Raw genomic sequence first — 144,179 nt, 5'->3', positions numbered from 1 at the left:
TATCGGTCGACGTCTTAATAGACTATCGATCGACACTCTCTTGTGTCTGCATCTAACCGGTGAGACACAAGATCTAGTCGGTTAACCAGTGGTACATGCGGCAGCTGATCACTGAGTTAAGCGAATGAGCTCTAATATATCATGCATGCAACAGTTAGGCATCTATAGGAATTATAATCTCCAACACCTGAATAATGGCCCTGCATCTAATATCATTTCCAACCTAAGTTACATTTATCATTTACTCGCTAGTTACTATTGCTATTTTATTTAAAACATTACAACCCTTAGAATTAATAAACACTAGATTTAATTGTTCCTTAGCTCCTTGTGGATTCGATCCCTAAGTACTACATATGAACCTCTTTTGATGATAGTAACACTCCTTAGGGTAATTTGAGTGGTATCAGATCTCAAGCCAAGCTCGGTCGCTACGTAGCGACCGAGCATGCTAGCGACCGAGCTCTTCCGAAACATCAATACGACACCAAACCATGCATTCTCGTCTACCCTTTGATGCTATCTCCCGAAGACTGTAGCGAACCCATTTCGTGTTTTCCGTCATTCGAAGTCATCAATCAAACTTTACGATAAAAACCGCAGAAAGATCGTTTTTATCGAAAGAAGTCATAATAAACGTTTCAAGTGAAAATACGGCCCAAGGGGACCTAAGGTGTGACTCGAAGCCTACTTTACAATTTCTTAAACCAGCAGCCCGTAAACCGTAGGACGGTTTACGCTTGGTTCGCAAGGAAAGATAAATGTCAAGTTTCCGCGGATAAATACAAAATTTTGATGACAATTACAGAGATCGGGAAAAATGGAATATCTCCATTTTTAGGCTACGACGGTTTAAGGGCAGAAGGGGAAAGGCGTAAACCAACCTAGAAGCAAGTATATAAGGAGTCCAAGGCGAGAGGCATGAGAGAGGACTTTTACACAGAAAACTTAGCACTTAGAGCAGTTTAGGCAATTTTTCCGTTTTTTTGTTATTCGAGCTGCGACTCAATTAGGTTTAGCCGTCTTAGGGTTGCTAGAACTAGGAATCTCGCCGACAGCTCTCGATCTCAGGCTTATACCTTGTTGTAACGCTCAAACGCAGATTCAAAATAAGACCTACTTTGGTCTCTTTTTACGATCTTATATACTTTATCGTTGTTATTTCGTGTTCTGATTGCTTAGCGTGTGGTATTAGCAGATATCTGAGACCTCTGGTAAATTAGGGCTCTCCTACTTTCCTTACTTAAACGGAAATCGATAGGGCAAATATTGGTTCCCACAGTGTGTAGTACTGCGCTTTCAGCTCAAAATCCCTCTCAATGGTAGGAGGAAGGATAGCTGATCTGTTGGTGTAGTAGCGATCTATACGGTTGTAGTCAGCCAACGTCCTGGGTTGCGCAGCCTCATCTACAGGTAAGGTAGTACCTGTAGTAGTAGCATCAGGCGCAGGGATTTCTGCCCCCTGAACATCTATTCTTTGACCTGGTGCATTACGCAGATGACCCTCCTGGTTATGCAGGTCTCAATTGTTGTCCCGCACAAGTATCAAAGGTGCAACCATTTCTCGCGGTTCAGTATCGATCAATGTCCGAGATGGAATGTCGATCGATGTCGGGTGAAGGGTATCGGTCGACGGAAGGTTTGTGTTGTCGATCGATAGGGGTGAGTGAGAATCTGTCGACGGGACTGGTGTTTGGGTCGACGGTGGTTGAGCATAATCGAGCGACACGGAAATGTTGTTGTCGGTCGATAGGAAGCGCGCTTCCTTACGGATCGTTCGTTCCAAACTTGCAGGATCTGGTGAGAATATCAGTTGTGATTCTTTGTTGCTTCTGGTACTGCTGGGCATGTACCTGAAAATCCAAGAAAACATTTTCTGTCAATACTTAACAAAAATTAGAAAACAGGCGATCAAAGCTCCCCGGCAACGGCGCCAAATTAGATAACACTCAAATTATCCTAAGGAGTGATTAATACTCTCTCAAATAAGAGGTCGAGTTGTAGTACTTAGGGATCGAATTCACAGGGAGCTAGGGAACCTAGAGATTCTAATATGATTTGTTAAGCAAGATGTTTTAAGAGTTTTGAAAGTAAATAACAGTTTTATATTGAACAAGTATTTTTTCAATAGCAAGTTTTGGGGTTTTGGTGCTTAAAAAGGAAATAGCTAGACTTAGGGTTTTTATTCAGGAATGTTGGAATTATAATCCTGTACATGCCAAATGAGTTGCATGCATGATAATGTAAAGCTCAACTAATTAATCAACAAATCTTTCGGCCTTTGCGAGCATTGTCTTGTTGACTATTAACTAGATCTATGATCCCAACTCTCGTTATATTGGGACCCTGATATGCCTGAGGCTATACAGGGGTTTTACGTAGTATCGACGGCATACTCGGGCTTGCGCAGACCCATTCCTACCTTATGTCTCATACTCGTTTTGTTTGTGTGTGGTCATGCCACTTATCATTGAGGGTTGGCCACAATCGGAGGTCTCTTTGACCAGATCCAGCTCGTTTGTCCCTTTAAGTATTATGGTATTCATACTCTCTTTTATAGTCGGAACTATTTTATTATATAGGCTATGTCCGTAGACTTTCAGCGTACATATGAGTAGAAAAACATAATGCTTAAAATAAAAGATAGAATAATTATATAGAAATCATGGTCCGGAGAGCGTACAAGATATCAGCTTGCAAGATACCCCGGTGGTTGTGGGAACCGAAATTTGCACTGTCGATTTACGTTTTAAATTATGAAACTAAGAAAACTCTAATTTCCCAGAGGTCCCGGATCTCTGCGAGAGCCAACGACAAGTGACCAAATATATCCAGAAATCGTGAAAAGATAACAAACGAGTTTGAGAAAACAGTAGATCTTATTTTGAGTCTGCGTAAGAGAGTTGCGATTATTACAAGAGATCATAAAAGCTTTGGCCGCAAAGGCTGTCAGCGAGTTACCTAGTTCTAGCGGCCTAAAAGCTCAAACCTAGTTGAGTCACAGCTCGATAACAAAAGACGAAAAAGATACAGAAAAGGTTTTTGATTGATTTCGGACTGAACCTTGTTAAAGGCTGCCTACGTACCCCTTTCGAGGATCAAGCCGAACGTAGTTCAATTGATAGAGCTGGACAAGAGATCGAACTGCCTGAGCGAGTTCGTATAGTAATTGAGTGCCAGTCATAGAAACCAAACTTGTCGAGAATAAAACCTAAAGTTTGTAAGTGCAGAGAATTCTCAGTCTCAAAAGTCCTCCCCTTCATGCCTCTCGCCTAGGACTCCTAATATACTCGCTCCAAAGTCGGTTTACGCTTTTACTCTTCTGCCCTTAAGCCGTCATAGCATAAAATGGAGATATTCTATTTTTTCCGATCTTCGTAATTATCTTCAAAATTCCGTATTTATCCGCGGAAACTTGACATTTATCTTCCCTTGCAAACCAAGCGTAAACCGTCCTACGGTTTACAGGCTTTTGGTTAAGAAATCGTAAGATGGGCCTCGAGTCGTGTCCTAGGCCCCTTTGGGCCGTATTCTGACTCGAAACGTTTATTGCAACTTCTTTCGATAAAGAACGGACTTTCCGCGGTTTTTACCGCAAAGTTTGATCGATGATTTAGAATGGCGGAAAACATGAACTGAGTTCGCTACGGTCTTCGGGAGATAGCATCAAAGGATTGACGAGAATGCATGGACTGGTGTCGTATCGATGTTTCGGAAGAGCTCGGTCGCTACGTAGCGATCAAGCTTGGCTCGAGCTCGGTCGCTACGTAGCGACCGAGCTAGGCTCGGGCTCGGTCGCTACGTAGCGACCGAGCTGTGTGCATGCTTGGTCACCGCATATCGATCGAGCTTGGCTTGTCTGCGGTCCGATTGCCATACTCGAGCTTGTCCGCGGCTGATTTGGATACATGTCTGTTGCCTTCGGACAATCGTATTAGTGGTTTGATTGAGATTTGAACAAGATTTTAACGAAAGGCTCTTCGTAAAGATATCTTTACGAGGATTACTTTTCGTAAAAATGTTCATGCTTATTTTTACGGACTTTCAGACATTGATTTCGTTGTGACCGATTTTGACCCCAACAGTGGTTAGGCCATGTTTTATCTCTTATTGCTGCGTGACCAGTGGGGTTCGATTTTTTTTCGAGACGATTGTGTTCGTTGGAGGCTTCCTTCATCCTCTGCAGGGTTCTACATCTTTTTGAATCTAGGGATCTCGTTTGGGAGCTGTTTCATGCCCCAGCCCTTGCGGATCTATGTGTTGTTGACGTTCGGGGGCCACTGTCTCCTATCGATGGAGGTTTACAGCGCTTCCATGAAGCATGTAGTCGCATTCATCCACTGGAGCAAATGGGTTCGGAGGTCTCCTGTCTCGTCTGGTGCATGCTGGGAGCTCTCTTCCGAGGGGATTTTGTCGAGGTGTTCGTGCCCCACTCGTTTATCTGCGAGACCGCCGGTTGATAACTGTTGAAGTTTCTGGTTATCTTGTCTATGTGAGGCGGAGGACGAGGGTCCTTTGGGGACCAGATTTTGCGAACAGGTGCAGCCTTGCAGGTTTTTATGGGAGACCATGCAAAGCGGTCGACGTAAGCTCTCTGGAAGTTTTTTGGATATATGGTCCGGATCTTGCGGAAGTTTCCTGGATTGCCCTGTTCTTGACCCCTGATTTCTGATTCCGGGGGATCTGAGGTCTCCTCTGTAATTGCTATAAAACCTTGGTCTTCCCCTTTAAGGTGGCCTGGTAGCAGGACCTAGAAATATTCGGGTCTCCTCGGATTGCTCTGATGCCCAGGGTGTAGGGAACTTCACTATTTGATGGAGGGTTGAGGGGACTGCTCCCATGTCGTGAATCCAGGGTCGTCCTAAGATCATGTTGTATGCCGATTCGCAGTCCACGACCAGGAATTTGGTAGATAGGTTGATCCCTTCAGCATATACTGGTAGAATAACCTCCCCAGGGGTTTGCTTGACCTCGCCGCTGAACCCGATGAGTGGAGTGACTTTGCGCGTCAGGGTATTCTCCTCTAACCCTAGGTCTTGGTACGCCGTTAGGAAGATGATATTGCTGGAGCCGTTGTCTACTAGTATTCTTTTCACCAAACAGTTCGCTATGGTGAGAGGACAACTAGGGTGTCATGGTGGGGAGCTAATATCTTCTCTTGCTCCTTGGCTGTGAAGCTTATTTCGTCGGTACCTAGAAGTAGGCGTTTAGGTTGAGCAGTCTCCAGGCCGTGATTGGCATTACGGGTTCTCTTCTTTGCAGCTGCATGACTCACGCCACTTACTTCAGAGCCTCCTGAGATGACATGAATCACCCGGTCCTGGCGAGGTGGTGAGCTTGGTGCGTCTCCTTTGGATTTCCCCGATGCTTCTTTGCTAAGATGAGCCTTAGCTTTCTCTGAAAGGAATTCTCGGAGATGCCCCTTTTGGAGCAGTTCGTTGACCTCGATCTTCAGGGCGACACAGTCTTCAGTTTTGTGGCCGTGATGGCGATGGAAGTCGCACCACAGTCTCGGGTTCCGGAACAATTCAGATGCTTTCATCTTTGGGGGCCAGTTGACCTGTTGGCCCATCTGCCTCAGCGTGTTGACCAGCTCTGGTGTGGATATTGAGAGATGGGAGATATCGGACCAGGCAGACACATACATCCCCTCTTCTTTTTCTAATGGCCGGTATTGGAACTTACCCCGGTTCGTGCTTCCGGAGTCCTTGGATCCCTTTTGGGAGGATCTTTATTCTCGGACTCCCCGGTCTGATTGGGTGGACCTCTGATCCTGTTTGGGTTGAGCCTTGGCGCGGCTAGCGACGTCCTCTTCCCACTTCACATGTTCCCACTCTCGGGATAGCACATCCTCCATGGTTTTGCAAGGGTACATGGTTAGCTCTTTGTAGAGCCCTTCGTCTGGAAATAGACCTCTATTGAAGGCAGAGATTACAGTAGGGATACTGCATTTAGGGACCGCTACCTTCTCTTGATTAAAACGGGCTATGTAGTCCCACAGGGGTTCTGCTCGATGCTGGAGGATCTCGTAGAGACCGTCTAAAGTCTTCTCCAGGCTCCTGCTACTCGCGAATTGTTCTACGAACTTGTTGCTCAGGCCGGCAAAGGAAGAGATGGACCTGGTAGGGAGATTGATGTACCATTGCAAGGTGGGTCCAGTTAGAGTTGAGCCGAACCCTTTACATGTGGTAGCTTGGCGGACTCCTTGGCGAGTGCAACCGCTAGCATCCTCTGTTTATATTGTGCGATATGATCGTCGGGGTCTCTGGTACCATCGTACATCTTGATGCTGGGGAAGGAGATTTTCCGAGGCATCTCAACTGAGGCGATCTCCTCCGTGAAGGGAGTATCTGTGTACGAGTCGGGGCTGCTCCTCTGGATTGGGGGAGCTACTCCTGGTAGACGCTCCACCATGAATTGCATGGCGTCGAGCCTCTTGGAAAACATCTGCTCCAGATGGGTGGTTATGGAAGACTCAGCTGCCGTCTTCTCGGGTTCTTCTTTCTCGGGTTCAGGTTCGGAATCACTTTCCTCTAGGTCGTAGATCTGGTGATCCTCGATCCCTTCTCGTGTTCCCCCGGCCGCCCCCGATGCAGGAGTCAAGTTAGTGGTGCCTTCTCCGGTGTTGGTAGTGCTCAGGCTTCCCATAGGTCGAACCAGAGTGTTGAAGCGACGCTTCTTGTTGCTCGCCGTGTTGGGAGCTTTGTTCTTGTCTCGGACTGCAGCGTTCTCTGTCTGTAGTTGGTTGAGTTTCTTGGCGCTTAACTACAGCTGTTTGGAGTGTTCACCAAGTTTTTCCTTCAGGCTCTGAACCTCGGAGGAAAGCTCTGGATTTTCGGTTGTTTCCCGAGCCTTGTGCAAGTCGGTTACTTGGCTCTACATTCCGTCAATCTGTCGTTGAAGCTCGGCTTCTCTTGGGGTAAATTCTGATGGATTGTCTTGCTCATCCACCACCATCGTCACGTAGCTTAGATTACTCCCCTCCTTCTAGCGCCAAACTGTTAGGGGATTTTTTTGTAGGCTCTTTGTGACTACCACATAACGATGAATGAGCTGGTGAACCTTGCGGTCTAGTGAGTGTTTCAGAATACTTTGTGAGGATGTAAGGATGTTTGAAGAGAATAACAAGAGAATAGGCTTGAAGAGACGTATTATTAGATGAATAGACAAGAACAAGAGAGGTTAAAATGATCTTTGAATAAACCCTAGTTCTAGCCGTCTAACTCTAATCTCTAAGCCTTGGAGAAGTTGATCCTTTGCTTGAGGACTGTTGTCGCTCTTATATAGTCGTCGAGAAGTCGGTTTCATTAGGTTAAACTCTTCCATATTCGGAAATATGGAAGGTTTCTCCTTGTTGGAAGTTTTGTATTTCTTGGAAGGAAGCAGGGTCCAGGGGCCGAGCGTAAGGTTCCCTCCGGCGGGGACCCGGGGAACCCATTTACCAGGGATCCGGGGATCTGAGTCCTGCCTGGAGGATGGGGGAAATAATACCAAGATAATTTTCCCCAACACCTGGTATGTAGGTTATTGTTTCTACTGCAAAGCTCTCGTGGTGGTGTTCATCTGCCCAACTACCAATCGAGTAGTCTCCGTCTCGCACATGGTTGAAATCAGTGTCGATCAATTTGTAGTAGGCAGTGTCGGTCGATGCTCGCTTTTGGCATCGTTGTTGAGGTTGAGTGTCGATCGATGGCCAGCTCATCCTGTCGATCGATGGTGCATTCCTTTTCCAAGAGGGATGATGTAAGAATTTATCTTCGTCATCAAGGATGGTTCTGTACTCAATGGCTCGTTCCTCCTCATAGTCTTCATCATACTTGTTTGTATGCATATTTTGTATGGTGTAAGCGTCAATAGTGGGGTTGTAGTAGTCATTCTCCCACTCATCTGGAATACTATCGACCAATTCGTCATGTGGTATGTCGCTCGATTTCTGGTTACCATTGTCGATCGATGTTGCTGTGTGAGTCTCGATCGATTCTGAATATTCAGTTTCGTACTCAACTCCACAGTGGCAAGCTGCAATGATTTGTGGATCATTGATTCTTCTGGAGATCGTCTATGGCTTCTTGACTAGGATAGGGTCGTAGTGGGAATTAGGATCGATGAGTGTTAGACACAACTGGTTGGTTTGCAAGTTGCACACTGCTCCTATTGTTGACAAGAAAGCTCTCCCAAGTAGTAGAGAAGAGTTGCAGTTTAACTTGATGTCCAAGATATGAAAATCAATAGGAACTAGGGCATTACTAATCTGCACCTCTAGGTCTCTCTCAATTCCTCCTGAGCTCTTCTGGGAACAATCCACAAAAGGGAACAATTCCTGCGAAAGCTCCACCTGCAGACCCATATGGTCTGCCATAACCCTAGGTAGGATGCTGACTGGTAGAATAACCTCCCCAGGGGTTTGCTTGCCCTCGCCGCTGAACCCGATGAGTGGAGTGACTTTGCGCGTCAGGGTATTCTCCTCTAACCCTAGGTCTTGGTACGCCGTTAGGAAGATGATATTGCTGGAGACGTTGTCTACTAGTATTCTTTTCACCAAACAGTTCGCTATGGTGAGAGGACAACTAGAGTGTCATGGTGGGGAGCTAATATCTTCTCTTGCTCCTTGGCTGTGAAGCTTATTTCGTCGGTACCTAGAAGTAGGCGTTTAGGTTGAGCAGTCTCCAGGCTGTATTTGGCATTACGGGTTCTCTTCTTTGCAGGTGCATGACTCACGCCACTTACTTCAGAGCCTCCTGAGATGACTTGAATCACCCGGTCCTGGCGAGGTGGTGAGCTTGGTGCGTCTCCTTTGGATTTCCCCGATGCTTCTTTGCTAAGATTAGCCTTAGCTTTCTCTGAAAGGAATTCTCGGAGATGCCCCTTTTGGAGCAGTTCGTTGACCTCGATCTTCAGGGCGACACAGTCTTCAGTTTTGTGGCCGTGATGGCGATGGAAGTCGCACCACAGTCTCGGGTTCCGGAACGAGTCAGGTGCTTTCATCTTTGGGGGCCACTTGACCTGTTGGCCCATCTGCCTCAGCGTGTTGACCAGCTCTGGTGTGGATATTGATAGATGGGAGATATCGGACCAGGCAGACACAGACATCCCCTCTTCTTTTTCTAATGGCTGGTATTGGAACTTACCCCGGTTCGTGCTTCCGGAGTCCTTGGATCCCTTTTGGGAGGATCTTTATTCTCGGACTCCCCGGTCTGATTGGGTGGACCACTGATCCTGTTTGGGCTGAGCCTTGGCACGGCTAGCGACGTCCTCTTCCCACTTCACCTGTGCCCACTCTCGGGATACCACATCCTCCATGGTTTTGCAAGGGTACATGGTTGGCTCTTTGTAGAGCCCTTCGTCTGGAAGTAGGCCTTTATTGAAGGCAGAGATTACGGTAGGGATACTGCATTTAGGGACCGCTACCTTCTCTTGATTGAAACGGGCTATGTAGTCCCACAGGGGTTCTGCTCGATGCTGGAGGATCTCGTAGAGACCGTCTAAAGTCTTCTCCAGGCTCCTGCTACTCGCGAATTTTTCTACGAACTTGTCGCTCAGGCCGGCAAAGGAAGAGATGGACCTGGTAGGGAGATTGATGTACCATTGCAAGGCGGGTCCAGTTAGAGTTGAGCTGAACCCTTTACACGTGGTAGCTTGGCGGGACTCCTTGGCGAGCGCAACCGCTAGCATCCTCTGTTTATATTGTGCGATATGATCGTCGGGGTCTCCGGTACCATCGTACATCTTGATGCTGGGGAAGGAGAATTTCCGAGGCATCTCGACTGAGGCGATCTCCTCCGTGAAGGGAGTATCTGTGTACGAGTCGGGGTTGTTCCTCTGGATTGGGGGAGCTACTCCTGGTAGACGCTCCACCATGAATTGCATGGCGTCGAGCCTCTTGGAAAACATCTGCTCCAGATGGGTGGTTATGGAAGACTCGGCTGCCGTCTTTTCGGGTTCTTCTTTCTCGGGTTCAGGTTCGGAATCACTTTCCTCTAGGTCGTAGATCTGGTGATCCTCAATCCCTTCTCGTGTTGCCCCGGCCGCCCCCGATGCAGGTGTCGCGTTAGTGATGCCTTCTCCGGTGTTGGTAGTGCTCAGGCTTCCCATAGGTCGAACCAGACTGTTGAAGCGACGCTTCTTGTTGCTCGCCGTGTTGGGAGTTTTGTTCTGGTCTCGGAGTGCAGCGTTCTCTGTCTGTAGTTGGTTGAGTTTCTTGGCGCTTAACTACAGCTGTTTGGAGTGTTCACCAAGTTTTTCCTTCAGGCCCTGAACCTCGGAGGAAAGCTCTGGATTTTCGGTTGTTTCCCGAGCCTTGTGCAAGTCGGTTACTTGGCTCTACAGTCTGTCAATCTGTCGTTGAAGCTCGGCTTCTCTTGGGGTAAATTATGATGGATTGTCTTGCTCAACCACCACCATCGTCACGTAGCTTAGATTACTCCCCTCCTTCTAGCGCCAAACTGTTAGAGGTTTTTTGTGTAGGCTCTTTGTGACTACCATAGAACGATGAATGAGCTGGTGAACCTTGCGGTCTAGTGAGTGTTTCAGAATACTTCGTGAGGATTTAAGGATGTTTGAAGAGAATAACAAGAGAATAGTCTTGAAGAGACGTATTATTAGATGAATAGACAAGAACAAGAGAGGTTAAAATAATCTTTGAATAAACCCTAGTTCTAGCCGTCTAACTCTAATCTCTAAGCCTTGGAGAAGTCGATCCCTTGCTTGAGGGCCGTTGTCGCTCTTATATAGTCGTCTAGAAGTCGGTTTCATTAGGTTAAACTCTTCCATATTCGGAAATATGAAAGGTTTCTCCTTGTCGGAAGTTTTGTATTTCTTGGAAGGAAGCAGGGTCCAGGGGCCGAGCGTAAGGTTCCCTCCGGCGGGGACCCAGGGAACCCATTTACCAGGGATCCGGGGATCTGAGTCCTGCCTGGAGGATGGGGGAAATAATACCGAGATAATTTTCCCCAACACCTAGTATGTAGGTTATTGTTTCTACTGCAAAGCTCTCGTGGTGGTGTTCATCTGTCCAACTACCAATCGAGTAGTCTCCGTCTCGCACATGGTTGAAATCAGTGTTGATCAATTTGTAGTAGGCAGTGTCGGTCGATGCTCGCTTCTGGCATCGTTGTTGAGGTTGAGTGTCAATCGATGGCCAGCTCGTCCTGTCGATCGATGGTGCATTACTTTTCCAAGAGGGATGATGTAAGAGTTTATCTTCCTCATCAAGGATGGTTCTGTACTCAATGGCTCGTTCCTCCTCATAGTCTTCATCATACTTGTTTGTATGCATATTTTGTCTGGTGTAAGCGTCAATAGTGGGGTTGTAGTAGTCATTCTCCCACTCATCTGGAATACTATCGACCAATTCGTCATGTGGTATGTCGCTCGATTTCTGGTTACCATTGTCGATCGATGTTGCTGTGTGAGTCTCGATCGATTCTGAATATTCAGTTTCGTACTCAACTCCACAGTGGCAAGCTGCAATGATTTGTGGATCATTGAATCTTCTGGAGATAGTCTATGGCTTCTTGACTAGGATAGGGTCGTAGTGGGAATTAGGATCGATGAGTGTTAGACACAACTGGTTGGTTTGCAAGTTGCACACTGCTCCTACTGTTGACAAGAAAGCTCTCCCAAGTAGTAGAGAAGAGTTCCAGTTTAACTTGATGTCCAAGATATGAAAATCAGTAGGAACTAGGGCATTACCAATCTGCACCTCTAGGTCTCTCACAATTCCTCCTGAGCTCTTCTGGGAACAATCCACAAAAGGGAACAATTCCTGCAAAAGCTCCACCTGCAGACCCATATGGTCTGCCATAACCCTAGGTAGGATGCTGACTGATGCTCCTGTGTCGCTCAAAGCATGTGGGAATTCAATACCCTGCACTGTGTATGATATTGCTAATTGCCCAGGATCACTCTTCTTCTTCAATGTAATCCTTCTCCTCATCTTTTCTCTGGCTTCACAGAACATTCTCCTAATGTCTTCTTCTTTCTCTCTAGTTTCTCTGAAGAACATCCACCATCTATGGCTGTAAATAGCTTCTTCGAATGGCTTATGTAGAGGAATCCTGAAGACTCTCTTTTGGAAATTTTCCTTTTCCTTTTCATTAGCCCTCCTCTTTAGATGTTTTGCCACTTTTTCCTTTCTTCCCCTTAGGGTTCTTCCAGTACAAACCCTATCATCTTCCATAGGATCATCTCCATCATCTTAAGGTGTCCTGTCAGGCTCCGGTGGTTGTTCTGAAGGTTTAGGTTTGGGCCTGAGTGCGTTAAGTCGTGCCTCATCTATCTTTGGCATTTGCAGTCGGTAGGTGATAGGGGCTCGTCGATCAATAGGAGGTGATAGGTATCGATCGATATTAGCTTCTGAGTGTCGATCGACGTTGCTGTTGGTATGTCGATCGATTCGGACATTGTCAGGACTGGGCGGATGTGGGTGTTTTGCTGCGAACTTCTCGTGAGTTAGAATCTTTACGGCATTGCAAGACACGGTTGATTCCGTAGGCGTTGTCGATCGATGCTCTGGTACTCATGTCGATTGATGCTCTGGTACTCCTGTCGATCGATTTTGATTGGTGTATGTCGATCGATGCTCGGTGGTTGGTGTCGATCAACACCAATGTGACCTGCCAAAACTCATCAAACTTCCTATCCTCAATAACGGCATTCACGTGGTGCTTCATCACATTATCCCCAACTCTTTTTGTTGAAGCTTCCTGCCTCCTAATAGCATCTCCTGTGTGCACAACCTGTATCTCCATCTTCTTCACATGAAAGCTCAAAGTCTCGAACTTTGTGTTCAGGTTGGTGTAGACATAATCTCTCTTCCCATTGAAGTCGACTGTCATTTACCCTATCGAGCATCTCTTCAATCTTGCTCTCTTGAGTAAGCGGCGGTGGCTTATGGTAGTAAGAACTTCCAAAATTCCGGTTGTTGTTGTAGCTGTTGTTGTAGGGTTTCTGGTACTGGGAGTTTTGGTTGAACTTACTTCTATTTCCATAGGAGTTTCTGTTTCCACTCCGGTTTCCTTGGAATCCAACTCCACCAATGTAGTTTACTTCTTCTTCCTCTGTTCTACCCTCTACAGCTTCAGCATCTTCAACAAAGCTGACCTGCTTCTTGAGAAGCTTGTGAACACTGTACAGTTTTGCCTTCACCTCATCCATCTGATCATTCCCAAGGATGGTCGCAGATCTCTTCCTCTCAAAATCAGTGTTCTTGGTGTTGTTGCTGGATGCTAGGTTTTCAATTACCTTGACTGCCTCCTCTGAATTCCTGGTGTTGAAGTTTCCATTGCTGGAAGCATCAAGAGCCATCTGGTACGGCACTGCGATGCCTCTGTAAAAAGTACTGAGTATTTGTACTTTATTGAATCTGTGGTGTGGTCAGTCTCTCGGATAAGACTTGAATCTGATCCAAGAGCCTTTGAATGATTCTGCAGGCTCCTGAGTGAATGTAGCAATCTTGATCCTCAAGTCTTCAGCACGCGCCTTATCAAAGAAATTGCATAAGAATGCATTCTTGATTTGGCTCCAAGATTTAAGAGATCCTGGTTGTAACTGCTTGAGCCAATGCAGAGCTTCTCCAGCAAGTGAATATTTGAAAAGATTGCATAATAGGTAGTCTTCAGAAACCCCCTTGACTCTAATAGTAGAAATCAGATCCTCGAACCTCTCCAGATGGTCCATAGGACGCTCGTGGGATAGTCCATGGTAGGGCAACTGTCCAACAAGTGTGTAGTACTGCGCTTTCAGCTTAAAATCCCTCTCAATGGTAGGAGGAAGGATAGCTGATCTGTTGGTGTAGTAGCGGTCTGGATGGTTGTAGTCCGCCAACGTCCTGGGTTGCACAGCCTCATCTATAGGTAAGGTAGTACCTGTAGTAGTAGCATCAGGCTCAGGGATTGCAGCCCCCTGAGCATCTATTCTCTGACCTGCTGCATTATGCAGATGACCCTCCTGGTCATGCACCTCTCCATTGTTGTCCCGAACAAGTATCAAAGGTGCAACCATTGCTCGCGGTTCAGTATCAATCGATGTCGGGTGAAGGGTATCGGTCGACGAAAGGTTTGTGGTGTCGATCGAAAGGAGTGAGTGGGAATCTGTCGACGGGACTGGTGTTTGGATCAACGGTGGTTGAGCAGAATCGAGCGACACGGAAGTGTTGTTGTCAGTCGATATGGAGCGCGCTTCCTTACAGATCGTTCGTTCCAAACTTGCAGGATCTGGTGAGAATATCAGTTGTGATTCCTTGTTGCTTCTGGTACCGCTGGGCATGTATCTGAAAATCCAAGAAATTTTTTTTGTCAGAATACTTAATAAAAATTAGAAAACAGGCGATCAAAGCTCCCAGGCAACGGCTCCAAATTTGATAACACTCAAATTACCCTAAGGAGTGATTAATACTCTCTCAAATAAGAGGTCGAGTTGTAGTACTTAGGGATCGAATTCACAGGGAGCTAGAGAATCTAGAGATTCTACTATGATTTGTTAAGCAAAATGTTTTAAGAGTTTTGAAAGTAAATTGCAGTTTTATATTGAACAAGTATTTGCTAAATAGCAAGTTTTGGGGTTTTGGTGCTTAAAAAGGAAATAGCTAGACTTAGAGTTTTTATTTAGGAAAGTTTGAATTATAATCCTGTTAGGGAATTTTTGTGTAGGCTCTTTGTGAGTACTACAGAACGATGAACAAGCTAGTAAACCAAGAGTATTTGTCTGTATTTCGTGAGGATTTTGAGAGGATAATAAAGAGATAGGCTTGAAGAGACGTTTATTAGATGAAACAAGCAGGATTACAAGGTATTGAGTAAGAACCCTAGTTCTAGCCATCTAACTCTAGTCTCTAAGCGTTCGAGAGGTCGATCCCTTACTTTAGGGTTGTAGTTGCTCTTATATAGTCGTCTAGGGGTCGGTTCCATTAGGTTAAGCTCTTCCATATTCGGAAATATGGAAGGTTCTCGTTATTGTAAGTTTTCCATTTCTTGGAAAGGAGCTCGGTTCAAGGAACCGAACTCAGGGTTCCTTCTAGCGGGGACCTGGAGCGTTCCCTTATCGGGGACCCGAGGGTCTGGGTCCTGCCTGGAGGCTGGAGGAAATGATACCGGGGTATTTTTCCCCAACAGTTTGCCCCTTATTTCTCGATTTTGTCTTCGAAGTCGGGGAATAACCTGTGCACTCAAGTCAACTGGAGTTTCTCATTCTCAACAGGCTCCCCTTAGACAGGAACCCGTTCCATTGATCTTGCTATCCTGGGTTCCACTCAAGCCGGAACTCATTCTAAACCCAGGTGGGGATTGGTTCCTTCGTGTCTGGCCGGAGTCTAGTAGTAGTTTCTCTTATCTTCTGGAGATGACGAGGCTGGAGCTCTGAAGTTAAGCCGCGTACAGGCTGGAGAAGTTCTTGCTAGGGGAACTCTGGGGCCTATGGACTGGGATCTGTCGATTTGAGGAGAAAGGTGGAGACACTGCTTTCCTTGGAGACTTTCCTTTTTCCAGACCGGCCGTTTCTTTCATATGGGATTCTTCTGAGGATTTAGATCAGGCATATATTTAGGGTGCCCGATGTGTAGAGTTTCCTTTATCCCTTATTCAAGAAGATGAATTCTGATCTTCCTACTTCACTCGTAGGTGGCCGCGTAAAGCCTTGCCGCCTGTTTGCTGATCCTTTCTCTTCCCCTGTCGCCTCTTTCGGAGAGGTTTCTGAAACTGATAGTGACGCGATCCTAATGGCGCCTTTGAAGCAACGTGGTTCCTTTGTTCTCGACGATGGCCCGTGCTCTGAAATTCAAGAGGGAGGTCTGAAGGTGATACGGAGAAAGTACGGGATCCATTTTTTGGTGCAGATGAGGAGTTCCTTGGAGTTTGAGTATCTGATAGCAGGTTTCCGGGGAATCGTCCCTTCGCTTGTGGCTGAAATATCATCGTTTTTGGGTTTATGTCCTTCTCAACTCACTCCTTTATCCCGGAAGACCTTAATGTCGATCCAAGTACTCGGGGAGCTTTATGGCCTTGATACCGGGGTACACGAAGTCCTATACTCCTACTATTTTGCCCCATTGACGATCATGCATGGGTTCTACCACCTCCAGCCTCGTGACGGCGCTCCCTTGGTTGAAGAGCCTTTGAGAGGTACCCGAGGTTATTACCCCTTCGGGGACAATTGGACCAGTTGGTATGTGTTTATGAAGATCCAGGAACCCGTCCATTATCCTACATTCTGGCGTACTGTTTGTAAGTTTCGCTTCTGGTGCTTTTTCCCTCTTTGGTTGTTTGTCTGCTAACAACTGGTCTGTTTTCAGATATGTCTCGTCCGGTATCCTTTCTTGGGGAAGCAGTGGTGAGAAAGATGTTAGCGATCCCTCGATGTTTCCGTGGAGTGCACTTCCTGATGAGCAAGGAGGTCCTGCGTCATAGTCGTCTTTGGGGTAAATTTATGCTTCTTAGTAGCATCTCGCCTAGGTAGGGTCTCATCTCTTCACTTTTTACATCTCAGGGAATTTTGCGAGACTCCCTGCTCCTGTCCTTTATGACGAATATCAGCAAGCTGGAACGCGATGAAGACGCCCCTTCTATGCTCCCCCACCTCGTTTGACTAGGGCAACATCCCCAGCCGCTAGGATTAGACCGCTTCCTTCCACGACCGTGACTGGAGATGCACCGCTAATGGGCGTTCGACAGAGGCTTCTTACTGAGTTGTTTCTTATTTGTAACCGGGTGCAAGACATGGTAGCTCAGCGTGACTTATTGATTTGGCAGGTGAGAGCTTCGGCTAGATGGGAGCTTATGAAGGAATGGCTGGAAGGAAGAACAGAACGCTGGGATCCCGAAGAAGAATATCGTCGGTATCTGCTTTGTTCTGTAGGATCTGATCATCACTTTGGCGGTGCCCTTGAGTAGGTTCGAGTTCTGCTGCGGAGTCTCGAGTTTCAGCCGGTCCACCCTTCTAGATGTTTGTTGCTTTTTGTCGAATTGATTTTTCTTTGAATAATGACTTCTTGTTGCCTTTCTTGATTCTCCATTGGAACAATGCTTTTTCGTAACGAATTTCTTTTCCTGCAAACCATGTTTCCTTCTTTCCCGTAAGTTCGGAATTGAGAACTTAGCTCTAAGGGTACAAGGTCTGGACGTCGTTTTAGGGATCAGGAGGTTTTATCTTTGGAACCTGAGATCGTATTCGGGCCCGGGGGTTAATAAGAACCTGGAGGTTTACCTTTTCCAGGCCCTGAAGAAATTTTTTCAGGACCCGGAGATTGCATGGGGACCCGAAAGTTCTTGAGAACCCGGGGGTATTCAGTTTAAATTTTAAGGGACCGTATTCTGCCATCCTAGGTGAGGCCACTACCGGTACCTGTTGGGATTTCGCATTCTACCGCTCGGAAGCTTGTCACTATCGAGTTCCCGTGCTGCATGTTGCTTTCTGCAGAAAGCCACTATCATACTTAGAGGGTGCTGGTTTGGGTGAAAACCCAAATGCCAGGCTTTGCTACTTTCCACGTCTGGAGAAGTAGAATATTATGTGGTGCTCCCGGATTTTTGCACTTGCTCAAGGGCAATTATACCTCGTGTCCCCTGTATTATTCTAGCACGTAGTGTTTTAATATAGGTACATTCACATTTTTGGTATTTTTGTTTGGGACCCCGATATGCCTGAGGCTATACAGGGGTTTTAGGTAGTATTGACGGCATACTCGGGCTTGGGCAGACCCATTCCTACCTTATGTCTCATTCCCATTTTGTTTTTGCGTGGTCGTACCACGTTGTCATTAAGTGTTGGCCAGGATCGGAGGTTTCTTGGACGTGATCCACCTCGTTTGCCCCTTTAAGTATTATGGCATTCCTACTGCTCTTTTATAGTCGGAACTATTTTATTATATAAGCTTTGTCTGGAGACGTTTCAGCGTACATAGGAGTAGGAAAACATATGCTTAAATAATAGATATTGAGAATATGATCTAGTGATCTTTATTAGAAATGATAAGCTTTAAGGTATAGGGCATTCCAGCAATTGGGTTGTACTTTACCTTTGGCGCCTTGTAGCCTGTATGGTCTTTTCTGTTCGCCGCAGGTCCCAGTCGCCTTGCTGGAAGGTCCTGGTTCTGACCTTCTTGTTGTAGGTCTTGGCTACTTCTTCCTGGTAGGACCAGTTTCTAAATTGGGCAGTTTCTCTCTTTTCGTCGCGTAGATCGAGACTTAGTGACATTAGCTTGTGATTTTCTTCCTGAGAGGTGGTCCCCCAGACTGTGGTCTTTACGTGCATTTCAGTTGGTGTTATGGCCTCTATTCCATACACCAGCGCGTAGGGGGTTTCCTGGGTTGCTGTCTTGGGAGTGGTATGGTAGGCCCAGAGGACTCCGTGCAGCTCCTCTGCCCAATTTCCCTTGAAACATTCTAAGCGCTTCTTCAACATGTTCACCACAGTCTTATTTGTGGATTCCGCTTGGCCGTTAGATTGGGGGTGTCGCAGCGTAGCAAAGGAGAGTCTGATGCCCAGTCTTTGCAGAATTCCTTGAAGTTGTGGCTTGTAAATTGGGGGCCGTTTTCGGTGACGATTTCTTCTGGAACCCCAAACCGCATGATTACATTCGTCCGTATGAACTTTCTGATCTGGAGATTGGTTATCCTACTGAGTTCTTCTGCCTCGATCCACTTCGAAAAGTAGTTTGTCACTATCAGGAGGAAGACCTTCTGCCCCGGCGCCATGGGGAACTTTCCTACTATATCCATGCCCCATTTCCTGAATGGCCAGGGTGAGCTTATGAACTTGAGGTTCTCCGGAGGCAGTCTTGAGACAGGGGCGTGCCTTTGGAATCTGTCGCAATTTTTTGCTTTTTGGTTGGCGTCATCGGCCATCGTGGGCTAGTAATAGCATGCTCTTTTGGCTCTCAGTACTAGGCTCCTGCCACTGGAGTGAGACCCGCAATCTCCCTCGTGTAATTCCACTAGGATCTTAGTCGCTTCACAAGGTGTAACACATCTCAGATATGGGCCAGAGAACGACCTTCGGTATAGCTTTCCCTGAGAGAGACAGTACCTAGCGGCCTTCTTCTTGATTTTCCTGCTCTCGTTGCGGTCTTCTGGAAGTATATCATCCTCCAGGTACCGGACCAGGGGAGTCATCCAGGTTTTTTCTTCTTCGATGGCAGAAATCTCTTCGTTTTGTTGCTCTACTACGGTGGCGGCCCATTGGAGCACTGATACCACTCAAATTACCCTAAGGAGTGTTACTCTCATCAAAAGAGGTTCAGATGTAGTACTTAGGGATCGAATCCACAAGGAGCTAGGGAACACTTAAATCTAGTGTTTATTAATTCTAAAGGTTGCAAATGTTTAAATGAAATAGCAGTAGTAACAAGCGAGTAAATAATAAATGTAACTTGGTTGGAAATGATATTAGATGCAGGGCCACTATTCAGGTGTTGGAGATTATAATACCTATAGATGCCTAACTGTTACATGCATGATATATTAGAGCTCATTCGCTTAACTCAGTGATCAGCTGTCGCATGTACCACTGGTTAACAGACTAGATCTCGTGTTTCAACGGTTAGTATGTCGACGACGAGAGAATGTCGATCGATATTAAGACGTCGACTGATACACCTTTGCCAACGTCGATCGATTGTCAGTTGAGGACATCGATCGACGGGTTCTAGCCACGCCTATGCGCGAGTATGATATGCCCTACTAAGATACTAAATTGGCGGTTAGCCCTCTCTAGCAGTCCTAATATAATAGATAGATGTCAGGATGGGATAACAAGGGTGCTTGAGTATGAAATCCTATGATCAAGTTCTAGTTAGCAAGGCTAAAACAAGAAATGAATACAAATCTATCATGAATATCACAACTAGGCAGATCTATAGTTTGGGGCTAATCCCACAAACCTATCTGAACCCTGGATCTAACAATTGAACTACTCAGACATAGCAAAGCAATTCATAAAAATAAAGGAATAGAAACTCATAGTATAGATGAAAAGAAATGAAAACAAGGAGTTCCAATCACAAGTGATCTTCTCTCCCAAATGAAACTTGTAACAAAACTAGGTCTAGAAAACGTTCTGTGCCGTCAAAACACCTAGGCAGTATATATTCTACTAGGTTAAAAACTCGTCAGGGCATTTTGGTAATTTGGCTTGGCCTTGGTTTTTAAGTCTGCTGAATCCAAAATGTCGCGTGTCTGGTGTCTCGACATCGATCGATGGTACTTGTGTACATCGACTGATATTAATCTTCATCTGTGAGGCATCTCCTGATATCGATCGTCAGCACTGATGCGCATCGATCGATTGTTCTTCCTCTCGTCGACCTCTACGTGGTCAGCTCGGGTGAAATGTCTTTTAAGCTCCAAAATGCTCCAAAGTCATAGCTTTACTCCGAAATGCACCTGAACCTGAAAACATACCTAGAAGAGTAGAAAACATAGATATATATATATAGTAAAATACTTATATACCATGGATAAAAATGGGTCAAATCCAAGGTATATCAAGCACTAACAGGGGGATGCTCATCTGGATCTGGATCTCGAGGGCGGACCCTAAGTTGGCCAGAGCATCAGCCTGTGAATTCTGCTCCCTGGGGATCTGAGTGAGCTTGCAGCTTTTGAACTTCTTGATGAGTCGTTGAGCAACTGCCAGATACCGGATCATGCTGTCATCTTTAGCCTGGTATTCTCCCTACGCCTGGTAGATAATCAGTTGGAAGTTGCTATATACTTGGATATTCTCCGCGCCGACCTGGTGAGCGAGCGTTAGCCCAGCGATCAAGGCCTCATACTCGCTTTCGTTGTTCGTCGTTTTGAAACTACATCTTACGGCTCTCGAGGCTGTGTTCCCTGTTGGGGACGTGAGTACGATCCCTACTCATGCCCCTCGAATGTTACTGGAGCCATCCACATGTAGGATCCAATCTCCATCTTCCTTTGTCCCGCTCTGAAGGCATACCTCCTGTTCGAGAGCCGGGAGCAAAGCCGGAGAAAATTCGGCCACAATGTCCGATAGGGCCTGGGACTTAATTTCCGTAGTGGGCAGGAAGATTATATCGTATTCCCCCAATTCCACTGCCCACTACGCCAATCGTCCGGAGACCTCGGGCTTATGTATGTCCAACTTTATAGGGAAGGAAGTGACGACCACCACCGGATGAGCCTGAAAGTAAGGCCGTAACTTGCAAGCGGCGACCACTAGGGCCAGAGCCAACTTTTCTAGATGACTATAGCGAGTTTCCGTGTCCAGAAGGGCTTTGCTCACGTAATAGATTGGCAGTTGCTTGGTTCCCTCTTCTCGAACTAGGACGGCGCTGACTGCATGCTCTGATACTGGAAGATATAGCAGTAAGACTTCGCCGAGCAAGGGTTTAGATAAGAGAGGGGGAGTGGTAAGATAAGCCTTGAACTCCATAAGAGCCAATTCGCACTCCTCGGTCCATTCGAAGTCCTTTGGCTTCTTGAGGGTTTCGAAGAAAGTGTGGGACTTGTCAGAGAGCCTGGAGATGAATATGCTTAAGGCCGCCATTCTGCCGTTCAGCTTTTGGACTTCTTTCACGCTTCTCGGGGAAGGGATTGAATGGATAGCTCTGATTTATTCTGGATTAGCTTTGATGCCCCGGTGGGTTACAATGTACCCTAGGAATTTTCCGGAGCTGACGCCGAATGAGCATTTAGCTGGGTTGAGCTTCATATTATATTTACGGAGGGTAGAGAAGGCATGTTGTAGATGCGTGATATGGTCCACCGCCTCTAGGGATTTTACCAGCATATCGTCAATGTAGACCTCCATAGTTTCTCCTATTTTATCCAGCGTTTGATACGTTGATCCAGCGTTCTTTAAGCCGAAGGGCATGATCTTGTAGCCATAGATCCCTCGAGACGTCATGAAGGAGGTCTTCTCTTGGTAATAGGGGTGCATGAGTATTTGGTTGTAGCCAGAGAAAGCATCCATGAAGCTCATTAACCGGTGTCCAGTCGTAGCATCGACAAGTTTATCGATGTGCGGCAGAGGGAAAGGATCCTTTGGACAGGACTTGTTGAGGTCTGTGTAGTAGATGCAGACCCGCCATTTTCCGTTCTTTTTCTTGACCACGACCACTGTTGGCTAGCCACTCTGGATATTGCACTTCTCGGATGAACCCCGCCTCCAATAGGTTCTTAACCTCCTCGTTGTTTATAATGTCTCTTTCCGGAGCGAACTTCCCTCGCTTCTGTCTTGTGGGACGGTGTGAGGGATTCACCTGCAGCTGATGCATAATGATCTCGGGATCGATCCCGGGCATGTCCAAGTGGGACCACGCGAAATAATCGGAATTGGGCCTGAGAAAATATACTAGCCTTCTTCTTAATCCCTCAGAGAGCTTGGAGCCGATCCTGAGGTTACTAGTTGAGTCGCCTTCGACTAGTGGTACGCCATCAATATCTTCGACCTCTTGCTTCTCTGTATGCGGAGCTCGGGGGTTGACTTGCGTGGACGGTGCGGTCTTGATTCGTTTCTTTAGAGCGACCTGGTAGCAGTGGCGGGCGATTTCCTGATCTCCTCTAATCGACCTAACACCCCAAGGGGTGCGGAATTTTATTGTTTGATGGAGAGTCGAGGGAATTGCCCCCATTCCATGAATCCAAGCTCGGCCCAGGATCACGTTTTATGGGGAATGACAATTGACGACCAGGAGCCTAGTGGGTAGGCTGACCCCTTCAGCATGGATAGGGAGGATGACCTCTCATGTTGTTTGTTTGACCTCCCTGCTGAATCCTACAAGGGGGATTGTTTTACGTATTAGGACTTCCTCCTCCAGCCCTAGACCTTGGTATGCGGTCTGGAAGATGATATTGCTGGAGCTCCCGCTGTCCACCAGTATTCTTTTAACGAGACAGTTTGCTATAGTAAGCAAGATGACGAGGGCATCGTGGTGTGGCACCAAGAGTCCCTCTCGTTCTTCGGCGGTGAAAGTTATTTTATCGGTCTCGGGACAATCTGACTTGACCCTTTCGGAGTTGCCCCATACGGCGTGGGTGTTATCCTGAATGGCGACATAGTTTACGCTGTACGCCTCTGGTCCTTCAGACATACCGTTGATAGTCCTGTCTCGTCATAGGCACGTTAGGACGGGCTTGGCTTTTACGGGCTTGCTTGTCCAGCTTTGCAAGTTGTCGGATAAGCCCTGGGGGTCGGTCCCTCTTCGAGCGGCTTCTGATAGCTCGTCACGTTTGTCCATCGCCATCATCACGTAGTTAGATTACTCCCCTCCATCTAGCGCCAAACTGTTAGGGGATTTTTGTGTAGTCTCTTTGTGAGTACTACGGAACGATGGACAAGCTAGTAAACCAAGGGTATTTGTATGTATTTCGTGAGGATTTTGAGAGGATAATAAAGAGATAGGCTTGAAGAGACTTTTATTAGATGGAACAAGCATGATTACAAGGTATTGAGTAAGAACCCTAGTTCTAGCCGTCTAACTCTAGTCTCTAAGCCTTCGAGAGGCCGATCCCTTTCTTTAGGATTGTAGTAGCTCTTATATAGTCGTCTAGGGGTCGGTTACATTAGGTTAAACTCTTCCATATTCGGAAATATGGAAGGTTCTCCTTATCGAAGTTTTCCATTTAAAGGGAGCTCGGTTCCAGGGACCGAACTCAGGGTTCCTTCTAGCGGAGACCTAGAGCGTTCCCTTATCGGGGACCCGAGGGTCTGGGTCCTGCCTGGAGGCTGGAGGAAATGATACCGGGGTATTTTTTCCCAACAAATCTTATAGATGCCTAATGAGTTGCATGCATGATAATGAAAAGCTCAACTAATTGATCAACAAATCTTTCGGCCTTTGCGAGCATTGACTTGTTGACTATTAACTAGATCTATGATATATAGAAAGTGTCGATCGATATTCTAATGGGCGTATCAATCGATACACCTTTTGCAACGTCGATCGATTATTCAAGTATGATATCGATCGACGCGCTCTAGTCAAGCTTTATGCGCAGGTTGAATGAATACTTACTAAGCTCACTAGATCAGCTCTCGCCTTGCTCATAGCAAGAAACAAAGTTCAATTAGAATGTTTTCAGGATGAAAATTATCTATGGCTTTTATCAATCAATCCTAGGGCAAGTTCTAGGTAGCTTATCTAGACACATACATTAATGAACAATTCTAAAGATGATTATCACAACTAAGCATTCTATAGTTGGGGCTAATCCCTCCTAACCTAATTAAATCCTAAAATCTAACAAGAGAACTACTCAGACATGGCTAAGCAATTCATAACAATAGTTAAGTATAAAAACTTCGTAGAATAAATAAGATAAATATCAATGAAGTTCCAATCACAAATTATATCTTTGGATTTTCTCTCCTATCTATCAATAAAACAATGAAACACAAAGAAAGCACTCTCTGTCTCTAACATGACGGCAAAGCTTATATAATTAGGGTAAAACACGTCATGGGAAATCTTGTAAAATAGTGAAATCTTGGGCTTTAAGTCGGATCTGACCAAACGGGCTTTCTGCACGTTTTGCTATCGATAGACACCATGACTTGTGTATCGATCGATTCTATCCCTCCAATATCAACCGATTGTTGATCTCGATGGTCATCTCAGGTGCTTGCTCCAAAATCATCACTTATCTCCAAAACATTCCTGATCTTATAAATATAATAAATAGACTCTATAATAATATATATATTAGTGACAACACCTATAAACTATAGATGAAAATGGGTCAAATCAATAGTCTATCATTTGCCAGTCGACCGGAGACCTCTAGCTTGGGCAAAACCAATTTTATGGGAAAAGAGGTGACCACAACCACCAGATGAGCTTGAAAATAAGGTCAGAGTTTGCGGGCTGCCACCATCAGAGCTAAAGCCAGCTTCTTCAGGTCAGTTGGGAACACGGAGGTTCCTCTAGATCCTGAGGTCGTATTTAGGACCCTGAGGTTGTTTAGGGACCCAGAGGTCGGTTGGGAACCCGGAGGTTACTTCAGACCCTGAGGTTGTTGTTGGGCCCGGGGGTTATAAAGAACCTGGAGGTTTACCTTTTCCAGGTCCTGAAGAAATTTGTTCAGGACCTGGAGACTGCATGGGGACCCGAAAGTTCTTAATAACCCAGGGGTATTTGATTTGTATTTTAAGGGACCGTATTCTGCCATCCTAGGTGAGGACACTACCGGTACCTGTTGGGATTTCTCATTCTACCGCTCGGAAGCTGGTCACTATCGAGTTTCCGTGCTGCATGCTGCTTTCTGCAGAAATCCACTATCAGACTTAAGGGTGCTGGTTATGGATTCAGAAACCCAAGTGCCAGGCATTTTATGCTTTCCACGTTTGGAGAAGCAGGAATTTATGTATTGCTCCCTGCACGTGGCAGTACTTATGCAATATGCAAACTCCCTGAATTAACCCGGAGGTGTCACAGTACTCTTGCTTATGTGGCCCTGATATGGCTCCAGGCCTATACCGGGGTTATAGGTAGTTTTGACAAGCATACTCAGGTTGATCAGACCTAATCCTACCTTAAGTCTCATACCCATTGTTATTGTCGATCCCTGTACAAACTCTGAGTTTGAATACAGTACATTGCGTTTGCGTAAGAGTTCGGAAAGTTTTTACCTTTCATTTTTACCTGGTGTTAAGGATAGAAGCAGATGTCGGAGCCGGAGCTTCGTAGTCGGAGACGGAGTTGGAACTTCTTCATGCGGGTGTATGGAGACCAGGGTCCTACCCGGAAACAAGAGTAGTATTTTCAAAAATTATTTACTCCCAATAGTTTGCCCCTTATCTTCCGATTTCATGGGTGAAGTCGGGAGATAACATATTGATATACCTTGGATTTGACCCGTTTTCATCCATGGTATATAGGTGTTTTACTATATATATATATATCTATGTTTTCTACTCTTCTAGGTATGTTTTAAGGTTCAGGTGCATTTCGGAGTAAAGCTATGACTTTGGAGCATATTGGAGCATAAAGGACATTTCACCCGAGCTGACCACGTAGAGGTCGACGAGAAGAAGAACAATCGATCGATGCGCATCAGTGCTGACGATCGATGCCAGGAGATGCCTCGACAAATGAAGATTAATATCGATCGATGTACACAAGTACCATCGATCGATGTCGAGACATCAGACACGCGACATTTTGGATTCAGCAGACTTAAAACCCAAGGCCAAGCCAAATTACGAAAATGCCCTGGCGAGTTTTTAACCTAGTAGATTATATACTGCCTAAGTGTTTTGACGGCAGGAGAGCTTTTTGGGTAGAGACCTTTTTGTTACAAGTTTTGGAGAGAAGATCACTTGTGATTGGAACTCCTTGTTATCATTTCTTTTCATCTATACTATGAGTTTTTATTTCTTCATTGTTATGAATTGCTTTGCTATGTCTGAGTAGTTCAATTATTAGATCCAGGGTTCAGATAGGTTTGTGTGATTAGCCCCAAACTATAGATCTGCCTTGTTGTGATATTCATGATAGATTTGTATTCATTGCTTGTTTTAGCCTTGCTAACTAGAACTTGATCATAGGATTGCATATTCAAGCACCCTTGTTATCCCATCCTGACATCTATCTATCATATTAGGACTGCTAGAGAGGGCTAACCGCCAATTTAGTATCTTAGTAGGGCATATCATACTCGCGCATAGGCCTGGCTAGAACCCGTCGATCGATGTCCTCAACTGACTATCGATCGACGTTGGCAAAGGTGTATCGGTCGACGTCCCAATAGGACCATCGATCAGCACTCTCTCGTTGTCGACATACTAACCGTTGAGACACGAGATCTAGCCTGTTAACCAGTGAAACATGCGACAGCTGATCACTGAGTTAAGCGATTGAGCTCTAATAAATCATACATGCAACAAATAGGCATCTATAGGTATTATAATCTCCAACACCTGAATAGTGGCCCTGCATCTAATATCATTTCCAACCAAGTTACGTTTACTAGTTACTTCGCTTGTTACTATTGCTATTTCATTTAAACATTTACAACTCTTAGAATTAATAAACACTATATTTAATTGTTCCCTAGCTCCTTGTGGATTCGATCCCTAAGTACTACATCTGAACCTCTTTTGATGAGAGTAACACTCCTTAGGGTAATTTGAGTGGTATCAAATTTGGCGCCGTTGCCGGGGAGCTTTGATCGCCATTAGATTTAGTTTTATTGATTCTTATTTTTTTCTCTACCCCCTTTCTAATAATCTTTTCTTGTCTTTTCAGGTGCATGCCCAGTGGTACCAGAAGCAACACAGAGAAAGACTTGCTGTTCTCAGACGATCCTGCTCACTTGGAACGCACCATCCGTAGAGGTCAATATTACACTCCCGTGTCCTAGATACCCTAGTCTGGGTTACCGCACGAGCATCCTATGGACCATCTGGAACGGTTCGAGGATCTAATCGCAAGCTCTTCAGATACACGCTGAATGGAGAAGCGATGCACTGGCTTAGGCAGTAACCCACATGATCTTTAACATCCTGGGCCGACATCAAGAATGCTTTCTTATGAAACTTCTTTGATGAGGCGCGCGCTGAAGAACTTCGGAACAAAATTTCCACATTCTAGCAGGAGGCTGGAGAGTCCTTCAATTATGCGTGGAATAGATTTAGGTTCTTCCAGCGAGATTGTCCACACCACAGATTTAACGAAGTGCAGCTGTTAAGCACTTTCTTCCGAGGTCTCGCCTTACAGTATCAAATGGCTCTTGATAAGGCGAGTGAAGGAAACTTCACTACTCGGAATCCGTTGGAAGCTGTGATACTTATCGAAAACGTTGCTAACAGCAGCTTCACCAAAAACACTGACTCTGAACGGAAGAAGTCTGTAGCCTCTATCGGGAAGGAACAGATTGACGAAGTACGAGCTAAGTTAGATGTGGTGCACGAGCTTCTTAGGAAGCAAGTCTGTTCAGCTGAAGGAAAAGTTGCAGGTACGGAAGGAGAAGAAAATGTGAACTACATCGGAGGTACCGGATTCCATAAATTTGGAAACAAGGGCGGAAACAGAAACTTCTTTGGAAATGGTCAAAGAAGTAACCAAAGTTCACAATTTCAAAAACCCTTCAACAACAGCAAAAGCTACTCGAACTCCTACTACCAGAATCCACCACCCCAGACTCAGGAAAGCAAGATCGAAGAGATGCTTGATCGAGTACTGTTGGGACAACAACAAATCACCGTGGATTTTAATGGTAAAATAGACTCTGCCTACAACAATCTGAACACCAAAATCGAGACCTTAGGGACTCAGGGGAGAAAACTTGAAACGCAAGTAATTCAGACGGGCGAGACTATAAAAGGCAAGAAGCTTTCGCTAGAGAGGCAGGAGCCGACAAAGGGAAAGACCACGTAAATGCCATCATAGACGATGATTTCTGGCAAGTGGTGAGAAATGAAAAGCTTGAGGAAGGAGACTTCAAAATCGAAAGCTCCATGAGTCTCGGCGGATCCCAATGGTGTTGACCGATGTCGATGAACTCGCATCGATCGACAGACCATGACGAAGATCGATGGACGGATTACTCCAGTCATCGATCGACGTTGTCCGCTAAATCGACTGATTGCAATGCAGTTCGAATTCTAACTCATGAAGAATTCGCAGCTAAGCATCCTCACCCACCCTCCCCTTTCTATGACAAAATCGATCGACCGGTTGAGTCAACCATCGATCGACAAAGTGAGTCCGACGTCGATCGTCACAACACACCTCCCATCGATCGACAGGCACCTCTGACATACCGAGTGTGGTTAACCTCAATCGATAATGATTATATCAACGCACTGAGACCACCACCTAAACCATTAGCTAGACCACCCGAAACAAAACCCAACCCTTTAAATAGTTCACCAGAACCAGTTCAAGAAAATCAAGAAACTGAAGGGAGAAAGTTAAGGAAAAGAAAGGAGAAAATTCCTAAGAACCTTAAGAGGGAAGCTAACGAGAAGGAGATGGATGGTTTCACTTAAAGAATCCTCAGAATCCCAATCGAAAAAGCTTTTGATGAAGCTTACTTCACACACCAGTTTTGGATGTTCTTCAGAGAAACTAAGGTAACTGAGGAGGACATTAGGAGAATGTTTCATCAAGTCAGAGAAAAGATGAAACACATGATCACATTGACGAAGAAGAGGGATCCTGGGAAGTTTGCAATACCATGCGTAGTCAAGGGTGTTGAATTTCCCCCATTCAATGTGTGACACAGGAGCATCAGTTAGTATCCTCCCTAGGATCATGGCAGACCAGCTTTGTTTGACCATCGAACCTTCAACAGAATCCTTCACATTCGTGGATCTTTCAGAAAAACGATCAGGAGCTATCATAAGAAATCTGGAGGTACAGATTGGTAATGCCATTGTCCCTGTAGATTTTCATGTCCTAGACAACGAGCTTAACTGGAACTCTTCACTTCTGCTTGGAAGATCTTTCCTAGCTACAGTAGGAGCTGTATGTGACATGAACAAAAACAAATTTTGTCTGACGCTGATAGAGCCCAACATCATCTACGACCCCATCCGACCTAAGAGAAAGGTTATTAATTCGGTGGATTACGGGAAAGAACTTGGCTTCATTGGCGCATGCCATTGTGGAGCAGAGTATAAATCGGAGTACGAAACAGAGTACTCGGAATCGATAGACACCCCCACTTTTCCATCGATCGGTTCCAATGAGTCAACTGTGGGAACCGAAATTCGCACTGTTGATTTCCGTTTAAATAAGGAAACTAAGAAAACCCTAGTTTCCCAGAGGACCCGGATATCTGTTAATTACCACACGTCAAGCAATCAGAACACGAGAATAACAACGATAAAGATAAGAAATCGAAAAGAGAGCAAAGTAGATCTTATTCCGAATCTGCGTATGAGCGTTACAACAAGGTATAAGCCTGGGCTCGAGAGCTGTCGGCGAGATTCCTAGTTCTAGCAACCCTAAGACGGCTAAACCTAATTGAGTCGCAGCTCGAAATAACAAAAACGGAAAGTTGCCTAAATTGCTCTAAGTGCTAAGTTTGCTCTGAAAAAGTTCTCCCACTGCTCCTCGCCTAGGACTCCTTATATACTAGCTCCAAGGTCGGTTTACGTTTTTACTCTTCTGCCCTTAAGCCGTCATAGCAAAAAATGGAGATATTCCATTTTTCCCGATCTTCACAATTATCTTCAAAACTTCCGTATTTATCCGCGGAAACTTGACATTTATCCTTCCTCGTGGGCCAAGCGTGAACCATGCTGTGGTTCACGGGCTTTTGATTAGGAAAATCGTAGGATGGGCCTCGAGTCGTGTTTTAGGTCCCTTTGGGCCGTCTTCCGACTCGACACGTTCACTACGAGTTTTCCGCGGTTTCTAATCGAAGTTTTGATCGATGGATTTAGAATAGCGGGAAACATGGACTGAGCTTACCACGGTCTTCGGGAGATAGCATTCGAAGGTTTGACGAGAATGCAAGGACTGGTGTCGCATCGTTGTTCGGAAAGGTTCAATCGCTACACCGCGACCGATCTTTGGCTCGAGCCCGGTCGCTACGTAGCGACCGAGCGGGACGATCGCTCGGTCGCTACGTAGCGACCGAGCTTGGCTCGAGCTCGGTCGCTACGTAGCGACCTGTTTCGAGCTTTCGTCGGACATCTCGATTCTTTCTTCCGCCAAGCTTTTTCGTAAAGTACTCTTCGGAGAAATTCTTATTTTCTTCTTCGGACGTTTTGACTGTTAAATTTGTCGTAACCGTTTTTGACCCCAACAGTTAGCCCCCCAGCCCGTTAGAGTTGTGACTCTAGCGGGCGGATAGATGGCTTTGTCAAGGTTAAGTGTATTGGACGAAATTTACAGTTGAAACTCCGCGGAAAAAAGTTGTCGAGGCGACATTCCGAACCCATACTTCTATAAGTAGTGAGCTCTTGTCATTCATTTTCTTCACACCTTTCCTCCTTCATTTTCTTCAAAAACCTCTCTAGTTTCATAACTTTCCTTTCAACATGTCTTCCTCCCAAGGTGGTAAGAAGGATTCCGACGTCGAAATGGGCGAGGCCTCTTCTCCGGCTCCGGTTCCAACTTCTCCGGCGGAAGTGCCGGCTTGTGTTGCCGGTCACCTTTCTTTCCGAGAGAAACTAGTTCGTCGCCAAGCCGAGAAAGAATTGGCTCAGACTGGCTCCGAGTTTCCGTCTTCCTCCGCGCAGGTCGTTGTCCCGTGTCATGGGACCGGGGTCGCGGCTCCTCCCCCGCAAGTCCTACCTGCGGGATCTTCCACGACTCCGATCCTCGTCGAGGACAAGGAGAAGGCCGCTGACTCTATGCCTCCGCCTCCAGCCAGAAAAGAAATCGTTCTGGCATTGCGTGCTCCTAGCGCTGTCCAGGCTACTCAGCCCAAGAGTCGGAAGAGGAAACTGGCCAAGAGCGGTGACGGGGAGACTTCGCAGCGAGATGGGTCGAGCCTAGCATCGGGGCTTCGCGGAAAGGTTTGTTTCTTGTTTGAATTCTCGATTGTCTTTCGTGCATTCTTTTCATGGACTTAGTCTTAAGAATTTTTACCGTTCGCAGTTCATATCGTTGATCGATGGGATGATCAGCGAATGTGGTTCTGAGACCAGTCGTCTTTCCGGGGAGTTGGTGGAGCTTCAGGGCAGATGGTCCGAAACCGAGGCTATGTTGACGGCTGTCGAGGACTCTCACTCTGCGAAAGTGTCGAAGCTCGAGGTTGCGATAGGAGAGCTTGAGAGGGACCTCGGGAAGACGGCGAGTTCCTTGCTTAAGGAAAAGAAAGCCAGGAAGGCCAAATCCTCGGAGGTGCGTCGACTCCAGCGTCAGATCGAGAGTGACGCTGGGCTAGCGCGCCGCGGGATCCAAGAAGCTACGGATGCCCTTCGTGCGGAGTTTCAGGCTCGCTTGGCGAAGATTTCTGCTTTCCTGGGTTCCCTCGAGTGTATCCGGAGCAGGGATTTCACTTTGGCGACGATTGAGGGCGGGATGGCCGTGGTTCGGTCGTTCCAAAGTGAGACTCCCCCGACCTTGGAGGCCGAAGAGGCCCGACTGTCCGGCTGCAAGGGAGATATGGCGGCCGAGGATGGCGATTTCGGTCTCATCCTGGCCGACCTGAAATCCGCTTGCTTCCTTCCGACGTGTTCAGAAGACCCAGAGGGGAAAGATCCGATGGTCGGAGAGAACGGAAGCGATGCGGCTCCAGGTTCGGACGAGGCGGCGGGTGAAGAGGGAGCGTAGGTTCTGAGGGTGACTTGGGCTAGATCTCTTGCGAGAGATTTGTTTTTTTTTTTATGTCTTTATGCTTCGGCCTTGAACGGCCTTGTTTGTATTTCGGGACTGGCCGTATGTGGCTTTGAATCCCTGCCGCTCCGCGGCTTTATGGTATGATAATCGGATATCGTTTTTTACGAATTTGTGAATACTGGGGAGGAAGGTGATGAGTTGTCGTCTCATATCCTTCTTCGATTGTGAAATGTTTTATTCGAGACCTGTTTCGAGAGTTCTTCCGCGAGATGTGAACTTTGCGGGGGCGCTGAAGGTATCGAACGTAAACACAGAGGCGTGGTTTAAGAATCTCTTATCTTTTGATATCATGCCTTTGAGATGTTAGAGACCAGTGCGCTGGGTTTAGGGCAAGACCTAGGTTTACTTTCGGTTTAAGGATTGTGCGGCGACTAACCGGCTATCGTTCTTCCTGTCGCGATTTCTTCCTGATTCGTACCGATGTAAAGTCCGCGAAAAGTTCTCGGCTTATACGACTTGTTTGATACGAATCGAGCAACTCTCCGGAGACCGGAAGTGCTGGACCAAAATTTCGGATTTCTTTTATAGCGCTATTATCCTTGTGTCGGATGTAAGAGAGTCATCTTCATGAGATGGCTATGTCTGTTTAGGACGTTTGTGAGTTCGATGTGATCAGCATCGGACTTGGTGGCGTGTGCCGTTGTTTTGATTAATTTGCGCAAAATAAATGTTAATGTGTGCGTATATGTGTTTTTTTTTGTGGAGATTTCGTTTGCTCGGAAGAAACCATCTTTGAGGCATCTTTTGCGACGTCTCGCGATGCTAAAGGTTTGATTCTCCCAAGCGGCCGAATAATCTCCGAAGACCTCGTGTGGTTTCACGGGTGAGGATGTTTTGATAAGTCGAAAACACCAAGAGTGCGGTCAGAAGTTTTTTGATTTTTTTGGGAGTATACGAGTATACGTACCCACTCCCCCCCTTTTTTAATGAGGGGGGACAGCTGAATTTGCCTTTCGGCAAACTGCCTACGTACTCCTTGCGGAGATCAAGCCGTCTCGTAGTTCAGTGATTGCGAGTTGGTTCGTTTAGTGATAGTATTTTTTGAGATGCATCGCATTCCAGGTTCTAGGGATTTTTACGCCCTGCATGTTGGCTATTTCGTAGGAACCTGGTCGGACGACTTTTTCGATTTTATAGGGACCTTCCCAGTTTGCTCCGAGTTTTCCCGCGTTTCGTTCAGCGGTGTTTTGGAAAACTTTGCGAAGGACCAGATCTCCCTGATTGAACCTACGATTCCGTACGTTGGAATTATAGTATCTTGCAGCGGCGTGCTGGTAGTTTTGAATTCGGATGAGCGCTCGATCCCGGCGTTCGTTAATGAGGTCGAGATCGTCCAAGAGCATAGCATTGTTGAGTTCCTCTCGTTCGGGTAAGAGCCTTCTTCGAACACCGGGAAATTCTACTTCTGCGGGAATCATGCACTCCGTCCCGTATACCAAGGCGAAGGGAGTCTCTCCCGTTGCTCGCCTTGGGGTGGTACGGTGAGACCAGAGGACTCCCTCGAGTTCGTCGGCCCATCTTCCTTTTTTGGCCTCCAAGCGTTTCTTCAGTCCGTCGAGAATGGTCTTGTTGATTGTTTCAGCCTGTCCGTTGCACTGCGGATATCTGGGAGTTGACTTGTTGAGTCGTATCTTCCACTTTTCGCAGAACGCCTCGAATCGGGTGGAAATGAATTGAGACCCGTTATCGGTTACGATTTCGTAAGGAACTCCATGCCTACAGATGATGTTTCTCCATACGAAATTCTCGACTTGGACGTCTTTTATGCTCGCGTACGAGTCGGCCTCTACCCATTTCGAGAAGAAATCGGTAAGCACTAGAAGGAACCGCTTTTGCTTTGAATTATGCAGAGGTCCGACAATATCCATGGCCCAGCGCATAAAGGGATAGGGCGATGTGATGGAGGAAAGAACTTCGGCCGGTTGTCGGATAGTTGGCGCATGTCTTTGGCATTTTTCGCATTTTCGTGCGAATTTCTCGCAATCTCCGATCATTGTTGGCCAATAGTACCCATGGCGTTTGATTTTCACGGCTAGTGACCTTCCGCCGGAATGGTTGCCGCATGAGCCGGAATGTATTTCCTCCATCACTTTCCTTGCCTTTTCTCCTTCCAGGCACGTCAAGAGTGGTCCGGAGAATCTCCACTTGTAGATTTCGCCGTCCACTGTTACGTAGCGTGCGGCTTGTGTTCGGATCTTACGAGCTGACCATTTTTCGGCGGGCAGTTGCCCGTCGATAATGTAGTCTCGAATCGTCTGAAGCCATGGGGTATCACAACCGTAATCGGATTGCTCCGATGGTGGAGGTATCGTGATCTCTTCTTCCTCGTCGTCTTGACCTTCTATGAGATTGACAACGACTGGCGGTCCGATACTCGGATGTTCGATGAATTCGACCGGAATTACCCTTTTGAGTCCTGGATCGGAACTTGATGCTAAGGCCGCGAGGGCGTCCGCCTGGACATTCTCGGAACGGGGGATCCGGGTAAGGGCGAAACAGTCGAAGTCTTGAGCTAGACCTTGGACCAGCTTGAGGTATGCGTCCATCCGTTCGTCTCTGGCCTCATATTCTCCGCTGAATTGACTGGCCACTAACTGGGAGTCGCAGTAAGCATGGAGATTACGTATTTTTAAGCCGTGAGCCAAACGTAGACCTGCGATCAATGCTTCGTATTCGGCCTCGTTGTTTGAGGCATGGAATTCCAGTCTGAACGATTGTTCCAGGATCTCGCTCGTTGGAGATGTGAGACGGATCCCGATACCTGATCCTTGCTTGGATGAAGATCCGTCGACGTGGAGGAGCCAGGTGGAATTTGGTTCTTCGTTGGTTATTGCTCCCGCTGGAAGTTCGACCAAAAAGTCTGCGAGCACTTGTGACTTTGCGCTCGTCCTTGGTCGGTATTCGATATCGTACTCGCTCAACTCGACCGCCCACTTGGCCAATCGGCCCGATTGACTCGGGCTATGCAAAATTGTCCGTAAGGGAAAAGTCGTTAGGATAACAATCGTGTGGGATTGGAAATACGGTCGTAGTTTTCGGGCCGATGTTACGACCGCGCATGCCAATTTTTCCATCAACGGATACCTAGATTCGGCATCGAGCAAGGTTTTGCTTATGTAAAAAATAGGTCTCTGTTCTCCGCGTTCTTCCCTGATCAGGACTCCGCTTACGGCTGTTGCCGATACCGCGATGTATAAGAATAAAGGCTCCCCTTCCACGGGTTTTGCGAGGACTGGAGGAGTAGCTAAATAACGCTTCAGCTGCTGGAAGGCGTTTTCGCACTCTTCCGTCCATTCGAACTTTTTATTCCCTCGCAGGACGTCGTAGAAGGGTAGGCACTTATCTGTTGATCGTGAAATAAATCGGTTAAGTGCTGCGATTCTGCCGGTCAGTCTTTGGACTTCCCGTTTATTCTTCGGCGAAGCCATCTCGATTAGAGCGTTGATCTGTTTTGGATTTGCTTCGATACCGCGGTTGGTCACCAAGTAACCGAGGAATTCTCCTGATGCCACGGCGAATCTACATTTCGTCGGGTTGAGCTTCATGTTATGGGAGTTTAGTTGTGCGAAGCATTCTTCGAGATGTGACACGTGATCTCTTGCTTTGAGGGATTTGACAAGCATGTCGTCAATGTAAACTTCCATCGTTTTTCCGAGTTGTTTGGAGAACATTCGGTTCACGAGTCGTTGGTAAGTTGCTCCAGCGTTTTTGAGGCCGAAAGGCATTACCTCATAACAATAGGTTCCGCGATCGGTAATGAAAGCGGTTTTCTCACGATCGTCGGGGTTCATCCTAATTTGATTATAACCTGAGAAAGCATCCATGAAGGATAAGAGTTCGTTGCCCGCCGTTGCTTCTACCAACCGATCGATATGTGGTAGAGGGAAGCTATCCTTTGGACATGCCTTGTTTAGGTCGGTAAAATCTACGCAAACTCGCCATTTCCCGTTTTTCTTTTTGACTACTACGGGGTTGGCGAGCCAGTCCGGGTATCTTACCTCTGTTATCGACCCAACTTTAAGCAGTTTTTCGACCTCATCGTTTACCGCGGTAGCACGTTCGGGTCCCAGCTTCCGTCTTTTCTGTTTGACGGGTTTGAATGTTGGATCGATATTCAGCTCGTGACATGTTATGTTAATGTCAATCCCTGGCATGTCTTCCGCAGCCCATGCGAAAGTGTTAAGGTTCTTTTTAAGACAGGTTATGAGTTCTGTCTTTAGTGGCTCGTGGAGATTGGCTCCAATCTCGACGCAGCGTTCTGGGAAGGCTTCGTCGAGACAGATTGTTACCACGGGTTCACAAGTTGGCTCGCGTTTTTCGTCTAGAGCTGCGAAGATACGAGATTGCCAGAAGAATTCCGCTGAATCCTGACTTCGCGTATCTTTGCCGGAGGTCTTTTTCTCCGCTCTCTTAGGAGCAATTTCGTGGATCGGTCTCTTTCGTTTTAGTTCCGCGGCGAAACAGACCTGTGAAACTCTTGGATTTCCCCAGATTACCTCGACTCCGTTGGGGGTCGGGAACTTGAGGCAAAGATGGTAGGTTGATGGGATTGCGCGCATGGTGTTCAGCCATGGTGTTCCCATGATAACGTTGTAAGACGCGGGGCGGTCAACGACTAGAAACTCTGTGATGTTTGTCACGGTTCCGGCTTTGACAGCGAGTCTAATCGATCCATAGGCCATGGTCGTTTCCCCCGAAAGCCCTAGCAGTGGGCTTGGGCATTTTGCGATCTCGGATTGACTGATCCCCATCTTTTCAAGAGTGTCTTTGAAGATGATATCGGCCGAGCTTCCGGTATCGATTAGTACTCTAGCGACGTCGATATCTCGAATTGTCAACTCGATAACAAGGAGATCGTTCCGAGGTTTGGCTCGATCGACCGTTTCTCCCCCCTTGAACGAGATGACATTCGCGCACGTCGAATCCCGCATGTCGTTCCTGATCGTTGAGTGGTTTTTGCGGGTTAGATTGATCCGTAAGTCCCCCTCCTTCTAGCGCCAAACTGTGGGAACCGAAATTCGCACTGTCGATTTCCGTTTAAATAAGGAAACTAAGAAAACCCTAGTTTCCCAGAGGACCCGGATATCTGTTAATTACCACACGTCAAGCAATCAGAACACGAGAATAACAACGATAAAGATAAGAAATCGAAAAGAGAGCAAAGTAGATCTTATTCCGAATCTGCGTATGAGCGTTACAACAAGGTATAAGCCTGGGCTCGAGAGCTGTCGGCGAGATTCCTAGTTCTAGCAACCCTAAGACGGCTAAACCTAATTGAGTCGCAGCTCGAAATAACAAAAACGGAAAGTTGCCTAAATTGCTCTAAGTGCTAAGTTTGCTCTGAAAAAGTTCTCCCACTGCTCCTCGCCTAGGACTCCTTATATACTAGCTCCAAGGTCGGTTTACGTTTTTACTCTTCTGCCCTTAAGCCGTCATAGCAAAAAATGGAGATATTCCATTTTTCCCGATCTTCACAATTATCTTCAAAACTTCCGTATTTATCCGCGGAAACTTGACATTTATCCTTCCTCGTGGGCCAAGCGTGAACCATGCTGTGGTTCACGGGCTTTTGATTAGGAAAAATCGTAGGATGGGCCTCGAGTCGTGTTTTAGGTCCCTTTGGGCCGTCTTCCGACTCGACACGTTTACTACGAGTTTTCCGCGGTTTCTAATCGAAGTTTTGATCGATGGATTTAGAATAGCGGGAAACATGGACTGAGCTTACCACGGTCTTCGGGAGATAGCATTCGAAGGTTTGACGAGAATGCAAGGACTGGTGTCGCATCGTTGTTCGGAAAGGTTCAATCGCTACACCGCGACCGATCTTTGGCTCGAGCCCGGTCGCTACGTAGCGACCGAGCGGGACGATCGCTCGGTCGCTACGTAGCGACCGAGCGGGACGATCGCTCGGTCGCTACGTAGCGACCGAGCGGGACGATCGCTCGGTCGCTACGTAGCGACCGAGCGGGACGATCGCTCGGTCGCTACGTAGCGACCGAGCGGGACGATCGCTCGGTCGCTACGTAGCGACCGAGCTTGGCTCGAGCTCGGTCGCTACGTAACGACCGAGCGGGACGATCGCTCGGTCGCTACGTAGCGACCGAGCTTTGGCTCGAGCTCGGTCGCTACGTAGCGACCGAGCGGGACGATCGCTCGGTCGCTACGTAGCGACCGAGCTTGGCTCGAGCTCGGTCGCTACGTAGCGACCGAGCGGGACGATCGCTCGGTCGCTACGTAGCGACCGAGCTTGGCTCGAGCTCGGTCGCTATGTAGCGACCGAGCGGGACGATCGCTCGGTCGCTACGTAGCGACCGAGCGGGACGATCGCTCGGTCGCTACGTAGCGACCGAGCTTTGGCTCGAGCTCGGTCGCTACGTAGCGACCGAGCGGGACGATCGCTCGGTCGCTACGTAGCGACCGAGCTTGGCTCGAGCTCGGTCGCTACGTAGCGACCTGTTTCGAGCTTTCGTCGGACATCTCGATTCTTTCTTCCGCCAAGCTTTTTCGTAAAGTACTCTTCGGAGAAATTCTTATTTTCTTCTTCGGACGTTTTGACTGTTAAATTTGTCGTAACCGTTTTTGACCCCAACATCAACTGTGACCGATGACCACAACAACACGTCACTCGAGGTAAAGCAGCCGGTTGACCATTTCACTCCACCTAATCATTGTTACCCCCACTTTGCCTTCCAACCTCCAAGCAAGAGAGGACATGATAAATATTTCATAGGCAGTTGGGCAGACAGTGGTTTCCATGAAAGTTTTGCAGTTGACACTGTAATTACTTCATCTAACGAAGAACATACAGAGGAATACGATGAGGATTATTGGAAAGAACGTGCAATAGAAATTTCTTTGCAGGATGAAAGACTTGAAACACATAAGTTCAACAACACGTTTCCAACATCGATCGCCGAAGTGCACTCCACATCGGTCGATACCCACCCTCGTCCAGCAAAACAACCGCTCACATCGATCGATACACGTACTGGAACATCGATCGATATTCGCGCCGCAGCGAAAATTCAGGAGCAGGAGAATATTCCCTCTCCAACTAGGTTTATAGATACCTATATAAATTGTTTTGCACCCCCGAAACCACCTCCACATACCAGAGCAGACACACAAGCAAATAAGATGAACACTCTTCCTTCTACATCAACAGGAAAACCCATGAAGAGCAATCATCTCAAGAACACAAGTTCTGCAGAAATTACTCTGCCATCGATCGATGCATATGTATCTACATCGATCGATACTACTCTAAACCCTAATCTTTTTATTTCTAAATTGAATGATAATGCAAACATTGATTACGGTTTTCTAACACCTGATGAATTTGGTATTTTCAGGGACCCAGATGGCAACGCACGTGCAATAGATGGAAGGATCTTACAAGTGTCCAGAGAGGACATAACAAATATCCTTCAAGTAGCCAATGGACCTGACAACCTATTCTCACAACAACGTGGCACCCCAGACGTCATTCAAACAAATCCTAACAACCACGTGGGAGTCGCCACAACAGAAATCAATCCAGATCTGTCACGCCAACAAAAAGGGAAAGCATCGATCGACGGGACAACTGAGACACCGATCGACAGGGTAACACCAACATCGATCGATAGGGATGACCCGACATCGATCGATAGACGTTATGAATTTGGAAACCGCGCTTTTGACATGTACGGAGCCAGAAAGTTCACTTGGGAACGAAGGGACGAGTATGGAGTCTACAGAGATGAGTGTGGACACGCACGAGGCGTATCTGGTGAGATGATACCTGTCACAAAGGATGACATCAGGAAATTACTGGAAAGAGCATCTCTTTTTGAAGAGAGCACATCTGTCTTCCAGAACATGCCACTTCCTTCACACTCACAAGACTGGCACCAGAACTCTACACAAAAGATGAAATCAATGTGATGGTGTTTGGTATTTGTGGAGCTCAGGAAAGACTGGGAGAGGAGCTCAAATCATTGGTAGAAGATACACATCAACCTTTTGATAGAGGCTACAATGAGCTTTTCAGAAGTATGAGAGAAATAAGGACAGAAATTGAGAGTTTACGTCAGCAACTTGGGAAGGAAGCCACGACCTCAACATCGATCGACGCACCAAATGCACCATCGATCGACGTCAGTCTTCCTACAGACAAGATCCGTGCAGAACCGCAATGTTCAGCACAACACAAGGATGAATGGGAAGTCTCATGCATCGACACAAGGATAAACGACGTGTACTACCCTCTCAACAACAACGTGGACTGGCTGAGCACTAAAATCGAGCTACTACAGCAAGATCTGGACACCATTCGCAAGAAGGACCAACAACCAGCCACATCGATCGACGTGTGTACATTCACATCGCTCTACGCTAAGGTCTCAGCCATGAATGAGAGGCTGAGGACTTACGAGGACATGCATGACCGCTTTATATCACCAGTCATGATATATTTAAACAAATTGTCTACTCAATTACTTCATGCCCAAAGGGATATTGATAACATTACTAATCAAAAATTTTTGCAGGCAAATTCAGCATCGATCGACAGGCTACGAGGGCCTTGGATCGAGGGCAAGAAACCTGTAGAGTTACTTCCTTACACAGCAGCAGAGGTTGACAAGATCACATCCAAGATCTACACTGCTCTAGACACCATGGAGGAACGACTTGACAAACGCTGCGGTGACATCTACTTTCCCTTCGACAACAAAATCAGTGGACTAGACAGCCACGCAGAATGGCTACAGAAAGAAGTCAAAGCCATTCAGAGGCAACTCGCATCTCAGCACCAGATATCAGCATCGATCGACAGGACGCGAGCGAAATCACTCGATGGTAAGTCGCCGAGATCGACCGACGCACACATAATCGCATCGATCGACGCCGAGTCTACACCAGCCGGCGAGCAGCTGATACATAAGACGATAGAGTCAATGCAAAAGGAACTGACAGAACATTCAGCATACGCTTATGAGAACATAGGCTGGCACAAGGTCAGCATTGACAACATTCAAGATAGGCTAAAGAACATCTCCAATGTACTTGAGAAGATGGATGACAAATGGACAAGAAATGATGAGGCCACAAGAAGCTTCATTGCATCTTGGTCCAGAATGTGCAGGGATGACGTGGATGCTTGCTTTCCAGCAAGCAGCTGTTTCTCCACCAAATAGCCAATCACTACCACAGTCAAGCTAAATGACTATAACCAAGCGCTGAGTGGGAGGCAACCCACTATTAGGTATTTTATTTTGGTTTTATTAGCTAGCATTTATTTACTTTCGTTTTATTTCTTTCAGATTTAGGAGACCCAAGTAGGAGGACCTGAATATCGACCGCCGACAAGACGTCGACATCGCTCGACATGGAGAACCACACGACGATCGATGTAACATATTCCCATCGATCAATATCTTCCGGTCAGATGTATCTTCCCTACTTGTTACATTTCGTACATCATGAATTATTCAATCATAACTCCGGCTGAGTTACACTGGGATAGTGTAATTTAAGTCTGGGAGAGATTTACTGATATAATTTATTTTATTCTTATATAAAAGGAATTTTAATAAATTATGCTTAGCTATTGAAAATAAGGACTATAATTTTATATTGATTTAAACTTGAATATCTAACCAATCTTTAGCACCATTTTAGATTTACTGATTGCAGATAGCACTATAGATGCTTAAGCAGATCAACCTATCAACTACACACTTGCCTTGAAACGTATGAAGCAACCAAAGCTGATTTCCAACACTAAACCTGACATAACCGCTTGTCTTGGGCCTTGGTATACATGTGATCGGATTCTTCAGACAAGTCTGGAAGGTAACGCCTGGTGTAGGTTATTTATCACATTTTCTCTCTCTAAATTTTGACCCTAGAATAGTATTTATTAAAAAAAAAAAAATCTATTGTTTACTTAGGATGAGTCTGAACAGAACTTGGTGGCTAAAACCATTAAGGCTTGATTCATAAAGACTCCAATAAAAGAGTTCGAAACGGGACTTGGAGGCGGCAATCTTCAAGTCTCGCTTTCGCAAAGAACTCTTGGATATAGGTCAAAAAGAAGTGAACAGAGCTTGGTGGCAACCACCATTAAGTTTTGATTCATGGAAGCCTGTCCAATGTTGGTCACTGATCCTGCAATGGAAGCAGACTTTGACTCAAGAGAGAAAATTAGAGAGAGAGAAACTAGGAACTAACTTTTACCTGCAGATCCAGATAATTGTCTGAAATCCTTGCATCCTATGATCGATACTCCCAAGGTAAAGCATTCACTTTATATTTATGCTAAGAAATGAAGTCAGTAGAGGGGATGTCAGACGTGAATCGATGAGTTGTGTTATGTTAGAAATGGTTGCTAAGCTAGGATATTGCATAGTGTGCTTCTGTGATTAGGGCCTTTTAAATGTGGTTGCAAAATTGTTGAGGAAAAGATTTCTTGCTTTAAAATCTTAAGTCCCTAATATTTTCAAACATCTTTTAGAGAGACTGCATGTATGTTTTGCTTGAGGACAAGCAAAAGGGTAAGTCTGGGGGAGTTGATATACTTTGGATTTGACCCGTTTTCATCCATGGTATATAGGTGTTTTACTATATATATATATATATATATATGTTTTCTACTCTTCTAGGTATGTTTTCAGGTTCAGGTGCATTTCGGAGTAAAGCTATGACTTTGGAGCATTTTGGAGCTTAAAGGACATTTCACCCTAGCTGACCACGTAGAGATCGACGAGAGGAAGAACAATCGATCGTTGCGCATCAGTGCTGACGATCGATACCAGGATATGCCTCGACAAATGAAGATTAATATCGATCGATGTATGTGGGAACCGAAATTCGCACTGTCGATTTCCGTTTAAATAAGGAAACTAGAAAAACCCTAATTTCCCAGAGGTCCCGGATCTCTGCTAGAGCCAACGACAAGTGATCGAATATATGCGGAAAACATGAAAAGATAACAAACGAGTTTAGAGAAAACAGTAGATCTTATTTCGAGTCCGCGTAAGAGCGTTGCGATCATTACAAGGGATCATAAAAGCTTTGGCCGCAAAGGCTGTCAGCGAGTTACTTAGTTCTAGCATCCTAAAAGCTCAAACCTATTTGAGTCGCAGCTCGATAACAAAAGACGAAAAAGATAAATAAAAGGTTTTTGATTGATTTCGGACTGAACCTTGTTAAAGGCTGCCTACGTACCCCTTTCGAGGATCAAGCCGAACGTAGTTCAATTGATAGAGCTGGACAAGAGATCGAACTGCCTGGGCAAGTTCGTCTAGTAATTGAGTGCCAGTCATAGAAACCGAACTTGTCGAGAATAAAGCCTAAAGTTTCTAAGTGCAGAGAATTCCGAGTCTAAAAAGCTTTTCCCATGCCTCTCGCCTAGGACTCCTTATATACTAGCTCCAAGGTCGGTTTACGCTTTTAATCTTCTGCCCTTAAGCCGTCATAGCATAAAATGGAGATATTCCATTTTCTCCGATCTTCGTATTTATCCTCAAAATTTCGTATTTATCCGCGGAAACTTTACATTTATCCTTCCTTGCGCGCCAAGCGTAAACCGTCATACGGTTTATGGGCTTTTGGTTAAGAAATCGTAAGTTGGGCCTCGAGTCGTGTCTTAGGTCCCATTGGGCCGTCTTCCGACTCGAAATGTTTATTACGACTTCTTTCGATAAAGAACGATCTTTCCGCGGTTTTTACCGCAAAGTTTGATTGATGTCTTAGAATGGTCGGAAGACATGAACTGAGTTCGCTACGGTCTTCGGGAAATAGCATCGTAGGATAGACGATAATACATGAATTGGTGTCGTATCGACGTTTCGGAAAAGTTTGGTCGCTACGTAACGACCGAACAGCACGCACGCTCGGTCGCTACGTAGCGACCGAGCAAGATGGACGCTCGGTCGCTACGTAGCGACCGAGCTTGGCTCGAGCTCGGTCGCTACATTGCGACCGAGCTTGGCTCGAGCTCGGTCGCTATGTAGCGACCGAGCGGGACGGACGCTCGGTCGCTACGTAGCGACCGAGCTGTGTGCATGCTTGGTCGCCGCGTATCGATCGAGCTTGGCTTGTTCGTGGTCCGATTGCCGTACTCGAGCTTGTCCGCGGCCGAATTGGATACATGTCTGTTTCCTTCGTACAATCGGTATTGAGATTTGATTGAGGTTTGAACAAGATTTTACCGCAAGGCTCTTTGTAAAGATATCTTAACGAAGATTACTTTTTCATAAAAATGTTCATGCTGACTTTTACGGACTTTCAGGCATTGATTCCGTCGTGACCGATTTTGACCCCAACAGTTAGCCCCCCAGCTCGTTAGAACCATGAGCTTACAGCGTGAAGTTCTAGCGAGTGGCCTGGCAAGTTAGGCAAGTAAGGTGAGTTAGACGGAACTAATGGTTGAAAAGGTCAGTGGTAAATGGTTTTCTCGCTCTTCTAAAAATAGAACGCGATAAGATTGGGGCTGCGCCTTATGACGGCTGCCTATGTACCCTTGTTGAAGGGATCAAGCCTTTCGTAGTTCGTCTTGGAGTTAAGGATCTTATGACTAGTTTTCTAGTGAGACCTTTATGGTCTAGTTTTTATGTAGCGGTTATAAGGCGTGTTGCTGCCGATGGCATTTTGTATGGATGTAGAAGGAAAACTACAAGTTGTCATCTCGTAATCTAACTCTGTGTGAATTGCTATATCCGTAATCTGTTTCGAGAGTTTTCCACAGTGTGTAAACTTGCGGGATTTCTGAAGATTCTCGAATATTGGCAAAGAGACAAATTTTGGGATCTCGTATCAGGGTGTTTGATACTATGCCTAGAGATGTTAGAGACCAGTGCGCTGGGTTTAGGGCAAGACCTAGGTTTACTCCTGGTTTTAGAGGGTGCGATGACTAATTCGACTTATGTATCCCGTTTCAGTTTCATCCTGATTCCATACCGATTTAAAGTCCGCGATAGGTTCTCGGCTTATACGACTTGTATGGTAGGAATCGAGCATCTCTCCGGAGATCGGAAGTGCTGGACCAAAATTTCGGATTTCTTTTATAGCGCTATTATCCTTGTGTCGGATGTACGAGAGTCATCTCTACGAGATGGCTAAGTCTGTTTAGGACGTTGAGAGTTTGTTGTGATCAGCAACAAACTTAATGGTAAAAAATACTGTTTCGAGTCTTCGCGAAGGATATGTTTTGAGAAGATGTTAGTGCGTATGACTGTCTGGTCTTCCAAGAAAATGTTTTTATCGAGGAAGGAAATTTCGTCGAAGAACGAATCTTCAAGCGTCTGCGACGTCTCGCGATGCTGAAGATTTGTTATTCTTTCGTATGCCGCTTTTCGGGCTTGAAATGTTCGCGGGTTTGTAGATGTTTTGCGATGTTGCAAGGGTTTAGTCGTAGCCCTGCGTTTGAGAAACATTCTGGTTTGACTACGAATGTTCGCAGCCAAAATTGTTGTTCCTGTTTGGATGCTAATAGTTTTATTTGCGATCGAGGAATTATGACTGAGGTGTCATGTAAATTTGTCCATGGAAACAGGCGTTTTCCTTCATAGTGTTTTGTGAAGTGTTGGCCTTCCGAGATCTATTTCGTGGATTCTTTAGGATGTTTCGTATAGCTCTAGGAGCCTTGTTATGAATTTTTCCTTACATGCCGCGTATTACGGTTAAAACGTTGCGAGTTTGAAGGAGCGTATTGAACTTGGTCAATTTTCGAAAAGTTTAGATTTTCCGTTAACCGTTTGGTTGTTAGGACTTAGTTTCGTTACGGAAAATTTATCATATGATTTCCGACTGTGGGCTATACGATAATTTATCATATCATATAACCGGTTTTACGAAGGTTGTAAATCATTGATATGTATACATATGTCAAAGTAGCGTTGTTTCTGCGGGTTTTACAAGAAACGTTCCTGCTGTGATTTTGATCTTAGGTGAAAGTTGCTTGGAGTTTACTCATGGAGTGTTACCGAAGTTTATTTCAATACGATCTAGTCGCAGAACGTTTTTCATAGGTTTTTTGAGAGGATTCTCATGACACATTCGTTTCTTGAATGAACTGGTCATCCAGAGGTGGATCTAGCTAACCATCGGGAGGAAAGTGCTCCTTTTAACGTGCACGATGCTACATCTATTCTCGAGTTTTCTTCGTCGCAAATGTTTTCGATGCTTTTCCGTGACTTACTTGGTACAACGGAAACTGAAAGAAATGCTTTGGTGATTGAAGATTTCTCGTAAAAAAATTTTAAAACGAAACTAGCTTTCTGAAGCCGGAAAAGGCTTCAATACTTTGGCTAATCGTCGAGTTTCAGTTTGATATTGGTACAAGTTTTTTGTACGCATGATTGCGACAAGAAATGATGTATAGTTTTTGAGATTATGTTCATGATCGTCTGGATATGTTGCTAGCGTTTAGACGAATATTAAGATTGTCGTTTGCCTATTCTTGATGATTGTCGAGTATAGTATACGTACCTACTCCCCCCTTTTTTTTACGAAAGAAAACGGTTGAACCGATACTTTGAAGGGTTGTGTACGTTTCTTCTTCTGATGTTTGGAATGATCGATAATTCAGGACGATTTATAGACGACGCTTGGACTGTGATTTGGTTGTTTCCAAGTTGACGACTTGGGATATGTCGGTTCCGAGAAAATTGCCAGAAATGAATCTGTTTTAAGATGACGTTCATGTCTCTAACTTTTTCTCTCTTTAGGAAGCGAGCTTGATATGCGTGGCGATCGTTTCTCGACTTTCGGAGAGTTTAGATCGGTTTGCAAGATCTGGATGAACAATTATGGAACAATATATCGAGACAGGAAAAATCGCTTAAAACTTAGTTCGCTAGACTATCCGCCTAGGTTTTACGTTCCCTAAAATTCTATGGCAGCCTCAAAGTAATTTCCTACGAAAATTCCAAGTCTGATTCCAAAAATTTCAAGTCGGAAATACCTTAGTTCTCTCAAAGATGCAGCTTTGTTTCTTCTCAGTTTTGCTTGCTCATTTCCCTTTCCTCTTCTCGTGTATGTTCGCCATTTCCGATATTGATGTTTATCCTTTGATACTTGATATTTATCTTCCGAACTTGACTGTTATCTTCTCCTTAGATAAGACGTCGATTTTTGTAAAAAGGTTCAACGTAATCGTATAGTTAAGGCGGCTAAGATGTTGAGTTAACCGTTGCCGTTTTATACGATTAATCTGAATCCGTGCGAGAAAACAAGTCTTTGCGGTTTTTTTTTTTATCGTGAAGTTTCAATGGTCATCCGATAGAAACAAGAGACGTTTCGATCGAGATTTGAAGGAGAATACAAAGCTGGAGGTAAGGGTGAGTAGGAGCAAGCGAATGAGTTTAGACGAGTCTTATTTGTTTTTGTCGTAAAATCTCGATGGAAACTCCGATTGAGACGAAACGAAAAGCGTTTTGATCGGGATTCAAAAGAGAACACAAAGGTGGAGCTTTTTGAGGCCTTACAGGTCGCTACGTAGCGACTGACAGTCTCACAGATCGCTATGTAGCGAGTGGAAGCAAGCCGAGAAGAGTTCTATTTGTTTTCGTCGTAAAATCTCAACGAAAACTCCGATTGAGACGAAACGAAAAGCGTTTCGACGAGGATTCAAAAGAAAACCTAAAGGAGGACCTTTCTGAGGACTTACAGGTCGCTACGTAGCGACTGACTGTCTGACAGGTCGCTACGTAGCGAATGGAAGTAAGCCAAGAGGCGTCCTACTTGTTTTCGTCGTAAAATATCAACGGAAACTCCGATTGAGACGAAACGAAAAGCGTTTCGATGAGGATTCAAAAGAAAACCCAAAGGCGGACCTTGCTGAGGCCTTACAGGTTGCTACGTAGCGACTGACAGTCTGACAGGTCGCTACGTAGCGAGTGGAAGCAAGCCGAGAAGAGTCATACTTGTTTTCATCGTAAAATTTCAACGGAAACTCCGATTGAGACGAAACGAAAAGCGTTTCGACGAGGATTCAAAAGAAAACCCAAAGGAGGACCTTTCTGAGGCCTTACAGGTCGCTACGTAGCGACTGACAGTCTGACAGGTCGCTACGTAGCGAGTGGAAGCAAGCCGAGAAGAGTCCTACTTGTTTTCGTCGTAAAATCTCAACGGAAACTCCGATTGAGACGAAACGAAAAGCGTTTCGACGAGGATTCAAAAGAGAACCCAAAGGAGGACCTTTCTGAGGCCTTACAGGTCGCTACGTAGCGACTGACAGTCTGACAGGTCGCTACGTAGCGAGTGGAAACAAGCCGAGAAGAGTCCTATTTGTTTTCGTCGTAAAATATCAACGGAAACTCCGATTGAGACGAAACGAAAAGCGTTTCGACGAGGATTCAAAAGAGAACCCAAAGGAGGACCTTTCTGAGGCTTTACAGGTCGCTATGTAGCGACTGACAGTCTGACAGGTCGCTACGTAGCGAGTGGAAGCAAGCCGAGAAAAGTCCTCCTTGTTTTCGTCGTAAAATCTCAACGGAAACTCCGATTGAGACGAAACGAAAAGCGTTTCGACGAGGATTCAAAAGAGAAACCAAAGGAGGACCTTTCTGAGGCCGTACAGGTCGCTACGTAGCGACTGACAGTCTGACAGGTCGCTACGTAGCGAGTGGAAACAAGCCGAGAAGAGTCCTACTTGTTTTCGTCGTAAAATCTCAACGGAAACTCTGATTGAGACGAAACGAAAAGCGTTTCGACGAGGATTCAAAAGAGAACCCAAAGGAGGACCTTTCTGAGGCCTTACAGGTCGCTACGTAGCGACTGACAGTCTGACAGGTCGCTACGTAGCGAGTGGAAGCAAGCCGAGAAGAGTCCTACTTGTTTTCGTCGTAAAATCTCAACGGAAACTCCGATTGAGACGAAACGAAAAGCGTTTCGACGAGGATTCAAAAGAGAACCCAAAGGAGGACCTTTCTGAGGCCTTACAGGTCGCTACGTAGCGACTGACAGTCTGACAGGTCGCTACGTAGCGAGTGGAAACAAGCCGAGAAGAGTCCTATTTGTTTTCGTCGTAAAATCTCAACGGAAACTCCGATTGAGACGAAACGAAAAGCGTTTCGACGAGGATTCAAAAGAGAACCCAAAGGAGGACCTTTCTGAGGCCTTACAGGTCGCTACGTAGCGACTGACAGTCTGACAGGTCGCTACGTAGCGAGTGGAAGCAAGCCGAGAAGAGTCCTCCTTGTTTTCGTCGTAAAATCTCAACGGAAACTCCGATTGAGACGAAACGAAAAGCGTTTCGACGAGGATTCAAAAGAGAAACCAAAGGAGGACCTTTCTGAGGCCTTACAGGTCGCTACGTAGCGACTGACAGTCTGACAGGTCGTTACGTAGCGAGTGGAAACAAGCTGAGAAGAGTCCTACTTGTTTTCGTCGTAAAATCTCAACGGAAACTCCGATTGAGACGAAACGAAAAGCGTTTCGACGAGGATTCAAAAGAGAACCCAAAGGAGGACCTTTCTGAGGCCTTAAAGGTCGCTACGTAGCGACTGACAGTCTGACAGGTCGCTACGTAGCGAGTGGAAGCAAGCCGCGAAGAGTCCTACTTGTTTTCGTCGTAAAATCTCAACGGAAACTCCGATTGAGACGAAACGAAAAGCGTTTCGACGAGGATTCAAAAGAGAACCCAAAGGAAGACCTTTCTGAGGCCTTACAGGACGCTATGTATCGAGTGGAGAGTTGGCTTGAGCTCGGTCACTACGTAGCGACCGAGCAGTGTGTGTGCTCGGTCGCTACGTAGCGACCGAGCAGCGTGTGCGTGCTCGGTCGCTGCGTAGCGACCGAGCAGCGTGTGTGCTCAGTTGCTATGTAGCGACCGAGCAGCGTGTGTGTTTGGTCGCTACGTAGCGACCGAGCAGCGTGCGTGCTTGGTCGCTACGTAGCGACCGAGCAGCGTGTGTGCTTGGTCGCTACGTAGCAACCGAGCAGTGTGCGTGCTCCGTCGCTACGTAGCGACCGAGCTGCGTAATCGTTTTGTTGTGTTTCCTTTTTCCGCGATTAACGTAGGGGTTTTTCAGCGGTTTTTTTGGGAGAACAAGTTTTATCCTTCCTAAATGTTTTCGGAAAACGTGTTTTGGTTAAACCCTTACGCATCGAGATTTCTTTATGGGGTTTTGATAAGATTTATCGTTTCCCTTCTTGTTTACAGGGAGAAATCGCGAGCTTGTTTTAGTGCTCTTTCTGTGGCGGAAGGTCGCGACTAAGTTTTCGATTTTGTTGAAAACTTCGGCGTTTGCGTAAGCGTTGGCCATAGGAGCAGTCAGTGCTGCGAGTTTGTCTTTCATATATCCAAACATCGTTTCGATCAAGCGTTTTGTGGCCATGAGTAAGAGTAATCCGTAACCCCCCCCCTCCTTCTAGCGCCAAACTGTGGGAACCGAAATTCGCACTGTCGATTTCCGTTTAAATAAGGAAACTAGGAAAACCCTAATTTCCCAGAGGGTCCGGATCTCTGCGAGAGCCAACGACAAGTGATCGAATATATGCGGAAATCATGAAAAGATAACAAAGGAGTTTAGAGAAAACAGTAGATCTTATTTCGAGTCCGCGTAAGAGCGTTGCGATCATTACAAGGGATCATAAAAGCTTTGGCCGCAAAGGCTGTCAGCGAGTTACTTAGTTCTAGCAGCCTAAAAGCTCAAACCTATTTGAGTCGCAGCTCGATAACAAAAGACGAAAAAGATAAATAAAAGGTTTTTGATTGATTTCGGACTGAACCTTGTTAAAGGCTGCCTACGTACCCCTTTCGAGGATCAAGCCGAACGTAGTTCAATTGATAGAGCTGGACAAGAGATCGAACTGCCTGGGCGAGTTCGTCTAGTAATTGAGTGCCAGTCATAGAAACCGAACTTGTCGAGAATAAAGCCTAAAGTTTCTAAGTGCAGAGAATTCCTAGTCTAAAAAGCTCTTCCCATGCCTCTCGCCTAGGACTCCTTATATACTAGCTCCAAGGTCGGTTTACGCTTTTACTCTTCTGTCCTTAAGCCGTCATAGCATAAAATGGAGATATTCCATTTTCTCCGATCTTCGTATTTATCCTCAAAATTTCGTATTTATCCGCGGAAACTTTACATTTATCATTCCTTGCGCGCCAAGCGTAAACCGTCATACGGTTTATGGGCTTTTGGTTAAGAAATCGTAAGTTGGGCCTCGAGTCGTGTCTTAGGTCCCATTGGGCCGTCTTCCGAGTCGAAACGTTTAGTACGACTTCTTTCGATAAAGAACGATCTTTCTGCGGTTTTTACCGTAAAGTTTGATTGATGTCTTAGAATGGTCGGAAGACATGAACTGAGTTCGCTACGGTCTTCGGGAAATAGCATCGTAGGATAGAGGATAATACATGAATTGGTGTCGTATCGACATTTCGGAAGAGTTTGGTCGCTACGTAACGCCCGAACAGCAAGCACGCTCGGTCGCTACGTAGCGACCGAGCTTGGCTGAGCTTGGTCGCTACGTAGCGACCGAGCAAGATGGACGCTCGGTCGCTACGTAGCGACCGAGCTTTGCTCGAGCTCGGTCGCTACGTAGCGACCGAGCGGGACGGACGCTCGGTCGCTACGTAGCGACCGAGCTTGGCTCGATCTCGGTCGCTACGTAGCGACCGAGCAGGACGGATGCTCGGTCGCTATGTAGCGACCGAGCTTGGCTCGAGCTCGGTCGCTACGTAGCGACCGAGCGGGACGGACGCTCGGTCGCTACGTAGCGACCAAGCTGTGTGAATGCTTGGTCGCCGCGTATCGATCGAGCTTGGCTTGTTCGTGGTCCGATTGCCGTACTCGAGCTTGTCCGCGGCCGAATTGGATACATGTCTGTTTCCTTCGTACAATCGGTATTGAGATTTGATTGAGGTTTGAACAAGATTTTACCGCAAGGATCTTTGTAAAGATATCTTAACGAAGATTACTTTTTCGTAAAAACGTTCATGCTGACTTTTACGGTTTTTCAGGCATTGATTCCGTCGTGACCGATTTTGACCCCAACAATGTACACAAGTACCATCGATCGATGTCGAGACATCAGACACGCGACATTTTGGATTCAGCAGACTTAAAACCTAAGGCCAAGCCAAATTACGAAAATGCCCTGACGAGTTTTTAACCTAGTAGATTATATACTGCCTAAGTGTTTTGACGGCAGGAGAGCTTTTTGGGTAGAGACCTTTATGTTACAAGTTTTGGAGAGAAGATCACTTGTGATTGGAACTCCTTGTTATCATTTATTTTCATCTATACTATGATTTTCTATTCCTTTATTGTTATGAATTGCTTTGCTATGTCTGAATAGTTCAATTGTTAGATCCAGGGTTTAGATTGGTTTATGGGATTAGCCCCAAACTATAGATCTGCCTTGTTGTGATATTCATGATAGATTTATATTCATTGCTTGTTTTAGCCTTGCTAACTAGAACTTGATCATAGGATTGCATATTCAAGCACCCTTGTTATCCCATCCTGACATCTATCTATCATATTAGGACTGCTAGAGAGGGCTAACCGCCAATTTAGTATCTTAGTAGGGCATATCATACTCGCGCATAGGCCTGGCTAGAACCCGTCGATCGATGTCCTCAACTGACTATCGATCGACGTTGGCAAAGGTGTATCGGTCGACGTCCCCATAGGACCATCGATCGACACTCTCTCGTGGTCGACATACTAACCGTTGAGACATAAGAACTAGCCTATTAACCAGTGAAACATGCGACAGCTGATCACTGAGTTAAGCGATTGAGCTCTAATATATCATGCATGCAACAAATAGGCATATATAGGTATTATAATCTCCAACACCTGAATAGTGGCCCTGCATCTAATATCATTTCCAACCAAGTTACGTTTACTAGTTACTTCGCTTGTTACTATTGCTATTTCATTTAAACATTTACAACTCTTAGAATTAATAAAAACTGATTTAATTGTTCCCTAGATCCTTGTGGATTCGATCCCTAAGTACTACATCTGAATCTCTTTTGATGAGAGTAACACTTCTTAGGGTAATTTGAGTGGTATCACATATGTAGTTTGGCCAACCGGCGTTCCATCTCAGCATGCTTATAGTGGACATGACGCTGCTTCCCTTTTTTCTGATTTCTTATTAGGCCTGGACCGTGTTAGAACCTGGACGAGAGTCGTTTTTCCAGATGGTAGACCGGGGTCTTGATGAGTACTTCCAGGTTTTGGACCTGTTCGAAGGCGATCTTGTAGGATTCGGGACCTTGATCTTGTATTTCAGTGGACGACAATGTTTGCTTTCCGGTCTTGTAACTCACGTAGGTTTCTCCCAGTGATGTAGGGTTCGACGGAGATAGACTTTCTGATGCTTCAGTGATTTTGACATTCGTCAGCTGGATACAAGGTCCTTAGACCTGTAACAGGTCCTTCGAGGAATGGAGATCTTTGTTGAGGCGTGGAGGCTACTTCTCTTGGAGGACCAGTAGATTTATCCTTGAGAGCCTGGAGGCTCCTTGGAACTAGTGCTCTGGCACATAGGGATCTGTAGATATTCTCTTTTTGTCGATGTCGTTTATTAACTTCTTCTGGCTGCTCTCTGCTCCCTCTTTGGTGAGCCACTCTCAACGTTTCTTGGATGTCACTAAATGACCCGTCGCTTTGTCTTGAATCCTCCCTTTAGTGGGCAAGCCAACAAGATTTGTTGACGCATGTTTGCCCCTTGGGTTGAGTGTTAACTCGTTTGCCCCCTCTTTTCTCTCAGTTATCTCTTTTGTAGAAGTTCAGGAAGGTACGTGCCTTGGACTACTTCTTTGTAGACTGGCGTATTCTTGACTCCTTCACTGGGAATTTTCGTTTCTTACAACTTGTCGAGGGGTGCAGCCTTGGAAACTTGGAGAGGCACTGTAATAACCCTCACGAGCCAATAAATTTTTGGTAGAGAAAAATCCCGCTCAACCAGTTTTTAGTTGGTTCGACCATGATTAATAAAAATAAAAATCGACCCGGTAGATTAATTTCTCGACGGGACTGTCTTGTGGTCGAAAGACCTTCACTTGATAGTTTGGCCGAGTCTTAAATATTTTGGTCGGATTTTTATTAAGCTGGAAGAGATTTTCCGGGAACAAGACGAGAGACAAAGACAAGGAATATTTGGTTGAAAAATTATTTAAATGATCGACCAGCTGCCTAATTAATTTTGGACCAGACTCATGTCTTCCACCAGCTTGTTTGCTCAGTATTTAATCACATGACTTACACCTGTCTGCTTACCTAGCTTCTTCAGTATCTGGCACATGACAATCACAAGCTTCGTGTGTGCTTGTTTCCTTACTCTTTGATTAATTTTGATTGGCTGGAGACTGCTTCATGGGAAGGAAAGGACAGTGTGCTGCAGATGATAAAGCAGGTTGCCAACTGTCTTCTCTTAGCCATGCTTTGTTATGAGCTAAACCCTCAGGTGAAGCAACCACAGCTTGTATTTAACCCTCCTCCAGCTGCTTCCCACGTTCTGAAACCTACAGAAAAACCTAGAGAATTTCAGAGAGAAAGAGAGAAAGAAGAACAGAAAAATCAGTGAGAAAATTAGGAAAATAAATCAAGAAAAAATTCTTGGTGATCTAATCTTCAACCCTAGACCAGTCTGTTGCTTTGAGAAAGATCAGAAGGTGAGATTTTTAAATAAAAACCTAGACCTAGTTCAGTTCAGATCATGATCAGGCCTTGATCTTTCTCTTTGATCAGTTCAGCTCCAAGCTTACCTTGGAGAAGAGGATCAGCTGAGGCCATCTAGTCCTTTGGTTTGTCTTGGTAAGCTTTGGTCTCCTAGCCTAAGTCAGTATCTGATCAGAACAGTTCATGGCTACCTTAGATCTTGGTCGGATCAGTTGTATAAGTTATGATACAGTTCAGTTCTTGTTTAGTTTCGGTTTGAATCCATCTCCTAAAACAGTTTGCTAAGCTGTTATGGATTGATTGGAGAAACGAAACTAAACTCAGTCTGATCTTGTCTTGAACTGTTGTTAACTGAATAGAACTGAACTGATCTGATCTGGTATGAAAGGAACCGAGCTTGAACTGATTTGATTTAAGTTGTTTAGCTTGAACCGAACTGTCGGATTGTTGATGTTCTGAACCCAACCTTACCCTGTTTTGATCAGCTAAGGTGTGGAGCTTTGCTAGTCCCATCCTATCCATTCAGTCTCTTGGTAAGCCACAATCAAGTGAGTCAGATGAGTTGTTGAGTTAACCATAGTAACCGATCAGAACCTTGTCCATTCTCAGGTCCATTCAGCTTTGTTCAAGAGGAACTCAAGTATTGTCCAAGCCAGTTTCAAAACTGTTCTTTAGGTGAGTCTAGACAGATGTTGAGATAGATCATGAATGAGTCCTTGATTAAGTTAGTAAAGTGTCTGAATATTTAAGAATGGTGTTGTGTTTACTCATGCTAAACACTTACACTTAAAGAATAATTTTAAAGTGAGGTTAATCCTAATCTTAGTACTTGTTCTCAAGTACTAATCATAAAATAATCATGATTTTGATTATGGATTAATCTTGGTTTAATTAAGAATTAATCTTGGTTTAATTGAGAATTAATCTGAGATTAATTAAGGAGTAATCATGATTAATTAAGTACTAATCTTGGATTAATTAAAGATTAATATGAGATTAATTAAGGATTAATCTAGGATTAATTAAGAGTTAATTATGATTAATTAAGGATTAATTATGAATTAATTTCAGAATGATTATGGAAGTAAAATCATGTGAAGTCTTGTTATATTCACTATCCCTAAAGCCCCCGCATTACCGTGACTTGGTCCTGCGAATGGAACAAGGTCATGAAGACACGATGATGGGGTAGCTCCCTTGAGACCGTGTACTGCATGACGATGCAGTGTCGGATTGTTCATACCAGACATTCGACAATGATGGTGATGCTAACTCACTAGTCTCGGTTAGCCTTAGTGGTTTCTCGGGTCTAGTATATATATTGTATTATATGAGTATGGTAATGGGCGGGTGTTGTGGAAGTGATGTTTAAAATAAGAATTCACAATGAGGATCGATATTAAAGTATAGTACTAATACTTGCATGATCATGTATATGCATTTGATAACTGTTTGGTTTATTATTGATTGTGTTGTGATTCTAGATTCACTGAGTAAATTAGTTGCTCATGACTCATTCGTGTGTGAAGGTAACCCTTAGGCGGGAGACACTTTACTTTTTGGACGGAAGGAACGGCCAACCAGCGGTAGTATTTTGTTGTCCTTGCAACGTACCTTTTGATGTATATTTACATAAAACGTTGTTGGGCAATAGGCCATAGGATAAAACTATAACACTCTGTAAGATGTTTAAAGTAAATAAATAATGTATAAAAGATGTTTATAAATCACGAGTTCTCATATGATATTAGTCCTTGTCCGGGACGAACTAACTATCGAATATTGCTTTATCGGGTTGAAAAGCCTAGAGTAATGTCCGATAGGAGCGTCTGTGTTCTTTGGTTGTTGGTCTAAGGCGATCGGATTTATTTCGAGAACCTCGGGTCGACCATCAGGGAACATCGACCGTGTCATTTCCGGTTATCTATGATCGGGGGTGTCACAGGCACGGTTCCTGAGTTTCCCCGGGAGTTTGTAGGGGTAAAAGGCCTTAATTTTCTTTAGAGATATATCAGGGTTTGTTGCCGAAAAAAAGCGGTAGTAAGGGTGTCGGAACTTGCTTTTTCGTGGAGCCATTGGATTTCACCTCCATGTAAGGTGGGTAGCAAAAGACCCGGGACCTGGATCCGGGACCTGGGATCCGGGACCTCGGAACCGGGACCTGGGATCTGGGACCTTGAAGTTGGAACCCGGAACCCAGAGATGAATAGTAGGTGGAACGTGTGTTCTCTGGCTTCTTTTACTCTCCTTTGCTCTAATTGGACCCAAGAATAAAATGCCCAGCATGTCTTGATGTAGAGTTCACGTTTTTCTTCGGTCCTTTGAAGGATGCAGAGAAGCAATGTTCTTGTCGCTTGGGCAGGGATTGTGACACCCCCGATCGTAGATGACCGGAAATGACACGGTCGATGTTCCTTGATGGTCGATCCGAGGTTCTCAGAATACTTCCGATCACCTTAGACTAACAACCAAAGAACACAAATGCTCCTATCAAATATCACTCTAGGGTTTTCAACCCGAAAAAGAAATACCCGATAGTTAGTTCGTCTGGACAAGGACTAATATCATATGGAACCCGTACTTTTAAAACATTCTTTATATATCATTTAAAAGCATCTTTCCAAATTTGTTATAAATTAACCTCGAGGTTTTTGGTCTACAAATCTTATACATAAGATATATCAAAATGACTTTGCAAGGATAATAAAACTACCGCTGGCTAATGATGTTCCTTCCCGTCCTAGAGTAAGGTCTCCCGTCTACTGGTTACCTGCATCACAAATGAGTCATGAGTAACTGGTTTACTCAGTGAGCCTAGTTCCGCACCCCAACGTATATTAGAAATATCTCGAGCAATTAACTCCATTTGTATGCAGTGTAAATATATTCCATAACTAATAAGAATGCGTATATAAGGCTATCATTCCATCGATGTGAATCTTATCTTAAACATCATCTCCACGACACCCGCCATACACTCATACTTATAATATATATATATATATATAGACTAAACTCGGAAAACCACCAAGGCTAATCAAGCCTAACGGGGAAATAAATATAACCATCATCTCCATTTGATATTCCAAGATCGAACATCTAACGCTGCATGCAGTTACACGGCCTCCAGGGTGCGACCCCATCATCGTGTCTTCGTGATCTTGTTCCGTATCGCAGGAACAATTCACGGTAATGCGGGAACTTTTGGGAGAGTGAGTATACAATAAGACTTCACATGATTTATACTCATATATTTAATACTATACATATGTATTAGTACTTGAGAACAAGTACTTAGGTTTAGAATAAACCTCTATGATCATTCATAAATATTTATTAACTATTTACACTAACTAAACACCTCACTAATTCAATATTGATCAAGAGATAAAGCATATCAATCATCTACAATCAGTATTGATCAACCATCTATCTAGACTCACCTTCTAGTCCTTGAGATTGGCTAAGGTAGACTAGACACGAGCTCAAACTAATCACACTCCACTTCCGATACACTTGAGATTCAGAACGATCACAATTATCTGACTGATCCGACCACTCTCCTTGATATCTGAATTCAAACCAAGTGACTGAGCGGCTACAAGGAGTGACTGAACCGATCTAGCAAAACTCCAGAACCAACTAGACAGAAAACGGTTCTACTTGATGAACCAGTCTTATCCTTCAACTTTACTCGACCACTGACAACAACAACTGGTGGCCAGATGATTCTCTTCTTCAAGCTTAGCTCACAGCTGGACTTTTTATCTTCCACAAATCGTCAGACTGAACTAAGGTGATGAACAAAAAATCATCCAAGGAGTTTTCTGAATTTTCTCTGATTTTTCTCATATTTTTCTTTCAATCTTTCTCACTGATTTTCTCTGAATATTTACTCTGCTTTCTTGTTGTTATGGACGACCAAGCAGGTGGGGAAAGGGTTAAAATAGGTTCTGACCTTACTTCACCTGAGGGTTTCACTCAGGACAAAGCTAAGTTGTGCAAGGACAGGTGGTGACCAGCTTCATCACTCTAAGCAGCCAAGCAGCACTCCTTTCCTTCACATTAAGAAAGCTGCAAGCAGCTGGTGACAATCATGTGACTGAATTAATTAGCAAGCACAACAAACAGCTTGTGACTTGCATGTGCCCATTACTACATAATCAAGCAAGCAGGAAGGTGCATGACATGCGACTTGATAAGTAAACAAGCATGCTGGCTTAGGAGGTTATGGGATTAGACGGGTCAAGATTATTAAGGAACCTGGTTGATAATTCTGAATAATATTTCGACCAAATATTCCTTGTCCTTTGGCTCTTGGAAAATCTCGTTCAGCTTAATAAAAATTCGACCAAAATATATATAAGACTCGACCAAACTATCAAGGGAAGGTCTTTCGACCACAAGACAGTACCGTCGAGGCATTAATTTATCCGGTCGATTTTTATTTAAATTCTGATCGATCAATCTTCAAACTGATATTAAAGAATTTTCTCAACCAAAATTCTATCTGCTCGTGAGGGTTATTACATTCTTCCCCCCTCAAAAGAATTCGTCCCCGAATTCTGAAAACGTATATGTACACTCTTTACTGAACAATCTTTGAAAGGAGTTGTGGATATTAGTTCTGACCTTATCTTAATCTGCCCATATCAAAACAACTCATGGTCGATCCCTTGATTCCCCCAACCGATCCTTTCTTTTCTGAGCAACAACTTTCAAGATAACCAAATTCTTTACTCTGCACAATTCTTGTCAACTGCGGTCTGCATACTTTTTCTAACAATCTTGTATCTGTAGACTATCACTTCTCAACCTTTTCTATCTGGCTTTCACCCTTAACAACAACATGAAATTTGGAACATGAGGTGATGTGCCATACGTGAATGTAACATCTCCAGTCTGGTCAATGTTAACTTGATTAACCGTGCAACAATCAAACAAGAACATGCACGATCAATCACGCCAACATGATTCGGACTAGGGGTGCTACTCTCAAATAAACACACTCACCCATTCCAAGAATGATTTCACTTACAATATTCTTTACACTTCTGATCTATCTGAAACCCTCTTCATAATCTTCTAACTACTACTAGAACTCGACAAGAACCACTTGGTGAAATCCCTAGGCTATTGCAGTGAATCCAGGTTCAACAAGAATACTGAACATGTTACTTTTAGATGTCGACGATCCTTTCAATGCCTTAAACACATCTTCATCTTCCCTGATTATCAGACTGTCTTCTACTATGTTCCTTTTCATCTTCTACATTTTAAACGATCAAGTTACTAGAGTACATTTCTTCACTTTTTCCCAAAAGTTCTTCAACGCGCCAGACTGATTTGAGTGATACTCAAACACTTGGTAGGATACCATTGTAGGCCAACAATAACTGGTCCTCTTCAAAAGACTTATTTCCTTCATATCCTAATTGAGCTCGGTAACTAGATAGCCAATCTCATTCTAGATAAAAACATACCGCTTTAACGGAAGTACTATGGAATGGGGAAGGCATACCATAACTTTAACTGGCAGCCCGTACTTCCAAATAAGAACGGTAGACTTGAATTCACAAAAGTGAATCCTCTCTAATACTATGACATCGCTCAGGAACTAGAACTATGTGTTGTTCCCGAATCAAACACAATATGGGCGGAGCATTCCATCCATAGGCAAGGTCTCTTACGACACCTTGATCACAATTCACATAAATTTTTTTATTTCAATCATTCATAAAATTTTAAAAATGCACACAACACATAATGGGATAAGAAGCAAACCTGTGATTGGACCTTTCAGGGGTTTTGACGGTCCAGACAACCATAAAGTGTAGGCTCTACCCAAATAGCCTAAAACTTGGATCAAGATTAATGGTAAGGAAGCGTGAACAAGTCCAACTACTGGTACCCTAGGTGTAGGTAAAGGAACCGGGTAACTTTATGGGCAAGGGTAAAATAATCATCCTTACTCTTCACAAGGGAATCACAGAAGCGCATTGATGCAAATAATCAAGAATTTCTTGCACTTGGACGATCCCGACTATGCTGTCCTGGCATGTCACCACCATAACAAATCAGCCTCCTCGATCTTGATCTGATGAAACGTACACCCAAAATCATCCCAGCGACTTAATCCACTGATTGAAAATAATCTTCGATCTTCACTGGTTAGGAATTCAACGGTCTGCAGAATTTGGTGAACTTCTTCAGCAATAACTTCTTTAGTATTCGCGTCATACTCTAACATCTCCTCGAAGCTCTGAGACTCCATGGTCTTTTATCTACTACAGAATTCTTGGCTAAGTTCCCAAAATTTTCCATCAGATCTTTGGTTTATTCTCCAAACCATAATCGATGAATGAAGTTCACTCGACCATATATCTCGATGCTGAAATTGTTGTATATGATTAACTTGACCTGAACATCCTGGTGGAAACATCCAACTCCATAAACTGAATCTTCAATCGGTCCCATATCTTGTGTAGAAAATTCTACTTCTTGAACTCTTGAGATCTGTCCAACTCGATCTCACCTCTCTGAAGTAATTCTTGTCTCTCGACCAACAACTCATCGTGTTCATCTCCAAATAGCTTGGTACCAAATCCTTCATGTAATTCTCTGAACATTGGCCACGTCAAGGTTTTGCTTTGGGTGTTTCATCCCAAATCTGCCTCAAGCCAAAGTATCCCTCAAACAGTTTAGTCTTTCTTCAGTATCTTATGGTACCAACTTCTTCTTCTTTGCATCATAAGCTTCATGATATTCCGTTGCAAACAGAATGCTTCTGGTGCTTCCATCATCTTGTAGTACAGTCAAACCATCTCTTCCTCCAACGCTAAGCTTGAAACAAATGCTTAAGAAATCATGCTTGTATGGCTCTGGTGCTTGTACGTCTTAGCATGAGCTGGTTACACTTGACATCGATAACACACGAGTCCGGAGATGTATTCGATGTATCAATTCTATCCCATAAATCTCTCTAAAGTATTAGCATCCCCCACTAAAACTCAAAAGAATGGCAGGAAGGCATGAGGTTACTGACTTCTAGCAGAACGGTAGTGAACCCCACCATGAGGGTAGCAAACTTGAGCCTGATGATAGTAACATCGCTAAGTAAGGTCGATCCAGTCAAGCTTGTCTCGGTGCTTCTGCTATGAAAGATCATTGTTAGGTAACTACCCATGACTATCTATTCTAAAATGAAGGAACCAGCCAGCATATCCTAGTTATCCTTGCGACTCATTTTGACTCGAAAAACATTTGAAACAAGTCCCATTCTAGCATCGTATAACCATGCTCTGATACCACCTTTGTGACACCCCCGATCGTAGTTGACCGGAAATGTCTTGATGTAGAGTTCACGTTTTTCTTCGGTCTTTTGAAGGATGCAGAGAAGCAATGTTCCCGTCGCTTGGGCAGGGATTGTGACACCCCCGATCGTAGATGACCAGAAATGACACGGTCGATGTTCCTCGATGGTCGATCCGAGGTTCTCAGAATACTTCCGATCACCTTAGACTAACAACCAAAGAACACCAACGCTCCTATCAGATATCACTATAGGCTTTTCAACCCAAAAAAGTAATACCCGATAGTTAGTTTGTCTGAACAAGGACTAATATCATATGGAACCTGTACTTTAAAAACATTCTTTATATATCATTTAAAAGCATCTTTCAAAATTTGTTATAAATTAACCTCGAGGTTTTTGGTCTACAAATCTTATACATAAGATATATCAAAATGACTTTGCAAGGATAATAAAACTACCGCTGGCTAATGATGTTCCTTCCCGTCCTAGAGTAAGGTCTCCCGTCTACTGGTTACCTGCATCACAAATGAGTCATGAGTAACTAATTTACTCAGTGAGCCTAGTCCCGCACCCCAACGTATATTAGTAATATCTCAAGCAATTAATTCCATTTGTATGCAGTGGAAATATATTCCATAACTAATAAGAATGCATATATAAGGCTATCATTCCATCGATGTGAATCTTATCTTAAACATCATCTCCACAACACCCGCCATACACTCATACTTATAATATATATATATATATATACTAAACCCGGAAAACCACCAAGGCTAACCGAGCCTAGCAGAGAAATAAATATAACCATCATCTCCATTAGATATTCTAAGATCGAGCATCTAACGCTGCATGCAGTTACACGGCCTCCAAGGTGCGACCCCATCATCGTGTCATCGTGATCTTGTTCCGTATCGCAGGAACAATTCACGGTAATGCGGGAACTTTCGGGAGAGTGAGTATACAATAAGACTTCACATGATTTATACTCATATATTTAATACTATACATATGTATTAGTACTTGGGAAAAAGTACTTAGGTTTAGAATAAACCTCTATGATCATTCATAAATATTTATTAACTGTTTAGACTAACTAAGCACCTCACTAATTCAATATTGATCAAGAGATAAAGCATATCAATAATCTACAATCTGTATTGATCAACCAACTATCTAGACTCACCTTCTAGTCCTTGAGATTGGCTAAGGTAGACTAGACACGAGCTCAAGCTAATCACACTCCACTTCCGATACACTTGAGATTCAGAACGATCACAATTATCTGACTGATCCGACCACTCTCCTTTATATCTGAATTCAAACCAAGTGACTGAGCGGCTACAAGGAGTGACTGGACCGATCTAGCAAAACTTCACAACCAACTAGACAGAAAACGGTTCTACTTGATGAACCAGTCTTTATCCTTCAACTTTACTCGACCGCTGACAACAACAACATGTGGCAAGATGATTCTCTTCTTCAAGCTTAGCTCACAGCTGGACTTTTTATCTTCCACACATCATCAGACTGAACTAAGGTGATGAAGAAAAATCATCCAAGGAGTTTTCTGAATTTTCTCAGATTTTTCTTTCAATCTTTCTCACTGATTTTCTCTAAATATTTACTCTGATTTCTTGTTGTTATGGACGACCAAGCAGGTGGGGAAAGGGTTAATATAGGTTCTGACCTTACTTCACCTGAGTGTTTCACTCAGGACAAAGCTAAGTTGTGCAAGGACAGGTAGTGACCAGCTTCATCACTCTAAGCAGCCAAGCAGCTCTGCTTTCCTTCACATTAAGAAAGCTGCAAGCAGCTGGTGACAATCATGTGACTGAATTAATTAGCAAGCACAACAAGCAGCTTGTGACTTGCATGTGCCCATAACTACATAAGAAAGCAAGCAGGAAGGTGCATGACATGCGACTTGATAAGTAAACAAGCATGGTGGCTTAGGAGGTTATGGGATTAGACGGGTCAAGATTATTAAGGAAGCTGGTTGATAATTCTGAATAATATTTCGACCAAATATTCCTTGTCCTTTGGCTCTTGATAAATCTTGTTCAGCTTAATAGAAAGTCGACCAAAATATATATAAGACTCGACCAAACTATCAAGGGAAGGTCTTTCGACCACAAGACTGTCCCGTCGAGGCATTAATTTATCGGGTCGATTTTTATTTAAATTCTGATCGATCAATCTTCAAACTGATATTAAAGAATTTTTTCGACCAAAAGGAACTCTTCTTTTGACTCCCCTGCTTATGTAACTTATCAAAGCTGTGAGGCCGGCCGAAAGATGTTGTGCCCTACATGAAGACGTCTTGTCTTTCTCCTATGAGGTGGAGTTATGAGCCTGGACACTTTGGTGGATTTTAGAGCTTGCTATCCACTAATCCTGATGTTGGTGGTGACTGCCCCTGGTTGGGAATATTGAATCCAACAGTTGTAGAGGCATGCTTTGCAGTTGAGACCCGAGACCAACAGTAGCCAAAGAATGTAGAGGCTGGCTTTGAGGTTGAGACTTGGAGCCGACAGATCCGAAGACTGCGGGGATCTGATCTGAGGATAGGACCCGGAACCAGGGACTGCAGAAAGTCTGATCTGAGGATAGGACCCGAACCAGCAGGAACCAGAGACTGCAGAAAGTCTGATCTGAGGATAGGACCCAAAACCAGCAGGAACCAGTAGGAACCAGTTGGTAATCCCAGTGTTGGATCTGGTTACTTCTGTTTGGCGTTGTGTTATCCTCCCTGGAAGAGGTGTTTCCAGCTGTGTGAGGTTTAGATCTGGTGAGAATACGTCGTGTCTTGCCCCTAGATGGCTGGGGTTGAAATATTCCGAAGGAATGGATGTAATGTCTCTTCCGCCTATCACCATCATCACGTAGTATATGACTGTCCCTCCTTCTAGCGCCAAACTGTTAGGGGATTTTTGTGTACAAGTGATTCATGCTCAGCACTACGGAATGATAGGAAGAAGGATATTGGTCGTCGTGATACATTCTCCTGCTTCGGTCGTGGATAAGCCAGGAGATCCTGCTTTGAGGGTAGTGCCATACGTGTATGGGCTGGTATATGTCGTCAATGCCTTAGTAGCAGTAAAAAAGGTTGGCTGTTAGGCACGAACCGCCGGTATGTAGTGAAGATTGCAGGGTCTTCTGGGTCTGCAATTGATGGTCCCTACTCCAGGGTCGGTCCTTGGATGCCTCCTGATCTGTAGTTGATGGTTCCGACCACCAGGGGCAGTCCTTGGGCGTCCAGGGGTGGAACCATGGATGGTATTTGGGTTTATAGCTGCATCCTTCAATGGTGATTGCCTACGTACCCTTCAGTGAGGGATCAAGCCGTTCGTAGCTCATGTATGTGGAGGCACGGAGCCTAGATGGACGCGTAGCCTGATGGAGGCACATAGCCTGATAGAGGCGCGTAGCCTTAATGGAGGCACGTGGCCTAGGGAGCACGTAGCTCTGTAGGTTGTTGGAATCATCCGTTCTAGGGGGCACATAGCCCGAACAGATGGTAAACTTGTCGATATGCTGCAGTGAGCATGGAGCGTCGATGTGCTTCAGTGAGCATGGATGGACCTTCCTGATGAGCTGGAGATCGTGGCCTCAGCAAGTCAGTAGAGTTGTAGACATGCTGCAGGGAGCATATATCTTCCCCTGGTCGATAGTAACCGTCGGGATCAGCCTCTCCTAGGCTTGTCCGAGAAGAAGGTCTTCTATGTGTAGAATCTTGCCTTGGCGGCTGTAGAATTGGTGAGCTCTGGTTATCGACGTCCTGGCCCCCCTCTCTTTAGGTTTAGAAACCTATATTTATAGAAGAGGTCATGCCTCCCTTCTTAGGATTTGGAAATATTCATTATATCCTTAGATAATAGAATATTTCCATTTTCTTAAGGGAGGTCGTATGTATTGGAATACTTCCTCTTTCTCTTAGATTTAGGGATAATCCTTCTTGCCCAAGCTGGTTACCTGATAAATGAAAGATTTCCATTTATCTTAAGGCAGGAGAAATCACTTGGCCTGGAAGACGGACGAAGGTCCCAGACTCGGGGACATGGACCTAGGACCCAGAGGCAGGAACCCGGACCCTGGGGCAGGAAGCTGGAAGACGAAAGCTGGAGTAATCTCTTCATGGAATATTTTTTTTCCAACACACACCAACCAGTTGTGTCTAACACTCATAGATCCTGACACCCATAATGACTCTATTCCAATCAAGAAGTCACAGACGCTCTCCAGACGAATCAATGATCCAGGAATTATTGCAGCTTGCCACTGTGAAGTGAAATACGAGACACATTACTCGGCATCGATTGAAACTCACACCGCAATATCGATCGACAGTGTCCATCAGATATCGATCGACAGACGACATGGAGAATCGGTCGACAGTCGTCCAGATGATTGGGAGAACGACTACTACAATCCTGCTATTGCCGCTTACACCAGACAAAACTTGCCTACAGAGGAGTATGATGAGGACTATGAGGAGGAAAGAGCTACTGACTACAGAGCAATCATTAACGCAGAAAATAAACTCCTACATCATTCCTCTTGGAAAAGAATGTACCATCGATCGACGAAACAAGCTCACCATCGATCTATACTCAACCTAATCGAAGGACCAGGAAACGAGCATCGACCGACACTGCCTACTACAAATCGGTCGACACTGACGTCAACCGTGCTCGAGAAGGAAACTACTCGATTGGCAGTTAGGCAGACGAATACCACCACGAAAGCTTTGCAGTAGAAACAACAACCTATGCCCAGAAGCAGATAAACTACACGACAGTTTCGCAGACGAGGAGCTGCTCAACATGCAAAGACGCAATGCTACATATCAGATTCAAGCAGAAGCTGCTTGGGAAAGAACTCGTTTCAGCCAATCGATCGATACTCGTCATCAACAATCGATAGACACTCGTGGTCCACAATCGATCGACATCAACAATACCACGTTGACCGACAACCACCCAATACCAAAAACCATTGTAAGTGAAAAAGATAAATCAGATAAACGGTATCCAACTCTGGACGAATTTGGTATTTTCAGGGACCCAGATGACCACGCAAAAGCAATAAACGGCCGCACACTACATGTATCTGGAGAAGACATCGCAGATATACTTCAGACAGCCAATGGAGCAGACAATTTGTTCATGCATCACCGCAACAATCCACAAAAGAAGGTTACAAAGGAGTTCTATGACACAGCTGGTGGCATAGACAACAGCTTCATACATAAATCTCGCCATCCCAGTCGACCATCGATCGACGCTACCGTTCCAGTATTGGTTGATAGATATCACGAGTTTGAGCCTATGATCTCTATGGTAACCGAAAGTTCTCCTGGGAAGAAAAGGACGAGTATGGAATCTACAAAGATGATCAGGGATGTGCAAGAGGCATGGATGGACACACAATCAGTATATCCAAGGAGAAAATCAGAAGACTTCTAGAAAGAGCTTCGAAAGATGAGCCAAACTACATATGTCTTCCTGAGCATGCTAACTTATTCACACAGACCAAGCTGTTACTAGAGATCTACACTAAGGATGAGATCAATAAGATGTTCTATGGATTCTGTGGAGAACAAGAAAACAACAAAGAAGCTTTCCAGATGAAACTTGATGGTGTCTACCATCCACTGAACGATAGCATCGGTTGGTTAACTACTTGCTTGGAGGAGATAAGGCAAGACATAGCCAGAATTCAGCAAGCAACCGAAGCTTCTTGCCAGACATCGATCGACAGACGTCATCATGCATCGATTGATTGTCGCTCACCAACATCAGTCGACCCACGCTTACCAACATCGATCGACATCAGTCCACCACACTCACATCCGAAGCAGCCGCAACATAACTTTCACACCCGAGAAGAGATAGATCAATTGGTAGAAGAGATCTACAGAGCTTTGGAAACTACAGAAGAGAGGCTTGATAGGAGATGTGATGACATATATTTCCCAATGGATCTTAGCATCACTGCTTTGACTTACAAGATTGAAGCTATGCAAAGGGAATTGGTGGAGATACAAAGATACATTGCCCGTCGACTAAAAGCATCCGCATCGATCGACAGTCGCACCAACAAATCAACCTACATTCGTCATCAAACATCGGCCGACGACGCTACAAACCGAGGCCTTTGTGGTGACTATTACTAGGAACCTTGTGTTATATTACCGGGTTTAGTATTAGTCATATATTGGCTGATAGCATTTGTGGAACCCACAATACTAGGCATATTGGGGTGAGTTAGTGTTCCTTCAGACCTCGTACCCGGTGGGTTCAAGGAAACCCCTTATTCGCTGGATCGGGAAGACTCAGATAGATGGGGTCATGGCCTATGGCTGAGTGATTACATGACGGTGTAATGTGGCAGTGACCCGAAGGACTGTGGGCTGTCGCGCGGTGACCCGAAGGACAGTGGGCCGCGGTCGGTTGAAAGCTCCTTCTTCTGGCCTTTGTGGTAGGAAGATAGGATATTGCCGATAGTGAAGGAGGAACATAACGTCACTAGGGCCCGAGTTTGTTATATATATTATATTGTGTTTTGCGTTGTTAAACCCTGGTTTTAATCGAGTTTGAGTTTGGTGATGAGCTAGTAATTAGTAAAATGCTAGTTATCTGGCTATCGTTTACCGCTGCGTATTTTGGATATTGCCTATTATTATTGAATTGTGTTGCTAGGTGAACCTCTCGCTAGATTATTTGGGGTGGGATAGCGAGGGTCGTATTTGTTAGTTGGGGATCATAATTCACTGAGTAACATTAGGTTACTCATCCAACTCCAATGTTCTTATTGCAGGTCGCTTTAGGTAAGGATGATCGGATAGCTTGGTGCTGGACGTTAGGACCACCGGTGTAGATTTTCATGCCTTTTGTAAACGGTATTCTGGATTTGTGTTTAGTTGACTCGATTTGGTATTAGGCCGGGACCGGTCTCAAATTATATCAATTTATGGATATTTCCTCAATCAATAAAAGTAATTGTGTTATATGCGCATCATGAGTACTCTGATATTAGACTAGTCTGGTCTAACACAACGTTAGGTGGTAGTACGGGTTGAAAAGCCTTAGGCCTCGATCTAACGGAAAACGCTAACTCTTGGCCGGGTTGCAAAGCCTTGTGCCTTGACGCAGCGGGACGAGTTAGTGGATGAACTGGTCGAGGTCGTGAAGTAAATTTTGTGACTCTGACCGGATCGTCCCTAGCCTGTCACGTAGCGCTTCTGGACCATGGTGTTGGGTTGGACGGTCAGTCATGTTCTTGTTTGACTGTTGGCTGGCCGGTTGGCCTTTCATCTACAACCCTTGGTGTGGATAGTCCGTCGGTCATGTTCTTGTTTGATTGTTGGCCGGTGGGTCGACCTATGCTTAGGATGGTTTGGGGGTGTTACATGGAGGCAACCCACTATTAGGTAATATTGATCTATTTTTATTGATATACTATTTATGTTGGTTTTTCATTATTGCAGGTCATAAAAATAAAATCCTAGTAGACGATTGCCGTGAGCAACGACCGACGAGACGCTATCGACATTGCCACACCTGCCTCGACTGATATCAACAACCCTTCATCGGTCGACATCCATTCCGGTCTGGTATATCGTTCTAACTTGTTAAATTGGGTCCGTATGATTTAGTTTTCACCGTAACTCTGACATAATTTACACTGAGGACAGTGTAGTTTAAGTCTAGGGGGAGGTTTACTGATAGTTATCTATTTATGAGTCTTATTAAAAATGTTTTTCAAAAAATTTTATTGAGTCAAGAAGGGGATAATGAACTTATAGATTTTGCTTGTTATCTAACTACTCTTTAGCACTATTCTAGATTTACTGATTGCAGATAGTACTAAAGATACTAAAGTGGATCAACCTATCAACTATTCACACTTGTTGAGATTGTTTGAAGGAACCAAAGCTGATCTCCAACACTAAACTTGACACAACTGCTTGTCTTGGGGCTTGGTATACATGGGATCAGATTCTTCAAACAAATCTGGAAGGTAAAGCCTTGTGTAGATAGATTAATCACCCTTTCTCTCTCTATTTTCGAAGATAATTACGAAGATCGGGAAAATGGAATATCTCCATTTTTATGCTATGACGGCTTAAGGGCATAAGGGAAAAGGCGTAAACCGACCTAGGAGCGAGTATATAAGAAGTCCTAGGCGAGAGGAGACAGGGAGCACTTTTTCACAGCAAACTTAGCAGTTAGTGCAATTAGGAAACTTTTCGTTTTTGTTATTTCGAGCTGTGACTCAATTAGGTTTAGCCGTCTTAGGGTTGCTAGAACTAGGAATCTCGCCGACAGCTCTCGAGCCCATGCTTATACCTTGTTGTAAACTCTCATACGCAAATTCAGAATAAGACTTCTCTTTGCTCTCTTTTTACGATTTTTTATACTTTGTCGTTGTTATCTCGTGTTCTGATTGCTTAGCGTATGGTATTAGAAGATATCCGGGACCTCTGGGAAACTAGGGTTCTCCTACTTTCCTTATTTAAACGGAAATCAAAAGTGTGAATTTTGTTTCCCACACTAACTATTTTATTTTTAAGCACCAAAACCAGAAACCAGATATTGAACAAATACTTGTTCAATATAAAAACTGCAATTTATATTTAAAAACTCTGAAACCAATCTTGCTTAACAAATCATATTAGATTTTCTAGGTTCCCTAACTCCATGTGAATTCGATCCCTAAGTACTACAACTCGACCTCTTATTTAAGAGAGTATCAATCACTCCTTAGGGTAATTTGAGTGGTAACAAATTTGGCACCGTTGCCGGGGAGCTTTGATCGCCTATTTATCTAATTTTTGTTAAGTTTCTGACATAAAACTTTTCTTGGATTTTCAGGTACATGCCCAGTAGTACCAGAAGCAACATGGAAAGTCAACTGCTATTCTCACCAGATCCTGCAAGTTTGGAACTTTCGATCCGCAAAGAAGCGCGCTCCTCATCGACCAACAACACCACTTGTGTGTCGCTCGATTCTTCTCAACCACACTCGACCCAGACACTAGTTTCGTCGACCGATACTCGCTCACACCTGTCGATCGACAACACTCACCTTCCATCGACCAACATCCTTCATCCGACATCGATCGATACTCCATCCTAGACATCAATCGATACTGAGCCGCGAGGCATGGTTGCACCTTGGATACTTGTACGAGATAACAATGAAGACCTGCATGACCAGGAGGGTCATCTGCGTAATGCAACAGGTCAGAGGATAGATGCTTAGGGGGCTGCAATCCCTGAACTTTATGTTAATGTTACAGGTACTACTTTACCTATGGACGAGGCTGCACAACCCATAACATTGGCTGACTAAAATCGTCCACATCGATACTACACTAACAGATCAGCCATTCGTCCTCCCACTATCGAGAGGGATTCTGAGTTGAAAGCGCAGTACTACACGCTTGTGGGACAGTTACCCTACCATGGATTATCCTACGAGCATCCTATGGACCATCTGGAGAGGTTCGAGGATCTGATTTCTGCTGTTAGAGTCGAGTGAGTCTCTGAGGACTACTTGTTATGCAAGCTCTTCAGGTACTCACTTGCTGGAGAAGCTATGCATTGGCTCAAGCAGTTACAACCAGGATCTCTTAAATCCTGAAGCGACATCAAGAATGCATTCTTATGCAATTTCTTTGATGAAGCGCGTGCTGAAGACTTGAGGAGCAAGATTGCTACATTCACTCAGGAGCCTGCAAAATCATTCAGGGGCTCTTGGATCAGATTCAAGTCTTATCAGAGAGATTGTCCACACCATGGATTCAATGAAGTACAACTGCTCAGTACTTTCTACAGAGACATCGCGGTGCAGTACCAGATGGCTCTTGATGCTTCCAGCAATGGAAACTTCAACACCAGGAATCCAGAGGAGGCAGTCAAGGTTATTGAAAACCTAGCATCCAGCAGTAACACCAAGAACACCGATTTCGAAAGGAAAATGTTAGGGGATTTTTGTATAGGATCTTATAGAGTACCACGGAACGATGGATGAGCTAATGTTTAGTATAGATTTATAGGTTTTTCGTAAGGATTTATGAGAGATTAGAGGAAAAGAGACTTGAAGAGTTCTTTATTGAATAGACAAGCAAGGATTACAAGTATTTTTGGTATGAACCCTAGCCCTAGCTGTCTAAGTATAATCTCTAAGCCTCAAAGTCTCGATCCCTTGTTCTAGGGTTTGGGTTCCCCTTATATAGTCGTCTATAGGTCGGTTGGAGTAGATGGAAGTCTTCCATAGTCAAAAATATGGAAGGTTCTCTGATATCACTCAAATTACCCTAAAGAGTGTTACTCTCATCAAAAGAGGTCGAGTTATAGTACTTAGGGATCGAATCCACAAGGAGCTAGGGAACCGATTAGATCTAAACAATTTATAATAAACTAGGCTAATAGATTATAAAGCAGTAAAATAACAATTAAATAAACAAAGCAGTAAACAAGTTGAACAAGTCAATTGTTCAGTTTGGCAAGGGTTGTTCGATGGAAGGATGGTTGCTAGATCTAGGGTTTCTATTCAGGTGTTGGAGATTATAATTACTATAGGTACCTATTTTTTGCATGCATGATATGTTAGAGCTCAACCGCTTAACTCAGTGATCAGCTGTCGTATGTTTCACTGGTTAACTCGCTAGATCTCGTGTCTCAGCGGTTAGTATGTTGACAACAAAAGAGTGTCGACCGATGGTCCTATAGGGATGTCGACCGATACAACTTTGCCTACGTCGACCGATAGTCAGTTGAGGACATCGATCGACGGGTTCTAGCCAGGCCTATGCGCGAGATGATTTGCCCTATTAGGATGCTAAATTGGCGGTTAGCCCTCTCTAACAATCCTAATATGATAGATAGATGTCAGGATGGGATAACAAGGATGCTTGTGTATGCAATCATATGATCAATATTCTAGTTAATTACTCTAGAACAAGCAATAAGTATAGATCTATCATGAATATCACAACACGGCAGATCTATAGTTTGGGGCTAATCCCACAAACCTATCTGAATCCTGGATCTAACAGGTGGATCTACTCAGACATGAAAACAGAAATCATAGATGAATAGATAGAAAAACTGAAATGAAGTAGATCAATAAAACCAATGGAAGTCCAGGAGGACTCTGATAGGAGTTCCTCCCTTCTCTCCTCTCAGAGAAACAATGGAAATGAAAGCGTAAAGAAGTCTAGAACGCGTAGCCGTCAACAATGGCTAGAAATGACATAAATAGGGTTTCTGGTCGTCCAAGGGCATTTTGGTAATTTATGGCCTCTGGGTTTCACGCAGTCATAAAATATACAAGGCCCACGATCTGGGATCTACATTGATCGACGTGCAGAGTGCTTTATCGATCAACGTGGCTTCCTCTTCTCGGCAGCTTCCTCTCGCGAGGCAGACTGACCACTCTTCAGTAAAACGGGCATAACTTGTGCTACAGGATGCTGATTGACCTGAGACCGGTGGCATTGGAAAACTAACTCAAGGCTCTATCTTGTGCTCAATCTAACGGTCGGAAGGTCTCCAACAATAGCTAAACATCTGACGCATATGTGCAACTCTGCACCTCCAAAGGCTCCAAAAGACTCCAAAATCACCATATTTCTCCTAAACGTCCCTGAACCTGTAAATACTCTAAATAGACTCCAAAACATAATAATTGTATCTTAAAACACTTTAAAAAACTTATAGACCATGATTAAAAATGGGTAAAATATATGGACTATCAACTCCCCCAGACTTACCCTTTTGCTTGTCCTCAAGCAAAACCAACAGGCAGTCTCTCTGAAAGAGGTTTTGAAAACAGCAGGGACTCACATGATTTAAAACTTAGAGTCATCACCTCTACAATATTGCAATCCACATCTAAGAAGTCCTAATCACAAAAGCACATTATACAATATCCTAGCTTAGCAACCCAACATTTTAGCAAATCATGTCTGACATTCCCCTCTACCAACCTCATTTCTCAACCTAAATAAATATGTATGCTTTACCTTGGGAGTATCGATCACAAGACACATGGACTCTTACCCCAACAGGTATCTGAGTAAACAGGTAGTCTTAATCTGGTTTCTTTTACTCTATATCTCCCTTCTCTGAATCCTTTTTATCTCAATTCCAATGAACAAAGATGCTGATGCTGTCCATCTTATTCACCTTCTTTTTGATTTTTTTTTATTATTTTTTTTTTCTTTTCTTGACAAAGTATAGGCGAATAGTGGGGTCATCGGTAATGTACCTACCCCTCCTTCCAACAATGTGTGATCATTCTATTAGAGTAGAATAATGGGGTCATCGGTAATGTACCTACCCTTCTAAACCGCAAGAAATCATCTCAACCTTTTATTTTATTTTATTAGGTTGCCAAAGGGAGGAGATAAGGAAACCAAAATCACTCAGAATTTTACCTTTCAGACCTGAAGGAGGAATCCGATCCACTGTATACCAAGCCCCAAGACAAGCAGTTAAGTCAAATTAGGTTGGAGGTCAGCTTCGGTTCCTTCAAACAATCTCAGCAAGTGTGAACATAGTTGATAGGTTGATCCATTTTAGTATCTTTAGTACTATCTGCAATCAGTAAGTCTAGAATAGTGTTAAAGAGTGGTTAGATAACAAGCATGAATCTAATAAGTTCATTATCCCCTTCTTGACTCAATAAAAACAATTTTGAAAACATTTTATAAAATTCAATAGATAAGCAAATATCAGTAAACATCCCCCCAGACTTAAATTACACTGTCCCCAGTTTATATCTAGTCGGAGTTATGGTTAGAACAGAAATAATAAGTAGACAATTTAACAAGTACGAACGATAATCTGCTCGACATCAGTGTCGATCGACACAATGAATAGACAATCGATCAATGTTGATGAAGTGCTGTCGATTGATAGTGACATGGTATCATCAGTCGATGGCTAGAGCAATCATTCAACACAATGAAGAGACAATCGATTGTTGGATATGAAGCTCTGTCGATCGATAGTGACATGGTCTCATCGGTCGATGTGCTGAGCAATCGTCTACTACGATCTGTTTTTTTTTTCTTTCTTTTTTTTAACTAAAACACAATATTAGTAGAACCTCCCCTAGACTTAAAAAACACTATCACTAGCGCTATCCAGTCTAAGATTGGTGGGAAAGTAAATCATAAGGACAATATTTAACATGGAAAAACGGTATATTTGCTTGAATGTGAGTGTGGAGCAACACAGTTAAGTGGCGATCGATACTCTTGATGCTCTGTCGATCGATGCTACGTAGCCATCATCGATTCTCCTGCAATCTCGTCTTCCTTGGATCTTGTCATTTTACTAACATAAACAAAACATTTAATACAATTAATAAATAAATAATAAAACCAATAATCAATAATAATAATAATAATATTTTTTTTCGATGAACAGTGCTTTGTTACAGTCTCGATGTTGCTGCTACAGTTTCACTGCTATAGTACCGTCGTTACTGTTCATCTTTTATTTTACTTGAAATCTTTAGAAAACAAAGAATCAGTAATAAATGAAAGATAAACCATATTTAAAATTACCTAACAGTGGGTTGCCTCCCACTGAGCGCTTATTTTTAGTCATTAGCTTGACTTCTGGAGATCTGATTAAGTCCGCATAAGAATGAGAACTTGCTCCAAACCAAGTCTCAATGTCTACTCTTTGAAGCTTTATCATTCTTGTGTGAAAGCCTCCTCCATATACCCTTCTCCTTTGTCTATCATCTCAACAATAAGGAGTGCTCTAAGTTTTGCATATGGATGTGAGAAGCATTTGCTGCGCACTCTTGATTTTCTGATACTATCTGAGAAGTAAAGAGTCAATGGTAATTGAGAACCTCCTTTGGTTCATTTCTGCTTCTTCCAATTTCTCCCCTTCTTTCCCACAGACTTGTGTAATCTCACTCTGGATTTCCTGGTATCATCTGAGAAGTGAGGAATCAATGATAACTGAGAACCTTCATTGATTCTTTTTCTCTTCTTCCAGTTCCTCCACTTCTTTCCCCCCAGACTTGTCTGATCGCGTGGTGGTGCCTCCATCAAAAGGATGTTGACACACTTCTAACTCATTCTGCTCTGATACGCGAAGGGTGTCGATCGATGGTATCTGATCGGTATCGATCGATGATGAAGTGTTAGTGTCGATCAATTCCGATTTGCTGATGTTGTTCGATGGTGCTTCTGTTGGACCTTCATCTACTTCATCTCTAAATCGCAGCCCTCTTTGAGAAGCTTCTACATGATGTTTATCATTGAATACCTCAATGTAAGAACTCAGATACACACCTTTATCTGGTGGGATAGGAGATTCAACTTCAAACAGTGCACATGGAACCATAATCTTCACAGGATCATGTATCCTCTTCACTCTTTTGCAAATCCCAAGAGCTTCTTCTTTGCATAGAGGTGGTCTTAGATTTTCGGGGACAGCAATGTGTGAGGCTCCAGATGTGTGTTCTTTTCTTCCAACCAGTTCTGGTTCAATCATGTATCATGATAGTTCATCCAAACATGGGTGTTGATCGATGCAATCGGGTGGGTATAGAGCGATACAGTCGGGTGTATGTTGATCAATGTTAGACGGCGACTGTAGATCGATGTCGTAGGGTGGGTGTCGATCGATCTCATCAGTTTTATGTCGGTCGATGTCGTCAGCCTTTAAGGAATTTTCCAGACCTTTTCCCGAAGCGGGCTGATCATCAAGCTTCTGCCAAAACCATTCTTCCAACTCCAGAAAGTCTTTCAGAGTGACTTTGTCGACATCTGAGGTAAGATCACAGCTTGATTCATCGATTCTCTCCTGTGTCGAGTTTGCAATGTCCTGAGGACAACTCGATCTTTCAGGGATTTCAAGTGGAATCGATCGATGACAAAAGTCTGTGTCGATCATTTCTGAGGTACTGGGGTCGATCGACGATGAAGTGGGGGTGACGATCGATGTTATGGTAAGGGTGTCGATCGATGATGAGCTCATGTCACTAATATCAGCTACTTCTACTGTGTTCAGCTTTCCAGACTCATGTTGCTCATCATCCTCCACCATATATTCCAGCATAGACCTTATCTCAATCTCTAGATTTGCTGCAGCATCATACAGAAATTTGGTGAGGAAGGCGTATCTGATGTCATTCCAGGTAGTGAGAGATCCTAGTGGCAACTTCCTGAACCAATATGCTGCTTCTCCAACAAGAGAGTATGAGAATAATTTGCATAAATAGTAGTCTTCAGAGACTCCATTGCATATGATGGTCGATGCCAGATCTACAAATGTCTCCAGGTGGCTAGTGGGATCTTCATGAGGAAAACCATGGAAAGAATGCTGACCCACAAGAGAGATATATGCAGGGTGCAGCTCAAGGACAGTATTCTAAAGTTTTGAACGACGCAATGCAGATCTTTTAGCATAAGCATCCTCAGGACTGTTATAGTCTCTAATTGCCTTCGGTCGTCCAATCCTAACATACACAGTGGTAGCATCAGGGATTGTAGAAGGTATTGATCGATGACAAATATCTGTATCGATCGTTTCTGAAGTGCGGATATCGATCGATTCTGAGTTACTACTGTAGATCGATGCTGAAGTCGGATCTTTTGTATCAGCTTCTTCTACTTTGCTCGGCTCTCCTGATACATGATATTCATCATCCTTAACTTTATCATGGTTGACCAACTTTTCTCTGTTCAGTTCGTCCTTCTGCTTACTCTTATCTGCATGGTGAACCTGAATGGCTGGCTGCTTGACATGAGTGGTCGGGATTTCAAAATCTTCATCCTGCTCGCTATAGGCAAAATCCATAATCTGACTAATACTAATCTGACTAAGACTAGTGATTATTCCTTTCTCGTGATCTTCAATCATCTTGTCCACCATGTAATCAAACCTTCTACTTCGAGTTGCTACAGCTTCGCTAAAAAATTTACCTAGGAAGGCGTCTTTGATGTCTTCCCAGCAGGTTAGAGATCTTGGTTGCAGGTTAGAGATCTTGGTTGCAGCTTACTGAACCAGCTAAAATCATCTCTAGATAAACAATAGGGGAAGATCTTGCAGATAATGTGGTCTGCAGATATTTCATCGTGCTTGTTTGCTGAGGCTAACTCCTCAAGTCTCTTGATAAAATCTTTGGGATCCTCATGAGGAAGACCGTAACATGGATCCTCACTTCCCCAATCATACCATTATTGACTTGTCAAATTAAAGGTATTCGTCTCAGCCACAGCAATTACATCAGGGATTACACTACCCTCTGCATTAATCAATTGTCCTGTGAGGCTGCAAGGGCGACCTTCTTCGTCTCGCCAAATACATTTCTTGTCGATCTTAAGTATGAGCGCTTCGACCTTCTTTGTCTCTCCGTAAGTGGTGTTCGTCATTGGAGGAACAATGCCGTGATGAATAGTGTTTCGATGAACAGTGTCACGATGAACAGTGTTCGGATGAACAGTATCGCGATGAACAGTGTTCGGGTGAACTGTGTCGAGCGACATAATATGAACAGTGTCGATCGACGGAAGATGAATAGTGTCGACCAACACAGGATGAACAGTGTTGATCGACGGGATATGAATAGTGTCGACCGACACGGGATGAACAGTGTCGATCGACAGGATATAAATAGTGTCGACCGACACGGGATGAACAATGTCGATCGACGGGACATGAATAGTGTCGCGATGAATAGTATCGTGATGAACAGTGTTCGGATGAACAGTATCGATCGACGGGACATGAATAGTATCGATCGACGGAATATGAATAGTCGATTGTCGATAGGTAAATAGTGTTGCGATGAATAGTATCACGATGAATAGTATCGCGATGAACAATACTAGGATGAATAGTATTATGATGAACAGTACCTGGTTGAACAGTGTTATTTGACGATTTGTTGGCTCTGTCGATCACCGCAGCACGTTGTTTGTCGATCGACGTCGGATGAATGGTGTCGATCGACTGATGGTGTATGCTGTCGATCGATGCTGCTTGGAGGGTGTCGATCGATACTTCCCTCTTAGACTTACGGATCGTGCATAGACCAGCAGGCTCCTTCATTGAAGGACCTAGAAATTATCTCTTCATTGTTTTCTGGTACTAAGAGTTATGTACCTAAAATAGAAGAAAAAATTTTATGAGGTTTTTTTTTTCGAACAATAGTAAAACTTAAACTAAATCTAACTAAAAAGATCTAATGGCGATCAAAGCTCCCTGGCAACGGTGCCAAATTTGATATCACTCAAATTACCTTAAAGAGTGTTACTCTCATCAAAAGAGGTCGAGTTATAATACTTAGGGATCGAATCCACAAGGAGCTAGGGAACCGATTAGATCTAAACAATTTATAATAAACTAGGCTAATAGATTATAAAGCAGTAAAATAGCAATTAAATAAACACAGCAGTAAACAAGTTGAACAAGTTAATTGTTCAGCTTGGCAAGGGGTGTTCGATGGAAGGATGGTTGCTAGATCTAGGGTTTCTATTCAGGTGTTGGAGATTATAATTCTTATAGGTACCTATTTGTTGCATGCATGATATGTTAGAGCTCAACCGCTTAACTCAGTGATCAGCTGTCGCATGTTTCACTGGTTACCTCGCTAGATCTCGTGTCTCAACGGTTAGTATGTTGACAACAAAAGAGTGTCGACCGATGGTCCTATAGGGACGTCGACCGATACACCTTTTCCTACGTCGACCGATAGTCAGTTGAGGACATCGATCGACGGGTTTTAGCCAGGCCTATGCGCGAGATGATTTGCCCTATTAAGATGCTAAATTGGCGATTAGCCCTCTCTAACAATCCTAATATAATTGATAGATGTCAGGATGGGATAACAAGGATGCTTGTGTATGCAATCATATGATCAATATTCTAGTTAATTACTCTAGAACAAGCAATAAGTATAGATCTATCATGAATATCACAACAAGGCAGATCTATAGTTTGGGGCTAATCCCACAAACCTATCTGAACCCTGGATCTAACAGGTGGATCTATTCAGACATGAAAACAGAAATCATAGATGAATAGATATAAAACTGAAATGAAATAGATAAGAAAACCATTGGAGTTCCCGGAGGACTCTGATAGGAGTTCCTCCCTTCTCTCCTCTCAGAGAAACAATAGAAATGAAAGCGTAAAAAAGTCTAGAAAGCGTAGCCGTCAACAATGGCTTAGAAATGACATAAATAGGGTTTCTGGTCGTCCAAGGGCATTTTGGTATTTTGTGGTTTCTGGGTTTCACACAGTCATAAAATATACAAGGCCCACGACCTGGGATCTCCATCGATCGACGTGCAGAGTGCTGCATCGATCAACGTGGCTTTCTCTTCTCGGCAGCTTTCTCTCGCAAGGCAGACTGACCACTTTTCAGTAAAATGGACATAACTTCTGCAACAGGATGCTGATTAACTTGAGACCGGTGGCATTGGAAAGCTAACTTAAAAATCTATGTTGTGTCAAAATATGGGCTCAATCTAACGGTCGGAAGGTCTTTATTCAATTTAATTCACTATTAAATATTATCAGATTTATCTTAATTTTATACTGGTCAACCAATGGCAGATGACGGGTTAATGGTGGGTTTTTTCCTTTACCAAGTTTTATCAGGTTTTTAAGTAGCAAGGGTTTAGTTAAATCCCAACTGAATAATATACAGGTCCCCAGATTCAGCTATTTAACTGTAGATCCAAGTTAGGTATGAAAACACTCGTCAACACAATTGTAAATGTATTAAGTTAAAAAAATAATACATAATCTACTAATTACCATATATTTTTCTCTTATATTAAAATAAAACGTCTGATGGACTAAGTCTGTTATAACCGTAGAGATATTTGACAGTAAGCTGATAAGCTAACATAACTAAAACATATTGAAATATAGAGGTGGATAAGGAGAGAAAAAACTCGTAGAAAGTCTTCACTTGCATTCTTAAAACCCATGTTCGAAAAAACACAAAGAAGTCGAGATTGACGTCGAAAAACACAACCAATAGGTTTTGAGAGCAGTTGAAAGCCGTCTTATCTCTCGACGTTGCATTGGGTGCGGAGAGGCTGTCGGAGTAGGACTACACACAGAGAAACAGACGGTACATCCTATGAAGGATATCAGTTGACAGAGTCGGGAGATGCTAAGTTTAGGTGACGTTGGAATGAGATGCGGAGAGGCTGCCGAAGTAGGACTACACCCAGAGTCGTCGACGGTACAGACTGTATAGGGAATAGCACATTCGCACTTGCGTTGAAGTACCAACTGATGAGAGGAGATTTTCCGTAAAAATTCTTTGGTAAAGAAGAGATGGACAATAAACTCCGGAGAACTCAGCGGGAAAAGAAAATGATGCAAAATCAATCTTTAGGAATATCACTGTGGCAGTTCTATGTCTGAATGTACAGTGCAACGACGGAAAATATTAATGTAAACCATGGCAGCTAAAAGTAGAATCAAGAACTTCGGTTCTAGAGAGCTCGTTGGGAAAGAATTGAATATCAAGTCCAAGACAACAAGGAGCCTCATGGTGACAGTTCTAAAATCATTTATATGGAAGTGCAGCTGCGATGAAGATGGTGAAATTACAGGGTTTGGAGTTGACAATGCAAGAAGAGGATCTGAAGAGGGTCAGCACAAATTTAGTTCTTTCAAAATAAAAGCGATCTTAATGAGCCTTGGAGTGTGAACCATTGGCCACTTCCACACTCGTACGAACGAGAGCAGATATGGAGGAGTCGAGACAACGGTTTGTGTCTTGCGGAGGAGGATGGGTTATACAGTCCATGGAGAGCTGCAAGCAAGACACGGTGGAGATATCGTGTTACTCTCAAAGTGCATTGTGTCTAGCAAAGACCAATGTGTATCATGAGAGGACTAAGCACATCAGCAGAATGATGCACTTCATTAGGGATATTATCGCTCAAGGTGATGTAAGTGTGAAGAAGATATATACTTTTAAGAATTCTCCTGATATATTAACCAAGGTGGTTCCGACAAAGAAGTTTGAGGAAGCAGTGAACTTCTGTGGGAATTCCAAACACTGAGGAGCATTCGGCATCGCCTGGCAAAGCACGAGTTTATTTAACCTAAGTAGTGGATCATGTTTGATGTCATCAAGGTGGAGTTTGTTGGGATTCGTCAAGGACTTCATCTGAGACACCATCAAGGAATCCGTCAGAATTTGGTGATGGAAATCAAACAAGATCGCATAACTTAAACCAAGACAAGGACGTCATATTAGGAAAGGGAAACATCACTTTTATGGAGTTATGGAAGTTGATAGGATCCTGGAAATATTAATTTCATGGTTTATGGAAGTTTAAAGTATTTTGGAAATATTCCTAATAAGTTTATGGAAAGAAACGAATGCCCTAATCCAACTAGGTTAATGTAATAGACTCATACAATATAAGAGGAGCTCGTGTGTTCTTTTCTCTCTTGTCCAAGTAAGTCCATTGTAAGCTTGTGAGAGAGAGAGATGTTTTATATATTTGTTCTTAAGATTATAGTGGATTTCCTCTTGCCAGACCCAAGATATGTAGCCATTCTATAGGTGAAATCTGGGTAAACTATTACTTGTGTTCATCTTCTATATCTTCGCGTTCTTCTTCTGTTCTCCATAATTCTACAAACTTATACTTTCTAACTTACGTCGACGAGTCGGTCAGAAAGTGTGTCGTAGTTTGTGTGTTTGATTCTTGTTTAAGGTCAAACAGTTTTGCTATTGTGGTTTCAACACATAGGATCCTGGAAATGTTACTTTCATGGAGTTATGGAGTTGCAAGTATTTTGGAAATAAGTTTATAGAAAGGGACAGACACTCTAATCAAATAGGTTAATGTAATAGACTATTTCTATATAAGAGGAGCTCTTGTATTCTAATCTTTTGTGTGTGTGTTTTCATACCAAGCAAGCCGTTAGGCTGAGAGAGAGATGTTATATATCTTTGTACTTGACATTATAACGGATTGCCTCTTTGCCAGCTGGTTTCAGATGTAGTCATTCTAGGTGAACTATCGGTAAATAATTACTTGTGTCTATCTTCTAGCTATGTTTACTCCGTGTTCTTCTTTTGTTCTCCATAATTCTACAAACTTATACTTTCTCACTTACATCTGCGAGTTCGTCTAAGAGTGTCAGCGAATTTTTGTGTCTTATTCTAGTTCAAGGTCAAATTGTTTTTGCCATTGTGTGGTTGTTATTTACAACATTATAGAAGTCGACCAAAATATATATATATATATATATATATCCCAATAGAAATCGAGTCATGGAAATAATAGTTAAAATACAAATGGGTTGAAAAAAATTGAAATAAAAACAATTTACTGATAAAAATCAGTACAACACAGACCGACAGGGATTAAAAAATACAAATAATATGTTGGATCGACATAGCTCAACTACCATAATATGCGAAATTTACCTTGCCATCATTGCGTTATGGAATTCCATGGATTGTAATAATCTCCACCAGTCCACCACAATAAAATTCTTAAATGGGGATATTTTCAATGAGCAAAGAGACAATGTGCTCTTTTAAGAATTCGGGGTGGGTGTAAGCATCTTCGTACCTGTAGACGACATCGATGATACGCGAAAGGTTAAGAATTCGCATCAAGAAAGGGAAAAGAAACGAGTGAGGCCTCATTAGCTCTTGATTCAACTCCTTCCAAGCATTTGATACAATATTGAATAATCCATGTACGGCTAATTCCTTGGAAACACAAAACTGCTTCATGTAACAGTCGATGCCCGTCGCTACGTGTTCCCTTTTGTGTTCAAACTGCAATCATGATATGCCAATATGTCAAAAGAATTCAATACCTTGGCAAAAAAATATTCAATTTGAGACATACGTGTAAATACATTTTTTAAAAAACTTGGATATACTTTTTTTTTGGATAGAAAAAAACTTGGATATACTTTATATATGGTTAGGACTCTAAACTCGAAGTTTGTGCTCACATCATAGCTAGTAATGTCATCTGTGAATCGACAGATAATCTCTGCTGCTGTCCTAATTTTAGGATGCGAACTTAACCATTCAAAAGCATCAAGTTTCGCCACTTCTCCCATTCCGACGAATGTCACGCCCATTATGGCATAGTAAGCGGAAGACAAGATCGCATTCTCTTTATACTCGTCAAATTTAGCAGTGTAATCCTTTTTCAACCAGTTTACTTCTTGCATATATCCATTGGCTGTTGATTTCAACTGATTAAGAAAAAATCATCAGTTAGGTCTGATAATGAGGATTTTAAAATAAATAAAAAACAATTAAAGTATTCGTAAAATTGAATCTTAAGGTCTTAACTGATTTTTTAAGATGGAGGCCACAACCGGACCTTCCTTGCTTCTCAAGCTCATCCTCGAGTTTATCATAGAAATCGATTATGGTCCGGTAAAGGTGTTTCATGCTGTCAGGTATCCCGTTAGGTGCTTCGGGAAGCCACCTGCATTAGCAAGTCATGTAATAAGCCAGCCATCGATAAATACAAAAAAAAAAAAACATGGAGAACGAGTACTTTTCCAATGCATATGTGAAAAGATCAAGTTCCTCTTTTGTGCCATACGCATCATACGTATCATCAAGCGCTGTGAGTAAGATGACTACATTAGCTAGTAAAACTCGTCCTTGAGAATACTCAGGCTCAAAGTATGTTCCAACTGCCCACAAGCATGCCTCGGCAACTCTATGTTTTGCGTATATTATTTTAGATTCAAACTCGATTTCTTTGTGCCACCTGAAATTTAATGAAGAAGGTCAAGTTCATGCCAGACTAATACATATAGTGTGAGGAGCAGATCAATAAAATAATTTAACATGTGGCACAACATATAATAATTATATACTAAATCTAATTTATATATTAAATTAAACTAATTTATTCTTTTTAAAATACATTAGTCATTATTTAAAAAATGAAATAAATAAAAAATAATTTTTTTTTAAGTTTAATTATCCATTTTTAGTATTATCATAATATTATATATTCGCATAGTAATTGCATTATAAAAACATATTCATTTTAGTTTTTATTTTCATCCAAAGTATTAAAAAGTAAACTTAATAAAATATTTGTGAAAGTCAAAACGTAATAAGTTATTATTTTATTTTAAAATAATATTAAAGAACGGAAATAAAACACTATAAGAAACGAAAAAATTTAGGTAGTAAAAACAAGATAAAATATTTATGAAAAAGTAATAAAAGTCTATAGAAAATTTGAAAGACTAAAAACACATGAGTTCAAACTTGGATTCTGTGGGGCACACTTGAGCCTTAGAGACCTAAAATAGCTACACACTATCTCTAGGCATGCGGTTTCAGTTTATTCAGATATTTCAGTTCAGGTATTTTAGGTTTCGGTATATTTAATTCCACCGCAATCCCACCAAAATTAAACCGAAAAATTGGTCCAGTTCAGTTTCGTTCCGCTTTTGGTTAAATTTGGTTTTTATTTTGAAAATCAAAAACCAAACCAAAAACCAAATTATTTTTTAAAACTCTACCGAAATAAATCATACTCGAACCGTTAACCAAACTAAAAACTAAATTTTTGGTTTGGTTTGGTTCGATTAATTCGGTTCAGACAAAATCCGCATGTCTACTTCTCTCTTTTTACATTTGGCTTGTTCCACACCCACTACACACGTGGATCCGCCCCTGTTAGGGGTGGGCACTTTACCCAATTTACGAAGCCGCACCCGAACCCGATCGGAATAATCCGGACCGAAATCCGAACCGAAGTAGCTTATATTTCTAGTTTACATCTCTCATTTTATATAAAATATTTATATTAATACTACACATATTTTAAGTTCATATGATATACATACAATTACAGAGAAAATGATTTGCTACTCACTTAAAATGCATGTCAAACTTTTTATTTCAAGAATTAACAAAAAGTTACATCCAAATTTTAAAACAATAACCAAATTAATGTCTTTTTAGTTTAAAATGTTATGACCAAATCTATTAATCATTAATCTTTTAAAAATAAAAAAAATAGTTAAGTGAAAGTTATATTTTTAAATACAAGAAATTTGAGAAATGAAGATTTTAATATTTTTTTCAAAATCTAAATATCCGAACCTGATCCGAAATAACTGAATCCGAACTAAAAATACCCGAACCCGACCTGAAGTTCAAAAATACCCGAACGGGTTCTACACCTCTATACCGAAATACCCGAAAATCTAAAATACCCAATCCGAATCCGAACGGGTACCCGACGCCCACCCCTAGCCCCTGTATAATATGTGTTGCAGAGCCGGTGTTGGTGACATTTCAATGAAACATCCCAATAGCCCCTTTTTAGAACTTCACTTCTAAACAAATATCAGCAATAAAGGCGTGGCACAATTGTTTTATAGATTTTGTTATCAGAATTCTCATAAAAATACTTTACCCAGATAATTTTACATATAAATTATATTATATTAAAATAGACAATATAATATTATGTGAATTAAATATTACTATTTACCTATGAGATATAACTATAGGGTAAAATATATAAAATTATCAAATATTATTATGATATAGTTATGTTGATATAATTATATGATAAAATATGTATATATATATATATATATATTTAAATTGTTTCTGTTTTTTTATTATTTTACACACTATATTTTATCCTTTAAAATTAATATATTTTTATTTTTATTTTGAGTTAGATCCCAATATCTCAGGTACTATATGCATGTGCTGAGCAGTCGAGATAATTACCTTGTTACACAAGCAAGCTCATGGCGGTACAGCATTTGCAACAAATTAAAGTCGATCTTTGCAAACTCAAGTAATGTTGAGTCACACTTCTCTTCAGCCTCGTAGTATGAGATAAATTTCCTCGTTTCTATCCTGGAGATGCCTTTGTGAAATGGATGTTTTAGGGCGTTCTTGATGCGTATAGCGAGATGAGGGCTAGACCGAGAAGAAATTTCTTCTAAATGAGCATTTGAGAAAGCGAGAGCGTCATCAAGAGTATCTTCTCCAGGAGTGCTCCATTGTGCAGCTTCATATAAGCTTAACATGCCCCTTGCATCAGCCACTAAGTGTGCTTTGAACTTCCCATCCTCGTCCTTGAACTTGTTAAACACATCTTGAGACGTAAATATACAAAATTGCGTTAAGTCAAATGCAAACAAATGTTTTTTTTCGTAACTAAAATAAATTGCGTTAGATCAAAACCATTTTCTTAGTAAACTTTATTCATATAATAATTCCCTCGTTTAATTAGAAACGTTTTAAAAGAAAAAAAAATAATTACCAGCAGAAAGTTTAAACCCGAATTGCCTAAAAACTTGAAAAACTATTCCAACCGTGTACAAATCACATCTCTCTTGTCTTATCTTCTGGTTAAAATCAAGACAATCAAACGACTTCTCCAGTTTGTCTGTGATATCTTTCTCAAAATGATAGGAGACACCAATGCGACATAGCGTGTCAATGAACTTGATATTCTCTATTGGGTTCGCTCTTGAAGCCATAAACGACTCCTTCACAGTCTCCTTTAGAGTAATATGCTTCTCTTTAAGTTTATCACTTCCCTATATGGAAGTGAATTATTATGAGTTGACATATCAGTGAATCAAATAATAATAGGATATACTATAAGGGAATCCTATATTATAAACTATGTACGACAAAAAAAATTATATCAAAATGATTTACGTACAAGATCCGAATTTGAGAACGAAGTGAAGATATCTTCCCAGATGTTCACTGGAAAATCAGCTAGTGGACGCTGAACTTCATTCTCCATGCTAAAAGCTGCCGCTAGCAATTGTCCTCAACTTAATCACTTGTGGTTCCACAAAGCTTTACCATGTCCTCTCTAGACATATATATATATATAGAAAATTAAAACGAAAATACAGAGTTTTTTTCGTTAATAAATATACTACATAATTTGTTCATATTTGATTGGGTAATTGTTTTTAGGATAAATACAACAAAGATTTAGGTGAGGTAGGAAGGCATGTGATTATTTGTCCATAACATATATATCTATTTGACAACTCAGTTTTATACATGTTTCTCTAATATTAATATGTATTATCGATAACAATAAAATCTCATAATTCTATGAATCAATTAATATTTATATTATTATTTTATTTTTTATTAGATTTCTTGTAATCTTAGGAATAGAGTTGTTTAAAAAATTAACAAATTTTTAGTTTTCAAAAACATTATAATTAATATTATAATATAAGTTAATTAATTATATGTTTTTTCTTTTAAAATTAGAATCAACAAATGAGATATAATTGTTTTCTGGGATTTTAAAACTTTTACAATCTTGATTATATTATAATATTTTAAATTTCTCACTTTTTTATTATTTCTTTCTTTTAATATTAAAATTGTGTCAGAATTTTGAACGGCTTTTAGAAATACTTTGAACATATAGTTTATGTTCAGTATCTAAATAATAAACCCATATGAAAATAATAGCAACAATATTTCAAACAAGAATTTAAAAGATAATATTAAGAACTTTTTGTCGTATATCGATTTTAACGGTTTTATTTATTCAAATTAAAGATATTTTTCTTATAAATATAGATAAATTTGAGTGTTTTTTCTATCTTGTATGTAACCTAGCCGGCTGTTTATCGGTCGCCGGAAATTGTACTGCCTCCGATTTGCTCTGTTCAGGGATGATATTAATATATAATATATATATATATATATTGAGATACAATGATAACCGCGTGTTCTTCAAAAAAAACTACCAAAATGATTGTACTCTATGCGTAATATATACATATATTGAACAATTGGGGCCATTATCATGATAATGACCAGTGACGTACACGTAAGGATTGACAAAATCAATCACATTTAAACAAACAAAAAAGTATAAACAAAATAAAGTTTAACAAATAAGAGATTTCAGATATCTAACTTTTCGGACCAGATCAGATTGTTATCAGATTGTTATAGAATCAATCAAGGATCCTAATTATTTGCCTATCGTTACCACTAGGCCACTAGTTCTTATCATGATAATATACTCAATGGTTCAGTATTTTTATGTATTAAACTTTACCAGTTATAGTTCGCCTTAACTTAACTTCTCTCATGGGCACATTATTCTAGGCGCCGACAACTGTTTGACTTTCTTCGAAGCCAGTAGCGAAATGACCTTGCGTCGTCGTTGTCTATTCTCACTTCCGCTCTCCATCCAGTCTACCACCACTGCCATGCTTTACTTCATGTCATAATTCCTTTCCGTCATTTTTTATGCCACCTTTCAACTTGTTCTCCTCGTAACTATTATTATCTCTTTAGTCAAAAAACTATTATTATCTCGTGCGTTATTGCTCCTCTCGTCGTCTCCGTTCTTTCTGCTTTTATCATCGACACAGCTCTAGCTCCCCTCATTGTCAATGTCGTCTCTCCATCTCCTCTTATTGTCACCGTCTACCTGTCTCTCCTCGTCGCCACCGTCCCTACGGCTCCACTTCTCGCTGCCGCTACTTTCATAATGGGCGGATCTACTAAGCTTGTGTTTTTACTCGCCTCCACCACTCCACATCATCTCAGACCACGACGGCCCTTGTCGGGCCGGTTCTGTTCTCATCATGCTTTGGATTTCCTCCACCTCCTCTCCGACCCTGTCACCTCTGCTGCACCTCAGCTTCTCAAACTTCTCCTCTCTGAACCAGTGTGCCTATTGAATCCAAGCTCATCTACTAAGTTCCTTAAGTACATTCCTTCTTTGACCGCTTCAACCAGCACCATATACTCCGCTTCAGTCGTTGACAAAGCCACTAAACTTTGTAGATTTGGCTTGATCTCCAGTTGATTGTGTTCCCACCAGCCATGAAAAAATAACCTAAGATCGACCTTCTCTTGTCCAGATCCAAAGCAAAATCAGAATAACAGAAACCTTCAACCCTAAACACCTCATTCTTTCTGAAGCACAATTTCACATCTTGTGTTCCCTTCAGGTATCTCAATACCCACTTAACCGCAGTCCAATGAACCATCCATTGCTTACTCAAAAACATGCTAACCAGCCCCCAACGCATACGCCAGATCACACCTCGTGCCTATCATGGCATACATTATGCTTCCGATATAACTAGCATATGAAATATCATCCATACTTGTCTCTGCTTTGTCATCAACTACAACATACAATTTGAAATGTGCGCCAACAGGTGTTGACACACTCTTTGACTCATCCATGTTGAATATCCTGAGAATCTTCCTGATACAACCAGATTGACATAGTGTCAGAATCCCCCTTTCACGATCTCTCTCAATATCCATTCCCAAAATTCGCCTTGCTGGACCCAAATCCTTCATCTCAAATCTGCTGCTGAGTAACTGCTTTACTTTCCTGATCTCTGCCGCATCCCTTGACGCAACCAACATATCATCCACATATAACAACATATAGATGCATGTATCCTTGGTTACCTCTTTGATGTAAACACAATGATCATATTCACTCTTCAGAAATCTATGACTAACGACAAACTGATCAAAACACTTGTTCCATTGTCTTGGTGTCTGATTTAGTCCATAAAGAGCCTTCTGAAGTAGACAAGTGTGATCCTTCTTTCCTTTAACCTGAAACCCCTCTGGTTGCTCCATGTAAATCTCTTCTTCAAGTGTACCATGAAGAAATGCAGTCATTACATCAAGTTGCTCAAGCTCCAAATCCAGATTACTGTAATTGACAACATGAACCTTATGGTTACATTTTTCACGACGGATGAAGACCATCTTGATAATCAATACCCTCTCTTTGACAGTATCCCTTAGAAACTAACCGATCCTTGAATCTAGGCTTCTCAACACCAGATATACCAGACTTCAGTTTAAATACCCACACTTGCAGCCTATCACCTTGCGCTCACAAGGCCTTCTCACAAGCTTCCAGGTTTGGTTCTTATCTAGTGAAGTCATCTCTTCACCACATGCTTCATCCCACTGCCTTCTCGCTTGGTTGTTCATTGCTCCATGATAGCCTTGAGGTTCCTCAACACATACGTCATCAGCTCCATATAGCGCAAACGCTGATATATCCTCCGAGTCTGAGTACCATGCATGTGGCACTATGCTTCTCCGAACTCTATCCCTTGCTAGCTGGTATCCTTCAAGACTTTCACCTACTTTATCTATGTCAACAGCTGTCTCAGCTGTTTCGTCAACAGCTGCACCTGAATTCTCAACTTATGGTCCTGACGTAGATCCTGCTGGATCTTCCTGCACAATCTGATTTCTTAGCTCCTCTGTGTAATTTGCTTTGACCTCGCAGACATTCAAATCCTTGTAGACCTTATCTTTTGTAAATACCACATTCCTTCTTATAACACATTTTTTCTCTTCAAGAAGCCAAACTTTGCATCCTTTCACACCTGATGGATAACTGACGATGATTCCCATTTCAGCTCTTGCCTTGAGCTTTCCTTGATCTGCATGGAAGTAAACCACACATCCAGGTCTTCTCAGGTGCATATAACCGGAGTTCTTGCCCAACCAAAGTACCTCCAAAATGTTTCCATTTATGGCAGAAGCTGGACTCCTGTTTGTCACATTCGCTGACGTAGACACCGCTTCAGCCTAGAGTTGTTCATCTAGAACTGACTAAACCAGAAATCATCTCACCTTTTCCATCAGAGTCTTGTTCATACGTTCAGCTACAACGTTCTGATGTGGTGTATATGCACAGGTCATGTGTCTCTTGATTCCATGGTGCTTGTAGATGTTGTCAAACTCTGCATTACAAAATTCAAGTCCATTGTCTGTTCTAAAACAACACACCTTCTTCTTGACTTGATTCTCCACCAACTTCTTCCATTCACATAATTTGCTAAATGCTTCTCCTTTAGCAGCTAAGAAATATACCCACCTTCCTTGTGTAATCATTGATAATAGACATGAAGTATTGCTTTCCGAACAGACTTGGCGTCACATTTAGAGATCCCCATAAATCAGCATGTACATACCTGAGAGCTTCACTTGTATCATGTCTTCCGATGTGGAAGCTATATCTTGTGCTTCCCCTATCACACAGCTCTCACAGAAATCCAAAACTCCAATCTTCCTCTTATCGATCACCCATTTATGGCCAGAATCTTAAGATTCTTCATACTCTTTGCCCATGCCACAAGACTGTCTCATCCTTAGATGGTTTCTTTATTACATTACTGCTTACTTCACCTGACACAGCTTCACCATCTAGCAGGTACAATGACCCACACAAAAGTTCCCTGAAGAGCTAGTTTTCCATGCTCGTAAAACCTAGTCTTCCCATGTCCACCTCTGTGCTCAAAGCCTAAAATATCCAAGGTTCCAGTAGTTATCAAGTTCCTTCTTAATTCTGGAATATACCTGACAATTGTTGTTGGGGTCAAAATCGGTCAAGGCAAAATCAACGTCTAAAAACTTCTGAGAAATAGCTTTCGAAAAATACTTATGGAAAAACTTGTGTAAAATAAACGAAATAGTTCAGAAAGTCTACGAAGCAATCAACGGAGAGAATGAGAACGAAAGAAAAGAGCCACCTTTCCCGTTAGCCAACTAGCCTGCTACATTTGCCCGCTAGCCGACTAGGCCACTCGCCATATGGCGAGTTACACCACTAGCCCGCTAGCCAACTCGCCATATGGCTAGTTGGAGCACTACCGGCTAGCACACTCGCCATTGGGCGAATTGGACCGTTAGCCGGCTAGACTACTCGCCATCAGACGAGTTAGACCACTAGTCGGCTAGACAACTCTCCATCAGGCGAGTTGGATCGCTAGCCGGCTAGCCAACTTGCCATAAGGCGAGTGGGACCTATAGCTGGCTAGCCAACTCGCCATATGGCTAGTTTGACCGATAGCCGGCTAGCCAACTCGCCATCAGCCGAATTGGGCCGCTAGGAAGCTAGCAAACTCGCCATCAGGCGAGTTGGACCGATAGCTGGCTAGCCAACTTGCCACATGGCTAGTTGAACCGCTAGCCTGCTATTGGGGTCAAAAATGGTTACGACGAAATCAATGTCAGAAACGTTTTTGAGAAACCTTTATGGAAATAAAATAAAAATACATAAAACTAAATTTTTTTTTTTAAAGTATTACAAGACAAGCTCCTCGGAAAGGATCATTCAATCTCTCAAAGAAACAATTCTTTTAGGATCTTAGAACTCTCTGCACTTAGAAACTCTAGGCATTTTTTCGAAATGTTATGTTTCTATGATTGGCACTTGATTACTAGTCGAACTTACCCAGGAAGTTCAATCTCTTGTTCCACTCTCTCAATTGAACTTACATTCGGCATGATCCTCGAAAGGGGTACGTAGGCAGCCTTTCATAAGGTTCAGTCCGAAATCAATCAAAACCTTTTTTCATATTTTTGCTTTTTGTTATCAAGCTGCGACTCAACTAGGTTTAAGGTTTTTGGTGGCTAGAACTAGGGAACTCGCTGACAACTCTTGCGGTCGACGCTTTTATAATCTTTTGTAGTAATCGCAACACTCTTACACAGATTCAGAATAAAGCTACTTTCCCCGTAAATTCGTTTTGTTATCTTTTCATATTCTCCGCATTTATTTGGTCACTTGTCATTAGTTCTTGCAGAGAATATGGGACCTCAGGGAAAGTTGGATTTCTTGGCTTTCCTCATATTATGGAAATGGACTGTGTGAATTTCGGTTCCCACAGTTTTGTGCTAGAAGGAGGGGGGGGGGGGAGTCGGATTACTCTAACTCACGGCCACAAAACGCTTGATCAAAACGATGTTTGGGAATATGAAAGACAAACTCGCAACACGCAATAATACAGGTAAAACAACTTCAGCAGTGACTGCTCCTATGGCCAACCCTTACGCAAATGCCACAGTTCTTGAGAAAATCGAAAACCTAGTCACGACTCTTCACCATAGGAAGAACAACAAAACGAGCTCGCGATTTCTCTGTATAATTAAAAAGGGTAACAATAAATTTTATCAAACCCTGTAAGATTCGTCTCATTACCGAGCTAAAGAAATCCCAACGCGTAAGGGTTTACCAAAATACGTTTTCTGAAAACTTTCGGAAAATATAAAACTTGCTCTCCCCGAAACCGCGGAAAAATCCTAGATTACTCGCGGAAAAAGATACCATAGAAAATCAGGTACACAACTCACCGCTGAACTTCTTCCAAATAACTTTCGGAAAAATTTTAGATTACTCATGGAAATAGGAAGCACATCCAATCGGTTACACAATCCCCCACCGCTGTACTTCTTCCGTATAACTTTCAGAGAAACGAAGTTGATTACTATAAAATCACTCAAAACCTAAAACGGCTGACAAAGACAAACAAAGCAAAACGAGAGATCATAAGATTTTGACTCACCGCTAAAACATTATCTGAAACCTAAGATTTTGTAAAAAATCAAGTGTCGCTTCAATAGTAACATATTCCGCGAATTGTCGATGTTTGCCACCTAATTCTTAATTCGGAAAAAACTACTCAAAACTTCCACGGAACAATCCCACAAAAACGAGAAAAATTTCTAATTAATTTGGTCGTGATGCATCAGTGTATTCGGTGTAAGGTATTCCTGGAGTAGGTAATGCGAGAATAGGTTGCTGTCGTCAAAGCTTCCTTTAATTGTGTAAAAGCCTTTTCCTCTTATCCCATCCAAATGATATATCTTTCCCAGTCATCCTCGTCAAGGGTTTGGCCATGATGGAAAAATTTCTCACAAAATTTTGATAACACCCAGCCAATCCTAGAAAGCTTCGAACCTCGGTAGCGCTGGTAGGGCGTGTCCAATCCTTAACTACTTCAACCTTTTCAGGATCTACTGCAACACCCTTCTCTGACACTCGATGACCAAGGAATCCAATCTCCATTTTCCAGAAACTACATTTATTAAACTTGGCGAATAACTTACAAAACTGCATGTTCCTCTTTACTTTTGGAATAAATAAGTATCATCAATGAAGATGATTACAAATTTATCCAAGTAATAACAAAATAAATCATTCATCAAGCGCATGAAAGCAACTGACACATTTGTAAGACCAAAAGGCATTACCACAAATTCATAGTGGCCATACGGGTCCTAAAAGTCGTTCTCATGATATCGGACTCTGATATAGGGATTTGATGGTATCCTGATGCCAAATATATCTTTAAGAACCAGCTTGCCTCATGAAGCTGATCCAACAATTCATCGATCCTTGGCAAGTGATACTTGTCCTTTACTGTAACATTGTTAATCCCAATATAATTGATGCATAACCGCATGGTGTCGTCTTTCTTCTTCACAAATAAGACTAGTGTTTCCCATGGTGAAGAACTCGGTCTAATAAATCCTTTATTTATCAAATCCTCCAACTGCTTTTTAATTCAGCAAGCTCAGCTGGAGCCATTCGATAAGGTGCCTTCGCTATTGGGGCTGCTCCCGGCTCTAATGTAATGGTGAAAGGATCACTTCGTGGTGGGGGAAATCCTTCCATTGGCTGCAATACATCCTGGTATTGTTTTACTACTGGTATCTCTTCCAACTACGTCCCTTCTTTCAGGTCTCCACCAAGGGTAGTCAGAGTTACCAAATATACCTCGCCCTTGATCAAATCCTTCTTAACTCATAACGCAAATACAAGTGATACTCCAGAACTTGGACATATCCCATAGTATATCGTTGATGGTTGTCCTCTTTCTTCAAGTGTAATTCTTCCTCGACCACAATCCAACTGCATGTAGTATCTCGACAGCCAGTCACTTCATGTTGTCCTGAAGGAACAACTAGCAGGTATGCCGGATATACCATTGATCCCACATGGATTGGAATCCCAAGTACACAACTATCGGCATGAGGGTTATGGTTCCTAGGGGTTCTAATCGAAACACCTACATTTACTCTAGTAAGGGTTCCCTTAAAACTAGACCCACTTGCAGCCTAAACAGACTTAGCCATCAGACATCCGACAGAAGGATAATAACGCTATAAAATAAACATGAAATTTTGGTCAACTCTTCCTCAACTTAGAAATTGTTGTTGGAGAGATGCTCGATTCCTACCAGACAAGTCGTATAAGCCGAGAACCTATCGCGGACTATAAATCGGTACAAATCAGGTTGAAGTCGCATACGGGACACGTAAACCGAAGTAGTCATCACACACCCTAAAACTGATGGTAAACCTAGGTCTTATCCTAAACCCAGCACACTGGTCTCTAGCATCTCAGGGCATGGTATCTAACGATACGAGATCCTATAAGTTGTCTTTTCCTATATTTCAACGTTCACAAATCTTTGCAAAATTAGATTTTTCGAATTTGCCTAAAACGAACAACGAATACGACGATCTAGCAAAGAGTTAGAATATGAGATGAAAACTCATAATCTTCCCTCTACATTCACACGAATACAAACATGCTCTTAAAACACGAAACTCAATTCATTAAAAAGAAGCTGCAAAGAGGCAGGGATTCAAAGCGGCCACACTCGAGCAAAGCAAACAGCCAACAAGGCTACTCTCGAGGCCGATAAAGGTCCAATACACAATGCCATCGGCAGAAACATGCCCGATAGTCTCTAGATGATACACAACTAGACAGTAAAGTTCTCACAGGAAAACAGGTCATAAGAACCTTAACTCTAGGACGAACTACGAAAGGCTTGATCCCTTCGACAAGGGTACATAGGCAGCCTTCATAAGGCGCAGCCCCAATCATCTCACATTCCATTCTCATGAGTAAGCCAACCACTAATTCCAACGGAACTTCTTAGCCGTTGATTCCACCTAATACGCCTATCACTACCTCGCAAGAGATTAAACGTAAAATCTTACGAGCTGGGGGGCTAACTGTTGGGGTCAAAATCGGTCATGGCAAAATAGACGTCTAAGAACTTCTGAGAAATAGCTTTCAGAAAATACCTACAGAAAAACTTAAAACAAATTAAATAGTTCTGAAAGTCTACGAAGCAATCAATAAGAGAGAATCAGAACGGAAGAAAAGAGCCATCTAGCCAACGAGCGCATTCGCCCGCTAGCCGGCTAGGCTGCTCGTCATCTGGCGAGTTGGACCACTAGTCTGCTAGCCAACTCGCCATATGGCTAGCTGGACCACTAGCCGACAAGCAAACTCGCCATCGGGCGAATTGGACGGTTAGTCAGCTATCCAACTCGCCATCAGACGAGTAGGACTGCTAGTCGGCTAGCAACCTTGCCATAAAGCGAGTTAGACCGATAGCTGGCTATGGCTAGTTGGACCGCTAGCACGCTGTTGGGGTCAAAAAATGATTATGACGAAATTAATGTCGGAAACTTCCCGAGAAACCTTTCTAAAAAGAAAATAAAAATACAGAACACTAAAACTTTGTAGTTTAAGTGTATTACAAGAGAAACTTCTCGGAAAGGATCAATCAATTTCTCGAAGAAACGATTCTTTTAGGATCTTAGAACTCTCTGCACTTAGAAACACTAGGCATTTTTCTCGACATGTTATGTTTCTATGATTGGCACTCGATTACTAGACAACCTCGCCCACCCAGTTCGATTTCTTGTTCCATTCTTTCAATTGAACTACGTTTGGCTTGATCTTCGAAAGGGGTATGTAGGCAGCCTTTCATAAGGTTCAGTCCGAAATCAATCAAAACCTTTTTCATATATTTTTCTTTTGTTGTTATCGAGCTGTGACTCAACTAGGTTTAAGGTTTTTGGTGGCTAGAACTAGGGAACTCGCTGACAGCTCTTGCGGCCGAAGCTTTTATAATCTTTTGTAATAATCGCAACGCTCTTACACAGATTCGAAATAAAGATATACTTTCCCCGTAAATTCGTTTTGATATCTTTTCATATTTTCCGCATTTATTTGGTCACTTGTCGTTGGTTCTCGCAGAGAATCCAGGACCTTGGGGAAGTTAGGGTTTTCTGGCTTTCTTCCAATTATGGTAATCGATGGTGTGAATTTTTGTTCCCACATTCGTGAGTGTCTTCACACAACCACCATAAGATTTGATGTTTATTGTACCAATCCCTTGCACTCCAACCGTACAATCATTACCAAGAAGAACTTGCCCCGAAGTTAGCTCTTAGAACGTGTGAAACCAATCCCTCCAACACATCAGGTGGTAGGAATATCCATAATCAATTACCAACTTATCATGATGCCACCTATCTGAAACCGACAGTGCATCATCCTCTGAATCAGTATCTATCACAACGGCTGCTTCCGCTTCGTCTTCTCCTCTGTCATATTTCTTCTTGTATGCATAACACTCCCTCTTGGTATCCCTTCTTCTTTCAAAACCAGCAAGATATTCTAGACCCTGAGCTTGATCTAGAATTTCCCTTATCATTCCTCACTGGATCTTTCTTGTCAGTCCTTCCTCTAGCATAATATCCTTCACCATTATCATGTGAAGCCGTAGAGGTCTTGAGATCTTAATCTTTAGACCTTTCTGCACTTGTCACCCCTTCCAATGAGAATGTATCTTTGGCGTATCTTTAAACCGTGAAGGAAGCGGATTCAGAAGCACTCTCTCTCTCTCTCTCTCTCTCTCTCTCTCTCTCTCTCTCTCTCTCTCTCTCTCTCTCTCTCTCTCTCTCTCTCTCTCTCTCTCTCTCTCTCTCTCTCTCTCTCTCTCTCTCTCTCCCTCTCTCTCTTTCATAAGCTTACAATAGGCTTACTTAGACAAGAGAGAAGAGAACAGACAAGCTACTCTTCCATAAACCATATTCAATTAACATATTGGATTAGGGCATTCGCCCCTTTCCATAAACCTAATAGGAATATTTACAAATACTTCCAAATTCTATAAACCATGAAAGCAATATTTCCAGGATCCTATCAACTTCCATAACTCCATAAAAGTGATATTTCTATTTCCTAATTTGACGTCCTTATCTTGGTTTAAGTTATGCGATCTTGGTTGATTTCCATCACCAAATCCCGACGAAGTCTCTGACGGATTCCTTGACGTAGTCTCTGATGCAGTCTTTGACGAATCCCAACAAACTCCTACTTGATGACATCAAAAACGATCCATTACTTAGGTTAAGCAAACCCATGCTTTTGTCGAATGACACCGATGCTCTCGGTCATCCCAAGGAAATTTAGAGCTTCCTCAAACTTCCTAACATGAACCACCTTGGTTAAAATATCAGCAGGAACTTGAAACCCAAAATTGAAACCCAAGTTGAATTGAAATAAAAACCCAAATATAAAACCCAAATCCAAATCCTAACGGTGCTTTGATATGTAACTCTTTCCTTATGAAAAAATTAGGTAGATCCATTGCTTACTTGGCATTAACTTTTTTCTTTCCGGGAACATTCAACACAGTTTTAATATGATTATCAAATAAATTTTTCTCAACCTGTATGAAGTCCAAGTTGTGGGGAAGACGAAGGTTCATATAATACAGAAAGGTTCCCCAATTGTGATATTTGCCTTAATCATATATACTACGAGAAAGGTTCTTGTGTCCATTTCCTCCACGATCGGCTGTTCTGTGCACTCTTTCAATGTTGTTTATTATTTCAGTGAGGATTTCCTCACTACTGTCAACCGTAGTAAAGGAGAATCAGTTATTTTATTCCTTATCTAAACGCTTGTACATGTTGCCTGTAGAGATAACCCATAGGCAGAACTGTTCAATGATTGTCAAAGAAACTATGTATTCTTCCATGTTGTAACCAAAATGACTTCATATCATATAAACTATATGGACAAGTTAAAAGACCTTGAGTCATCCAACCTGACATCATGTCATAACCTGGAAAGTCATTAATTGTCCAAAATAATGTGGCAGGGATTGTGAATTTTTGCTTCTTCGGAATATCATATGCTTTTACCCTATCACTCCATAAACTTTGCAATTATTCAATTAACGGCTGAGGATTATTTTCAATGATCTTCTTTGGATGTCTTGGACTGGAAACTAGTACTCATAAAAATAAATATTTTGTTTTATACATATACCGGGAGGTGAGTTATATGGCGTTAAAATTACGGGTCAGACCTAGTGTTTCACCATCTATACCAACTGGATTAAATCCATATGTTGATAATCTTAGATATGGTGTGTGGCTGGTCTACGGTGTGTTTCAACTTTTTGCAGCAAAATTAGGATATACCTTGTAAAAATGCTTCTATGTTGCTTAGTCAGAAAGGTGATGTATTTATCCTTCATGAAAGACATATTTTGTATGCCATCACAAATGTGATGCAGTTTCCTAGTTGATGCTACAACCTCTCCATAATAGGTATATAAAACATTCTTTGTTGTAGAAGACTTTTTTCCCTTCCTATGCTTCTTGTGATGTCTATTTTTTCCACAAAACCGACACACTAACAGCTGATGACTTTCCTTAAAACAACATGTGATTATCCTAACAAATATCAATCTTGATAACCTGGAGACAAAGCGCCTTCATCAACTTATTTGTCTCATAATATGACGCATAAGCTTTATTTTGTTGTGGCAAAACATCTTTAAAAGTTTATGATATCTCATCCAGACATGACTCCCCCAAATTATGATCGGTTCTTACTTTCATTAAATGTGAAGGCGAGTATAATTGAGTAATTCCTTCAATACATCCATCATAGAGTGGTTGATTGGTGGCTTCAAAAGTTTGAAACCTTCGATCTTTATATTCCTCATCATTAGGTACTTTCATTGCATTCTCCAATTTATGGATTGACCCAATGTCTCCTCCCATATTGACATTTATGTTTTGCTGATATGACTCTTCTTTAGCATACTGTGTTTCTTCTCTTATAAATTGACCAGCCGTTAATGATTCTCAGGCCCGGCTCAACCTGGACCCTTGGATAAATTTAATTTATATGCAATATAATTGATTATATATAATATTTTGGGCCCGTATTGCAAAAATACAACAAAAATTTGGGCCTTTTTTATCATTAAATTTATTTGTTTTAAAAGTGGGTCCTGGACGTGTGCCCCACTTGCCTACCCCTAGAGCCGGCACTGATGATTCTCCAACATCATAGTAATTTTCTCCACAGCTTGACAATATAATAATTATCCTTGAAGCCGAATCAGTTGATGAGTCTCAAAGATGTTCTTGCATCACATTTCTTTTGGTTTTGACATCTTCCACAAGGACATAACATGGGTTTCCTCTGATTGAAGAATTTTTATTAGAAGCAAATGTGATAAATTCTTCAACACCTTCCATAAACTCTCTTTAAACATAATTATGGATAGGATCAAAATGTATCGATCCATCCACTCTCTTGCTTAAAATTTATTAGACACTGAATTCTCAAATTCATTTCTCTCAAGTTTACGTTTCAAGCTTCTTACAATACGAGAGTGAAGGCTTGTTTGATTTTATAGAAAATAGTTTCCAGGTTTTTCCTATGATTCTTGCCACGATTTTTGTCAAGTTTGCCTCGAAAATTGCTAAGAATTTGGAAAATTGTGTGAGATAACTATAAAACAAAATTACTAACTAACTAAAATCACACCCTCTCTCTTTTTTTCTTTTCTTATCTCTCTAGCATCTTAGCTATTTCACAATTAAATCCATACGAATTTTGTGACGAGTGTTTACATGAATTTGTTTTTAATATATCACACCTTTCCCTGCCCTTCTTCTGTCGGATGGGATGGCACTATGGATACTTACCACAAATTTTGCTATGAAATGTATTTATGTATTTTTTTATTTTTTACTATCGTCAGTACCCGAAATGATTGGTGGGACGTTTTTTCGTGGACTAGCCAAGAAATTGCCATGATTAAACTTAACATTATTTATTGCAAAAAGTTTTAGCCACGATTAAACTATAGAAAACTGTTGCTAAAGTTCCCACGAATTGCTATGTTATATTGCAATGCAATTTTGCCACGGTAATTTTTGTGGCAACATCGTTACTATTGTTTTCACAGTTTAATTCGTAGAAAATTCACGCTTTTTACAAAAAAAAAAGTCACATAGATTTCCATGTTTCTTGTTTTGTGTTTTTTTTTTTGAAACACAAACATTCATTACCATTAATAGAGTTAGGTGACATTCAAAGCATACAATACTTGTTCATCAGCTAGGCATAGCTTAGCCAACAGATCGGCATCTTTGTTTTTCTCTCTAGATATCCATCTAAAAGACACAAATTCAATAGCAAGAACTAGATCGTTGATATCAGCGACAATGCCATAGAGCTCCATATGCAAGACCTTCTTCTGCAGCGCCTGCACCAATTGCATCGAGTCAGATTCACACCTTATCCTTTCAATCTTCAGATCCCTACACTTTTGGAGAGCAGCTCTCAGAGCCAGGCCCTCTGCAATCAAGGGAGTTCTGACAAATTCTGCAGAGGTGGAGAAGTTTCTTATCCGGCCTTTCATACTTTTCTCATTTTGTGGTTATTCTGGCAACTTCATGCCTTTTTATTTTAGCACGAAATTTTTGTGGATATAAAAGATATTAATCTCAGTTAGGAAAGATATTACTTTCTTCTGAAAGAAAATATGAACAAACAATTGGGGGGGGGGGGGGGGGGTATATAATGATTGAACATCAACTACAACAACAGTTCTTGCGATCTATCCATGGAAATATAATCACTTGAGAAGTTTTAAAAACTATAGAACGAAGAAGAAACTAGATCTCAATTTAGATCGAAAAGAATATTTATAAAAAAAGATGTTTTTTTCTCTAAAAAATACGAGATAATAAGAATTGTTGTTACTAAATATGCAGTGTATTAAATTATATTCTGATTTTGCCTATGTCAACACTGAAATATTTTGAAATCTATAGAATTTACTAAAATAATTAAAGCATATTATTAAATTATCGAAATAATAAATTAAATATTACATAAAATAAATTAAATAGAATTAGCAAACAGAAAAAATAAGTTTATTTTTGCAAAATTTTAGATATTGAAAATTACTTCAACATTGGATAAATATAATATAGTGTCGGTAATATTTTAATATTTAAACTATTTTAATTTATTATATGAATAATTTGTATATTTAAAATTATATTTAAAAAGGATTCAAATCGGATTTGGATTTTTTAATATTTTAAATCAACTGAACAAATGAGACCAATGTCTGAACTTTTTGAATCGGATTAACTGATAACGGATCGGATCATAGATCAAAAATATTTTGTCCATCCTTACAACTACGGGCACTAGGTGCTATCATGATAACGAATTTACCAAAAAAAAATAATATCTTCTCCAAAGATAATTCCAGAGAAAAGGAACGACCACAAATTGGGTATATGGTGGATAAGTATCAGATGATTAAATTGTGAGAATCGATACCAAGTCCTAGTTGTTCAATAATTGTATGTCTTGTGGATACATAACAAAATCATTTTGGCAGTTTTCAGGAACATGTGATTACGTTTCTTTTTCTCCTAGCTCAGCATGTGAGTAAGTTGTGAGGAAGTCAGGGATTCCTTTCTTCATTTTTATAATAATATTATAAAAATATTTTTGACTCCAAAAACTATTCTATTTTGCAAACAAGATGTTATCTACAAATTCAGACCGGACTAGAGAACACAAACGAAAACAAACAAATCCAACACGACCCAAAACTAGAAAGCTCAAATCCAGACTCGTGATATTCAGATGGTGAGACGAAAGGAAGAAAGAGAAATAGAATGGAGAAGTTTGGTCAGAATGGACATGCAGAGCCGTGCTTGAATAGACGCACATAAAGCATGTGGATCAGGGGGACATTATTTTCTTATAGGACATAACCCACCTTTTTTATTCTCTTACAACCTAACATCTTTTGCATGATCCCAATGAAAGAAATTAAGTACCTTAATGAATGGATGATCTACACCATTGGATCAAAACAAAATGAGCCACACGATTTTTCCTTCCTCTCTCTCCTCCTTACGCGGGACCCACCCTTCTTCTTCCTTTCTTCAATTAACGTAACAACCACCATTCTTTCTCACTTCAATTCTTCACCAAACAATATCTCTTTTGAGAGATTGGACGAAGAACAGAAAAGAACAGCATAAACATCCACAACAAATCGTGTATCTTCCTCCATAGATGAATTTGGGTAATGTTCTCTCTCTCTCTCTCTCTCTCTCTCTCTCTCTCTCTCTCTCAAATTAGATTCTGTACGTTGAATCATGTTTGAACCAAAGACATTACAGTAGTAAGAGTGATTTGAAATTGAATATAATGTAAATCTAATTATAATCATGAAACTGTGGAAGGAAAATTGTTTATATAATATGGTATAACTGGTACAACTAATGTTACTGTGATTGTTCATACGAACCGTACGACTAGTTAAACACGTACAGCTATTTGTAACTTGTACAATATGTATACTGGTACAACTAGTGTTACTGTGATGGTTCACACAAAACGTACAACTAGTTAAACTGGTACAACTATCAGTCACGTATACAATATGATACTGGTACAACTAGTACAAATGTCATCACTGCTACGTGTATAACTAGAATAACCGGTACAACTACTAAGTGGTGATGTTGTTTATTATACTTTTCCAGGTAACTATGGATAACAACAGATGTGTGGTGATATATTTTGATCAAGGGGGTAGTTATTCAAATGTGGGAGATGAAATTCGATGGAAGCAGAAAGACCGACATATTTCTACTTTAGTGTTTACGATGAGAAGTGACGAGGAGGTGACTTACTCTCAGTTGGTTGATAGAGTATGCAGGAAAATGAAGATTGATGTAGCTTCGCCCAAGATTCAGCTGAGTTACTTTCCGTTTGGAATGGATGATAAGAGGCCATGTTACATCTTCGATGATGAAGATGTTTTAGGATATTTATTGGAAGTCGAAAAAAATCAGAGCCGTACTGTCTTGCACGTGGAACTCATAGAATCTGTCTCACAAAACCAAAGTAAAGAGATTTTTTCTAGGAATGAGGAAATTATTAGTGATGCAAGAGCTAATGATGATATGGTTGGTCTTAAGGAGTTGACGACTATTCCTCATATTCAAGAGGATGAGAATGAGAAAGCCGATAAAGTGGGTACTGAAACAAATGATATGGAGAAGTTGGCGGTTGTTACACCAGCTGAAACACCAGTTGTACATTTCAAGTGGGATGACGGTATTGACATGGCTTTGCACCAAGAATTTGAAACTAAGCATTAAGTGAGAGATTTAGTGGACAAAGCTGTGCATAAGAATTGTTTTGAGGTTGATATAGTGAAGTCGATGCCTCGACTTTACATATTTTTACTTTACTGTTTACGATGAGAAGTGATGAGGAGGTGACTTACTGTGGGAACCGAAATTCGCACTGTCGATTTCCGTTTAAATAAGAAAACTAGGAAAACCCTAATTTCCCAGAGGTCCCGGATCTCTGCGAGAGCCAACGACAAGTGACCGAGTATATGCGGAAATCATGAAAAGATAACAAACGAGTTTAGAGAAAACAGTAGATCTTATTTCGAGTCCGCGTAAGAGCGTTGCGATCATTACAAGAGATCATGAAAGCTTTGGCCGCAAAGTCTGTCAGCGAGTTACTTAGTTCTAGCGGCCTCATAGCTCAAACATAGTTTAGTCGCAGCTCGATAACGAAAGACGAAATAGATAAAGAAAAGGTTTTTGATCGATTTCGGACTGAACCTTGTTAAAGGCTGCCTACGTACCCCTTTCGAGGATCAAGCCGAACGTAGTTCAATTGATAGAGCTGGACAAGAGATCGAACTGCCTGGGCGAGTTCGTCTAGTAATCGAGTGCCAGTCATAGAAACCGAACTTGTCGAAAATAAGCCTAAAGTTTATAAGTGCAGAGAATTTCGAATCTAAAAAGTTCTCCCCCATGCTCCTCGCCTAGGACTCCTTATATACTAGCTCCAAGGTCGGTTTACGTTTTTACTCTTCTGCCCTTAAGCCGTCATAGCATAATAATGGAGATATTCCATTTTTCCCGATCTTCACAATTATCTTCAAAACTTCCGTATTTATCCGCGGAAACTTGACATTTATCCTTCCTTGTGGTCCAAGCGTAGACCGTGCTGCGGTTTACGAGCTTTGGGTTAGAAAATCGTAGGATGGGCCTCGAGTCGTGTTTTAGGTCCCTTTGGGCCGTCTTCCGACTCGAGACGTTTACTACGAACTTTCTGCGGTTCCTCATCCGCGAAGTTTGATCGATGAGTTGGAATAGCGGAAAACGTGGACTGAGCTTGCTACGGTCTTCGGTAGATAGCGTTCGAAGATTTGACGAGAATGCATGGATTGATGTTTGTCGATGTCCGGAAGAGTTCAATCGCTACACAGCGACCGAACTTCGGCTCGAGCCCGGTCGCTACGTAGCGACCGAGCGGGACGAACGCTCGGTCGCTACGTAGCGACCGAGCGGGATGATCGCTCGGTCGCTACGTAGCGACCGAGCTTTGGCTCGAGCTCGGTAGCTACGTAGCGACCGAGCGGGACGATCGCTCGGTCACTATGTAGCGACCGAGCTTGGCCGAGCTCGGTCCCTACGTAGCGACCGAGCGGGACGATCGCTCGGTCGCTACGTAGCGACCGAGCTTTGGCTCGAGCTCGGTCGCTATGTAGCGACCGAACGGGACAGACGCTCGGTCGCTACGTAGCGACCAAGCTTGGCTCGGGTTTGGTTGCTGTATAGCGACCGGACGGTGTGTATGCGTGGTGATCGAGCTTGGTTTGTCCGCGGTCTGATTTCCATACTCGAGCTTGTCTGCGGCCGATTTGGATACATGTCCGTTGCCTTTGGACAATCGGTATTTAGTGGTTCGATTGAGATTTGGACGATATTTTACTGCAAGGCTCTTCGTAAAGATATCTTTACGAAGATTACTTTTCGTAAAAATGTTTATGCTGATTTTTACGGACTTTCAGACATTGATTCCGTCATGACCGATTTTGACCCCAACAGTTACTCTCAGTTGGTTGAAAGAGTATGCAGGAAAATGAAGATTGATGTAGCTTCGTCCAAGATTCAGCTGAGTTACTTTCCGTTTGGAATGGATGATAAGAGGCCATGTTACATCTTCGATGATGAAGATGTTTTCGGATATTTATTGGAAGCCGAAAAAATCAGAGCCGTACTGTCTTGCACGTGGAGCTCATAGAATCTGTCTCACAAAACCAAAGTAACGAGATGTTTTCTAGGGATGAGGAAGTTATTAGTGATGCAAAAGCTAATGATGATATGGTTGGTCTTAAGGAGTTGACGACTATTCTTTATATTTAAGAGGATGAGAATGAGAAATGCGATAAAGTGGGTACTGAAAGAGATGATATGGAGAAGTTGGCGGGTGTTACACTTGCTGAAACACCAGTTGTACATTTCGAGTGGGATGACGGTATTGACATGGCTTTGCACCAAGAATTTGAAACTAAGCATTAAGTGAGAGATTTAGTGGACAAAGCTGTGCATAAGAATTGTTTTGAGGTTGATATAGTAAAGTCGATGCCTCGACTTTACGTATTAAAGTGTCGTGGGATTGGTTGCAAATGGTATTTACGAGCTGGAAAGCTGAAAAACTCGGATTATTTCACTATAAGGACGTATCGGAAGATGCATACTTGCGTTAGGATAGAGGAAAGTGCAACCAAGAAGGGGAAAAGAGGCACACCAAGCTTGGTCGCATTTGTGCTGCAAGCTGATTATCCAGGAAAATACAAGACTCCAGCACCAAAGGATCTCATAGATTTGGTTGAGAACAAATTGGGTGTTAGGGTTTCATATGCTACGGCTTGGAGAGGAAAATACAAAGCTATCAACGATCTGCGTGGGAACCCAACAAAGAGCTTTGCTAGACTGCCGTCTTACTTGTACATGTTGGAAAGGTTGAATCTTCGTATTGTCACCCGCTTAGCTGTGGATGAGAAGAACCAGTTTAAGTATGTGTTCTTCGCGCTCGGAGGTTGCATTGAAGGGTTTAATTCCATGTGGAAAGTGATAATTATGGATGGAACTCATCTGAAGGGTGTGTATAAAGGAGTGCTTCTTATTGCCACTGCTCAAGATCCAGATCATCATCATTATCCCCTCGCTTTTGCTGTAGTAGATGGTGAAAAAAATGCAAGTTGGAGTTGGTTTTTGACTACATTGAAACCTTGATACCAGATGATCCACAACTTATATTCTGCACTGATAGAAACCAAAGCATCATCAAGACAGTACACGAGGTCTACCCATTGGCGATCCATGGATATTGCATATATCACTTGGCTAATAATGTGAAAGGAGCATGCAGCCATGTTAGGAAAGATGTGGTTGCACAAGAGTTCAAAAAAAATTGCTGGTATTTACATAGAAAAAGAGTTTAGAAGAAAATATATTGATTTCAGAAGAAGGTATCCTCAGGCCGCTGAGAATCTGGATGAGAGTGTGCATTAGAGCAAATGAGCAAGATGACAATTTCCAGGATCAAGGTACAACATAGATACAACCAACACTGCTGAATCTATGAATGATGTTTTCAAGGAACAAAAGAATTATGCACTGCTGCCAATGATTGATGAGATCGTGGGAAAGATTATAGAATAGTTTAACAGATACCGAAAAATTTCTATAAGGGTTCCACATCGGCAGCTACTTGTCCCACGTGTGCATGTTGAATTGCATGAGAACTGTCTGATTGCAAGAACACTTCACGTGGAGGTGCTAAACACATTTGAACGTCAGTACAATGTTACTGGTACAGATGGGAAAGGTTATTTGGTTGATTTGATCAACAAAACATGTCACTGTCAGCATTTTGAAATTGACCGGTATGCTTGTGTGCATGTGCTTGCTGCGATCATGAAGTATTGCAGAACTACAACAGATGATACGCTAGAGCAGTTGGCTGAAAATTATTGTTCTAAGTATTATTGGATGGAGCAGTGGACATTGGCATATTGTAGGACAATATATCCAGTGCCTCATCATTCATCATGGCAAGTTCCTGAGGAAATACAATCTCAGGCTGGGTTCCCGCCGTATGTGGAGAAAAAAAAAGGAAGATTACAAACTACGAGATTCCCATCTATGGGAGAATATCGGAGGAAGAGAAAGAAAAATTATGCACCATTCTCGGAGTGGCTTTGAAGGACCCTAAGATCGGCTCACTCGAATGGATCAGATTTGGATATGAACTCCAGATGGAGAACTGGATGGATTGAAGGGTCGCACGAAGGTTGCGGAATGGCCTTCGATATTCCCGACTTCAGATGGTGCTTGTATGACTCACAAGACCACCAAGTGAAGGATTTTTCTTTGTTGCTTGATATGACTCACAAGACCAAGGATTTGAGGAAGTGTTTACTTGGATATGACTCACCAAGAAACAAGACAAGTTCTTAAACGAAGAACAAAGAGTTTAACTCAAACTTTAGACAAAATCGATTTCTTGATTTATTAAAATGAAAGAGTTTCATACTTATAGAATTTTGTAGATCTAAGAATTAAATAGAAAAGTAGACCTAGTCATTAAACGAAAATAAAGACAAGATTAATTAATGTGACTGATCGGCTTCCATCAAGATGCATCTTGACCGGCTAAGTCCAGGGCCGTAAGGACAGTCACATAAGCGGGACGATCAGCAAGGGCCGCGAGACGTTCTGCTAAGGCCGCCGCGGGGCGTTCTGATCGGACAAGTTGCATTCCAACAAAACCCAAGTCTTCTGATAGCTTAAGGACCCTTGCCTTAGAGAAATGTCCAAAGGAAAAGTCCATGATTGGATCAAACAAGGTAGAGAGATCTTCAGCACGGTCGTCGGTACATGCGGTACGAGCCAATCGAGCCAAAAGAGAGAAGTCTCGATTATTTTGTGAAACCTCATGATCCAAGTCAAGTCTGGCTTGATCCAAGTCAAGTCTGGCATGATCCTTGTCAAGTCTGGCACGATCCAAGTCAAGTCTGGCATGATCTAAGTCAAGTCTGGTACGGTGAAAAACATGAACCTCGGTTGAAATGTTCAGAACATCCTAAACTCCATGCTGAGATGGTTCCATGTACTGATCCGTAGACTGCGGCACATCATTCCCTCCCTCTTTAAAAGGATTTGTCCTCAAATCCATTGTACCTGTATCAAAAGGGAATAAATCAGATACAAAGGATTTAAAATTCATGGAAAATTCAATGAAGGAAGATTTTGGACAAAAACTTCCTTGGAGGTTTGGACTCGTTTCCCTCAAGTATGCCCGGTTACATATTCCACGAACACAAGTCTTTAGGGATTCACCTGTGCTTGCTCTCCTTGGAAACTGATCATGCTTATCCTGTTCATTCAAAACAACTAGAGAAACCACATCAAATCTGCGAAAGAAATAATCAAAGCGTTTCTCTATCCTTAAGACATCAAAATCAGGATCCAAGCCCTTAGGATAATCATTAAGCACGTGGGTAAGTATCAAGCAAGTATCAAGCAAGTATCAAGCAAGTTAAATGATTGCCAAAAATTGGTTTATCAATCTCAAAATCAGGCCAAGCTGTGAAACTGTTAGGAAAACAATGAGGCAATGCCAATTTCGAAAAATTCTCATCATGAATGAAATCAAATTGATTATTTGGCCTAAGAAATTTTGGTTCATGCCTTTTCCTAAACCAAATTTCTTTGAAAGCACAGCTCAATGAAAACAATTCATGAAAAGGTTTAAGTAAAGCGTTTTTCAACCAAGTAAAGATTTGTTTTTACTTAGATATTCTCGGATTCAAAACGTTTTCATGATGAGTAGAGACAATCAACCCATGATCCTTACAGTGCTTTTGGTTTGGAAAGGAGGTTGACTGAGGAAACACATTTGGTTCGTTGAGGATCGGTTTTGGCTCAGGCCGCTTCTTTCTTGGACTTGAATCTCCTTTAGAAGTCTGGTACTCGCGGATAGACAGACTGGAGAACCTCCGATTTGGAAAATTCATAACTCCTTCCTCCGTGAAGATGTTGAAGTGATTCCAAGCCTCAGTGAATCCTTGTTTAGTTGTCTTTCCAGGGAAATTGTATTGATGACAAAAGACCTTCTGAATGTTGAGATATCCTTTTTGGACTGAACCTAGTCTATGGCATCTCCAAGGTAGCCGGTTTGGACAACAAAGCTTCTCCAAATCTCAGGCTATTGGGCACGGTCGATGGTTTCATTTCTCAGAGGCTGAACCTGTCTTTCCTGGATACTCAAAACAAACAAGTGCTCTTGAAGATCAGGAGTCAAAGAGACAGGAGTTATGCCGGGATCAAAACATAGATGGCTCTCCATAATGATGGAGGTAATGCTTGTTGCTTCTTGATCAAATACTGGGCCAGGTTCATCCTCCTCATCAAAGATATGACCTAAATCCTCATCCAAGGGGTTCCTAGTGTCAAGACATGGTCCTTGATGTGGATAGTCCAATGGCTCTTCCTCAAAAACCTGTTGAGACAAAACAAGACTACTTGGATGCTCCGGTTGCAAAACAGTTATATCTACAATAGTCTGTTCATTATCAATCATAAGCTTAGATTCAGAAGAAGGAAAATCACATGTTTTTCTCACAAATCATCAAGCTTTCAACTGGTTCTTCATCATATTCATCATAGATAGGTAAAGAATCTGAAAAATATTTCAACTCCTCAACATTGGTTTCAGATTTACCTTTGAATTTCTTGCTGATGAATAAGGATGGCTCAGCTACAGGTGTACGTGTGGATGTGCTCTTCTTTTGCTTCTTGCTGATGTCCTTGAGGGTTTTCATCATTCCCTTCTCAAAGTTATCACCAAACTCTAGGACATCAAATTGAAACAATCGCCTCTTGGGATCAGCCACATCTCTGGTCGTTTTGTTTTGTTCTTTGCACCTTCGGTTTGGCTTTTCCTGCACACTAACAAACTCATCAAAATTATTCAAAGAATATTTGAATGGAAATTGAGAGACAGTTTGTCGTGGGGGTTTCTCTTTGCTACTTTTCCTTTGAAGACCAAACATCATAACCTGAAAATCTCAACACAAAAGTTAGGAAATAAAACCTCACACTCTCAAGTGTTTAATCACCCACTCAAGTGTTTCTCTCAAAAAAAAAATTTTTGGTGATTACACACAAGTTTCTACTCAATGTTCTAAGAAGAACAAATCAAAGAATTCCAATGGACAAAATCCAAGCAAGCACAAAAGGAATTTCTTAAGAGAGAAAGATAAGAGATTTTTGATTTTTGGGAATCCGTTTTAACCACCACAAAAGCTGGATTTCTCCTCAGCCAGCAGGTTTTCTCTTCCACCACCAATCCCCGAATGAAAAACTTTTCGAATTCTTTTTTTTTTTATAGATCTTTTTTCTTTTTATAGATAGATGATGGTAATGCGGGGCCCGGATTCAAGATAGAAAGAAGAAGAAGTGTTTATGATTTAGAAATGGAAGATGAGAAAGATGAATGATTTAGAAGATACCAAACGAGCGGCTCTGATACCACTTGAAGGACCCTAAGATCGGCTCACTCGAATGGATCAGATTTGGATATGAACTATAGATGGAGAACTGGATGGATTGAAGGGTCGCGTGAAGGTTGAAGAATGGCCTTCGATATTCCCGACTTCAGATGGTGCTTGATATGACTCACAAGACCACCAAGTGAAGGATTTCTCGTCGTTGCTTGATATGACTCACAAGACCAACGATTTGAGGAAGTGTTTACTTGGATATGACTTACCAAGAAACAAGACAAGTTCTTAAACGAAGAACAAAGAGTTTAACTCAAACTTTAGACAAAATCGATTTCTGATTTATTAAAATGAAAGAGTTTTATACTTATAGAGTTTTGTAGATCTAGGAATTAAATATAAAAGTTTATCTAGATCTAGTCATTAAACGAAAATAAAGACAAGATTAATTAATGTGACTGATCGGCTTCCATCAAGATGCCTCTTGACCGGCTAGTCCAAGGCGGTAAGGACAGTCACATAAGCGGGACGATCAGCAAGGGCTGCGAGACGTTCTGCTAAGGCCGCGGGGTGTTCTGATCGGACAAGTTACGTTCCAACAAAACCCAAGTCTTCTGATAACTTATGGACCCTTGCCTTAGAGAAATGTCCAAAGAAAAAGTCCATGATTGGATCGAACAAGGTAGAGAGATCTTCAGCATGGTCGTCGGTACATGCGGTACGAGCCAATCGAGCCAAAAGAGAGAAGTCTCGATCATTTTGTGAAACCCCATGATCCAAGTCAAGTCTTGCATGATCCAAGTCAAGTTTGGCATGATCCTTGTCAAGTCTGACACGATCCAAGTCAAGTCTGGCATGATCTAAGTCAAGTCTGGTACGGTAAAAAACATGAACCTCGGTTAAAATGTTCAGAACATCCTGAACTCCATGCTGAGATGGTTCCATGTACTGATCCGTGGACTGCGGCACATCAGGCTTGGTGACAGTAGTGACAAAGATGACAATGATAACGATGACATCGATTACGAAGAAAGCATCAATGAGGGAAGTGACAGCGAGGAAAGTGGCAGCGAAGGAAGTGGTGACGAGGGAGGTGACAACGAAGGAAATGATGAATGACTCTAACTTATGTGTTATCGAACTTGATTATATGTTGTGAGTCTTAATTATGTGTTATGGGACTTATTTATGTATTGTGGAACTTATTTATGTGTTGTGGAACTTATATAATGTGTTGTTTCTGTGAGGTACGACATGTACAACTGGTAAAACTTCATATAACATAACAATCATGTTTATGTGTTGTCGTACTGGTACAACTAGTATAACTATATGATGTAATACTAGTACAACTAGATCAATTACATTATATACACGAGGAAGGAAATACTGGTACAACTTCTTAAAATATGACATTTTAAAACTCCATTTGGCTTTCAATAATTAAATAACAATAGAATATATAAGTTTTCCATCTAATTGTTTGAAGTTTTACCAAAAAAAATTCAATTATTACACAATCACATAAGTTTGCATGATCTACCTTATACTTTAAAGGTTTGTTTACTAGTTTGTTCACTATATTTTTGGAAAACGTACACAAAAATATATTTTAACAAAATTAATGATTAATTTGTATGTGGTTCAATGCATTTAAGAATTAAAAGGCTGTACAACTGAGGTATATATATTTTTAATGTGGTACAACTACACAATTCAAATTCTCTACCAAAATACAACTATGAACAAACTTGTACAACTCAATACCTGATACAACTATGTATTAGATTGTACAGCTAAAATACTGGTACAACTACTTGTTAATAACCTTATTATGTTTAAGCTGATTATCACGTTTTAAATGTGTAATACATTTTAAGAACAACAGTTGTACCTTTTGTTATTTAGTTGTACCAGTTGTACCAGTTGTATCCGTCAGAGTATTTTTTCCATAGTTTACTTGGTAGTATTAGTTATAATTTATACCATCTAAAATATCATCTAAAATAACAATATATAAAGGTTAATCATTTGTCTTAAAAACAGACCCTAATAAATAAGTTCATAATTTATACCATTTTCTTGGCCTCCACCAGTGTCAAAACGATCATATGATCAAACAAGTCCTCCATGTTCCCAAATCTGTCCCTCGGATTGCGGTCATCTTCCATACTCTTTATTCTTGCTTCCAACTGACCAATTATGTCATCTCTCACCTTCAGGCTTGCTTCCAACTGGGAAACTCTTGTTTCCAAACTCTCACATCCTGCCTAAGTTTCCTCACACACCCTCGGACCCACAAGTTCTTCACAAATCCTCTCAGGCTCGTGTTCTATCTTTCGAGTTTTGACATCCATCTTGTACAGATCCTCCCAAAGAATTTTTACTTGGTCATGGATAATAATCTTGTTCCAACCATCAACAATTGGGTCATCCCTATCCCCATCATCTCCCAGCTCTAAATCATCCCATAACCCATCATCAATGATCTCAACTGATAGATCTGACTCGCTTCCAGTTGGTTTCAAAATATTATAAATTTCCTGAAAAATTAACCAAAATATCACACATTAAGGTAAAAATATGAAGACTTGAAAAAATGACACAGAAACACACTTCAAGTGTATCACCTTTGTTTCTCCGAGCTTCTCATATATCTCCCTCAACGCATATCATGACGACCAATTCGCTAGGAATCTCGACTTGCACATTCTTGGACAGCTATCATCAAATTCTTCAACACCTTCTCTAAAACTTTCCTTCAGCACTTGGATACTTTCAAATGCCAATATCTGCACACCATTTTAAACTAACATATTAGTAACAAGTTATAGATGTTATATGCCATTCAGTTAACAATTATTACCTCCAGTGGGTTGATAAACCCAGGAAATGTCCCAAAAGGCTTTTATAGTTGAGATCTTTCCTCGAAAATGCTTCACCATATGCTTTATCTCCTTCAAGGAGTCATCAAAGGTGAAACGCCCCCATGGAAACGTGTGGCACACCCGAAGATCATTAACCATTCGGAGAAGAAAATGGTCTATAGGGGTTCCATACCTTGATCTTTGAAAAATGACTGTGGCCAAGAAATAAAGCACAGCCATCCTCAACCGTTCATGACTACCATCATATTTCATCTTCTTTAGCTTCTTTAGGACATCAGCCGCTGTCACTTTTAGTTCAGGAGGATCGTCACACTACTTCTTTGGTGGTTGCTGAAAGTACTTCTTAGCAAACTTCAAACTCCCAATGCTCTCATTGTTTTCTGGATATGTGTGGCAGTATAGTCCTGATATGAGACCATGTTCTCTGATGGAGTAACGAATGGGAACCCCATTTACCACAAACCAAGCCTGTCTCTTCTTGTCGACTTTTATGGTGCGAATCAGTAACATCCACAATCCCATCACCTTTCTCCTTGAGGAGCACTCCATATGGAAAATATGCTTGAACTGTGGGTGCACGTAAAACCACTTCTTCTCGGTTGCATGAAAATCGTCAATCAACTTGATGAACTTTGTTTGATGACACCTAGAGGAGAGCTTACAGGGTTTCCCATATTCGACTGGTTGGAAGTAAAACCTGTGTGGTTTGATTACTCCTCCAGCCATCTCCTTTACCTACACAAAAAAAAACATTAATACAACTGAAAACTAAGGAGTTGTGCTGGTAATACAAGTTATATTGGTTACACAAGTGCTAGTTGTACGAGTAACACAAGTTGTACATATACGAGTTATACTAGTAATACACAAGTTCTGCTATAGTCGTAGATGTACGAGTATTACAAGTTGTATACTTAAATTTGTTTAAGTGGTACGAGTTATACAAGTAATACAAAAAACAGTAGTACAAGTTATACTACTTAGATTTGTTTTACTTGTAGCTACATATGTTCTAGTTGTACGAGTTATACAAGTAATACGTAGGACAGTTGTACGAGTTATAATAGTTACATATGTTCTACAAGTTATACATATAATAGTTGTACAAGTATTACTTATTAGATAGGTTCTAGTTGTACGAGTAATACTAGTTATACAAATAACAGTTGTACAAGTTTCACTAGTTAGATAATTACAAGATGTACGAGTGATACTTGTTTTACATATTACAGTTGTATTAGTAAAACGAGTAAAATTGTCATGTTCTAGTTAAATTTTTAAAAAGTTGACCAGTTCTACAATTTTACATTTCATTTCATATCGTATTAGTAAAACAATTTAAACTTCTTCATTTGTAAAAGTCACACTTATCTTTAAGTACTACTAGGTTTGCTAGTACATCTATATACAATATATCTACGTTCTAACATATTACAAAAACTGACTTCAAAATGAGTTCTTACCATTATTTGCTCTTCTGTAGCATTAGGTTCTCGTGATCTGGGAGGCTCACCATGCGATCCCATTTCCTCATTGTCTCCTTGTTCTGAATAAGGTGTCCCGCCCTTTGTGGAAGACCGGAAAATAGATGCATCCGGAGGATCTTGTTGGTGTGGCAGATTTTGTCTCCTCGTTGGTGGAGGATCTTCTGATGTGGCTGGTGGTCCTAAGGGTGTCTCTTCATTGTCGGGTTGAGTAGCAGAAGCGGAGGCAGCAGCCGGATTAGGTTGAAGATTTTTAGGGTTACGGTTTGAAGTAAGACGCGGCCGCTTCGTGGGATGAGACGACGACCCGCCGTCGTCTGCTTCGTGTTCCTCTGCTGAAGACGATCTACCCCGCTTCTTCTTTCCCGTGGGCAAAGTCATCTCCTTCTTAGCCGGTTCAACCTCCTTCTTCTTTGTCGGTGAGGATTTATTTTTCTTCTTTGGTGGGGATTCTTTCTTTTTCTTGGTGAATCTTAGTTTAGATGTCATTTTTGCTGGTGGAATTAATGAGTGAAGATCAAAATGTTCAGAAATTGTGAAATGAAGAAAGTGGGGAAATTGTGTTACGATTTAGGGATTTAGGAGAATAGGATCCGAGTTTTAGATGGGTCGGGTTTATGCGTGTAGATAGTAAGGGCATGAATTGTAAATAAATAAAAATCGTTTGGGCTTTTAGGTATTTCCCCTTGTTTTGTATTTAAATATTAATGTAAACTAAAAACAAATTAAAACAGGGTCACGAGAGAATTTTTGAAATCTATGTGTCTCATGACAGAATTTGATCCGGATCAGAGCCAAATAAGAGTTATATATTTAGAGTAGGGGTGGGCAAAATAACCGAATCGGACCAAACCGAATAGAACTAAAACCGATTCGAACCAAACCAAAGTTCATTTAAAATCATTCGGTTGAAGATTTTCCCAACCCGAACGGTTTGGACCAAACTGATAAACCAAAGTATTTTATAATTATTTAAATTAAAAATATTAGAAATATCAAGATATTAAAATCCTAAGATTAAGGCCACGTAATTTCCATTTTTTTTCAATAGCGTATATTTTTAAACCCTAAAGGCTAAAGCTAAAACCTAAACTAAGTCTAATTAAAAACAAACTACTCCACAGCGTCTCTTTTTTGCGTCTCCTACTCTCCTTCCTGCATATTTTTTCTTTTGGTGGTGTCAATTGTAATAACTTCAGGTGAGATTTTTAATATCAAGTTCTAAGAATTTGTTACATATATTTATACAACTGAAAAGTGAAAACATCAATTATTCATTTAGCTTACTAACGATTATTCATATGTTTGTAGATGGATAAAGCAAAAAATGACCAACAAGAAAATAAAAGAGTTTGATTCTCCAACACAGTCTCCAGTCTAAAAGAAAACTGCCTATAAAATCGCTTGCATGGAATGTTTTTACTAGGCTTGAAGATGATGACTCGAGGAAAAACATATTCATGCAATCCTGCTACAAGTGGAACTACTAACTTGAATGCACACAAAATAAACTAAGAGAAATCCGATTAAACCGAACCGAAACGCAAACCGAATCGAATACAAACCAAACCGAATATAAACCGAACCGAAAATAAACCAAACCGATTATAACCGAACCGAAACCGATCTAAACCAAACTAACTATGGTTTACTTCATCTGTAAATATTCTAGAACCGAACTAACCAAACCGAAGCGAACTTGAACCGAACCGATCAAATAACCGAAGTGCCCTCCCCTAATTTAGAAGGCTAATATTATCATCAACTTTACATAGCTCGACTGGTATATACTTCTGGTTTCATATTAGAGATAAAGAGACCAAAAGTTTTTTTTCTTGTGGACCGAAATTTTTCAAGCCCGGCCCTGCGCACATGGGAGCATAGACAATTCCATGGGCATGGATCAACCAAAGTGACATGCTCCACCAGAAAGTTCCAACTGACACCTACTAGAGGGAAACAAACCATCTCATGCCTTGCAAAGTCGAATCTCTCAAACCCATCTTGAGTGAGGTAGAGAGCCTTCCACTGCCGAGACACCAAAGCAGGGTAACTAAATCTAACATCAACACTCCACACCGGAGACAAGATCTGACAAACAAAACCACTCCGTAAGATTATTCACCAACCAAACGCACCTCCACCGCTGATGAGAAAAGAAATCCCCAAAACTGATACCAGTCAAATTACCCTAAGGAGTGATTTATACTCTCTCAAATAAGAGGTCGAGTTGTAGTACTTAGGGATTAAATTCACAGGGAGCTAGGGAATCTAGAGATTCAAATATGATTTGTTAAGCTAGATGTTTTAAGAGTTTTGGGGTTTTGGTGCTTTAAAAGGACATAGCTAGACTTAGGGTTTTTATTCAGGAAAGTTTGAATATAATCCTATAGATGCCTAATGAGTTGCATGCATGATAATGTAAAGCTCAACTATTTGATCAACAAGTCTTTCGGCCTTTGCGAGCATTGACTTGTTGACTATTAACTAGATCTATGATACACCTTCTGCACCGTCGAGCGATTATTCAAGTATGATATCAATCGACGCGCTCTAGTTAAGCTTTATGAGCAGGTTGAGTGAATGCTTACTAAGCGTACTAGATCAGCTCTCGCCTTGCTCATAGCAAGAAACAAAGTTCAATTAGAATGTTTTCAGGATGAGAATTAGCTATGGCTTTTATCAATCAATCATAGGGCAAGTTCTAGGTAGCTAATCTAGACACATGCATTAATGAACAATTCTAAAGATGATTATCACAACTTAGCATTCTTTAGTTGGGGCTAATCCCTCCTAACCTATTTAAACCCTAAAATCTAACAAGAGAACTACTCAGACATGACTAAGCAATTCATAACAATAGTTAAGTATAAAAACTTCATAGAATAAATAAGATAAATATCAATGGAGTTCCAATCACAAATTATAACTTTGGATCTTCTCTCCTATCTATCAATAAAACAATGAAACACAAAGAAAGCATTGTCTGCTTCTAACATGGCGGCAAAGCTTATATAATTAGGGTAAAACACTTTAGGGGCAATCTTGTAAATTAGTGAAATCTTGGGCTTCAAATCGGCTGTGACCAAACGGGCTTTCTTCGCGTTTCGCTATCGATCGACACCATGACTTGTGTATCGATCGATTATATCCCTCCAATATCGATCGATTGTCGATCTCGATGGTCATCTCGGGTGCTTGCTCCAAATATCTCCAAAATGCTCCAAAATCATCACTTATCTCCAAAACATTCCTGATCTTACAAATATAATAAATAGACTCTATAATAATATATATATTAGTAAAAACACCTATAAACTATTGATGAAAATGGGTCAAATCCATAGTCTATCAAAAACAAATCTTGAAATTTGAGAGCTCCCTTCGTCGTCAACCAAAGAGACGGCCTCCGCATCTTCCCCGACAAATGCACCTTATCTTGACTCCATAAGAAACCAGTTTCGAGGAGGGCCAACACCGGGCCCCGGAAACTGAAACCATAGCATCCACCGACAAACACTAGAGCAAAAAGATATAGGAGAATCAAGAGAGGAAGTGTAAATCTAGTAATAGGATGACTTTGAATGTTCTTGTTATTGATGAATGATGAAGAATACATGATACTTATACTTGGGGAATCATTGAAAACCCTAAGAAGAATTGGAAAACATCCTAAAGACATATGGATATATCCGAAACAATAACATAATTATCCCTTTTAGATATAAGGAAATATACTATTTCCTAATACTCCCCTTCAAGTTGGTGAGTAAAGATTCTGAACTCCCAACTTGGACAATAGATGATCAAACTGTGGTCGACCAAGTGCTTTGGTAAGGATATCCGCGAGCTGATCTTTTGTGCTGACATGACGAAGAGAAATAAGGCGAGCTTTAGCAGTGTCTCTGACAAAATGACAATTCCTTTCTATGTGTGTTTGTTCTTTCGTGAAAGACCGAATTAATAGCAATGTGAATAGCAGCTTGACTATCACAATAGAAGGGAACTGGGGTAGTAACCGGAACACCAAGATCAGCAACAAGTTGAAGTAGCCATCGTATTTCTTTTGCTGCTCCAGCCAGCGATCTATACTTTGCTTCTGCAGATGAAAGAGAAACCATATTTTGCTTCTTAGTTCTCCAAGCAATGGGAGAACCTCCAAGCAGCACCACAAATTAACTGAGCGAGCGACGTGAGTCGGGACATGACTACCAATCTGCATTGCAGTAGACAGATAGCTCAAGATTTCCATCGGACTTTAACAAAATTCCTTGACCAGGAGATCCTTTAAGAAGCCGAACGACCCTTAATGCTCCTTCCCAATGATCTTCCGTAGGAGCTTGCATGAATCGTGAGAGAATATGGATGGAGTAGCACAGTTCAGGTCGGGAGATAGATAGATACACAAGTCTGCCGACCTAACGTCAGTACTTTTTGGGATCTGAAAGTAATGGACCGTCATCAGAGGCAAGCTTGTGCTTTTGTTCCATAGGTGTCGAGACTGGTTTCGAACCCAACAGTCCTGTTTCAGCAATAATATCGAGAACATATTTGCGCTGAGAGATATATATTCCTTCTGCTGAACGAGCCACTTCAATACCTAGAAGTACTTCAGCTTTCCGAGATCTTTCATATGGAAGCACTTCCCTAAATATGCTTTAAACTTAGCCAGTTTATCAGAATTATTGCTTGCAATGAATAAATCATCGACATACACCAGCACTCTAATCTCTGTCCCATCGTGTGAGTAAGTGAACAGAGAGTAATCAGAGTAAGATTGCACGAAGCCGAACTTTAGAAGTGCTTGAGAAAGCTTTGCAAACCAACACCTTGGTGCTTGGTGAAGTCCATACAATAACTTACGCAGACGGCACACTTTCTTCAGATCAGAGTTACTGAAACCCGGTGGAAATCTCATATAGACTTCTTCTTCCAGATCATCATGGAGGAAAGCGTTATGAACATCCATCTGATGTATTTCCCAATTATTTGCTGCAGCCAAACGAAGGAGACCCCGAACCGTGGTCATTTTGACAACTGGTGCAAAAGTGTCATTGAAGTCTTTTCCTTCAACTTGTCAATTTCCGCATACGACCAGACGAGCTTTATGCCGCTCAACAGTACCATCGGCATTATATTTGACCTTAAACACACACAAACATGCGATGGCAACCTTGCCGGGTGGAAGATCGATGACATCCCAAGTACCTTGTTCTTCTAGAGCATCTACTTCACCACGTACGGCTTGACGCCATACTTTATGCTTAACAGCCTCATAGTAACTTTTAGGTTCAATTCCTGCGAGATACACTCGATGCGACGGTGAGAAATGCACATCAGTAACATACTCAATTAATGGGTAAAGTATCTTACCTGAGACAGTTTCGGAGGACAATGAAGAAGCACAGTGCTGAACGAGTGGGGTATCTTTAAGACAGACTGTTTGATAACCGATGTAATCTTTATATTTAGCTGCTGGTGCTCGTGTTCTATGTCCTCTACCAGGAAATTCTGTCACCGGAGATGGAACTGCAGGTTGTGCAGGCGAACCAACTGGTTGAACAGGTGTTGGAATAACTAGGACTGGTTAAAAAATGTCCACATCACAATTTCAAGTAATTAAAAAAATTATAAGTCTTAATATGCATGCACTAACTCAAATATGTTTTGTATAGAGATATCACTCTTCTTTTGGGATATCTCTGCAAAAATACTAAAGAACAAAGATGTTGCCATTTTAAAAGAAAACATTGCGGTGAAGCTTTGTAATTTGGAAAAGATTTTTACACCTTCGTTTTTTGATGTTATGGAGCATCTCGTTGTGCAGTGCAATATAGATGATCCAGTGCAATATAGATGGATATATCCTTTCGAGCGATACATATATCATGTGAAGAAAAAAATAAAAATAAGGAACATATTGCAGGTTCCATTATTTCCTAATGTCTTACTTTGGAGATTTCTAGAGCTTCTGCACATCACTTTGGAAAATCCAGAAGTGCCCGCTACCGTTTTGCAACCTGGAGATATTCGCTTTACATATCATGATCCAGATGTGCTAAATATGTTTTACCATGAAGGTCGAGTTAGTGGAAAAATATATCAGAGGCATCTAACCGATGATGACTATACTGTGTTACAAACGTTTTTGATTCTCAATTGTCCTGCATTTTAGCCCTACGAAAGGTATTTTAACTAGTTTTTATGTGTTTCCTTTTTACAATGTCAATTATAAGTATTTTATAACAACTATAGAAGAGGATGTTTGAGGAGCTAATGATGGACAACAACCCAGATATATGTGGTAATGATCTACAAATAGTGAAAAACAACCACCATGCGGAATGGGTGAAAAACTATGTAAGTTTTTTTATATAATTTGATTATCAATGTGAATTTATCATTGACATAATTTTAATTAACAAGTTAACAAAGTGAGTAAGGTATATCAGTTTCCAATGTGGATGTTGGATTTCATACAAGGCCCGAAACGAAATTATAAAGCTTGGCCGATTTATTTCTCACGAGGATACTACTTCCACACACATGGCCATGGCCAAGATAAAAGAACCCAACATTACGGTGTCCAAATCATGGGTACGACGGACACTGACTATTACGGCTTGATCGAGGATATAATGATGGTTGCGTATTCTGGTTCTATTGGTCTTAAAAGCCATGGTTTTTAAGTGTAAGTGGTTTGATACAATTGTAAGTTTGGAGATTCGAAAACATAAATCGGGAATCGTCAATGTGTCTCTCCGCTGGCAGTATGAGAAGTATGACCCATTATCTTATCTGGTAATTGTGATCAAGTTTGTTTCATTCCTTATACGCGGGTTCGAGGCACATCATCAAACGATTGGTGGGCATGTATGAATGTTGTGCCTAGAGGGGTTCGAGAAATTTCTGAAGTTGCTCTTACTGCGTTATAAGATGATATACACAGCCAAGTTTTTGCACGAAGTGAAATGTTACGCTTTGAAACTTATGTTGTGGAAGATGATTCAGATTATGATTCAGATCTGATTCAAGTTCTTAGTGTTTTTATGATATATGCATGTATAATATAAGTTCTTAATGTTTTGTAAGATATATGAATGTAGAATATAAGTTCTTATTGTTTGTACGATATATGAATGTATAATATAAGTTCTTAATGTTTTGTAAGATATATGAATGTATAATATAAGTTCTTAGTGTTTGTAAGATATATGAATGTGTAATATAAGGTTTTATGTAGTAAATTGTAATATATAAAATGTATGATACGAATTTATAATATATGAGTGTATAAAAAAATATGAAAAACCTATCTAAACCATATCTATAAACCCTCATTAACCCTTAAAATCTTCTAAATTTCTAAAAAGTTATGATTACCTTCAATTTTTTTGGGCCAAAACTAATTCCCTCTAAATTTTTAGCCCAAAACCCATTTTCCACACTTAGTATTTTCCCAAAATTTCTACAAACCTACTCTCTCCCCCTCGTGTCTTTGTTTACTCTCTAATTCCTCGTCTCATCTCTCTCTCGTCTCGCCTCAAACACGAGAAAGCCAACCACTCTCTTTCCATCTCTCTAACCTCTCGATCTCTCTTCTAGCTCTCTCAATCTCTCGTCTAGCTCTCTCTGCGATGTCTCATTCCTCCGCAAATGCAACCAATGACCGTTGTTGTCCTCACCCTCCAAGCTTGAATCTTCAAGGTATGGTGCAGGACCACGCACCTTTGCTAATATTTTGTGTACAATGGTCAGTTTTCCATCTCTTTGTACTTCCATTTTCCCTCTATTTAACTGCTCATTGTCTAACTTTTTGTTCTTCCCTTTGTTGTAGGCAGTTGATGAAGGTATTGAGGAACCAGTTTCATATCCCGACCTTGTGAGAAAGACTCTCACCCGTAAAGATGGGACCTTCATTGACGAACAAGCAGCGGCACTGGTTCTAGAGGTTGAGAAAGCGGTTGAAGAGATGCTACAAGAGGGATCTCCAGGTTGGAGATAGCCAAACTAACTCAACGGCTGCCACAATAACTTCAAAGCGCCTTCTCCTAAACCAAGAATACATCAAGGTAATAATCTCTCCTGCTCATTATCTTTGTTTCTTCTTACTGTTTTTTTTATCAATGTTTATTTACTCTTGTATTGAATTTATAACAAGATCAGACTGTATTTTTATGACTGATTGTTCTCTGTTGTAATTTTGTTTTGTGTGTGTCCTTTTCAGCGTGGACAGACACGCATGGTCACCATTTATGGACTTAGCAATCTTCAATACAAGAACAAACATCCTTTTGGGTCGGTCCCTGCTGCACTCAAGCAAAACATAGACATGGAAATGCGGGTTTCTGGCTTGGAGACTCTCACTCAGGAAATCAAGTCTGATGTTCATGCTTTAAAGACTTACTTCAATGAAGGGACAGCTAAAACTCAGTCAACTCTCAACATGAGTCTGCAACTTCAACAGCCTCAAGCTTCTAGTGTGGGCCTCAAAACGCCAATTCGTCAACATACTCAAAAATAGACACATGGAAGCTCTGCGAGACCAGCAAACGGAAAAGACAGAAAAGAGAGAGGAAGGAGTCAGCAAGATTTATAGGTGGGCAAAGGCAGTGATGCCATGCCAAATGTTCGCATCGGATCTGACATCGGATCTAACAAAACTAACATCCAGAACTTTCTCCAAATCAGTGCTTTCTGAGATGAAATGATAAAACACCACCTTGTCCACACTCCGGCCACGCTCTAGAGTATTTGAGCGTACAACCTAACAGAGGACCAGTGATGTAAAGCAAGAAGGAGGAGAGCAAACGTTTAAATCACATAATTAAAAGTTAGAAAAAGAAAGGGAAGGGTGGCGACCGACGACTAGTAAAGCACCGCTGGTTAGAAATTGAAGAGACAGCGAGGAGGTGAGTGTCTGGGGGAAAGAAAAAAAACAAAAGATTTTCTGCCATCCCTCTCTCTCTAATAGTCATTCACCCAATTTTTTTTATAAATAAAAAATAAAAGAAACAGTAAAAATATAAAGAAAAATAAAGAAGGAAAGAGGAGCATATACGTTTCTCGTATGAGAAAGTCTACAACAAAGTTGAGTGAGACTCTGAATTCATTTGCCATTTTTTAAATTTTATTAATTATTTAATTAATTAATATATGTTATTATTATAAATATTAGAGACTTAGTGGAGAACTTTATCCGTTTTGGATTCCCTAGGCAGTTCTATATTTTCACTTTTTGGAATGAATTCAACATTTTCACATAATTAAAAAAATCATAGAAAATAAAATGAGAGAATGAAAAATAGTTTTGAAAAGAAATTTTTAAAAACTTTATAAGAGACCTGAGAATACATTTTCACGCTAGCTAGTATAATTTTATAAGAAAAATAAAATTTACTTGTTCAGTTAATTATATTAGAGTGTATAAAATTGCCCATGCAAATCAACCATGTCTGTATTATAACTATAAATTAAGACCGACTGAGATTACTAATGGAAATTTAAAAGGTTGATTTACAAAAATATTTTAAATTTAGGTACTCAAAACTTGCTTTATAAAAAAAAAAAAATTTCCTGTTATATTTCATTAGGTCACGGGACACGTATTTTCGTATAGAAGATGGGGTTTCCATCTAATCTATATTGTTGTGTTCAAAACAAAAACGCTCCCTTCGATTTTTGACCCAAAAAAGGGCAAATCTCCAAAATAACACATTTCTAATTTTTTATCACAAAAATAACACTCAAAAACTAAAATAACCAAAATAGCATTTTATCTTTTGAAAAATTTAAATTTTTTTATTTTTCAAAATTTGAAATTTTATCCTCAAAACCTCACTTCTCAACTCTAAACCCTAAAAACTAAACTCTAAACCCTAAACTCTAAACTCTAAACCCTAAACCCCACCCCTTGAATGCTATTTTTGTGACTTTTGGCCTTGAGTGCTAGTTTAAGAACAAAAACTTGATTTAGTGCTATTTTAATCTTTTTCTCCCTTCAATTTTATTTTTATTTGTTCAAATGGAAAAGCCCCTTACGTAGGAATTGCTAATTGATGAATTGGAGCTATCAAACGTTTCCATTTTAGGTAATTATAAAGAGTACTCGAACAAAATAATATAGAGCGTATTGGTTTATTGTCATTGTAGACCATCTAAAAAGCCAAAACTAAAAAAAGAGCACAAACAAAAATATTTCGTATGATTGACAGTTCCGGTTTTTTATGACATCTCATGGACAATTCCACTAATATATATATATATATATATTTTTTTTTTTGACGTCGAACGGCTATTTGTATTACTCAGGTTTGAGGTGGTCTGGGTAACCAGACCGGAATAAAGCAACCAATGAAAAATAACTCTCTATGAAAGGTCCTAGCAGTCTTAGCTAAATAATCCGAGAACTGATTGCGCACTCGTGGGACATGGATGATCTTAAAGTCTGGAAAGCAAATCTGCAGCGTCTCTATCTTCTCCAATTCTGTCGCGAATCTTGGCCACTTTTGGGGTTCTTTTATCATTGCAATCAGCTCCTTGCAGTATGTTCCAAAGCTCTGGCATGGCGAGTGTTGAAGCATATTCTCCATCGCCCAGCGCAGTGCTTCTAACTCCGAATGCAATGCTGATTCACATCGAGTGAAGTTCCGTGTTCCCATAAGTTGTATGTTGACCCCACTATCCATCCAATCCCATCCACATCCACTAAATCGATCATAAACTGTCCAAGATCCATCCAGTAGGCAAATATTACCCAAACTTAAGACTTGGTTTTCCTCACTATTGTTGGCTACTACTGGCGGTAACATCTCATTTGCACTAAACCAGGCGTGGCATTCACTTTCTGCGTATCGAACTAATTCCAAAGGGTCTCTGTCTATTCCCCTGAAAAGTTTATCATTTCGAGCCTTCCAAATATACCATATTATCCAGGGATAAGGATCTATGTCTTGATCTGGTTCTATGATATTATTCTTCCTTCAGAATAGATAGTACATGTTTGTGTAGACGCTTGACACTGGAAATGTACCTGGGCTTCTAGGAGTTGTCGATAAAGACCATATTTGCAGAGCAGGAGGGCATTCGAATATAGCATGAGTTACAGATTTCTCTGTTTCCCCACACCTCGGGCAATAATTATCGCACCTCATATTCCTCCTTACTAGATTCCTCGTTACTGCCGCCTGACCTGTTATCAATTGCCATATAAGATGGCACATCTTCCTTGGCGCTTTCAATTTCCAAGCAAAGGCTTGAAGTTTGGTGATACGTGGTTCCAATATTTCCTTTTCCTCTCCTAGCTTCAACAGATTTTGAGCAACCCAGTATCCAGATTTAACTGTATATTCACCATTCCTCGTGTAGTTCCAACAGAAAGTATCACGGTGATGAGTAGAGCTTATGGCCATACTGCGAATGAGAGGTATGTCATCAGGATGAACATAGTCCTCTAATATTCATGCGTCCCATTCGTTCGATTCCTGATTAATGAGGTCACTAACCCTCATATTCGGGTGCATCACTGGTGCTACAAGAATAGCTGGTCTAGCAGGTGTCGTTGGAATCCATGGATCTTCCCACACCCTGACTTCATAGCCAGAATGAATCTTCTGTCTGACCCCCAGAAGTAGAAGCTTTCTTGCGGCAAAGATGCTTGTCCACACATATGATGGACTACTTGCAGAAACTACTCTCAATGGAGAGGTCATCCTATAATATCTGCCCTTCAAGACTCGGGCAACAAGTGAATCAGGGTACTGAACCAATCTCCATAATTGTTTTGTCAGTAATGCTAAATTGATCTCATGAATTAATCGGAAGCCAATCCCGCCTTCATCTTTTGGTAGACAAACTTTTTTCCATTTCGCCTAGTGTATTCCTCTTTTTGGTGGATTCGAACTCCACCAAAATTGTGCAATGGCATTAGCGAGGTTTTCACAAATCTCCAATGGGAGCAAAAACGTCGACATAACGTATGTCGGAAGAGCGAGTAAAATGGATTTGATCATTATCTCCTTCCCCCCTTTTGAGAGCCATCTACCAGTCCACCCATTTACTCTGTGCATTAGGTTTTCCTTTAGAAATGCAAAGAGCTTGCATTTGGATCCACTAATATCTTATGGGATTCCCAAGTACTTCCCCATTCCACCATCATTATGTATTCCAAGTACATCTTTAATCTCTTGCCTAGTACCTGCATTAATCCTCTTACCAAAGAGCAAAGAAGATTTGTCGAAGTTGATACATTGGCCAGATGCTTTACCATATGTCCTGACTACTTTCATCACTTCTTCACATTCACGGGGTTCCGCCTTACAAAAGACAAGGCTATCATCAGCAAAGAGAAAGTGGGATACCGAAGGACATGCGCGTGTGACACGCATCCCGTTATCTTTCCTTGATTCTCTGCATGATTGAGAAGGCTAACGAGCGCTTCCGTGCACAGAATAAAAATGAAAGGAGACAAAGGATCTCCTTGTCGTAGGCTTCTACCTGGAACAATATTTCCTCTTGGCTGCCCATTCATAAGAACTTTATATTTTACCGATGTAATGCACCTCATGATCCATCTGATTCATGTTTCAGAAAATCCCATCTTTCGCATCACTGCTTCGATAAACGACCATTCCATCATATCATATGTTTTACTCATATCTGTCTTGATGGACATTCTTTTATTGTGTCCACTCGGTTTAGTTTGCAGGGCATGAAACATTTCTTGAGCAATCATGACATTATCTGATATCTGCCTTCCAGCAACAAAGGCTGACTGGGTTTCTGATATTAACCCTGGCAATACTTTTCTTAATCTCTAGCATAAGACCTTAGAGACGATCTTGTAGCTGACATTACACAAGCTTATAGGTCTGAATTGAGCCATATCATTAGGCTTAGTTGTCTTCGGGATGAGACAAATCTTTGTATCATTCAGACCATTGGCTATATTCCCTTCAAAGAGGAATTTATTAACCATAAGAGTTAAATCCTCCTTGACTATATCCCAGAACTTCTGGTAAAAAAGTGCAGTCATCCCGTCGGCCCCAAGGCTTTGTCTGGATGCATGGCAAAGAGAGCTAGTTTTACTTCCCATTCAGAAACATGAGCCGTTAGGCTGTCATTCATGACTCCGGTAATCGTCGTAGGAACTTCAGATAGCGCCTCTTCAATGTCTTCTGGAATAGAAGACTCAAAGATTTGCCGAAAATAGCTTGTCGCAATGGCCACCAGTCCTTCCTCGTCCTCAAATACGTTGCCATCTACATCCAATAGCTGCGTAATTTTGTTCTGTGCTCTCCTCTGCTTCGTTAAGGCATGGAAATATTTAGTATTCTTATCTCCCTCTCTCAGCTAAATCACTCTATTCTTATGTTTTCAGAACATTTCTTCTGCCTTAAGAGCATCAGAGAGTTCCTTTAATGCTGCTGCAATTTCCTCAGTCGTCGCGTTATAGTCTGCTTATAAACCCTCGACTTTCTCCTTTAGCTCCTCCACTAGCTTTGCAGAGTTAATGTTGTATAATTTTCTCCACTCACTCAAGGCTTTCCGGCAGCTAAAAATATGTTCCATTATAGTCGCATTCGGGGCGAGATCGGGAGATTTCCATCCCTCCAGAATAACCTGCCTTAGTTCCTCGTTGTCTAGCCATCTTCTATCGAATTTGAATTTTTTAGATCTTCTCGTTGGCTTTTTGAGTATGTCTGCTAGAATCGAACGATGGTCCGATCCCCATAACCTCATGTACTTTACATTAGAGTGTGGAAATTTCTCATGCCAATCAGCATTTCTTACCGCTTTGTCTAGTCGATAGCGAACAGTTACATGTCCTGCTCTCTTCCCTACCCATGAAAGCATATCTACTGTAAAAGGAAACTCTAACATCCCACAATCTATAAGTATTTGCTTAAAAGGCAAAAACGAGCTATCAGGACGTTGTCTCCCTCCTTCCTTCTCATTGTGTATATATATTTTTATGTATTAATAGTGTATATCAGTGACAATTATCCCATGCATACGTCAACGAAATCTTTATTATATTTATGCCAAGAAAACAATTGTCCCACGACTCAGTTATGGAAAAGATCTGTATTATATTTATTAAGAAAAAGAAGGAAAAAAAAGTCTGAATTGTAATGATTGCTCTAATTTTCTATATATATGTACCGAGGGGTCAGTCGTTTTGGTAAAGCTTTGTCATATACCATGATTTTCGCCCGCTTTTATACATGGTATATAAAGGTTTTAAGATGTATTAATCATGTTTTAGAGTCTTTTCAAAGCAAATACAGGTTTATTCACCTGATGGAAGGAAATGATACTTTTGGGACATTTTGGAATGCTTTTACGCAAGGAAAATCGATCGACGCTTGAAGAGTAACATCGGTCGATCTTAATCACTTACTATCGATCGACATACATTCGTGTGCATCGATCGATATGCAGTCTCACAGATGAAATCGCAAACTAAAAGATTTCATTTCCTAGAAGATCTATTATTTACAACTTAAGTCCCTGGCCGCCTGTTAGGCTATATGTACTAGGGTTTTGTATCATTTCTAGGCAGACACTTGCAAAAGACCTAGTTTGGAAAAGGAGCATTTTGGCTACCATTAGGAGAGCTTAGGATTGGAGAGATAGATCTGAGACTGCAAAACAGAGAAGATCTTGAACTCCTTTATTTCTATTATTCTATCTATTTGTGTTCTATGTTTCATTTGAGTTTATTTCACACCATCATGACTTTGTCTCTCATGAATATGTCTGAGTAAACCAATTGTTAGATTTAGGTTTCTCACCATGGTTGAAATTATGTCTTGCTAATATGACTGTTAAAAAGGTGTTTGATTGTTCTTTCATTGCTTATGAACTTAATGCTAAAATTGAGATTGATCACCTTCATTTTAGATCTTAGGTTTAATTGAGTTCAACTAACCGTTTCCTCTCAATACCTGAACCCATTTGCGTGATCTAACTGACTCAGGCGCAACGACAGTTGGTCTGAGAAGGTTAGAGAACAAGTTAAACCCGTTCGCAAAGCTCACTAGAATAACCGTCGATCGACGCAACTATCGTTCTGTCGATCGATCGTTACAAAGGTGTATCGGTCAATGTACATCAAGTCGCATCGATCGACACTCTCTCGAGATCAAAATACGACAGTTGAGATCCGAGATCTAGTGAAGATAACCTATCCGGTTAAATCAACGTTTAGTTCATGAACCATTGAACCCTTTAGTCTAAACTAAGTGCATACATTTTATACCTGAGAATTACCTGAATCTAGCTACTTTTCCAATCTTGAAACCACTTCAATTCAATCTATTGAATCACTGTTGTTTTCAATTAATCATTTATTGCTTTTAAAACTATTAAAATCTTTTATTCTATATTCATTTCTAAGTATTTAAGTCTGTTGAGTAATCCTAGAGTCTCTGTGGATTCGATCCCTAAGTACTACATCTGAACCTCTTTTGATGAGAGTAACACTCTTTAGGGTAATTTGAGTGATATCAAATTTGGCGCCGTTGCCGGGGACTCTTTCTTATTACCATTAGATTTAATTTAGAATTTAGTATAGACTTGTTACGAAAATCTTGCTAAAGTTTTTTTTTCTTAATCTGTTAATCAGACACAAAGAATGGAGAACATAGAGCGCGACCAACCATCGATCGACGGAAATATGTTTCCATCGAGCGACGATGAGTCAGAGGAATCGACCGATACGGAGTCACCAACATCGATCGATACCGCCCAGCCAGAAGCAGGTAAGTATTCTCTTACCAAGCCCGCTAATGAGAAAGTAGTCCAAACTGAACTAAATGGTCAAACGAGCAATGAAACTAGCCAAACTAAACAGGGGACTTAAATCCCTGTTAAGGAAAATTCCACCTTAACTAAAGGTGAAGATATAAAATTGTCCATACAAGACTACCTTGATCCTGGTAGGACCTATTCCAATAGGTCCGCTATTAAAATACCAGGAGACGATACCAAAAAATCTAAGTTTAACGCAGATTACTACCGTATGGTTCGTCAAAACCCATTCCGTGGATCCCTCCCAGAACACCCACAAGATCATATTGAGACTTTGGAAGAATTAGTACCAGATGAATATGATCGTTGCAAACTATTCTCATTCTCCCTAGAAGGAGAAGCCCTCAGGTGGTTGAACTGTTTAGCAACAAGATCACTCACTTGTTGGGAAGAGATTAGAAGAGCTTTCCTTAGAGAATTTTTCACTGATGAATTATCACAACGGGAGGTAAATGCGATTGGTAGAAACTCGGATAACCGACCCTGGTATGCCGACATAGTTAACTATTTGGCAGCTGAGGTTGAACCAGACGAACTCAAGGGATATATGAGGAAGAAATTTTTCAGAGAAGTAAGACGCTATCATTGGGATGAACCTTACCTCTATAAGCATGGTTCTGATGGCATATACAGACGATGCGTATCCGACGCTGAAATTCCAGACATTATTTACCAATGTCACGGAGCTGAGTATGCAGGACATTTCGCTATCTTTAAAACGGTTTCGAAAATTCTCCAAGCAGGCTTTTGGTGGCCAACTATTTTTCGCGATGTCCATGCATTTATAACCCAATGTGATAGATGCCAAAGACATGGAAAAATCAGCAAAAGACACGAAATGAAACAAAAGTTCATTCTTGAAGTTGAAGTCTTTGATTGCTGGGGTATCGATTTTATGGGACCTTTCCCATCTTCATATGGAAACAAATATATACTAGTCGCTGTAGACTACGTATCCAAATGGGTCGAAGCAATAGCTTCCCCTACCAATGACGCATCTGTGGTTATTAAACTCTTCAAGATTATAATCTTTCCAAGATTTGGAGTTCTAAGAGTAGTCATTAGTGACGGTGGAACTCATTTCATTAACAAAATCTTTGATAGATTACTTAAAAAGAATGGTGTTCATCATAGAGTAGCTACACCTTACCATCCACAAACTAGTGGACAAGTAGAATTTTCTAACCGGCAAATTAAGGAAATCTTAGAGAAAACCGTAGGAATCTCCAGAAAAGATTGGTCTAGGAAACTAGATAATGCACTTTGGGCCTACATGTCTACCTCCTACAAAACGCCTACAAAACGCCGTTAGGAACAACACCATTCTACCTCCTTTATGGCAAATCATATCATCTACCAGTCGAACTGGAACATAAAGCAGCTTGGGCTACCAAACTTTTGAACTTTGATATCAAACCGGCTGCAGAAAGGAGACTCATCCAGCTTAACGAGCTTGATGAAATCAGACATTTAGCTTTCGAAAATTCAAAAATCTATAAAGAAAGGACTAAAACCTATCACGATAAAAAGATCATATCCCGGCACTTCGAGCCAGATGATCAAGTCCTCCTTTATAACTCTCGATTGACTTTATTTCCTGGAAAGCTAAAATCCCGTTGGTCTGGACCCTTCACCGTAACGAACGTTCAACCCTCCGGAGCTATCACCTTACAAAATGAGAAAGGCCAGGAATTTACAGTGAATGGCCAACGAGTTACGTATTATTGGGCAAAACCACCAGCGAAAATGCCCATGGTGCTGTATGAACCTGATAATTAGTTTAATCAGGAAGTCGAGCTAAAAACTTAAAAATTAAGCGCTGAATGGGAGGCAACCCATTTATTTTTATAAAAAAAAAAATTCATTAATTAAAATTAATAAACTATATTTACTAGAAATTAATGGTAATTTTTGTATTTCTTAATATTAGCATTATTTAGAAAATTTAGTAATTAGAATACGTCAATAAAAAGGACATCGATCGACGCGGCATTACTGCCATCGATCGATGCGGACATATCGACGGTTTTAACATTAACTTCAATCGATATCAACCCACTTCCTCTTTCAAAATCACAAACACAACCGAAAACGAATACACCCATTTTCTCTCTCGATTCTCGACGGATTTCGTCCGTTCTTTGCCTAAATCCACTCGATTTTTCACTCTGTAACTGTTAAATCCACTCCCGAAATCAACATTCAAGGTATGCACTCGAAATTTTCAATTTTTTGAAAAATTAGGGTTTTCGTTTTGATTTGGATTAGAACGCGTGATTTAGGGCGATAGAGAGATGTTTTTGTAGTTCATATTGCTTATCTAGAGTTCGGTTTGTGATTTCTATGCATTTAGATTAGTATAAACGCGATTTGGAGTTGAGTGATTTTGCAGGTTTCGCGATTCGACATCGGTTGATATGAACTTGTTCGCATCGACCGATGCTCTCTTGTCGGATTGTTCCGACACGACTATATCGATCGATGTTCAATAAAACCCATCGATCGATATTACATTATATGCGACAATGCTAACCTTCTTTTCTTCTTGGTTTCAGATGAGCAGCTCAGAGACTAACGCGAGAAACAGAGAACTCAGGTCGAAAAGTAGGTTCGACGAGACTAGCAGCTCCTCCAACCCACAGCGTCATCCATGGCCTCGCCCCGAAAACACACCATTCGATGTTCCGGGCTATGCTGATCCTAAGGCAGCGATCAACAGCAGCGAGTGCCGTCAGCGTCCTCTGTTCGATGACTGGGACGACTACGACAGCCTCTTCTACAATTCCTGGCTAGGAATCTCTATCGAGCCCACCAAGTTCCTTGACCGACCCATCCTGAAGAAACTCGGGATCGAGGGGGATGTCAAGGACATGATCACGCAGCTTGGACTCGGTACCATGCCCTCTCGCGCTTACGACCTCTACCCCGATCTCGTCCGCCAGTTCATGGCCACTGTCGAGGTAATCTACAGGACTTCAGCTGCGAGGGTAGCGGGAGATGGCACTTTGAGCTTCTTCGCCAGAGGGACACGCTACAGGATCACTATCTCCGAGCTCTGCCGCATCTACGGTTTCGATGAGAGCATCGCCTTTTACGCGGTCCCACCCTTCTCACACATTAAGGGATTCTGGGAGATCGTCGGCACAGGAGTTTGGGACACGAACAGGGCCGTGCTATCAGACATCCGCCATCCTGCACTTCGCTACTTCCTACGGCTCCTTGCAAACATACTTGTTTGCAAGATGGAGCCCAACAAGGTCTGGATAAAGGAGCTCACACTACTTTTCTGTGCAGTGAACGGCGTGGTGGACTTGGTTGAGTTGGACGAGGATGGCGAGGTAAGCCCGCCGAACCTCGGAGCTGTCTTTGCCGCGCATTTGGTGGAGCTGAAGAAGAAGCCCTTCACCAGCAAGGGCAAGAACAAGAAGGAGACAGTTGGGAGTCTTCTGACCCCGATTTTCCAGTATCTCGGCATCCACCTTGACTCTCGCACCGCCGACCGCGACCACGCCTTCCTCGAAGAGCAGCACTTGATGCACTCGCTATGGCTCGAGGAAGGAAAGCTCTGGCGCCTCATGATCCACGACGAGGATCGCCTTCTACCCCTACCAGATAGGAGGATCACTGACTTCGGCAACAATGTGGAGCAGCTTTGATGCATGCCAGACAAGGCATTCCTCCGCAACCCACGGAACATGTCACGCCGACCTGTGATAACCCGCCCTTTGGAATAAAATGGTCGAGAGAGCAAAAGTCAGAATCCAGAGCCGAGCTTTTGGGAATCAAAGCAATTGAAGGAATGTTAAGTTTTGATCACTTAAGACTTAACATGGATCGAAGAAAATAGAAGATTGGTCGAGCATCAACTTTGTGGTTGATTCGCGGGCAATACAGATCGATCGGGAAATTTGAAGTACGAGAAGGTCGAAGAATGGATCGTGAGTGAAGCATGAGTTGAGATAAGCTGCTCTACCATTGTTAGAAATGTCTTAGATTGATCAGACGGCAGTTTTGGAAGAATCACATTTTTGAAGCACGACGGTTTAGAAGCTCGACGTTTTTGAAGATTGACGTTTCTTCATCGCGAAGTTTTCTCGGAATATCTTCGTATCAGTAAAATATTATTCTGAAGACATTATAAGTCGGAAGCATGACGGGAATTAAGCAAGACGGGAAGCAAGCACGACGGGATTGAAGCACGACGGGAAAACCCGAAGTTGGGCGAAAACCCTAATTTTGGTATTATCGATTTTTCGAGGAAGCCGGAGGCTCGGGAAATATTTTCCATCAAGGTCAGGATTCACTTGGAGTTTATTAAAAATATTCATCTCATCAGAACGGGCGTAGAAAAATATTCGGGATTGATCGCGGGACGAAAATTCACCGGAAGGGTCGAAATCAGTCGAATGGACCGAGAAGCTCGAGCTGGCCTTATCTATGAGATAAGGACGTGATGTAACCTGCCTGGCATGGTATGTGGCAAGGGAAGCAGGAGGTGTTGAAGCCCAGGAGAGCACAGCATGCTGATTGATACCCAGAAGCACGAGGTGCCGTGAAACCTGCGATCGGAGCATGCTGAGCGACATGTGTGTGCTGAGTGTCAATCTGGATGAGGTCAGGCCGTGGATCAGACATCTGTAGGGCATGGTGTCACTCTGCATGATGTCCTGGTCATGCCATCAGACATGTGGAGCACGAGGTGCCGCGACGCATGCGTCCGGAGCCATGCGAAGCGACACACGGGCTGCCACACGGCTTGTTTCTGATTGGTTGCTGCATCCTATATAAACCCCACGACCCCAGCTCATTTCAAACCATCCAGCACACCTGAAACTTAGAGAAAAACGTGAGAGAGAAAGCTAGAGAAAGAAAATTCGAGTTTCGATCGTTTTCGAGTCTTTTCGGCAGTTTTCGAGAACAGTTATTCTACTGATTTCAAGTCAGCATCTAGGGAAGGTTCTGGCCAACTGAAGATCAACCAATTGAATATAAATTCAGATGGGAAGCAAGTCAACGTGGTTAGAGAGAGAGAGAGAAAGAGAGTGTAGCTGAGTTCCGAAGATCGATACTTCACCAAGAAGCGAAGTTCTGTCCAATCGAAGAATTTCTGCAATTGTTATGCGGAAGCTCTGCCCAAGTCAATCTGTCCACTCTACTCATATTCTTTGATGATCAAGTGGAGGTGCTGTCCAGGATCAGTTCAGTTCCATGGTTTCAGTTCAGTTGAGGTTATGGTTCGATACTCTGTTCAGATTTCGGAAGAATTGTTCAGAAGCTAAGGAAGGTGCTGTTCGAGTTGAGTTCAGTCCAGACCAGTATCAGGGGAGGTTCTTTACAAGTCAAGATCAGTCCAGTCCAGTCCAGTCAAGGCGTCCCTTGGGTTTTGGCCAAGTCCTCTCCGATCAACCAGCAGCTTCTCGCCTAGAACACTGTGAGTTGGTTTGTTTGAATTCCACTTGGAATTTAGGGTATATCGAGTCTGCATATAGAGTAGAATGATCACGTTATTGGATGGTAGAGTCCTTAGGGTTATTTTATTTATGGAACCGGACTCAGTTTAGCAAGGGCTAAGCTGAGATGAATGGAATTAAGACTGAGTTAATAACCTGACTTGGACTAGGGCTAGGATGCATCATGTTTTCTATTCTTGCGTGTTGATATGGTTGAGTGCAGGTTCCCGTTATCTTTAAAGATAGTTTCTCAGCGGGAGGCTGGACTATCTGGGTAACGGTTTGATTGTGTTGTTTAGTATTGATATTATTGTTTAGTTATTAGTACTAAGGGTCTTAGGCCATATAGGCCGGACTACTGGTACTATAGTTAGTCTTGTGGAGTCGAGTGTCTAGTTAGGATCTGGAACTTTGGCTTTAGGTTAGGTTCTAGATTGAGTTTGTGTTGTAGCCGACAGTATGAGCGTAACCCGTCCATACTAGGCTTGTTTAGGGGTGATTAGTGTTTCCTCAGCCTCGTACCCAGCGGGTTTAAGGAAACCCCTTATTCGTTGGATCGGGAAGACTCAGAGAGACGGGTTCATGGCCTAGGGCTGAGTTATTACACGACGGTGTAATGTGGCAGTGACCCGAAGGACTGTGGGTTGTCGCGCGGTGACCCGAAGGACTGTGGGCCGCGGTCGGTTGAAAGTTCCTTCTTCTGGCCTTTGTGGTAGGAAGATAGGATATTGCCGATAGAGAGGATGAACACTAAGTCACCATTTCCCAGGGTAGTGTGTTGTGTTGTGTTAGTGTGTCGTAGAGGGTTATGGAACCCTCGAGTTAGTGTAGCACCGATATACGGTGTTACAAGTTAGATCGAGTCGTAGTTACTCATAGTCTTATTATTGTGATTGTGTTTGTGGTTGATTGATTTGCTTGCAGGTTCTGACATTAAGTCCTAAGTCTGGCTTAGGTACCGGATTAGGCTTGGTGTGTATTTCGTTAGTGTAGGCCTGACGTTGGCCTGTATGTGTTTGAGTGATTGCTTGTGAAGGGGTGGTGGATATTAAAGCTATGCGGTATCATTGGTTGGCCGATCATGTTCTTGTTTGATTGTTGGTCAATCGATTAATGATACTTGCATAGTCTAAGTGTCTAACACTACATGAGTATTGAACTCAGGCGTATATATGGTTAACTAGGGATTGTTTGTTGACTTGTTTTAATGCAGGTTCCCGTTACTTGAAGCTAGATCATGGCAGGAGGCCAAGTCTAACTTAGTAACGGTTTGCTTAGCCTTAGCTTTTATTGCATGCTAGGGCTAGATTGATTGTTATTTTGGGTTGTCCGGGTTAGAGTCTAGGTTGCGGGTAGAGGCCGCCAGCTCACTGAGTAACATTAGGTTACTCATCCAACTCCGTTGTCGTTTTTGCAGGTCGCTTTAGGTAAGGATGATCGGATAGCTTGGTGCTGGACGTTAGGACCGCCGGTGTAGATTTTCATGCCTTTTGTAAACGGTATTGTGGATTTGTGTTTAGTTGACTCGATTTGGCATTAGGCCGGGACCGGTCTCGAATTATATCAATGTATGGATATTTCTCGAATTAATAAAGTAATTGTTTTATATGCGCTTCATGAGTACTCTGATATTTGACTAGTCCGGTCTAACACAACGTTAGGTCGAGGTACGGGTTGAAAAGCCTTAGGCCTTAATCTAACGGAAAACGCTAACTCTAGGTACGGGTTGCAAAGCCTTATGCCTTGACGCAGCGGGACGAGTTAGTGGATGAACTGGTCTAGGTCGTGGAGTAAAGTTTGTGACTCTGACCGGATCGTCCCTAGCCCGTCACGTAGCGCTTCCGGACCATGGTGTAGGGTTGGACGGTCAGTCATGTTCTTGTTTGATTGTTGGCTGGCCGGTTGGCCTTTCATCTCCAACCCTTGGTGTGGGTCGTCCGTCGGTCATGTTCTTGTTTGATTGTTGGCCGGTGGGTCGACCTATGCTTAGGACGGTTCGGGGGTGTTACACGACCTCCTAGCATTCACCGCACCAGAGCTCGGGACGCACAGGCACCTCCTCTCCCCGAACATCCCAGACATCCCTATGCATGACCAGGGAGACTTTCAGAGGTTCGTGGTGGACGCTCTTCAGGCCATCTGGGCCAGAGTATCTTGTCGGAGCAGGAGTGCCACAGGAGCGCAGGCACCAGCACCAGCAGCTCGCAGGGACCCACCCCCAGAGGACGATGAGGCGACTGACGAGGACACCGACTAGTCCTCCCATTTCTATCCTTCCTCCTCTTATTATGAACTTGTTTATTTATTTTCCGAACTTGTAGGATTTATGTTTTTAAACTTATATTTTATGTTTGAGGATGCTTATTATTTCTTATGCTTGATTGTCTAAACATTAGGCAAGGAACATCGATTTTGACTCCAAGCACATGCGAACATATCTGCGCTTCGCCATCGATCGATATGGAGAGGATTACATCGATCGATTCTAAGCGAGTAACATCGATTGATATGGAGAGGATTACATCGATCGATGTGTAGTACGGATATGTACTTCATTTTTGCTCTAACATTCTCAAAACATCTGACTTGATTTTACCTACCCTTGGACACTTTGCACCGAGTCGGTGCAATTTAAGTCTGGGGGAGGTAGTTACTAACACCATTTTCTCGAGTTTTTGTCAAAAATCTTTTTTAAAAAAAATAAAAAAATAAAATAAAATAAAAATAAAATAAAATAAAAATAAAAAATAAAATATATTATTTTATTGAGTCAAGAAGGGGATTATGAACTAATGATTTCTACTTGAATGTCTAACCACTTTCTAGCACCATTCTAGATTTACTGACTGCATATAAAACTATAGATGCTAAAGTGGATCGACCAGTCAACTATGCACACTTGCTAACTTGTTAGAAAGAACCGAAGCTAACCTCCAACACTAACCTGACTTCACTGCTTGTTTTGGGGCTTGATATACATGGGATCGGATTTTTCAGACAAGTCTGGAAGGTAACGCCTGGTTTAGATTATTTATCACATTTTCTCTCTCTAGATTTCGACCCTAGATTAGTTATAGAGTGTAAATAAAAAAAAATATATATATATATATACAAAAAAAAAGAGAGTAAGATCTATTGTTTAATTAGGATGAGTCTGAACAGGATTTGGTGGCTAAAACCATTAAGGCTTGATTCATAAAGACTCAAATAAAAAAGTTCGAAACGGGACTTGGAGTCGGCAATCTTCAAGGCTCGCTTTCGCAAAGGAAGCAGACTTTGACCCAAGAGAGAAATTTAGAGAGAGAGAAACTAGGAACTAACTTTTACCTGTAGCTCCAGATACTTGTCTGAAATCCTTGCATCTTGTGATCGATACTCCTAAGGTAAAGCCTACACTTTTTACATTAAGAAATGAGGTTGGTTGAGGAGATTGATAATAAGATTAGTTAAGATTGTTGGCTAGATGATTTTGGTTGCTAAGCTAGGATATTGCAAAATGTATATCTGTAAAAAGGAACCTTAGATGTGGAATGCAATATTATAGAGGTGATAACTTCAATATTTCAAATCTGTGAGTCCTTGATGTTTTCAACCCTCTTCCAGAGAGATTGTCTATTGGTTTAACTTGAGGACACGTCAAAAGATAAGTCTGGGGGAGTTGATATACCATGATTTTCACCTGCTTTTATACATGGTATATAAAGGTTTTAAGATGTATTAATCATGTTTTAGAATCTTTTCAAAGCAAATACAGGTTTATTCACCTGATGGAAGGGAATGATACTTTTGGGACATTTTGGAATGCTTTTACGCAAGGAAAATCGATCGACACTTGAAGAGCAACATCGGTCGATCTTAATCACTTACTATCGATCGACATACATTCTTGTGCATCGATCGATACGCAGTCACACAGATGAAATCGCAAACTAAAAGATTTCAGTTCCCATAAGATTTATTATTTACAAATTAAGTCCCTGGCCGCCTGTTAGGCTATATGTACTAGGGTTTTGTATCATTTCTAGGCAGACACTTGTAAAAGACCTAGTTTGGAAAAGGAGCATTTTGGCTACCATTAGGAGAGCTTAGGATTGGAGAGATAGATCTGAGACTGCAAAACAGAGAAGATCTTGAACTCCTTTATTTCTATTACTCTATCTATTTGTGTTCTATGTTTCATTTGAGTTTATTTCACACCATCATGACTTTGTCTCTCATGAATATGTCTGAGTAAACCAATTGTTAGATTTAGGTTTCTCACCATGGTTGAAATTATGTATTGCTAATATGACTGTTAAAAAGGTGTTTGATTGTTCTTTCATTGCTTATGAACTTAATGCTAAAATTGAGATTGATCACCTTCATTTTAGATCTTAGGTTTAATTGAGTTCAACTAACCGTTTCCCCTCAATACCTGAACCCATTTGCGTGATCTAACTGACTCAGGCGCAACGACAGTTGGTCTGAGAAGGTTAGAGAACAAGTTAAACCCGTTCGCAAAGCTCGCTAGAATAACCGTCGATCGACGCAACTATCGTTCTGTCGATAGATCGTTACAAAGGTGTATCGGTCGATGTACATCAAGTCGCATCAATCGACACTCTCTCGAGATCAAAATACGACAGTTGAGATCCGAGATCTAGTGAAGATAACCTATCCGGTTAAATCAACGTTTAGTTCAAGAACCATTGAACCCTTTAGTCTAAACTAAGTGAATACATTTTATACCTGAGAATTACCTGAATCTAGCTACTTTTCTAATCTTGAAACCACTTCAATTCAATCTATTGAATCACTGTTGTTTTCGATTTATCATTTATTGCTTTTAAAACTATTAAAACCTTTTAGTCTATATTCATTTCTAAGTATTTAAGTTTGTTGAGTAACCCTAGAGTCTCTGTGGATTCGATCCCTAAGTACTACATCTGAACCTCTTTTGATGAGAGTAACACTCTTTAGGGTAATTTGAGTGATATCACTTTGTCTAACCACAAATTATTAAGTTGCGAAGACGATTTCTACCAGAAACGTTTAGCATGGAGAGTGAAGTTCAGCGACCACTAGCCGATTTTCCGAATCAATTGCTCCAATATTCTTCTCTTTTAAAAAAAAATCTCAGATACTCTTCATCTATAATTCATTTCATTTTCATTTATTTTTAATTTGATATATAATAAAAAAATATAATATACTCAATATGAATCTACTTATTTACACAACATGCTACTACGCCTAATTTTCTCTCTTATCTCTACATATCTAGATTTTATTTTCATTCTTCATCTTTTTTCTCTCTTCTCTTTTTTCTCTCTTCTCTTTCCTTCTTCTATTCAAATCTTTTTTGTCTTTAATTTTTTCTTCTTCTTCGGTTGTTCTGCTTTTCTTCTTCGAATCTTATATGTTTCTCCTATTTTTTGATTTGTTGTTCTTTGTTCGCAATTTTAGGGTTTTTCTTCGAATCTCATATGTTTTTCTCTCTCTCTCTCTCTCTCTCTCTCTCTCTCTCTCTCTCTCTCTCTCTCTCTCTCTCTCTCTCTCTCTCTCTCTCTCTCTCTCTTTTTCTCTGTCTCGCACTACAGATCTGGCTTGTTGCAAGAATATATGAGAAATGTGAAAGTAAAACTTCAACCCAGAAATAAAGTTTTACCAAGTTATACAATCGTTAAAGTACAACTTTGTAAAACTGTAGAACTTGGTTAAACTAGGTTCAAAGTATTACAAAGTTATACTTCGACAATGGTACAACTTAGTAAAACTTTGTACTAGTTTTATCAGCTCGTGCAACCGTTAGTAAAACTGTATAACTAGTTTATAGTTTTGCCAAGTTGTACCTTGACAAATGTACAACTTGATAAAACTAAAACCTAGTTATACCATCTTCGAAATATAACTTGGTAAAACTATGACATAGTTATACCAAATTTGTACTTCGGCAGTGGTGTAACTTGGTTCAACTTGTTTTTAGTTTTACTGAAATT

At 41.8% G+C, this 144,179-nt stretch overlaps 4 protein-coding genes, 3 long non-coding RNA genes and 1 other non-coding gene across 20 annotated transcripts; 2 read left to right on the top strand and 6 right to left on the bottom strand.

The window, feature by feature from the left end:
- Positions 1-4,727: 4,727 nt before the first annotated feature.
- LOC103848123 lies at positions 4,728-5,647 on the bottom strand. Its single transcript, XM_009125095.2, has 2 exons — positions 5,194-5,647; positions 4,728-5,107 (listed from the first exon to the last, which is right to left on the bottom strand). Exons 1-2 carry the CDS (start codon positions 5,645-5,647, stop codon positions 4,728-4,730), a joined length of 834 nt encoding a protein of 277 aa, XP_009123343.2.
- A 1,791-nt stretch (positions 5,648-7,438) lies between these two features.
- LOC103848121 lies at positions 7,439-8,359 on the bottom strand. Its single transcript, XM_009125094.2, has 2 exons — positions 8,119-8,359; positions 7,439-8,019 (listed from the first exon to the last, which is right to left on the bottom strand). Exons 1-2 carry the CDS (start codon positions 8,357-8,359, stop codon positions 7,439-7,441), a joined length of 822 nt encoding a protein of 273 aa, XP_009123342.2.
- A 2,523-nt stretch (positions 8,360-10,882) lies between these two features.
- Positions 10,883-11,935, bottom strand: LOC117132699. The gene is made up of 2 exons (XM_033287515.1): positions 11,563-11,935; positions 10,883-11,463 (listed from the first exon to the last, which is right to left on the bottom strand). Exons 1-2 carry the CDS (start codon positions 11,933-11,935, stop codon positions 10,883-10,885), a joined length of 954 nt encoding a protein of 317 aa, XP_033143406.1.
- A 15,582-nt stretch (positions 11,936-27,517) lies between these two features.
- On the bottom strand, positions 27,518-27,624 carry LOC117133158. Its single transcript, XR_004456999.1, has one exon. It is a non-coding gene; the product is annotated as a small nucleolar RNA R71 (small nucleolar RNA).
- Positions 27,625-62,690: 35,066 nt separating this feature from the next.
- Positions 62,691-88,141, bottom strand: LOC103849591 (alpha-humulene/(-)-(E)-beta-caryophyllene synthase). Of its 13 annotated transcripts, XR_004456275.1 has the most exons (9): positions 87,921-88,141; positions 87,513-87,792; positions 86,972-87,344; positions 84,756-84,974; positions 84,545-84,683; positions 84,154-84,444; positions 83,802-84,013; positions 79,098-79,344; positions 75,229-75,549 (listed from the first exon to the last, which is right to left on the bottom strand). XR_004456275.1 is itself a non-coding variant. In XM_033287662.1 (8 exons), the coding sequence occupies exons 1-8, from the start codon at positions 88,005-88,007 to the stop codon at positions 62,706-62,708; spliced, it is 1,605 nt and encodes a 534-aa protein (XP_033143553.1). In that variant the 5' UTR covers positions 88,008-88,141; the 3' UTR covers positions 62,691-62,705. The 13 variants fall into 13 exon arrangements, 12 of the variants coding, with proteins under 12 accessions (XP_033143553.1, XP_033143557.1, XP_033143555.1 ...); XM_033287662.1 differs by lacking the exons at positions 75,229-75,549; positions 79,098-79,344 and adding an exon at positions 62,691-62,709; XM_033287666.1 differs by lacking the exons at positions 75,229-75,549; positions 79,098-79,344 and adding an exon at positions 62,691-62,709 and having other exon boundaries at positions 84,196-84,444.
- Positions 88,142-88,388: 247 nt separating this feature from the next.
- Positions 88,389-105,546, top strand: LOC103849592. Its single transcript, XR_004456291.1, has 2 exons — positions 88,389-104,265; positions 104,729-105,546. It is a non-coding gene; the product is annotated as an uncharacterized LOC103849592 (long non-coding RNA).
- Positions 105,547-109,546: 4,000 nt separating this feature from the next.
- Positions 109,547-115,320, bottom strand: LOC117132859. Its single transcript, XR_004456541.1, has 2 exons — positions 115,197-115,320; positions 109,547-115,109 (listed from the first exon to the last, which is right to left on the bottom strand). It is a non-coding gene; the product is annotated as an uncharacterized LOC117132859 (long non-coding RNA).
- Positions 115,321-124,781: 9,461 nt separating this feature from the next.
- On the top strand, positions 124,782-125,931 carry LOC103849595. Its single transcript, XR_004456540.1, has 2 exons — positions 124,782-125,010; positions 125,166-125,931. It is a non-coding gene; the product is annotated as an uncharacterized LOC103849595 (long non-coding RNA).
- The last annotated feature ends 18,248 nt before the right edge of the window (positions 125,932-144,179 follow it).

This window comes from Brassica rapa, chromosome A03 (assembly GCF_000309985.2).
Source record: "Brassica rapa cultivar Chiifu-401-42 chromosome A03, CAAS_Brap_v3.01, whole genome shotgun sequence".
Taxonomy (NCBI): domain Eukaryota; kingdom Viridiplantae; phylum Streptophyta; class Magnoliopsida; order Brassicales; family Brassicaceae; genus Brassica; species Brassica rapa.
The sequence above is the reverse complement of the archived record's forward strand: the minus strand, read 5'-3'. Positions and strand labels throughout refer to the sequence as shown.

Excerpts from the sequence above, each read along its gene's own strand:
- LOC103848123 (XM_009125095.2), bottom strand. The coding sequence starts at position 5,647 with ATGTATGTGTCTGCCTGGTCCGATATCTCCCATCTCTCAATATCCACA. Across the intron at positions 5,108-5,193 it reads ACCTAAACGCCTACTTCTAG|CGAACTGTTTGGTGAAAAGA; the intron begins GTACCGACGAAA and ends CTCTCACCATAG.
- LOC103848121 (XM_009125094.2), bottom strand. The coding sequence starts at position 8,359 with ATGGCAGACCATATGGGTCTGCAGGTGGAGCTTTCGCAGGAATTGTTC. Across the intron at positions 8,020-8,118 it reads CTTGCAAACCAACCAGTTGT|CTTGCCACTGTGGAGTTGAG; the intron begins GTCTAACACTCA and ends AAATCATTGCAG.
- LOC117132699 (XM_033287515.1), bottom strand. The coding sequence starts at position 11,935 with ATGAGGAGAAGGATTACATTGAAGAAGAAGAGTGATCCTGGGCAATTA. Across the intron at positions 11,464-11,562 it reads CTTGCAAACCAACCAGTTGT|CTTGCCACTGTGGAGTTGAG; the intron begins GTCTAACACTCA and ends AAATCATTGCAG.
- LOC103849591 (XM_009126349.3), bottom strand. The coding sequence starts at position 88,007 with ATGGAGAATGAAGTTCAGCGTCCACTAGCTGATTTTCCAGTGAACATC. Across the intron at positions 87,793-87,920 it reads CGTTCTCAAATTCGGATCTT|GGAAGTGATAAACTTAAAGA; the intron begins GTACGTAAATCA and ends ACTTCCATATAG. Across the intron at positions 84,445-84,544 it reads GCCTCCATCTTAAAAAATCA|TTGAAATCAACAGCCAATGG; the intron begins GTTAAGACCTTA and ends TTTCTTAATCAG.